Source organism: Brienomyrus brachyistius, chromosome 2, assembly GCF_023856365.1.
Source record: "Brienomyrus brachyistius isolate T26 chromosome 2, BBRACH_0.4, whole genome shotgun sequence".
Taxonomy (NCBI): Eukaryota; Metazoa; Chordata; class Actinopteri; order Osteoglossiformes; family Mormyridae; genus Brienomyrus; species Brienomyrus brachyistius.
Window position 1 is genome coordinate 20,045,609 of NC_064534.1, and position 144,179 is coordinate 20,189,787.

The window sequence follows — 144,179 nt, forward strand, 5'->3', positions numbered from 1 at the left end:
CCAGAGTCCCTGGTGAACACCCATACGAACACAGGGAGAGCATGCAAACTCCACACAGAAAGGACCGGGGCCCGAACCCAGGACCTTCTTGCTGTGAGGCAGCAGCACTAACCACTGCGCCAAAATGCCCCCCAACAGGTACCATGTAAGGAATAAAATTCTCTGTTCTACATCCCACAGTTACATGAACAGGCAGCAAAGGATCATTATCAGGTGCAAAGCCTGAGGGAAGCGTGTTATAAGAGGGCTTGTTAGAGTCTCTAAGGATGGGAGCTAAAGCATACTGTGGCAAGCTGGAGGGTCACAGCTTAAATTAAAGGCTCTACGGGGAGAAAATGCATTTCAGAGGCATAATCATTGTTGACCAAAGCTATGTGAATTTCTTCTACCTGTACCAAATTAATGGCATGAAGTAAAAAAGCTTGGTCACTGACGCGAGTGGCTGTCGTCATCTGACTTTCACGAGGGGCCAGTGCGCTGACGGGGCAATTATATGAATGGCCATATGAAGGGCCTTCTGCTCTCAGAGAAGCAGTACTTAACAGACTTCCCAACACTGTGCAGCTCTAACATGCCCCGTGTTGTGATGACCTCACGTTTCAATTTAGCAGCAAAAATACAACACAACTCTTAGCTGCCGCTCGCAGAAGCGCAGCACTGGCTCCAGAGAGCAAAGCTATTATTCCGAATGTAGGGCTGCGCTAATGGTCACAGGGTCTAGCATGCAGCAGGGCTATGTAGTCTTAGCAGATGCTGTTTATGTAAGATATGAGCTGTGTTGTCACAGGGAATGTGACACATTGATTAACTGGATATTAACACAAATGCTGATTTTGAAATCCTTAGTCTATCGACTAAATTTTCTCTGTATGACATTGCAGACGATTAGAAGAGAGCTGTTGAGATTGAGGGCATTGGTGCTCCTTTTTCACATAACATTTTCATAAACATTCAGTTCTTTGATAGATTCAGTTCTTTGATACACACACATGCAGATAGATAGATAGATAGATAGATAGATAGATAGATAGATAGATAGATAGATAGATAGATAGATAGATAGATAGATAGATAGATAGATAGATAGATAGATAGATAGATAAAAACTTTAACATAGGGTGAATCTCAATATCAAGAACCCAAAGATCATGCTTGGTCTTGCTAAGTTGCCTTCCAAGAACGAACTTTGGGTGCAGTGAATCATGGGATTGGTCTCATTTGGTAAGGATGTGACTGATCCTGATATTGATATGGCAGAGCAAGACCAACACCCAGGAATTTTTACTGCCCTCTGTACTTGTATTGTGGAATTGGTCTTTGGCACCCCTTTGGCAATGGAAGGTGACGTAAGACCAGTCCGCGAGAACACTAGTACAGTCAAGTATGCATATTGAGAGTCAGCCATATAGTCTGAATTGTATGTCACTGCTATGGTATAAATTGCGTACCACCAAGTGACATAATTTCCAATAAGTTTTAATTTACCTTCACGTACAGAAATGAAATGAAGGCAAAACACAATTGCACAGTAACATAACATTATTCAATGGACTGCTCTGAATCATTAGCCAGCTAGAAAATGACCATTTGTATTCAACATGCAGTAGTAATGGTAAGTGCAGTCATTCAACCAGAGTTATCTTCTCTATTGATTTGTTTCAAATAATGAACTGCATAAAAAGGGGGATTTGTTCTCAGTGGGGAGGGGGGGGCATTCCTGCCATGATTGGCTTTAATATTTTAAGATGACTGAATGAAGAATATTAATTTTACCCAAAGGTATACGATGGTATTGTTAATGAGTAATGAGGGAGCGAATAGTCAATAATAGAACTGCAAGCAGTATTTAAGATTTAAGTGGTAATTCTTGTTAAAATCTCAATACATATTTTGTTATTTATACCAAAGTTAGGTTCTCTGAAACACAGCATAATGATGGAGGAAAAAATACATTTTAATTTTAATGATTTGTCTTTTTTGTTTTTGAATATATTGTTTGGGGCAATATGCCACGATTGTTGGCATTACATAAGATGCAAACAAATAATTTGTCCATGTTAATACCAGCAAACTAGTTGTGCAGGTCGGCTGAAATTTCAGGTAATCTTTAAGACATAAATGCCATTCTGTGGATCCCAGCATCGGTTAAGTATTTTTCTGATTGCTCTTCAGGTGATACCCAGGGCATTATTTTTAATGATACGGGTATCCATCTGTCTTTCATAACTACTTATTCAGGATATGATCACGGAGAACCTGGAGTCTACCTAGGACCCACAGGCCACAGAGCACTGGAAACATGGGATGAGATGCCGGTCACACACTCATATAGCTCATTGCCTAGATCAGTGTTTCCCAATTCAGTCTTTGGGGACCCACAGTTGATCATTTTTGCTCCCTCCCAGCCCCCATGGAGCTCCCTACTAGACACTCCACATTTTTGCTCCCTCCCAGCCCCCAGGGAGCTCCCTACTAGACACTCCACATTTTTGCTCTGTCCCAGCCCCCAGGGAGCTCCCTACCAGACACTCCACATTTTTGCTCCCTCCCAGCCCCCAGGGAGCTCCCTACCAGACACTCCACATTTTTGCTCCCTCCGAGCTCCATAATCTCAGAGGGAGCGAAAACATGGAGCGACTGTCGGTCTCCAAGGACCGGATTGGGAAACACTGGCGTAGATGCATGTCTTTGGCTGTCACTGGAAAGTTGGCAGAAACAAACACAGGGAGAATTTGCAAGCTGCACAATCTGGGCAGGGGCAGGAACTGAACTTCCAACCTTAGTTGTGTGAGGCTGCAGTCTTACACAATGAGGCAATTTATTGTAGGGAAAATCTCCTCCAGAAAACAATACTGCCTACAAAGCATTTTAAGGGCCTTAATTAAATAATAGTATACAATGTACAAATAGCTTGAGTTGTCAGATCCCATAACCACCCATTAATGTCACATTTAAAAGGCAGGCAAACAACTGATTACAGTTGAATGTATGAATTTGCTTACTCTATTTTCCAAAATTATGCCCATTAGCTTTGAACAAAATGTTCATGTCAGCAACAAACAGCCCAAGTAATATAGATGGGATAGTTTAGATATATACTATATGGACAAAAGTATTGGGACACAACTCTTACTCATTGAATTCAGGTGTTTCATTAAGACCCATTGCCACATAAAATCAAGCACCTAGCCATACAGTCAGGTTTACAGTGAAAGAATGGGTCATTCTGAAAAGCTCAGTGAGTTCAAACTTGGTACTGTAGAGTTCCAAACTTCCTCTGTCTGGCAGTCTAATTAAAGTTCTGGGTTTGGCAGATGCCAGGAGAACGTTACCTGCCTGACTGCATTGTGCCAGTTGTACAGTTTGGTGAAGGAGGGATAATGGTATGAGGTTGTTTTTTCAGGGGTTGGGCTAGGTCCTTTGTTCCAATGAAGGGAACTCTTAATGCTTCAGCATAGCAAGACATTTTGGACAATTCTATGCTTCCAATTTGGGGAAGGATCTTTTATCTTCCAGCATGACTGTGCCCCAGTGCAGAACGCAAGGTCCATAAAAAAAATTGTTGGGCAGAGTTTGCTGTGGAAGAACTTGACTGACGTGCATAGAGTCTTGACCTCAACCTCATCAAACACTTTTGGGATGATCTAGAAAGCAGACTTAGACCCAGACCTTCACGTCCAACATCAGTGCATGACCTCACAAATGCTCTTTTGGATGAATGGGCAAAAATTCCCACAGACACTCTCCAAAATCTTGTGGAAATCCTTCCCAGAAGAGTGGCAGCTGTTATAACTGCAAAGGAGGGACCATCTCTATAATGATGCCCATGGATGTAGAATGGGATGTCATAAAATTTCATGTAGGTGTAATGGTCCGGTGTCCCAGTACTTTTGTCCATATAGTATATGTAAGAGCTTTGTCTTAATTCATTCCTTATGTTTTGGTATATTGATCACAATAGACAACAGAGGAAATGCAAATATTACCTAATGAATTATTTTCTAAAATGCTGACATGGGGCTGCAGGTGACACGCTGGCTGGTGGTGACATCCTCCCAAATGCACGAGACTGTTCCAGCTTGCTGTGAGACAGAGTCCTTCCATCACCATGTCACTGCAGTCCCCATAACTATCACTGCCATTACGCCCCTGAAAAGCGATTAGCCTGCACTGTACAAATTGCTGGTGATTAATGCTATAAAGCACACTGTTTGTCTAAAAATGTGCAGTGTAGTCATTCCCAGCATCAGTTAAGTATTTTCTGATTGCTCTTCAGATGACTCCCAGGTCATGATTTGGTCATCCATCCATCCATCTTCTAACCAATTACCATAGTGAGGGTCAAGGGGGAAGCACGTAATCATGCGATATGGGCAATTCAGAGATACCATTTAGCTTAATTGCATGTCTTTGGAATGGACATGAGGAGAGCAAGCAAGCTCCACACACACAGAGTGTTACACCAGCAGGTGGCTAGTGTAAAAAAAATTCATGCGTGTTTTCTCACATGTGCATGCTAATTCTCTGATAAATAATTTTAAAACTGTCCAGAAATGGAATGAACTCATAGTACAGCATGATCTGACATTATGCATGTAGTGTTTTGTAAACCATAATACTGTGTTTATCTATATTACAATAAAATAGGCTTACTCTGTTATTCTAATTATGATCCTTGGAATTTACCGGAGGCCACTGTGCAAGACACATTTTAATAAGATATGACATTTTCACACCAGGGATTTGTAGTATTACCCTGGGCGATAGATGAAGGGTGAAAAGGGAGCAAATGTGGTGATTGTTTTCTCTCTTTCTTTGCACTCTTTCAATATTTTATATAAATTCCATTCCTGGTTTTGACTTTAAATCCATTTTCCTTTGTCACCTTAAACCCTTTTTCGTTTTTTTTTCTCCGGTGTTCTTTTATGTTTTATTCTCCTTAAGTCCAACTAGGAAGTTGGAATGTAAAAAGAAAAAAAAACACCCATATGGAATTTTTGTGCGAAAAGTTTTCCCTTAGGATGATGGAGGGCTAATGGAGTATTAAATGTTTTAAAGAAAGGGCGTGCTTTTTCCAACCTTCTCTTTGAAGGTTGCGAGTATCTGATCTCCTCAAGGCGCAGAAATTCCAAGGCACATCTCAGTGTTAACATGGCAGTATTCTGTATCGTATATCCAGCTTTTATGGTCTGTCTTTCAGGATGAGCTGAGTATGCAAAGCCATGCGGAGGCTGTCAGTGATAATGTGAACAATAACACTGTATACCGTGGGGCCCACTGCCCACGTCACACGCCACTGACCTCTGGTTCACTGAGCCGTCTCTTATGGCCACAAGTACATGCAGCATCACAGAAATGCCTCCAGTTTCCTCCCCAAAAACCCGTGACTGAATGAGCAAGGAGTTCAAAGAACAGAAGGAGGGGGAACACGAAAACTGGGTACAGTTTCAAATGGTAGATGTGGGCCTTGTTTTGTGTTTTATTTCAAATAATACCAAGTGTTTTATTCCAAGTAATACAAACGCCTCCAGTTCATCCTTCTACATGTAACGTCTTATTGATCTCGTTACTTGTGTACATGAAGGAGTCTGTACACCAGAATCATATGTTTTCACGATCTTGTAAGTCAAATACCTCCACTGTCTGTCACATTACTACAATACGGTCTAGAGAGAAATTGAATTTTACGTTTTATAGGAGTCGTTTTGGAAATATCACAATTAACAGCAGCAAGTCTCCGAAATTTTCAGCATCCTACTTGAAAGCCGTGTCTTGTAAGTCTAATTAACATACACAATAGTATAGTGTATATGGTACATCTTTTGGGTACATCTTTACCCTTCATGAAAGCTACACGTGAAAAACATTTTTTCCACTCATGGGGCTTCATCTGAGAAACAATTTTCTGTTTCCTCATTTAGTATCACAAGGGATAGCAGAGTGCATGCATGTGTTGCAATGTTTATTTTCACTGCCAAATAGTTGATGGGCAAAAAAATTATTTTCTATCTTGTAATGCAGAGTTAGGCTGGATGTGTTGGGCTTTAGCATTTAAAGAACAATTACTACGCATTATTTCTTTTAATAATTAGTGCGTATTTTTTGTCAGCTGCATTGTTTTTTCTTGTCAGCTCCTCATCCAAGTGAATCACCAAAGTATGTCACAAAAAGAATGATGCACAGACTATTATATCTTGTACTGGGTGGAGCAATCTCTTTCTTTCCAATGTTAAATGTTGCTCTAGTCCTTTTTATTTCCATTGTTCCTCATGTTGTATATTAGTTAAAGCCTGAAGGAACTACCACTGGGACACAATTAGACTTCACAACAGCCATAACATGCAGCGAACGGTCACTATCAAATGGAAATTCATTTCTACATGAAAAATCACCTATGTGTCTAATTCGGTTTGCTCTCCGGAGTCTGTCGCTGTGCTTAGCTGGCCCAAGTACACCAGCTTTCCTGCTTTAATGGACTCTCTCTTTTTAAGTTGTTTCTTTTTTTATCTGCATATCATCAAATAAAAAACATGCTATGGAGTTTCTTATGTGAACGGAGGGAGGGAAGGACTCACAGCAGTCTGCAACCCAGGAACAAACATCTGCTTAAATTAGAACAGTGGAATGGGACACGGTGGAAGCTCAAGCTTGATAAAAGCAGGGATGTAGGATTATTTTCTTCTAATGCAGCATTAAAACATGACCCTTTGACGTGGTACCTCAGAGCTTTTGGGGATGAAGGGACAGCCATGGCTCAACCATGCTTCCAATATGAAAAGATGCACTATATACAGTATACACTATATTTATATACACACACACAGATAGATAGATAGATAGATAGATAGATAGATAGATAGATAGATAGATAGATAGATAGATAGATAAAAAGGAGGGAGTATTTTGCTTTTGTAAGTTGGTAATGAGTACTTTGGAGTACTCTAAAAGACTCAGCTTAAAGCTTTCTGCATACCTTTCTGCATTTTTATTTATTCAATGTGCTTTAAGAGCTTCTTCCTTTTATGCTAGAAAAAAAAGGGAGCAAGAAGCATACACCGGCAATGCAGTTTTCTTTAGCAGTAGAGCAATTCTCAGTGAAATACAGAAAGACTTTGCATATAGGGAGTCACATATAATTCATTGATCAGCCACAATGACATTGAACAACACACCACGACAAGAAGCCATGCACTGGATTAGTTTAGCAGTTTAAACATGGGCTCAGGTTCTAACTCATCCAACACATAACAAACAAAGTCATTAACCCATTCACTGCAAACTGGGCTCTATGCTGAGAACTATAACAGTTAAAGACCAAAAAGAGAAACTCCATTAATTCCAGAATACAGAGAATAACAAAGATATCAGCACCTTACTTGCTAATACGGAGAGCTACCGTGGAGCCACATTCGTCCACATTAATGGGACCATAACTGGGTTGGCTGCACAGCTTAGCTGTTCTGCACCGTAGTGACAATGTTGTTGCGATCTAATTACTATCTCCTTAAGGCTCTGGTGATGTTGTTGTTTATCATACATAAGCCCATCATCAAGGTCACAGTTCACTGAGGCTCTCTGTTTAAGATCTCATGCCTCTTAATGGATCTGCAAAGACACACTGTGCTGTAATGGCATTCAGCCCGAGCAAGAGGCTGTCTGGGCTGTTCCGCTCTTTCATCTAGCAGTGGACATACTGAGCAATAAATATACATTGGCATTTAAGAGGCTTCAGAAGGAAAAAATGCTAAAGTAAGGACCGGAAAAGGGGAAAACTAGCAGTAAATCAACATCTCATGCATATTCTTCACACAATGCCTGCATCACTGTTTAAGAGGTATCGATTTTCTATTTTCCTGTACAGTGCTTTTAATATGGCCCTCTGAGTTTCCTCTATTTTACCACTCCCTTCAGCGAAATGACGGAGCAGTGCTCCCCTACGGGAATATCACTCCATTCTTACGCTAGTCTTTCTTTCCAAATGGGATAGAGGAATCGGGGAGCATTTCTCTACATCTCTGTTAAATTGGTTCCGTTTCCCAGGTGAGCCGAGCTCTGGTGAGAGGTAGATTCAGGACCGCCTTCTTCGGTGCCCGCGTGCGTGCATCTGCCTGTTAGTGCGTGCGCACAAACACAGGGCTCCCAATCTTAAAACACAATTAAAAAGCACATATATTGTCAAAAGTGCCTGGAAAACACAAAGACATCTGAAGAAAAAAATGTTAATTGGGAGATCTTATAAATAAATTGTTGACCATTTTGCCTTGATCTCACTATGAAATGTAGTCTTTAACTAGCTCTAAAACCAAGCACACCAATAAATAAATAATCACAAGAAATGCTTGATTCAGTCTGCAGTTAAGAAAGTGAGAATGTGTCTTTAATGGCTCCGGGAACGTCTGGATATGGGACTTGGCTGGGATAATAAATTGCTGAATATTAAAGACTGGGCACCACAGACATCGCCTTAAGGGCTCCCAGCTGTTTATAAAAAGTCTCTGAGAGTTCAGTGTAAGACATGAAAGGAAATTAGCTGGAAATGACAACTGATGTGCCGGAATATCTTTCTTTCTGAAAGTATGTCCACCTTGATGTACAATGTATTGAAAGAACAATTAATAAAGGAAACCTACCTCTGCTAGATTTTTTTGACAGTATGTGGCTTATTGCGAATATAAAATGTCTTTATATCTCTGATACCTGTAATTATTTTAGTAAGAAGTCTCCTTCACAGTATTTTTCCTCAATTGGTTGTAGGAATAACAAACCAAATTAATTTGGCAGACAGTTGCTGGATAAAATAAAAGGAAACACCATGAAATGGACTGCGGGACTAGAAAAAATGCAATAGAGTTAGACATTTACTTAATTAATCATTTGCCTTTTTTTGTTATTGTTTTTCTGTAGCAAAATGTGAAGCCATGAGAGAGTATGATGCCAAAGCCAAGATTTATTTAGCTAGTGTCTAGTTTCTGAGAAGCGTAACTGTACCCCACAGAGAAAAACATCATGCCGGTCCTGAAAAACATGAAGAAGTAGCAGATAAATGGCATGTGTAATGTGTCTCCACCCTCTTAACTACAGTTTACCACTGAGCATCACAGAAACATGTAAACGATAGGCGGGGAGAGGAATCAGCTGTGGATAAATTCAGTTTGAGTACCGATGTGTTTATGTACAGATTCAATAAGTTGGCTAAGGTAATATCCTAGCTTGATGCGTCAGGCATACACGGCTTATTCTTCTAGGAGCAGGTTTGCTGCGACTTTGTCTTCTTCTCAATTAGCACTTCAGGCATGGAAAGTTACAAAGGAATCGCGAAGGCTGACAACACTGACCAAAGGCACACAGTGAGCAGGGCAGGTGTGAGTAATGATGGCATGTGATCAGCAAAGAATGGATACATATGTTTTTTTCCCGCTTCTTATCAAATGGTTCTTGCTCTGCGCCTGTCTAGACTTGGGCTTGTCAAACTGAAGTGTGCCTGAATCTAATAAGGGCTTTTATAATGAATGAGATAATTGTCTGATAGAAAGGGATGCGTTATGGTGTAGCAACGCAACGGGTAATAGGAAGGATATTTCATTGTGTTACCTGAATCACTTATGAAATGTCCATTTTATATTCTTACTTAAAAAGTTTAAATAATAAAATAACCTGGCAGTTTATGTGGAGATGGATATTCCTTTGACATTGCTAAAGCTCCGAATTGGGAAGGTGACACAATCTTAAGAGTGCCACTTCTTCAGTAACATTATTTTGCATAATTTTGGCAATATTAAAATCAGGGGTGCTGTTAAGCCTATTGTAGGGGGGCTTTAGCCCCAAAATAAAGGTGTCATGGATAACTTTTTATATTATATATGTTTGTCATTGCTCCTCCCCCCCCCACCCCAAACACAGCAACACTATTCATTTATCTCTAATTACGGCCCTGATCAATGAGTAGGAAACTCCATCAGCATAAGGAAGTCAGATAAAGTAGTCATTAAAGTAAATTACCTGCTTTTTTTCCCCCAATTCTATTTCACAGATATAATATTTGCCTTAAATCACAGTATAAAATAAATATTACATTGGAAAAAAACAAATCAGAACGAGCCAATAATTATACTACAATAATTAAATACTTCCTCTTTTTGAGAATAAACAATCAACACAAATCCTGCCAAAGGAAAACGAGTTAATGAGGGTGTCGTTCCGTCATTACGGCCAGTTGGAAAGAACTCCAAGGTTTTGGAGAGGAAAAATAAAATACTCCCAAGCGAAAATTAATTCGGAAAGACCCGCATCTTGAATGAATTCGTCTTCATCATGTTTGTTTTATGTTTGCTTATTCGCTTTGGCTAAGCGCCGCTCACAAGTATGTCTACATAGATTGTTCATTCATATCACACAAAGAGTGTTCTACCTGCCGGAGGTTGCAGTTCTAAAACAATATGAACATGGTTTCTTATACTTCCTGTAAAGATTTGATTCAACATGTATAATTCTGAAAGATCCATTCTTCTTTTTCATTTTTTTTGCTCACTCTGTAACAGATTTTCCCTGAAGCAGCAATCGGTGTTGCGTGGAAAATTGTTGCATTGTGTATTCAGAAAAGATTCTCCATAATATTGGAGAAACTTTAATAGAAGTGTTATGATTTCCATCAACTGCTGTATTAGATTTAAGTAATTCTGTTATTTATGTAGTTATTGCCTTATCTATTGTGCTGTTATGTGAGTCACATGGGAGGCTTTTGATCAAAAACTAAAAATAAAAAGACAAAGGAGATATATCTTTAAACATTCATGCTTTTTAATTACAAAATGTAATTTGAAAAGTTTTATTAGTACTGTAATTATGAAATAGGGCATCTAGCTGTATGATATAGTAATATAATGATAAAGTTAAATGGATCGACTCTATGGTAATCTACAGTAAAATACAACTAAAAGTGTTAACCATATGATACAGTTTATATGTACAGTGTAGCATCCACTCTGTGGTTCATTTAGCATCTCAGTCAGGTTAGCAGTCATACATCTGCTGGACATTTGGTTTTCCCTTTGTTCTTACAGAAGAGAACAAGACAAGAGTAGGTTTTGGCAGAGCTCTTTAATAAACGCGATCGGATCAAGGGAGGCACAGTGTGTACAACAAAGGTTATCTACAAAGCTTCTCGAAATTACAGAGTTTTTAGCTTCCTTTCACATCCTCTTTGTTACCTTCAGTGAGGTCTATGCACTCCCTTGCTTAGCAAGTTCTCTTTTCCACCATATCCTGCAGCTTTCCTCCCCAGCAGTAATTCTTTTACACCCCCGGTTTCTCATAACAAACAGAGGAACAATGTAGTCTTCACTCCCTTGTGCACCCATACTTCCCATATTTTTGTGACGCACACAGAGACTCTTACAGTATCCTGTGAAATAACAGCCCAGCCCCCAACTAACACTCAAGCAATACACTCTGAATTCATTCCAAGCCTCGTAAACCCCTGAAATCCTTTTCCTTACTCTTGTAAAAATTTCATTACTACACCTTCCAAAGTGCAGCAGCTGGGTTAATTAATTTTGACTCCACGATCTTATTTCATACATATTGTGACTTCTTATTACACATGAAAAAATTTCAGCAGTTCATTGACCACTGTCACGATCGGTGCCGGTGAACAGGTGATCGCACGGGCAGGCAACAGGCAAACAGCCGATAGTCGGGGAAAACGGGGATTTATTAAAGGAACTGGGACAGGTAGGGCAGGACGGAACACAGGCATTCACAAACATCAATGACGGACAACGGACACAGGCAAGACTTGGACTTAAATAGACAAGACAGATCAAAATAACTAGACACAGCTGGGTATGATCAGGGAAGCACATGTGGATAATCAGGGGGCGTGGCACACACGAGGATCGTACGAGCCGGGCATGACAGACCACAAAATGACTGCAAGTGGTTTGAGGTGTCAGCATCTGTGAGAGGTTTGTGGTAGAAGAAGGTCATTACACTCAGAAAACCCGGATTGGGCGGTAGGGGAAGACAGGGGCTTTAGCAGACTAATCGTCAGCAGCCAAACCTAGACAAAGGCATGTGGGATGTAACGTTTCTGGTGGAAACTCAAAATTACTATAGCTTCATATTTAATTGTAAATCTCACAACGAGTGGCTTAATAATAATTATTATTGGTCCCTGTGGGGAAATTCTCTTTACATCTGCCCCAACTTGCTCTCTGTAGGTGAGGCAGCCACCTGTTGCGGTGGTTGGGGAGCTGTCGGTTAAGGGTCTCGCCCAAAGACCAGCCGACGTGTCAAGGCCGCGCCCGAACCGACAACCTTCTGGTCTCAGGCACAGAGGCTTAGCCCACTGAGACACACGCCTCCCCATAAAGTTTGTTTAAAGGACCCCTGTTCAAGATTTTTTTGGGGACTCATTTATAATCATAGCTGTATGTCCATGCAAGCAACAAATCTACAAGACCCACCATGCAATAAGACATATAATTAAACTTGATTTTTATACTTAATGTGCATATTTATATATATAGAGAATGATTTTATCTGTTATACCTAAGTATTAATTTAGTCCACTTTCTACAATTTTCTTTTTTAGCCCTTAAAATGAATGTGACACAAATGTTTGTGATTCTAATAAAAAAAAAAATAATAATTTTAGATTTCATGTCTATTTTTGGGCCCACTGTTTTGACATAGTAGTTAATTTACAATCAAGTCACATCGGTTGGGTTGTGCTGAAAAAAATATCAGACACATTTTTAAATGATTTATATAAAGTCAAAGTCAGACATACAAAAAAATGACAAGCAAAACCTCCTACACCTAATAGTTAAAAGTTACAGATGTACCATGCATCTTTGAGAAATATCCTTAAGGTATTTAATATGAACTTTTATAGCCTTGTCATAAAGAGAAACACTCTGAGCCAGAAGATTTGCCAGCCAGGTACATATATATCGTTTGGTGTCCGGCGGTCCATAATATAACGTAATACGCTTCGGTAATTTAAAGTAATAGATCGATATTCTCCTGATCCTCCCATGACGGGGCCCACTGACCCTTCGTGGGGCCCCGTATCTGTGGACCCCGTCGTGCTCATGCCGGCTGCGCTGTCTGTACTCCTGCCAGTGCCCAGAACCATGACCCGGGTAAGCGTTTAGAAGATGAATAGATGGATGGATGGGTGGATGGATGGATGGATGGATGGATATTAATTGCCTACAGGTATAACTAACAGAGTTGTTGGATATTAATTCCAATGACCATAATGAAACAATGTGTTCCTGCTTCCTCCACTGCATTTTGCAGCCATATTTATACCTGCGAATTAAATTAATACAATCAGGAACTTGTAAGGTGGCTGCGGGAGCAGAGAGGTGTGGCTTTATGGCCAATATTATACAGTGCGACTGTTCTCATAATAATCAGGATCTTTATGATGCCCCTATAAAGATTTCAGTTCCAAGCTGGAAATTGTTATCCGCCTCAGCGAGAGTCTAAGCCATGCTCATTTCCAGCTGTGTCTTTGCTAAAGTAAGCGATTTCCGGTGTTGTTACTCTCTCCTTTCATACAAAGAGCTGAGGAGGGCAATTTTCGTCACACTCGGGGGACAAGTCAAACAAGGAACAAAGCCATTCTCCAGCCGATGCATCAGCTAGAATCGCTTTGCTCCCTACATGTATCGGCATGATTCAGAGCCAGGTCGTCTCGTCCTCTCCTAAGCGAACAGGTGGTTTACCTCACTATGAACACATAGAAGGCATGAAAAGTGAGCAAACACCAGTGATATCTGAAAGTCTTTTATGCACTGACAGTAGCCACAAATGTTCAAGCTATTTTCATAGCTCTCTGCAGAAGTGGAAAGTTCAGGTCCACAAAGTATAAATCCAGACCAAGACTTTGTTTCAACCAACCAGTTCAGTACTCTGTGACTGTGATTCTTTATACTCAACTGGTTGGTTAAAACAAAACCTTGGTCTGACTTTCCATTTTCTGGGCCTGAACTTTCCACCACTTTCTCTGTGATTGAATTAATAATAATGTAATCTTCAGTGGTACATGCAATACAATATAAAACTAAATTAGACTACAAGTATAAATTCATTTGTCATTAAAAAACAATTACAACCATTTCATTGAGAAAAAGGACTGAACATTGAACCACGTGGCAGACAGATTGATAATTGAGCAGGAGGTCTGTCGGGTAAAACAGTTTCCTTTTCATTAGTAGTGCAGGATAGCCCAATTTTCTGCTGTCTAGGATTGACTTCAGGCCCTCCTCCGCCAAGCCACCCTGACCATAATGAGCGGACAGAAGATGTATGGATGGGTGGCAGGAAAGAGCACACCATTAAACAGCATTCCATTCTGGCAGATACAAAAGGAAATCAAAGTTATCCACTGCAGGATCAAGAACAGGTTAACAGTTTTATAACCATGGTTACCAGTCCAGTCCAGTCCAGTCCAGTAGTATGTGATTACATTGTTATTTCATTGTTTTCTTTTAGCAGTAACACAACAAAGTTATATTTCATATATAGTCTATGTTCTATATATTTATCATGTTCGCATCATAGAGGTCCGCTACAGAGAAATGGCAACCATTATTCTTCATAAAGCAAATGACATTTACATATTTTTTTTCACACAGGAGTAAACCTTACCCATTGATGGGTGCTATTGATATAACAATACTAACCTAATTTGTAACCCACTACCAATATTTCAAGGGGGATGGTGGGGGTCAATAGGCTCCGGACCCCCCCCCCCCCCCCCCCCCCACGGCCCAGTAGGATAAGCGGTTTGGAAAATGGATGGATGGATGGATGTTATTGTCATTTTTCCCACAGGGGGGTGGCGTCCATGCGCACCCCATGACAGCCTGAGCTTTAACCCATTACATTCTAAGCACTTACAGTAAAAGAATTATCTGGAATATGCTGTATCCAAAAGCTGAATGGTACAACCACAACATTTTGATCCAACTTCAGTCTTCATCACAGTTTTATAACTGAATAAGTTTGAATGAAAGTCAGTTTTTATCATAACCATCAAAAATGTCACGTAAAAAAAATTTTCACACCCAAACATGAGAGGTGATGCAAAAGGCAGTTTTGTAAGAGAGTGTTTGACATTGATGGGGGGCACAACTAAATAATTTAAATATAACAGCCTGATTATTAATGAAGCTAAATTAAATATTGGGGGGACATGTCCCTGCATCTCCCTTGGTTCCTATGCCAATGGCAAAAGAGGTGTAACCTGACCCCATTTGTGGGATCTGCCGGATCCCTTTGAGTTGCTTCTCTCAAAGGAAGGCTATATTGTTCTATAAGCACCAGTATGGAACCAGGAAGTGATAATAACACTTGTAAACATTTTGGATGCAGTTCAGTACCTTCATTTCTGTTTTCATTTAATGAAGAAAGTTTGCCTGATCCCCTCCATGAATCGCGACCTTATCGTGGCGGAGGCGTTTGTGTTCCTCATTGATCCTAGGAACTATGTTGTTGGAGGCAATTGGCCCTGATAGGGTCTCGAAAAGGCAAATTGGTCCTAGGTGAGTGGCCGGTCTAATTGTGATTCAGAACACCCCTATAACGATTAACATTACGGAAGATGTGACCCTGCCTGGAGTGGGGAGACCTGGGTCCTGCCCTGGAGTCAAGCCTGAGAGGGAGCTCATGGGCTCTGCCTATGGGGCCCAGGAAGGGGGGGCGCCCTTCTGTGGGCCCACTACCTGCATACGGGGGGGGGGGGGGTAGATTGGGTAATAGCCGAAGACGGGGGTTTCAGCAGACTAATCATCAGCAGGCAAACCTAGATATAGGCACATGGAATGTAACCTTTCTGGTGGGAAGTGAAATACTGACTAGATACAGTCAGGCTCACATCAACATACATCTTGGATTCTGGAATCCAAATCCAGAAGAGGGTCTAGACTCTATTCTACTCTGGAATTGTCCATGGTGCCAGGCAGGTGTGGGTCTAGCCCCTGGGTTCAGTATGTTGGAGTTTACCCCAATGAACAAGAAGGTGGAAGTTCATTGTTCAGCTGCGGTACTTTAATACTCACGTGGGAAGTGACTGCCACAGTTTGTCCATAACAAACACCATGTTTTAAGATAAGGGTGTTCATCAGTCTGGCATCAAAGCATCCTAGGCCACAGCTCGATGATCAGTTTTGTAATTATCTCATCAGATCTGCGTTTACATGCTTTGGACACTCTAATGAAGAGAGGAGCTGAGGTATCAAGTGAATACCACCTGGTTTTGAGTTGGATCTGATGGCAGAAATAGATGCCAGATAAACCTGGAAGACTTGACCATATAGTGAGGGTGTGCTAGGAGTGTCTGGCGGAGGTCCCTGTCTGGGAGATCTTCAACTCACACCTCTCCTGCATCCCAACATTAAGTCTGAATGGGCCATCTTCCAGGACTTCATTGCAGAAGCACCTGTGCAGAGCTGAAGCCATAAGGTTGTTGGTCGCGATGGCAATGCCCGAACCCCTTTGGTGGACACCAGTGGTAAAGGGAGCTGTCAGATTGAAGAAGGAGGTCTTGCGAGCTTAGATAGCCTGTGGGACTCCTGAAGCAGCTGAGAGGTACCGGCAGGCCAAACAGAATGCAAATACTCAGGTGAGTGAGGAGCAGGGGCGTTTCTCACTATTGAAAAGATCAGACTCTAAGTCAAGTTTACCTGGGGCTTGACTTTGGTTTTTTTAAGGAAGATTGGCATCGGGGCCAAAATACTCAGGACTAGGCTTACAATCCGTAGGGTTATAGCCCATTGTGATTGGACCTAATGACGCCCATGGGGAGGAGTTTGCTGATGCCATGGAGAATGTCTTTTGGACGGTCACAAGAAGATTCTGTCAAACCATCGAGCAACTCAAGAGGGGAAACCAAGGCTTTACCCGTGCTTTTTACAACAGGGATGGAGAGATGGAATTGACCTCAAATGGAGATATATCGTTAGGCGATGGAGAAATGGACAAATGATTTGCAGGAAGTAGAGCTGTAAGACTTAAAGGTGTACATCACATGGTAAGGCTCTGAGGGTGGATGAGACTCACCTTGATTTTTTGAAAGCTCTTGATGTTGTTAGGTGCTTTGGGAATGTCCAACCAGGAGATCCCAGGAAAGACCCAGGACACGCTGAATGATTATATCTCTTGGTTGGCCTGGAAATGCCTTGGTATTCCCCCATTGGAGCTGGAGGAGGTGGCTGGTGAGAGGTTTGGGCATCCCTGGTTAGACTGTTGCCCCACAACATGACCCCGGAAAAGTGACATATAATGGAATGGTTGGATGGATGGATGGATGGATGGACGGACGGATGGAAGGATGGATAGATGGAGTTTGGCTGATCAGTTTCAAGGAATCTATTTTTTCATTCTTTTAATCTACAGCAGAGCCACTTTAATGTGGTGTAATTGGCCCCTGGTTCTCCTTTAAAATATATCCATAAAACTAGATATGTTCTGAAAATAAATGAATTTAATATCAGGATTCTCAATGAAATCCAGATTAAACATCGTTTTTAGTAATACAGACCATTTTAGACAGCAAACAGACTGCACATTAAATAACTGCTCCTCCATCTGTAGATTGGTGCGCCAAGTTGGACTGATATTTTACACAAAAAGTATATTAAAGTATTTTCAGGGTCATATTATCTGGTTGCAGCTCATAGTTAATCGAAATTCGAGGAACAATCAAAGAAGTTCCATGCAAACAGTTCTTTGAGTTTTTGTATTGACAGCATATGCTCGTTTATTAAAAGTATAAAAAATATCATTAGGTAATCTTTCATTGGACGGGTAATGGATTTGTCATTTATATTTTAAGTAGCATCCCTTGTTCGGCTTACCTGGCACAAGTCAAGGGTTGTTTTGGAATGGTGTGTGGCTCTATGGATTTTGCCTCTGTGCCGGACAGCCGCCGGTTAAGTTGGCAGAGTGATTTCATCTCTGGGCCGCTTGAGCAAGGCTCTTAACCCCAATAGCTCCAGGGACTGGCTAACCCAGTTTTCTCAATTGTATGTCACTTTGGATAAGACCGTCTTCTAAATTTATGTAAACATATCTGTAGCTCATTTGTCTACATACAGTATAGGAGATATAATGAAGAATTATAGCAGCTGAACTTGACTAAAGAATAGTACTGCATCATGCTCAACTCATCTGGGGGGGGGGGGGGTTACATGTGGTTCCATTGCATCTGTTGAATAATGCTGTTGTAAGATGTCTGCCCCCCCGCCCCGTTCAGCTTGCAGCTTATCGCCCCTCGCACCCCAACAAGAACTGCCATTGCTGCATTCCTACACTCAGCCCCTTACTATGATTTTCCCTGCTAGGAGACCTCAGAATTACCCCTTCAAGAGTCTGAGAAGTGGGTGCTCAATATGAGTCCTTGCTATGGCATGATGAGCCTAGATGAATAGACATTGATTTCAGCAATGCCCTGGCACACTGTGAACTGTCTGCGACCTCAACAATTTGCCCTTTCTGAACTGAATTAGTATTCAAAAAGGTTCACACATCGTCGTGCCTTATAATTCACTTCTGTTTTTCTATTAATATTAATTGAATAATTTCTTGCTTATACCATGAACTGTGACCTTCTATGCAGGTACATAAAGTTGATTGAGAAAGAAAACAATGGTGTACTGTGAATAAGCTGCTGAACAGGTTAACACGGGGAGTCATTCCTTCACACCTGACTCATGTTTCACTCTCAAATCTCCTGTGAACCTCTGCTAGGGGTCCATGGAGCCGTCCTCCTGCAGCAGATTTTCATCCTCATCTAAACTGCTCCATTGGTGATTCATGCCTGTGCTTCATGATAAAAGCACATCTCTCTCTTCATCCACAGTGCCACAGAGCCACCTATCCAGACAGCATTCCCCTCCCTGCCCGAAAATCCTACTCTCAGTTGATCTTCTTGATGCAATGTCCCAACAATAAAATCTGATAATCCAGTCTTCTGGACAGTATCCTTTGCTGAGGAACATGTTGCTTCTGTGATCAAATTTGCTCCCGCAGATTTCTTCCCCCTTTATCATGCCATGGATGTGTAGATAGATATCATCATCCATCTTCAGAATCTCTGTCTCTCCCAGTCTCTTTCTCCTGGAGATCTTGTGAGTGTTAAGTACAGAACCAGCTGTGGCTGTAAGGAATGTTGTACAGATAGTTTTATTAAAATCATACCCATCTGCATACTTATCTGAGGAGAAATCCTGAGCAGTATTTTTGCCTATGATCTGCTGACTCTCGACGAGAGGATTCACCCACATTCTGGAAGAGATACAGGCTGAGGACAATTTACCATCAAGAATAAACAATGTTTTTTATGTGTCTTCAAAGTCATAGACAAAGATATAAGAAAGATTTCAATGCATTAAGTGGCAAATTACATTAATATATATAAGAAAGTGAAAAGTAGTCATGTTACAAGAAAATTTACATTTTTGAGTAATGCTATTCTGCTCCCTCAAAATTACTCCTCCATCCATTTTCCACCCACTCGTGCAGTACAGGGTCACAGGGGCCCTGACAGTCCCAGACAGCACTGGGCACAAGGCAGGGGACACGCTGGATGGGATCCATAGAAATTATTACCCTTTTAATTTGTCTGAAACATGAAGTCATCAGATAAAGCTGTGAGACTTGAAAACAATCTGCCTCTGCTGACTTCGCTATATTACGTAAACCGCATTCTTGGAGTCATATATCTCTTTATTCTGCTTGAGGTTTCATGGTCCTTTGCCACATCTAAAGGAGCCTTGTTAAAGAGGACCTGTCTCCCTCTTATCTCCCCAGATACTCAGCTCAGAATTCCAAATTGGAGTATTACCAACAGAAAGCAGCGAACGTGTGATCAGCCCAAAGAGGCAGCTACAAATCCCATAACCTTGAGAATGGTGACCTTACTCCAATAAAGTTAGAGTGTGTATAACTCATTTACCTCACTGAATCAATTTTCTTCCATTGCCATACTCGAATGATTAGTACATTTCACCCTAGACCAAAAACAGTATTCATAATTTCCATAATCTTCATTGTAGTTTGATAAACAATGACGCAAAATAAACATTAAAACCAAATTCATGCACGTTATTAGTAATCATTGGATCAAGCCCCTTACAAAATGTAATACTGTGGCATTATATGGCAACGTTTGTATATTTTTTTCATGTTATACCTACAGACTTTTCAATTAATGAATGCGGGTTTGTGTAAATGTGGTTTTCAATTCTGTTTTCCCAAAAAGTGCAAATGTAAGTGAAATGTATTTTGTGGAGCAAAGGGACTTGTGTAAATAATCTGTTTCTGCAGCCTGTCCAAAGCAGCATGCAGAGTACGGTTTGGGACAAGCCCTGGATGAGACGCCAGTCCGTCACCAGGCAAACACGATCATACAGTACATTCTGGGTAATTTAGAGACTCGTTTAAATACATTCCTTTGGACAGCAAGAGGAAACAATATATCGCTGCTTTTGTTTTCTGGTTTTATAATATAGGTAATATGGGAAATATTTATCTTAGAGAGTCCAAAGGTGTAACTGAGAAGTTTTGCTTGGTTGGGTAAGGTTAAGATAAGAGGAATGTTGATGAAAATAAGCCGTACTAAGCCACGTGCCCCCTGTCTCTTTGCTTATGTATGTATGGATTACAAGAGTTAAACTGCAAAGCAGCAGCAGAAAGTGGATCTTTGTGGAACATCAGAGTTTTCCCTGGTCATCTAACAACTCCTGACACCCAACTTTGCACATCATATTTGCAAACAACTCTGTTTTACTCTGATGTAACAACACCATTTAAACACTAACCATAATATATTTTTTTCTTTATCCACTAAGTAGAATGTATAGAACCAAAAACACTAAGATTAATACTTTATTATCTCGAACGACGTGATCTTCATCATAAGTGGCACAAAGATACTATTGTGCTACTTTGGATGTCTGCTTATTTCGTTCTTGTCTTTTCTTTCCAAAACATGGCCGAATTCATTCCTACCTGTAGCTTACAATAAAAATCAGTGGGGAAGTTATGGATGGATAAACTAAGAAACTTCACAGTCCATCTGCAAATAAAACACCTGTTTCACATGGTGGTCAAAATGAAAAGACAACAAGCAACATCACCAGAGAGCCTAGGATGGCAATATGAACGGTTTTATTTGGTGTCTTTCGTAAATAGATATACAAGGGGGGGGGGGGGAGTTGGGGGAGGTGGGGGAGGGGGCAGACTTTAAATGCCGTCTTTCTGTCTGTTTCCATAGCTTGTTTGTGTCTCCAGACAAGGTGGAAAACAGACGCGATGTTCCATTACCTATCGCCTGGGCACATGATGGACCATTTCTCCCCCTGTCTCAGAAGATGATGCTGTTCCAATGAACCTCTTACTAAAAACAGGAGCTCAGTCAGTAACTACTCAGATAAGCAGTTTATCTATATTTGTTTGATTTTTCTTAGAGTTTTCTTGTTTCCCCTCTACGTCTCTGTGGAGTCTACAGGCAAATTAAGATGAATATTTCGTTCTTTATAGAGAAAAACACACTGGAATTTAAACAGTTGTTTATAAATGTGTCTTTGAGTTTACCAGTGATTTCCGTAGTATTACAGGTGGATCAAAGCATTTGAGGTTAATTTTCCACTAGACTCCCAAGCCCGAAGAACATAGTGTTTATCCCCCACAATCCATCCAACAATCTACAACGTATGTAGAACCAGACATGTGTATATGCCATAATTGGACATTATGAGCAATCTTTTCCTGTACCAGTGGTTTTGAACCAGTGGTTCTGTTCTGCCAATGTAGCCATGTTTTACTAGATATGTAATTTTCTTACTTTCTGTGCCTGCTAAGTGCATTTCTTTTATTTATGAAAATGAAAAGGGATTTATGATTTAGATACCTGCTCTCCACAGAGCTGTAGTTCTGTCTTTCCCTTTTATACAATTTTTAATAAAAATCCAGGGAGCGTGTTTAAATTATACCACAAAAATTCTTCCTTGATTTAAAAAAAAAAATGTGTGGAGAAGGGATTAAATGTGTATCTATAGCCAACAAATTCCAACCATCGATCCATCTTCTAATCGTTCATCCTGGTCAGGATTGTGGGCAGACAGCAAAGTGCTGCTTTATTATTGCATGTCTTCATTATTGTTTTTCAAGAGCTTCCCTTTTTCCTTCTTGACAAGTCAGGGGTGTGTTTGCAAGCAGCTGTCTGCTTCACATCCTCTTACTGCTCCTACTCAGATCCGTGCTTTTCTCTTTCCCAACAAATTTCAGCGAAGGTGTTCATCATTATCGTACCTCGGGGAGGGATCAGACACCTAGCCTTTAGTTCACACCAGGCAAATTTTTCAGAGCCAATATTAATTGGTTGGGAATTATTGAATTCTTCTCAGCCTGTCTGCCTCAGGCAATGAAACAGAAGTCAGCATCATATCTAATGATCAATTTGATATCAGTGTGTGGCAAACCAGCAGATTTATTTAAATGGATGGAGGTCAAGCCCACATGAAAAACGTAACCTTCTCTTTAAAGGTCACATTGGTCAATAAAAGAATACAGTTATTGATATATATTATATAAACACTACTGTGAACTAGCACATTTCAAATATCCATGTTGTACTGTAAATGAAAGCATTAGTCATATTATAACTACATTAAATAAACAACAACGTTCCCCTTTTCTTTGCATTTTTCACTTTGTGACTGACATGCAAGAGCTGAAATATAGGATGACATCATTATATAAATTGAGTGCAATAAACTATACTTATTTTAAAAGGTCATTTTGACCACCCTACATTTCCCACTGTTAATCAAGGCTCGTATATCATCTGTGTGGATTTATATATCCATTCATCGTATCCATCGACGTATTTATAATACATGTATAATACATATTTATTATATAATTTCACCCCATACTGGCTAGATTAAGGGCCAGTGCTGATCATTACTGTTTTCCTCACCTTTCTCAATGCTCCTTGTTACCACTGACAACACCTGTTGTCAGTCATGTACTCTGTAGTGCATGTTAAAGTTTCAGTCAGAGTTGAAGAGTTGCTGCCTTACCATCTCTGTTGCAATTATGCCGAATAGCATATGTCATTATTTAAAAGCTGCCAGACAATGACGTAGAGGTTTGTCCTACCTAAAATTCACAACAAAGGTCAATACCCATCCATTACATAAAATGAAAGCCAGACATACTGCACAGAGTAACTAATTGCTCACTGAGACGAAAATCTGGGTTTAAAACTATTTTGAGGTGTCTTTAGCAATAGGCAAAATTAAATGCTAATGTTTAATCTTTATTTGGTTTCTGTAAATTGAGGGCAATTTGATGGGAAATTGGGTTAGGCTGACTGCGGGGCTTTTGGTTTTAAGTTACTAAATGTGTCAGCAGTGGTATTCTGAACAGGCCAGTAGCATTTTGTAAATCATGAAAAAAATAAATTTATAAAACTATGCCTTTATTTCTGAGGAATTTACAGAAGATCTTAAAAAGATACTTTTGATTATATCCCAGAATGGCAGTGTTATTAGATTTCTGAAACTAATTGTGTAATTTACAATATTAAAATACCGAAAATGTCAGTAACACCACATTTCTATCGATAAACAAATGTTATATGTTATTTTGTTTCGTCGTAAGGTAAATAGCCTGCTGACACACACACACACACACACACACACACACGCATTCCCATACTAGGAAATCGGAAGAAGAGGTGACAAAAGCGAGGCCAGCCAAGGAGGACTTTGGCTCTGAAGCAGACACACAGACACACACATACGCACGCAGGCACACCGCTGTCTGCGTGATTTACTGGTGGGTGCAGAGGCTTCAGACGTGGTGGCAGCGCACAGCAGCGCACAGAAGTGGGGAGCTTGAGCTCCGAGTGTTTTTCTGATTGACGATCTCAGTCTCAAGAAGTGCAGATGAGCGCCGGCGACGGAGAGCCGCTCTTCTAGGGCTCTTTTCATAAGGCTACTCTTTGCCAGGCGGACTGGGGTATAGCAATTCATGCTTTAGTTTAGCTGCCGAAGCCAATCAGTTAATCACAAGGACGGACACTGAAATGTAATAGGCGAGAAGCTTTGCTACTATTTTATTAAGTACTAAGAGCACAAACCCTTAAATCTAATGTGAAGCAAACGAGGTTGCGAGTACTTTTTGTAGCATGAAGTGGATTTGACGAAGAGGAGGGGACGTTTGGTTTTTTTATTTTCTTTTTCCAGAACCACAGAGAGGAAGACTTTAGCCTCAAAATAACGGTTTTTGGGTTGAGATTTCAGATTTCCTTTGCCTATCGTTGGGGTGCGAGTTTTTTTAGGCATATAACGGGAAAGACATTGGTATATCCAAAAGCGTTATGATTTAAGGAAGTGTATACAGGGAAAACTATCGGACGTGGTATAATTCTGTAACATTAAACGATGTGTGTAGTACTTGCCTCCCGATCGCACGTAGTCTTATAAAACCACCTCTGTCGTAGAAGTAGTTTTAGATTCTCGGCGAACCTTCCCGATCTATTTTCATGGAATAATCCCGAAGAAAGAAAAGTAAAAACTGTCTCTCATGTGTCTGTGACACACACAAAAGGGCTTAAAGGTCTCCAAAGAATGGTAAATGATCGATGGAAAATCATGAACAGTGTTTCAGAACTCGACGATGGACAGCAACAGAAAAACCAGGTAATGTTCTAATAAGCGCTTGTTCTTTTACGATCTTTTTTTGCATGGCAAATATTATGAAAATGCAATATTATGAGTCATTATTATCAGATGCACTGGCAATAATGATGTTCATGAGTTTTGGCTTTCTCTGGACAAGCTATAGCTGATGTTTCGTGTATCGATATAGAGGTAAGCAAATGTTAGGACGATTCAGCGCCTTCATGTTGGACAAAAATGCGAAGATTCGGTCGTAGCTGCCTCTCTGCTCTAACCTACTATTAGGGTCTCATGCATTTCTTAACCATGTTTAATGTGCCCTATTTTATCTCATTTTCATACATTTCTTTTTTATGTTTTATTGTTTGTGTATGCCAAATAATTAATATGTCAACGTACTATTTCTCCGAACTGATACTGATGCAGCAGTGGTAGGCTATAAAAATATTGGACCTGAACATGGTTTCGTAAATAAGTATCACAAGGTCAGCAAAGGACAACAGAATAAAACTATTTATTCTCACTCAGAGTTTTAAGGTTTGGAAAATAATGCTAGCAAGTTCATTTCTTGGTATAGTTTAAATAAAATGTCTAAAACAGTCTTTCAACTAGACGTCTGACAACAAGCTGCACAAAAAATGACGTAGAGTGTAAAATCGAGGAATATAATGTTACCATTCCTTTAATTGAGAGATTTTTCATTTGCTGTGAAGTGTCTGATTTTGCTTGACTGCCAAGCAAAGCCCCTGGTCCAGCACAACATGGGTGTTTGCTACGTGGTAATTAAGGTACAGGTGGAGCGTTACAAGTTGGATTATGGGTAGAATCAGAATGGTGCCAGGGGGAACTGGGGATGTCTTTGATGTGAGGTGAGCCAGCTTGTTGCTGTTGCTGGAATAGATGCAAGGAGAAGAGGTTGCTCACAGTGGGCATGGAGAATTGAAGCTTTGACTCAAAACCCAGTGTGCCTTTAATTGTAATTGTAGTGTTTTTCTCGCATAGCACTCGTTCAGCAAGTGGCACGTGTGTTCTGCTCTTTGTTTGATACTTGTCAGCTTTTTATATCTACGTTAAGCATGTAGGAACAGATTGTATTTTCCACTGTTAATAATGGTATATATCTGTTGCCTTTTTTCTTTTTCTCTCTGTTTTTATTGCAGGGTTTACACTCTGGGGTTCATAGAGCAGATAAAATGTCGCCATTATCATATGACTCAGGCAATGCAAGAAACACTAAAAGATAAAATTATTTAAGCACAGATGCTGCCCTCATCGCTGAAAAACTTTATTAAACCCTAACCCCAGTACCTAGTTACTTATCTGATCACAAATTAGTGCACAAGGGGGTCCCTGGTGCATTTGGTACTTGTAGAAGGTTATTTTTTAAATAAATGTTTCGAAACACAAAGATCATCAAAGCAGATCTGTTTAGTGTGATCAGTACCGAGTTACTGAATAACTATCATTGACTTATCTTCTTGGGTTTATGGACACCAGGTTTCTTGAACAGAAGAATAACAGCTGAAATGTCACAAGTACAAAGCTGATTATACACACGACACAGAGACCGAACAGCTTGATATACGCATACAAGCAAGCACACTTTGATGGGCAAGTTTAGCAGTCTCTTACATTATTAAAGTGACTACACTTTCCAGCAGAGTGTGCTTACTGTAGGAAGCGGCGCATGCTCTCTGTTTTGACATATGAAGGGTTGCGGAATAAGGTTTTCATTGCGGACATCACGGAGTTACATTTACATTTATTTTTTTATCAAATGTTTTTCTCAGAAGCAAACTGCAAGCAAGGCTCAGATGGCTCGGGAGCAGTAGGGGTTAAGGCCAATGAGAGTCCAGTCATTGGATTTGAAGCCACAAGCTTCCAGACATGAGCACCAATCCTAAAGCTAATGAGCTACATACCTTATCAAGTCTCCTTTTATTTCTGAGGCTTGAGCACAGACATGCCTGTATATGCATATGTATTGTGGCTTATGAGGTGCACTTACAACCCAAGGTGGTCAATCCATGTCAAGTGGAATTACAGCCAGTTCCACTGTAATCTTTTAATCTCTGACCACCTAATTAGATTATACTTTACAGTTAATGAACATAATCATTTCCTGTGACTTTTTGGCTTATTAGTTTGCCTGGGTAAACACAAACAGCGTAACCAAATCATAATAGACAAAATTAAATTTCAAATTATGGGTAGTCAGTGGCTAAGGCGGCTAAGCTAATGACTGGACTAGCAATGACGAGACACACAGGTACTTAAATACATAGATTAATGAGGGGTAACAAGCATCAGGTGTGGCCTATTAGGGCCATGTGAGGGAGGAGACAGGAGAGTCAGGCATTCAAGGCCAGCAAGACATGATTGTGACCCCCCCCCCCACACACCCTGGAGGCAAAGGACACACAGAACAGGGGACCAAGGGGACCGAACGGGTGGCCAAGTAGTGAGGTAACAGTGACGAGAGTGGCAACAGAAGAGGGAACCATTAGGGACATGGACTGGGCAAAAACAGCAAGGACAGGGCATTAAGACACGGAAAGGGGCACAGTGAACGAAAATGGGGGGAGTCTGGGGAGTCTTCCAGACTCTGGGACGCTGGGCGGTGACCCAAGGACGTGGATTTTCCTGGGCCCATTCACTGGCAAGGCAGAGCCCGTCTAGACCTGAGAGCCTTGGAGGGCCAGCAGGACCAGAGGGCGCCGAGAGCACTGCAGTTATTCGTGTCAAGGCCACAGCAGGAGAGGTGTCCAGGCGGACCTTGCCAGGCAAACCAGGATCTGGGTGGCTGGTCCGGATGGTGTGCCCTGTCTTCCCCCTCTGGAGATGGAGACTCGGCCGGCCCCTTGTCTGGGCCCCAGCTTATACCACGGACCACACTGAGACCTAGAACTGAGTCCATGCTAACGTTAGGCTGAGGTTGGGGCCCACAGAGTAGGACAGAGGGCAAGATCCAGGAGGACTAACTCCAAGTCCCCCAGTAGGGCATCATTGGGGGCGTCCAACCCGGTCTGGCAGAGGCTGGGGAATTGGGCGTCAGCCTGGAGGCGGCTGGCAAGGGATGAGGAGACCATCAGCGACGAGCCAGGAGGTTGCAAGGCCGGTAGTGGCGGGAAATCAGGAGGCTGGGCTGGAGCCGGTCGGGACATCAGGAGACTGGGCTGGAGCCGGCGTGACATCAGGAGACTGGGCTGGAGCCGGTCGGGACATCAGGAGACCGGGCTGGAGCCGGCGGGACATCAGGAGACTGGGCTGGAGCCGGCGGGACATCAGGAGACTGGGCTGGAGTGGTGAGACATCAGGAGACTGGGCTGGAGCCGGTCGGGACATCAGGAGACTGGGCTGGAGCCGGTGTGACATCAGGAGACTGGGCTGGAGTGGTGAGACATCAGGAGACTGGGCTGGAGCCGGTCGGGACATCAGGAGACTGGGCTGGAGCCGGTCGGGACATCAGGAGACTGGGCTAGAGCCGGCGGGGCATCAGGAGACTGGGCTGGAGCCGGCGGGGCATCAGGAGACTGGGCTGGAGCCGGCAGGGCATCAGGAGACCGGGCTGGAGCCGGCTGGACATCAGGAGACTGGGTTGGAGCTGGTCGAGACATCAGGAGACTGGGCTGGAGCCGGCGGGACATCAGGAGACTGGGCTGAAGCCGGCGGGACATCAGGAGACTTGGCTGGAGCCGGCGGGACATCAGGAGACTGGGCTGGAGCCGGCGTGACATCTTGCTTCGGACGTCTGGAGTGCAGGCAGAGCAGCCCTCTATGGGCCGGGAGCCTCGAGTGCAGGCAGAGTGGCGCTCTCAGGATCAGGAACACGGGACTTGGACAGAGCAGCTATTTTGGAGCTGGAAGCCTGGGACTCAGGTAGAGCAACCCCCTCTGGGCTGAAAGCCTAAATTCAGCCTCCAGGTTTGGGACGAGCGGCATCCTCTCCCAGGTCGGATTCTTTGTCAGAGGGCCGGCCCCTACTGGGCCGGGCTCTGAAGGAATGGTAGTGGCCTTACCTGGGACTGGAACTGGCGGCACAGCAGTGACTTATACTGGACCTGCTGCTGGTGGCACGGTGGCAGTCTCCCCTGGGCTAGATGCTGGTAGAACCGAGCCAAGCAAAACGAGCCTTAGGTGGGTTCAGCCCACTTCTTCTGTTTCCACTTCCGGCACCTGGAGAGGGTGGAGAGTTTCAGGCAGTCAGCGGGCGAATCTGCGGCGCACTTCAGGGAGCCAGCAAACAAATCTGCAGAGAGCTTCGATAGTCTGCATCTCGTAGTTGATAGTCAGCAAACCAGCCTACCTTGGAGGCCCATGGCTCCAGAGGGATCGACAGGTGCATTTCATAATTCATGGAGGTAAGCCCAGAATGACCTCACATGGGGCTAGGTGACCTGCATGCGGGCAGCCTCCTTGGCTCATTCCTCCACCTCGGGCTCCTTGAGGTCACTCTTGCTCAAAAGGTCAATAAGGGGATTGTCTACCAACCAACGTTGCAGGCGAGAAGACCAGAAGGAGGTCAGGAGCAGGAGAAAGCATGCAAGTGGACATGCGCAGCAAGAGGCTGCAGGTGAAAGCCACGGGGAGTTGTGGAATCCAGTCATTATAGACAAAACGACTTATGGACTGGCATTTGGACGAAATTAAAGGATTTTTATTATACTTAAATGTTAAAAAAATATAAAATTAGACTGGAAATAAACAAGATCATGAGGGATCAAATTAAAAGGACTAGAACAGGGACGGAAACAGGCTGACAAGAGAAGCAACGTCAATGACCGGACTAGCAATGATGAGACAAACAGATACGTAAATACAAAGACTAACGAGGGGCAACAACCATCAGGTGCGGCCCATTAGAGCCACATGAGAGAGGAGACAGGAGGGTCTGGCAGACGTAGTGAGCAGGACATGACATAAGGTCCTTAACCCCCATCCCCAGGGGTGTCTCACTCTGGCTCACCCTGTACTGTGACCTCACTTGCATGCATGTCTCATGGAGAATAAGATGGGGAAGGCAAAGAGAAGAATTCCAATGTACCTGTACTCATACTTGTGAATGGAATTAAGTTTTTCAAATGTTAAATAAAACAACTCCAGTTTTAACAATTTTTTCTTTTTTAATTGGGGAATTTTAAGGTATTTTTCCTCTTTATAGTACTGTAAGTTATGCCAGCAAACATAGGTTTTATGCATAGGTTTTCATTTTTTGTATGTCCTTCACATGTTCAGTATTCAGATTAATGTGTTACATTTTCCTAATAGCAGCTAGGTTTATTTTAATGCATCAAAATTTAAATGCTGTGAAAATATTGCTGTACTTAACAAGTTACATTAGGTACCACACATACCACAGTGATTTAAAATGTGTGATCATGAGTTGTCAACACCGCAAGATTGAAAATCTTATTTCTATAAATATTCGTGTGTATAAATACTAAATTATAAAATAAAGTTTTAAGGTGTGATGCTTTAAAGAAAGCATCTCATACAGACAGGAAACTTCCTGCGAGTACGAGTTATCATTATGTAGTGTATTACACCGTACCCAGCTGAACTGAAGAAAATGAAAATTGTAGGTATGAACTACCACCCCTGAGAAACGTTGGTCTGCTGGGTGGAGGGAAATGTTCAATCTGCATGGACACGCACATATATGTAACAGTTTTATTACCTTGAAAATAGTCTGTAGGGTTGCGAACTACCGTAACACTTTTGATTTAGCTAATTTTAGGTTTATAATGGAATACAATAGATTTGCCGTAAGATGTTCTGTGTTAGCATCTGAAAGCTTGAGTGTCACGCCAGATGCGTGAGAGTTAGCAACCCTGTTCACGGTTTGGTACAAAATTTGATTGTGGTTCACAGTTCGGTGCAATTTCGTTACAGCAGGGAATACATAATTTGTTTTGAAATAACTTATTATTAAAACCGCAAGCGCAGAATTAGGAACAGCTGTAAACCAAAGGCAATGTGTCTGCCGTGCTGCTTGAATAAAAAAGGGGACGCTTATTTGCACATTGTGAAAATAAATATTGAAAATAATTTGAAAAAAAAAAATGAAAATTATAACATCATAACAACCATAAGTAAATCCTATGTCCTCCACTACCGAGTATGGTCAAATTTTTGTAGCGATAAACCATCAGATAGCCGTTTTTCTGCACAAGCGCCTTAAATGTAACGGGGAGACTAACTTCTTACTTTTATTGTGTAAATACTGAAATGATGTCCTCTCAAATGAGTTAGCATCTTCGTAAACCACTGATTATGAATGACAGAAATGCAACATTAGCCAACTCATAGCCACAATTACCATAATGTTCTCCGTGTGGAACGTCAACTTGTGAATGTAGGTTCCGCCCACGTCAGTAAATGTATTCATTTGTTTCATTGCGCAGACCGAACCGAAAATGATATACCGAAAGCAACGAATACTGTACCTGTACTTACATTCCGATGAGAAACTTAATTGAATTAGTATGATAGGCAGCAAAAAAAAATGCCAAAAAATAGGGGATGTAATTCTGTAATTATACTGTCATCAACAATATATTAATCACAAAAGCAACAACTGTGACCTTGAACAGGATGGATGGTGGGTGTGTTGGTGGGGGAATGGATGGAATTCAACACAATCTTTATTTTTGTCTGGGCTAAAACGACCTTATATGGTTAACAATAGGGTCACAATGATGAGCAGTTTTACATAAAAGTCTGGAGATCTGTGCCCTGCTACGGTTCTTTCCTTAAATTTGCTTGCAAAAAGCTAAATGAAAGTAACTGGGCTAAATAAGAACACTTCTGTTTGTTTGCACATAGATTCTTACAAAAGGAGTCTGAATTCCTCAGACAATCTTGAAGAGTCCAGGAAGTTTTTCTTTTTTCATCTCGGGACCAGATGGTATCAAGAAAGTTGTATCCTGTTCATGAGGCAATGAAAATGTTTAATTGTCCACTAACATCAAATTAAGAACTAAAGTTTATGAAAGCAGAGGACTATTAATAAATAGCTCCACATAACAGACATCTATTGTGAAAAAGTTTCCAATTTTTGGGTAGAAGGACTTCAATCTTCTTTTCATGAGGAAGAAATGTAAATAGAGCAAAGGTCTCCTGGGAACAGTTAGTATAGTCACTTCAACAGTCATGTGGCATACACCTCTATCAAAATCACAGCAGTGTAGAACAGTACTGTAAGTGTATATATAGCCCATGCGGCTACTATCACTCCCCTGAAATCTGAAATTTACAGGCATAAAGATATGCTGCTTTGTGCATATTTTAATGCCAATACCGGCACAAACCCTGAGCACACACACCCTGAATAAAACTGCAATGTGCCTGGATGTACCCATATAATCCACCAAGAACAATATACCGCTATGGAAAAAATTACGAGACCACAGCAAAAATTTCAGTTTCACTCATTTTTCAATTTACGGCTATGCACCAGTGTAAAATATAGATTTTTTTTTGCAGACTCCAACCTGGCCCTTCCCTGCTTCTCATTAATGAAACGCGTCTCCCTTGCTTTATGGGTCTTCAGTCCTGCTTTTAGGAGTCCATTATGAATTTTCCTAGCAGTGGACTTCACACCCTCCGATTCATGAGCCACTGCCAGATAAGTTAACAGTGATCTCTGGCATTATAAAGTTGCTTCTGCCCTCTATCTGGCAGATTTTTGGTAATTGCCAGTGTTTCCTGCTTCATCATGTTCTTGTGTACTGCTGTCTTTGAAACTATTTTGCCTGGAAGCAGCCTGCCTCGCAGATTAGCCTTCTGCCATCTGAACTAGGATTAAACCAGGATTTAAGAGGGCAGATTTTTAAACTGTGGTCTCTTAATTTTTTCAAGAGTTGTATATTAAAAAGTTTTGTTGGTAAAATAAGTAAAAACGTTAGAGAGTTAAAGTGTGTTTCAAAAGCCAAAAATCTTGTATGTATCTAAAATGCCATGGAAGAATTAAATTATATACATATAACTAAAAGAGAACATCTATAGTACCAACATGCAGTTCTCTGCTGAATCAAACTAACCACAGTGATGCAGAAAGAAGACAAATCATTTCCACAAAGAAACATGAAGGATTTGCAATATCCACACTTTATATAAAATATATATATTGCACAATTTATATATATAATATCCACTCTAGGAGCTCTAGATATTAACCAGATGATTTGCATTGTTTGACTGTCTTAAGGAACAAAATGTTATAGATTCATTTTTTTTTCAAGGTGGCCTATAATAATCAAGATGATAAAAATGCTTAGACCTACTGTGAGATTCTCCCCTGTATCACTCTTACTGATTCAATATTAAAGCTTTATTTTTTTCTAGATTTCAAGAAGGATTTTAGGGTTACTTGTGCTCAACAGCACTGGAAAGTTACAGTAGGGAACCACCATTAAATATTTATTCATCTGTGTGAATGTGTGTGTGTTATGTATGTATTACATTGTGGGGACCAAATGTTCCAACAGTGTGATAATGACCTGTTATTTTCACATTGTGGGAACACCTTTTTGGTCCCCACAAGGAGAAATTCAGTTTTATAAAAAATCTAAGACTGTAATAAAAAAAACTAAAAAAAAGTCTTTCGTTTGCTTGCTTATGGTTAAGGTTAGGGCTGGGTAGGTAATAAGGATGTTGGTTTAGAGTGTTTCCCATAGAAACGAACGGACAGTCCTCACAAAGCTATGAATACAAATCTAAACCTGTGTGAGTGTTTTTTGTGTTATGTGTTTTTTTGCATGCTGAAGATTTCCCAAAATTATAATTACATTCATTCATCCGAAGTGGCTTGAAATTCTAAATTGAAATTTAGATGTCATCAACCTAAAACTGACCCTACACAGGACACCTTCATACACGACAGCACTGTATTGGAAGATAGATATGTAACAGTGTACATTTTATGGTTAACAGCAATATATAGACTAACATTAGCTATTTAAACAATGGCTATGTGCCCTAGATCCATGCCTTTCTTTTTCCAGTTCACACAATCCCTGCAACCGGCTCACAAGACACATTCATTTATCAAGTCATTTATCTGTTTTGCTTAACTGTTTCCAAAAGGTAGCCAGGAATATTGTGGCGTCAGGAGGGAGCAGCCAAAAATATAGATGCAGACGCAGGTTGAGGCCACATACTTTGCTCTTTATTTTAACTTGGCAGCACGATCTTTATAAAGACAGTTGCTTTGCCCACAAGCCTTACCAAACTCTCAGTAGGTAGCTACCCAACTGTAACCTAATTAAATACCTTCACTGCGGGGAATTGTTTACTTTTGTTACTTTGCCTGATGAGAAGGTTGGGACGCCACCACTGCGTCGGTGTTACACAGTCCTCCCCGCCAATACAGGTCAAAAATTCCGGCGTCAACCCCTCAAAGTCAGTAGTTTTTGTTACGCTCTGCAGCATGAAGTCCCTGAGTCTGGATGGGAGACAGTGGTGTTTCTGTCATACAGGATGGGGATCTGTGCCAGGTCGCGGGGAGCATCTCACAGTCCCCGCTTGACTATTTGGTGGTACAGCCGGTGTGGCGCATTATGCAGGTCCCCTGGGACAGTTCAGGGCTAGCTGGTTTTGGTGGACCTCAACACTTCTGTGACCTGACCCTGGACACACATGGTAGACAACATCCAACAACCTCTGTAGCACCACCCAGGGTCCCAACCATTGTCTGGACATCTTAGGGTACAAAACCGCCTTGTCTTGTGGGGGCTAATACAGCCACACCGTTAACCCTGCCTCAGAAAATGCCCCATGTTTCCAGGCATCATAGACCCTCTTCTGTCTACTGCTGGCATCCTCCTGATGCTTGTAAGCCCCTGGATCACCTCCATGCAGTGGTGCAGCAGTTTTATGTAGCTGAGGCCTAGCTCCTCATCGATCTCTAGCTCTGGTGACTATCCAAATACTAGCTCCATATGGATCTCCCACCCCAAAAGGAGCATGATGATTGGTGTTGAATACCTGAGAATTAACAGTGGATTCCACCATGGGGGAGGAGCACCCCCACAGAAACAGATGGCTGTCATAGTCCTGCTGGTGGTCTCCCGCCAGGAAGGTTTGGGTGAAGTGCCCCAATGCCTGTGTAGAGGCTGGAACGTGTCTTCCTCAATTGCAGGCATCTTCAGATGTCTTTCAATACGGCTGCCCCAAAGTTCTGCCCCGATTACTGTGCATCTCCTCTTTGCCCTTAAATTTGGGGAACATCTCTGTCATTTGACCATCATTGCAGCAATATAATTTGGCACCAAATATTTCTCAGACCACTTTGGAAAACAGCCAGTAATGATGTAGCGGTTGCCATGTTTGGTGACAAGTATGAAGTTAGAACAGTGTAGAAGTGGTTGTTAGACTCCGGCTTGGATGTACAGGTGTCACAACTGAGTTTATATATTGTGGCATTTGATGGGCAGGTAGAAACTTTGCTGATTCTTGCCCATACTGAAGTGCTCAATTCCAGCTGGACTGTGGACTCGTCCTCACATTGTTGTTGGGACAGAGTGTTGGCATTGAAGTTTAGGTGCACTCTCTGCACCAACTAAATGAAGGTAGCAGGGACATTGCACAGCCTAAAAGGCTTGACTCTGAAGCGCCAAAGTTCTTGCACCAGTGAGAATGCTTCTTTCTACCTGTCCCCATGGGCAAGCACAGCCGGCCAATATCTGCTGTTCAAGTCAAGCAAGATGAATCCCCCTGAACCCACAAGAGAGTATTTGGCAATCTGGATCTATGACTGCATTCAGTTGGTGGTAGAAACCCCAGTAACTATCCTTCTTCTTCACAAAGGCATCTGGGCTCCCCCTGTAGGCTACAGTATGGTTCATCTCTTGCACCTCACTGCTACTGGTTCGGGTTGGTTGTAATGTGGTCTGAATTCTGTCATGGCCAACAAAAATGCTGACATGCACCAACAACAGCATTTTCAGCCTTCAGTTACAACAACTGTCAATCCCTGACAGAACCAGTGCCAGAAAGCAGTTACTGCCTTCCTAGTGATACACTCCTGGTCCGTACGGTGCACTGCCTCTTCTGGCAGGCCACTGTTTGCTCTGAGGCAAGTTCTTACTTCTCTCAGCAGCGTATTTCCCCCACAAGCTGACTGCTGCCGTGAAGAGCCCCCAGGAGTGGCCTTTTTCCACAAGTATATTCAGTGCTTACTGGTATTGGAGATTGTTCCAGGCAGTTCTGAGCCCTACGGCCCCTGCTCCGGCAGCGCTAGCACACCAGGGGTCTCTGTTGACGCAGTTCCTCATTCATGTGTCGCACAGGCTCTTCTGCTTCATCCTCCCTGTGTTCTGTCTCCGCTGCACGACACTGCCAATACCCTGCAGATACCTACCGCCGGCACAGGACTGGCTCCAGCCTCAGCCTCCGCAACCACCTGCTACGGAGGTAGTTGGAGAGGCAATGTAGACCTACTTCTGCAGTCTCTCTGGTGCAAGTACCCTTAGGTAGGCTTACAGTGCCAGGTCATCCTGCACTTCCTCTGAGTAGTCGTGGTACATCGGGTGTGCCAGGGCATTCAGTTCAGTAGCTGGCAACCTCAGTAGATCTCCCTTGTCCCGTCAATGGCTGGCATTGTGTGGGTGGAGGTACTATAGTGCACATGCTAAAGCGCTCAGTGAAGAAAGCTGGTAGTGGTTTTCCGGTCTTACATCATGGGGGGGCGGGGGGGGGGCTATAGGTTAATGGTTCCCATGTAAAGCAACACAAAGCAATACTACCAGAGTGCACTGCCTTTTCTCACATGAGTATGGAATCATCCAAATATATAGTAGCTAGGTACCTACAATTACTTGGGGAGGAGTAAACAGTAAATAATTTATATAGGAAAACATAAATGATGGGTATATAATGAGAAAATCCAGTTCTAAAGCACTATTTTCCTGACTGTTTAGTTTCTCTGAGAAATAAAATACTGGGATTTTAATCCGGGATTAAAGTGTGTTACAGTGCATGATTGGTGTATGCAACTTCTTAGGATGAAAACAGCAGTTTAACATCTGTGTTGTGGTTATTTTATTTTATGAGGGCTTTAATTCTCACTTTTTTATGTTATGTGGTTTTAACAAAACAAGCTTAAAAAAAGTTACAGTAACAGGCTTGTCCGGCACTGTATAAAATTTCCAGTGACATGAATCATTATCGACAAAAGGACTCCTTACTTTCAATGAGAACTGTACGTGCGTAGTTTGTTAAATAACGACCATTTTATGCAGAATAGCACTGCTAATTTATTTTGTGGGTGAAAAATAATTTATACCAACCCACATGGACTCATTATTTATTTATTTTGTTAGTTTACTGGTTTTTCTTCATAGGTAGCATCTTCCTTATACTCTGTATTTCTTTAACCTTTTGAATGAACCCTTAAATTTGCAGGAAAACATGCTGAAATATTATTGATTAGTTATACTAGTGCAACTTTACTAATCAAAGTTTCGCAAAATTTTCTGCTTAGAAATTTTCCATTCAGAAGGTTAAATGTCTGTGCCCACCATGCAATTTCCATATTTCCTACTGCCCTTGGTAGCATTGGTGGTGCAGTTGCTGTCAAAACCTACATACCTTTACCAATTCAGAATGCATAACGCTAAAGCGAATCTGCCTATATAATACAGACTTCTTGCCTACAGGCACTCACTGACAGCACTTTATAAACCCCCCTGATTTTGCTCAGATCCTGGGAGTGTAAATCATTAACCACCACAAGATTGTTTGGGGGAGACTTGGGGTTATTTGGGACTAACCTTAGACTGTTAACCAGGTTCGGGCGACGTCTGAAAGATCCAGCTGAAAGTTAGAGGCACCGGGCATGAATAATGGAGCGCATTGCAAACCGGGCCTTGAATGATCTTAGGGCTCTATTCCTGGGCCCAAGCTCACCAAGCCCAACCTTGTGTACGGTATTTAATGTGCCGCAGGTAACAATCTATCACCAGCCATCCCTGGGGACAAATTTCCATTAAATTACACTTCAGTGTGTGCCAAGCAGCAAGTACTGTATGGCTCAAGTCTGTTATTTAGCGCTCTTCCTTTGGAGCCAAGCTGAACCACACGTCCACACACCTTCTCCACCGTATCACTATAAAAGCATGTCCCAAAACTTTCAGAAATACACAATGTGCTGTCACATCCGTATTACACCTTATTGCACAGTTATTTATCATGGGCCACAAGACAAATGTCAGATGTGATTTAATGGGAGAAGAAGTGTTTCAGATATGTGAAATATTCTGTTGTTATCAATATGTCAGACATTTTAGGAGTCATTCATGCAGAAATCGTGATAATTTTATAGGCTTCACAAACTTTTCTTCTCTTGACCTTTTTATGCATCAAATGTGGATGTTACAATGCCTTTCCTTAGAAAATCAATTCAATAAATTAAAGAATGTTAAAGGTGAGTTAAAAATTCAGTCTGTTCTGCAGAAAATGCTGTAATTAACAAAACATTCATCATTATAAATATAGAAATTGAATTAATCAATAGCATGCTGTCCTTCCAATCCTGCTGGTAAGATTGTTTCAATGTCTTGTGCACACAGAGGCACTAAAATATAAAAGTATTCAATACTCTGAAAGCATTCATCAACTTTGTGGGAGATTGTATTTCATCAGATTGTGTACCATTTCCAGTCCTGCTGCAGTAAATTATGGTAACAGTACTATCAATTCCACACTGAATAATTTTATTAATAATTTATTAATTCACTTTCCCCCTGGTGATTGGCCTCCGTCGTATGCATGAGGAATTGATGCCCCATCATAAAGAATCCAAGCCAGTTTCTGGCAAGCTGGCAAACCCCGAGGTTTTAGCCCAGTAGGCTAAAACTACAATGTATCTGTCGACATGAGCTGGAAGGTATTTCATACCCCCAGCCCCAGCCAGTTTACCCCAACATCACCATATCATTTTTTTTTATCTCCTTCTAGCACTCTGCCAAATTTATTATTACAGAGTACTGAACCAAGGGGGCACCAGCTTTTAATGAGATTTAAGCAAAGTAATGATGATGCTCTATGATAAATTAGATTAAATTTAAGGCTGGTGGCAGAGGGCTGACGCACATCCCATTCTGACCTCCGATTCAAGGATTTGTTATTGTGCCAACTGTGGACCACAGTGGGACAAGTTCTGGATCTGCCGCAGGTGTAAAGGATCATTCATTTGCAAGCATATGATCAGGCTCGATTTGAAGAATTTTCACCGCAACTGCTTTCAGAGGACAGATGGAGAGAAAAAAAAAGAGTGGATTTGAATTTACAGCTGCCATCAGAGTCACTGAGAGAAGCTGCTCACACGTGCTTAACCCTAAAACACCTGGTTGCTATGGGGAGCTTGCCATGCTTTTGTGTGTATATATCAGAATCATAGCAATGTATATAACAGAAAAAGTGGGGTGATTAGGGACAGAAGGTCTTACATCTTTGAGCAGGTATATTTGTTCCACAATGCCTCTACCTTCCACATATGTGTGATGAACAGAGAGGCGTCTGTGTGTGAAAAGAACATTTAAGGCTATTTCAACATTTTTATGCCTATTAACATGATCTATTTTGTATAGTTTTCTTACTTTCCAATGCCTGCTGTGCATAGTTTTTGAACGTAATAGTTCTTGGGCTAATTATTGCTCGGGAAATAATTTATTTTTCTCCGTGTTGGTATAAGCACTAACAACCTTCTGCTATAGCTACATTGTGTTATTGTCCAGCTGCAGTTTAACACACGGGATACCTCCCCCTCCCCCTTAATCTATGTGCATCGTAATCAGCAAAGACCTTCTGCCACACACAGGGTTGAAACGTGCATTAAACTGGTTCAGCATGCATTAAACTGGACATTAAGGAGGAAGGGGCAGTGGGTTGGAATACTGCTTTGGGTTTTCCCCCAGTCGTCCAGCAGCTTCATTAGAGGTGACTGCGTGCGTATGTCAGAGCAAGGGGCTGTGAAAACCAACTCAGTGGCTGTCTGCTCACCAGGGAACACCGAGCAGCTCTCTATCATTAATGTTCTCCAGCCATCTCTGAGGGACTGCTCATTAAAATCTGTTTTTATACTGCTAGTCCAACCAGCGAGTGCCGCACATCCGCTTCTGATTTTTCTGCACAAACAAACCTATTAAGATGCTCTGCCGCATCTTCTAGCATTGCTGGTCCAGGGAGGGCAAAACCCTGATAAACCAAAGGTGGTTAAAGTGTCACTGTGCGATGGCCTGCGGAATGTGATGGCCTTGGAAAAGTCATCACAGTGACAAGGGGCAATCGGCTGTGAGGCTCATTAAAATGGATTGTAGCAGAATTGTGTTTAGTCAAATGGTCAAATCAGAAACCAGTGCAGAAGGCTTCAAGTCGTTTATGTATTCTAATACCGCACAACAAGTGCACGTACTCAACGTGCTATGACAAATGGTTATGCACACGTGTTGAATTACTGAGCAGGTAAATGACATCAGCAGGGGAGAGAACAGAAGTGCATGGCTGAGTAATGTGAGTCTGTGTGTGATTTATTAATATGGAGTCCTTTAAACACATATGACAGGCAATGGGTAATGCATTAATAGAGTTTTCTTATAAGAGTAATAATTCATAGCACTTCATGTACTCCCACATACTGAACCATTATTCTCAATGACTCGGTAAAATTCACAAGTTTAGGGGCAAAAAACGACTGTTAAGGGCCTTATAATTTCAGAAGTGAATATAACTGGCGGCCAGGTCGGTGGAATATTTATGTATGATATGTATAATTTGTAGCATTAAGAGGGCTTGTAGAAAAGAGACAAAAATCCACCTCCTGGGTAAGTTTGGGTGTCACCAGTTTGCTCGGTACCAACGCCTGATATGGCTCCAGAAGATGCGTGAAATTACCACTTCGACAGCTGCCAAGGCCAACAGGACCAGGTTATATTCCCTCATTAGATCCACCTCCCAAGTTCAGATAACCTCTACCAACGGTATGGCATCAAAGAGAAGTGCTCCTACATCATATTCTGTCAGACTGCAAGACAATCTTGGAGATGTACAGTAATGTCAGGCTAGAACCCCGCCTCCTTCAAGAATAGCTGATCCGTTTTGTGAAGGCAGGCGTGGTAACACATGCCAAGGGAAGCCGGATCCTAGCTGTCAGAAATGACTGTGAGAGTAGACCTTGGCTAGCAGCTACGTTTCCTCACTGAAATCATCACTACCTCCTTTAGGCCTGACATTGTGGTATGGTCTGCAACAGCTAAGGTAGTTGTGATGAGCTTACCTTGTTGTGGGAAAGAGGATTGGAAGCAGCCAGTGAGAGTAAGAAGCAGAAGTATGCTGAGCTACTGGCTGAGTGCGGGGGGAGTAGATGGAAGGCTGTTTATTACCCAGTGCAGGGGGGGTTGCAGAGGCTTTGTGGGAATGTCTGCACAGCATCTATTGAAGGACGCTGAAGGAGCTGGCCGAGAAGGGCAGCTTCTGGCCACAGCGAAAAAGGGAGAATAAAAGTCGAGGAGTGCATGACTTATCAAAGTCAGCGGGGAGTTGGGAAGAAGAATGCGAGTGCGGCTAAGATTGAGGAAGAGAGACCGGGGTTTCCAGTGTCACGAGTAGCAGCCCTGGGAGACAGAGGTCACTGCGACATCTGACAGTGAAGGAGGAACCTCTTGCTGTGGTGAGGAAGAAATGGCATCCAAAGAAAGTGTCCTGCGTCCAGCTGTCGGCGGTGGCAGGGCCATCATCCTGACCCCTGCTCCATCACCAGGAGATGTTCCGGGGATTAAAGAGGTGAAACCTCTATGAGGGGTGGCTACCAGCTGATGACCCTGCACCTGGACCGAGCCACCAGCAGATATGCGGCAGGCAGCGGTGCCCAGCAGTTGTAGCCTTTACCTGCATTCAATCGCATGATGTTTAAAACACCGGCATGCTACTTATTGTCGTTGTGTTTGACGCACTCATGCAGAGTGTAGTAGCCCCTGTTTGTTACTCACCTCTGATGCTGTGTGATTTATGATCGGATCGCTAGAAGACTGCAGTCTGTAAATGTGATTTGAATATAACCTGACCTTTTAAGTGTTAAGGTGATGAGTCAATTTATGTAAATATATCTAATGAGCCATCAGTGAAATGCATGCAATCTGAAAAAAGACTCCTTTGACCTTTGTCTTTATCGAGGTTATAAGCAATTTTTTAAATTAGTTTTTTTTTTATTATTATTATTGTTCCAGCCTGGGAAATATGGGCTTGCAGTATAATCAGGCAGCACGACATATTTCTGGTTTAACTCAGTGTTAAATAAAATAAACAGAGGAAGGGAATGAAATTGGTGCAAACCAACAGATGCAGAGTGATGCTACCTGTGAGGCAGGTGTGGGGGTGTGGCCTCCGGCTCTCCCAGGATCGATATCTTTTGATGTCCCAGAATCCCAGTTTTGACACTGGTTCAGTAACACTACTAATGGGAGTTTTTGCATTTATTTCTCTATAATTTAGCCCTGTAACATTTTCTCAGTATTTGTCTGCTTCCGCCAGTCCGAATCCTGGAGTTTGTGTTTATATTTGTGTTGTGTGGGGTCCCATCTCCGCTCCCTGAACCCATTTATCTTTAACAGGGGAAAACATTCCCAAAAAAAAACATTCCTGACTCTCCCAGATCGCTGTCATGTGGCTTTTCTCCAGCCTCTCACACTAAGACGGGCAGGGAGAACCCAGCAAAAAAGCTTGGACCTTCTTCTTTTACACAACAAACAAGAGTGAAGAAGGTAAAATCATAGCAGAGGGACCTCGTTTATACAGCCCCGAAGGCCAACCCTGCTTGTGTGCAGCAGCGGTGGGTGGTTGCTAGATATCTTGATACAAAGACACTGAATAGAAGCAGATGTTTTGCTGTGTAACTTGCACAGTCACCAGTAGGCAGACAGAGAGCAATTCCGCTGCTTACGTTTTTCTCGGTGCACAGGCAGGAATGTGGCCTTACGCTGTCCGCGGCGCTGAAGACGCTAAAGCGGCGAGTCAGTCTGCTCCAGACCGCAGAGCATGAGCACTTTGTCAACCAGCTCACTACCAGGAAATCGTCAAAAAGCTACCAGGCAACATTCACAATCACCTAACCACAAGGCACCATTCAAGCAGCTAATCACCAGGTAACTTTCAGACAGTTAACCACTCACAATTCTATTAGTCCCACGGGACCATCATTGGTTTACCATAGTACTCAGTGCATAAGGGACTAGGACTGTGTACATGCTTGCTGGGTCAAGGTTGGTGAATAGAAAGAGGCAAAATTAACTGTATGGGCACTGAGCTTCTCTTTAAAGAGATACTTCACTGGCAATAAACAGGACCGGCATCACTTCTGGGGTGTACCCCAGCAGTGCGCCCACTGCTGCCAGAGGTAGACTCCAGTCCCAAGCCCTCCCCCATCTGGTTTTACGCAGCATCACACGGGTGATGAGTGTAAACAGAAACTGAGCACGGATGCCTAAGTGCTCCTCCTTTTATTGATCATAAGAGAACGTGTGAGAATCTTCACTGCATGGTAATCTGGGTGTCCTGGGGAGCGTGGCGAAGACCCACACTGCATTCTTCTTGTGAAGACAGAGGGAGAGAGTGTACCAACCCTAGAGTGTATAACTAATTTTGCACGCAAAGTATCCTAACAAAAAGGATTCAAAATGGCACTCCCGTGACTTTTTAAGAAGCCCATTCTGTTTGCTCAAGTGTTGCCCCTGAAGTTCATATATTCTGAATACAGTGTGTAAAGCAGAGATAGCTGAGGACAGTGGCTCTCTTCTCTTCGCAATCATCGGCCTTTAGTGGTAGACGCAGTGGACGGCTTCCGTAAAATGGATCGAAGGTCAGCGTCATTCCTGCTTTATATTGCTCTCCCTTTTCTGTTTTCTTTTTTTTGTTCTTTCTTCGCACTGCCACTCAACGATTCTGTGCTGCATCATCGGTAAAATGAAAAAGACAGAGGGGTGGAGAGGGCGCCTTGGAAAGCCTCCGCTCCGACACTCGTAGAGAGGGGTCAGCAAGAGTCACCGAGATGCATCCATTCAGTGAGGGAACATGGAGGCTCCAGCAAGTCGGCAGCATCTCCTGCATCAGAGTCTCCCTCTGAACACAGAATGTCAATGTGTGTCTGGCCACAGCAGCGATCCTGCTTGAGGACGGGAGCGTGCAGCGTCTCAGCTATAGATTTCAGCTTAAAACAAAGCCGGTGTGAAGGAGTGTCCCTAGGCCTCGGGTGATGTAATGCTGTGTGCCGTCGCTGTAGTGATTTAAGAGCCGGCGGTAAAACTGGAATTAAACATGGCTCCTGTTCCACTGCTGCCCGGCCTATGGCTGAAAAATACACAACGCCAGTGATGGTGTTAAACACCGCTCAAAGCATGCTTTGGCATGGGGCCCCAGAGGTTGGTCACAAACAGACACCACAGTAAATATTAAATATATATTAAGAAGATGCTGAAGCAGCATGTTCTCCTAACCAGCTAGCCAGAGACGAACTTCTCACTCTGTTTGGTAGCTAATGTTCATATTACATGAAACCATGAAGCGATCAAATTCCAGCAGCAGCACAAAAGAAAAGAAAAACAAGGATGAGAGGTCTACAACAGAGAATTTGCCAAGGCTGAACAGTGGCATCACCACAAACAATGAGGCGTCCGACGGGGATGCAAAAAAACCTGAGAATGAACAGGTGGGAGGGGAGCATGAGGCCCCCAAGTGAGTTTTGGAGTGGGGACCACAACCCACACGCCCAAAGTGCCCAGAGATGAGGCATGAGGCTCCTTTTTAAAGGAATGGGTGGGTGTGCACAACATGGCCTCCATTTGAATATGTGGCCAATGATATGTTGATATTGAACAGGTCACTTTGTAAATGTGGGCCCTCTGGCTGTTCATCCATCTCTCTTTTTTCATTACTTCTCGTTCCATCTCTAGCCACAAGTTAATAGCAAGCTGCCTTCTTGTTGTATTTTTGTTACGCGCCTGACATACGTACATCCATATTCCACACTCTGGAAGTGCCACTCGCCACGTCACGCTGACCCCTGCTGGGCCACGTCGGTATAATGCTGCCTCCCAGAAGCGCAAATGGGTTTGGGACGAGTCGGGGTAGGTGATGGCAGATAGACAGCACCTTTCACAACATCGGACAATATGTGCAACAGGAGCATGTGGTAGAAATGAGAGTCTGAGGGAAGAGAGAATTTGGTGTCGGGTGGGGGAGGCCACGCGAGCCATGGCCGAATGAAAGCACCACAAACTCAGGCCTCCCAGCTGACATCCTGAACATTCATTTGTCTTCAGAATGCCACTGATTGATTTGTTTACTTCAGATACAATTGACATCAACCAACAAAGATCCTTGATAGTACAACTAATTAAGGCATCTATCAGATACGAGAATAGCCTCCAGACAAACTGTGATGGATAGTTACAACCATTACAGAAGCCGAAAGGGACGACTCTGAAAAGATTCTGGGAAAAAAAAAATCCTTATTAACAGCCTTGAATTAATTAATGGCTTTGATGAGTCAAGGACAAGTTTCTCTTGATGTTGAAATGGCTCTGTGCTCTGTAACTCGGTATATGTGTGCCATCGTGTGTGGCTGCATGTGTGTGTGTTGTCATCTGAATGACGTGGCTGAGGTCACAGGGCAGGTATCTATGTTGACTTGGGGCAGATTCCATCAAAGGCCGATGAATAATATTGACCCCGTGGGTTAGCCAGGGCACCGGACCTGTAATTAATCACTGACGACGGGTGACACAGCTGATGGAGAGCAGCACACTCCTGCATTTACAGCAAAGTGTGTGCCTTCTGTGAGCACGGAGCCCGAGCAAGCGTGCAGGGTGATGTCTGTCTCTAGCTGTCCCTTTCTTACCTTTTCCTCCCCGCGTTCGATAGATCCTCGACTTGCTTTCGCTTTTTGAAGTACTTGACCGTCACTCGTCAACTTGTCAGAGCTGAAAGGAGAGTGCAAATGGGTTGCATGCCTTTGGGGCTCACACTATCGACACTTTATGCAAAGGAGGCTCTGGAGATTAAAGGGCTAGTGCATAGTAAAGGAACGCCAGACCCTCTCAGAGCGAAAACCACAATTTGAGGGCAAGATAAACACAGCACTCTGCTTCTGATCACAGCTGGGCTTTCGATGAATACATCCTTCAGATAGGAAGCATTTAACAAGCATCGTGATAATAGTTAGATTTTGTAAAATAAGATCCTTAATCTCCTATTCATTATTATTATTATTATTATTATTATTATGCTTTGCCGTTCTGTTGATTTAAATTTCATGTTTTATCGCATTGTGGTGCCAGAGAGACCTGGAACCTGCTTTGTTTTTCTCCCACTTTCTTTAACGTTAGAGAACACATGGTGTAGGCAGAGACACGTCCCACCTGTTATGGTGTCCACGGCCCAGCAGATGGTGAGGAATTCATCAGGCTCGGCATCACTGAGGGCAGCTCATTCAGGGAATATGTGATCAAGAATATTTACATTCAAAGATCCGACACGTAAAACCAAAACTAAACAAAAACCGAAACACGGTGGAAATGCAGCCAGAAGTCAAAATACAGGAAATAACAAAGGCTTGTCGATCTACCTCTAACTGTCTTCCCTTGCCTCTCCCAGGCCTACCAGACAGGTGGCTTTATCAAGGCATTTAAGCTAACCGCCTAGTTGGGCTGCCTAGCTAAGCGTCATTTTTTGAGTTGCTTACACACCCTTATTGTGTGTTCTGCTGCTTCACATTACACTGTCCTGATTGTGTTCTGGAGTGTATCTATAGTATCTTTTCGCTACTGTTGTCCTCAAAAATGTAACAGATTTCAGTCCTCGCCACCCTCCTAAGGATGCCTGTCTAGATTCTATACATCAGCCCATCTGGCTGCTAAGTAGCCTTGACCTCAACCAATGGAGAAATACACTATCGTATAAAGATGTTATGAAGTACTGCATACTAGAAAGATACTACAGAAAGGTCACTATAAAAAGAAATGGCTACGGAGTCATAAACATACAAACCCTTGAAAAACACCATTTTGAAACGGTGTTTTACACAAAGTATGTATCTGAATTATTTTTGATCAGGTCAGCCTTAGAAAGACGCACAGATTGCTCCTGGCTTAGAGGCTAAAGCCTTTTGATTTTCAAAGGGTGAAGGCTGTCGCTTTCAGTTCACAGCCTTAGAGCATAATTTTGTTAAGTGCAGCGCGGGTTTCAATATGGAACCAGTTGCCTTTTGCCTTATGCGCTTACGCCCTTTCAGAGAGAATCCACATTGTCAGGATGCATCTCTTCATCCCGATTGAAGCCAGACATGTACTCAAAAAAAGATGCGTAAAACGAGGTTGGTGGTCCCTGACGATTCTTTTAAGGTTCTTTGATATAGATACTGAAGTGATTATACAAGAGCGAAGGTCATAGATGATGGGGGCATCGCCATTGTTTCAATGTCAGAGCAAAGCAGAAGTAGTGTCACATATGAGAGCGACAAACATTTTCAGGAGTAGATAGAATAATCTAATAGCAATTTTGCATTTGTTAGCACAGAGATTTCCCAAGCGATGATTTAAGTGGCATTTAGACCAGTGTTTCTCAAACCAGTATTTGTCGTCCCCCAGACAGTGTATGTTTTTGGTCCAGCTGGGAGATTATTGTTTTTCAAATGTACATTATATATATAGACACACACACACTATACTGTCCAAAATATTGGGACATCCCTCAAAATCATTGAATTCAGGTGTTCCAATCACTTTCATAGCCAGAAGTGTATAAAATCAAGCTGCTTGATAGGCCTGCAGACTGCTCCTACAAACATTTGCGAAAGAATGGGTCACTCTCAGGATCTCAGTGAATTCAAACGTGGCACTATGATAGGATGCCACCTGTGCAATAAGTCCATTCGTGAAATTTTCTCGCTACTAAATATTCCACGGTAATCTGTTAGTGGTATTATAACAGAGTGGAAGCAATTGGGAACAACAGCAACTCAGCCATGAAGTGTTAGGCCACGTAAAATCACAGAGCGGGGACAACGCATGCTGAGGCGCACAGTGTGCAGAGAGTCAATAGCTACAGACCTCCAAACTTTAAAAAAAATTGGAGTGGTCTCTTACTTTTACCCAGAGCTGTATGCCCCAGTGGGTCTGAGTGCTTCTGTACATGCTAACCTGGCAACAAGTTGTTCCACAAAAAAACTTGTTTATTGTAGACTGAGAACCTGCCTTGTAGTATTCCATATACATTTATGTAGAGTTAAACCTTAAATCACAGTGATCTCCACAAAGCAGCTGAAAAGTATTCTTAATCCATTCTGGTAAGTTCTCATTGAAAATGAAATGCTGCTCTCTTCAAGGTTCTTTCAAGGTTCTCTTGTTTTTCTGATCTTTGCTTGGAAATATTTAGTTCATGTAGAATGGGTGGATTTTTAAGTAGAAAGGATTGGTGGGGTTCCTTGCAGCAGCTGTGAGCAGACTTTAGAAGATTAAATGCTTTCTGTTTCCTTTAAGAGGTCAGCCTCTAGTCCATTTGTCTCTTCAGGACATTGGGGTTGAAGGGGAAGGTGTATCGGTCTCTCATCTCTGCCAGACTGCCCAAGGGTGCACAGGAGCACATGATTCACTCCTCCCTCTACACCAGGAACTGTGCAATGTGGTACTTTTGATGGCCCAAGACTGGAAAATGGTGAGGGATTAGCTGGTATACTTACTGGACCGCCTTCCACAGTGATCTACCATTCAGAGCTATGCGGCCCATGTGATCTGCTACTCTTCAGTACATAAACTGCTGCCCCAGTTACCTAAAATGCTGTCTGCTTAAACCATTTTACCCTCAGTGCATAATGATTCTGTTAATTGAAATGAATCTGACACTTTGGTGGAAATTATGTCAGTACAACAAAGTAATTGAATTTAAATGACCACGCTTGCCTAAGATACCAGATTAACATACCAATACTTAGTATTAAATATTTAAAGTGATGGGACAGGCTGAATGACCTCCTCTTTCTTGTAGCACTGTTAATGTTCTTGTTACATTACTAGCAGTCAATGATTCCAGCGAATGGTATGGTAATTTACAATTAACCCTATCTTGATATAACATAACATGAGGGATCACATGCAATATATTTAAGTTGGGTTTGTCTAATTAAAAAATCCATTATAATACAGTGTTTAGATATGTATTTCTACTGTTTTGGTTCATAGCTTGAGCAGTTTGAGCCTAGTAGACTGATGTTCTGAGCGACAAGGCAAGAGCCTAATTGCTGTTTGATTAAAAGCATGTGTCTGCAATTCTCAAAGAAGGAGGTGCTGATAATGGTGATATCACTGACACTGGCATGCTGGAGTGCAACAGTGCACTGGATAGCACCTTGGTGGATATATTAATCAAGTCTAATTTACGCATCTGTGTGAGTCATGAGTGTGTAGTGTTGTTTAGCTGTAGGAAGGAAAATGAAATGTATGTCATTATTCTCATTAACAGACTTGGCTGGACTCCTCCCCAAATGCCATATTACACAGCTGAATATTTCAATAGACTTCTCTAAGTGACAAGTCAGAATCCTGGCTGAGGCACTGGCCATTAGTTATTAATATATCTGGTTGTATGTCGTAAATGGTATGAAATCTTTAAGCCAAAAGTAGGGATGATTCAGTCTTGGGCTGTACAATGAAATAGCCCTTTTTCAAGTATTTCTGATGAACGCACTGGCCGGCCGTGAATGCAAATCCTCCCACAAGAAACACTTAAGCTGGCTACATATTCCTGAGGCTGAGGTTTCTGTCAAGGGCACGGCCTCAGGCGGGGAGGAAGTAATCAGTGTCCTCTCTTTTGTATTCATGGCCAAAGATAGGGATGGTTGCAATTCATCGCAATTCCTTACCCTCCTTTCCCCGTCAGAGCCTGACACGGTTCTGACGATGTGCATTTATGAGTGTGATTTGCCGATTTGATGTTAAAAAAAACACACGATTTGTTTCAAATGTTTTGCCTGAACAAGATATGAATACCAAATACACATCCTCGAGCTTTGTTAATGCCAGAGGAAAGTCCATTGCTGAAATTGAATCTAATGAGACGGTGGTACGTTATATTCAAATAAACAGCAACCCTGACATACCAAAGGGGAAGAAACCAAAAATACAGGAAGTTACTATTGGCTCCTAATTTCCTGTTATACAAGCAGGAGCAGAGTGGTAAGGAGAGGCTGAGAGCTGTTGTGCTCTCTTCTGGAGGACTCTCCTGGAGAAGTACTGCAAGCTAAAAGCTATAGTGCTCAGAAAATGGGTGCATTTGCATATATATTGTGGCACTTGTTCAGGTGGTATGGCGCGGGGTTTAGAGGTGTATTCTCAGCTTGCCTGTTTGCAGTGTTACTCATTTCTCTTCCTCTATTGCTACAATTGAAAATGCTGTTGCCACTAGCTACCACTGTTGTTTTTAATGGTGTCTAGAGACAAAGATTGCTGGTGAAGGATTGCTAGTTGAATTTGTCTGGGAAGACACTTAATCGGCATTTGCTTTGGTAAATACATAGTTTCACGTGTGAATAAAATGAAATTCTGGAAACGCAGAAATGCTAGCTGTTTATGCGGCTTCGGGGAGCATGCCCGCCTAGCTAAATGACGAATGCCACATATGTACCTGTGAGAGGAAAGTGGAAATCATAACAAGTCAGTTATATTCACATACTGTATGGGTAACAGAATGAAAAAGGCCCCGAAACACTGAAATGGCTGACTGGGGGATAGTTCGGTGCTGGCTTTTTAGGAAATGGTTTGCTTTGCAGAACATTCAAGAACTATGAACACAGATGGAACATTGCAGAAATTATCATCAGTTCCTCTGTATCATTCATTGCTGATCACGTATGATGGATGTGGCTACTGTAGAGACATGAGAAGGGAATTAGATTTCATAGGAAAGAGATGCTATTGTCTGAATGGAAACCAATCAATGGAAGCATAATCATATCAGGTTTTATTCAAGGAGCATTAATCTCACTATGGTTAGACACAATGCTTTCATAAATGGTGAGAGAACATTTGACCTACTAAATACTTTGCAGGGATCTTGTTAAAATTGAAATTTTCCTGGGAAAGTTACTGGGAACTGAAGAAGGTAATTAGCACTAATTCAGATACAGCAGAAGAGACAGAATTAACTGGTGGGAGGGGAAAAAAAAACAAGCAAAATTGTGGACTTACCCAGAAATGATGGTTCATTCCCTCGAAACTGCATGTGTTGGGAATGACTATGAGCATTGGCTTTATGGGTACATAAATAAAAAACATAAACAAAACAATATAATGAATCATATTTTCCAGAAATCCTACATTCTGATTAGTGCTAACAAATGTGTTCTATGTGCTTAGCAAACTAGCAGGAAAACTGGTATAAATTCATAGCACAGAATTCTGGAGCGAAATCAGAAGAGCACCATAGATTCGAAAGAGTAACAGAAGGAAAGAGTGAGAGATCTGGGAATAGTAAAATCTATCAGGAGAAAAACTAGAAAAAGGGAATCGAAAATCAAGACAACAGAATCAATAAAGAAAAATAACAATAAATGATGACACGCCAATAAAGATTTTACATTAAACAAAAACATAATCTTGACATTTAAGAAAAGAAAATCACAACTGAATTCCAAGAGAGGTGGCAGAAAATAATTCAAGAAATCAATATGTTAGTAGAAATGAAATGATATAATTACCTCAAGGGAACATGCATGCTAAGCACTCAGCTGACATTTTTTTATTGGTCAGCCTGGCATCTTTTGTTGGATGGACAACAAGCTGAAATGACCGTGAGAGCTGCACTGGGCTACATGACTTTGGCTCTTTTTGCTGATTCAGACAGCTTCGCCCTGCAATGTATTTGGCTGCTTAACCTCGTAATCTTCAGAAAGAAATTACACATTCTAGGAGTTTGAGGTGTATTAGCCTTTGTGTGATGTGCCACATTTTTCACATAAAATCAATGTTTTTAAAGAATCGTCTCATGGAAGCTTTCTCCTGGTTTCGAATTCATCATCATAAGCACAGAGAAACCCTTGGTAAATTGCATTATAACACTTGTTTTATGAGAAAGGAAACACATCAGGGCCGAAACGTTTGCAGAATGTTCTAAATCCCCAAGAGATGTGCATTATTGTCACGCTTTTACAAGGAAGCAAATTCATTTAACATTACAGCAAATAAGAGATATGTCATGCTCTTGTTTGGGTACAGTCATTTAAGCTACAATCCTTTACCCTTGAAAATAATCCGTGGGCATTCCTTTCCTCCTCCCTTTCTTCCACCGCTATCCATCTTTTTAACCAAACATACAAACTACACAGACTCAGAGCAGACTCACTGAAGGTGGCAATGTTTTAGGCCCGTTTCACGTAAATCAGTGGTAGATTATCATGGAGATATATCTGGTCAGTCCACAATTGAATAATAATGACAAAAAACGAGCTAGTGACAGTATGCTATCAGGAAAAAAGGATACAGCCCTGCTACATTTTTATTCCCCAAGATAGAAACACCATTAATGCACCCCAGTGGTACAACGTTATTTCTCAGAGTCCATTTCTCTACCTTAAATCAGACTAAAAGGTACATTTGCATGCAGATAGGGTACAATTAGCAGAACCTTGAGAGTATAGCCCCAGTGACAAGTATTTGTACCCTAAAAGGTACAAATTAGTACTTTTTTATGACAGTGTGAGAATTGTTGGAAAAGCAAATTAATGCCTTTAATTTGAAGAGATGGGGCGATTTTGTGTTGCGAGCCAGGAATAAATCAGAGAGGTCTTCTCTGCCTGCTCTATACCATGTGAAATTTGCTACTGGAAGGAATTTTGAAGATCCTATGGATTTACACGTTTCACATAAAATCTGTGTAGTGTTTGGTAGCTGTCTAACTATGATTGTCCTGTGTCCGCCCCTCCCCACACCAGCCCCCCCCCAACTCAGGATATCAAGGACAGCCAGCGAGGTGGGGAGGCATTGATTTGTCTTCCATTATGGAGCACGGCTCCTGAGGTTACTGTCAGACAGCTTCTATAACTCACCAGTAACTTCACAGCTCCTCATTCCCTTCTCAAGGGATCATGGGAAGTTGCTCCGCTCGCCCAAAGGACCAATCGTGCGGTGCTGAGAAGAGCCAGGCAACCCTCTACATACTTAAGGAACAAAATATGATTATGGCATTACAGCAAGTCCATCTGCAGATGCTGCCTGTAGAAAAGTCAGAGATTACTTAGTGTCAGAGGATTTCAGGTGCCAAATGTGGTGTGTTCCTCTCACACTAATAACAAGGAGAGGTGCTAAGACAAATTAACGGATTAATGCAACAGCATCACTCTGAGTAAAGCATGAAGTTCCTTAGCTTTGCTTTTTATTTTCTGAGAAGCCTAAAGTTACTGGTTGAGAGGTCATGTAAGGGAAACTGGGTTTTTATAGTCATATTATTCTAAACTGGTGAAACATATAAATAGAAGCAAGAGCAAAACCCTGAGGATGTTGTCTTTTCCCCTTGAGTTGACAGTCCCAAGTCAAGCACTTGTCATTTTTCTCGCCCAGATTCTCCATTAGTGGACGGTAATGGAGTTGAAAGGCAATAGGCGGATTACGCCATCAGGGTTATCTCTGCATTACAAATCATGTGACTGCTGTAATACTTTGATTCCATATGCTTATGCGAGGCAGCTTCCTGGCCTGGAAAAGCCAATTAGACAGATCGTACAAATCCGGAGCAGATGATTCTGTTCGTCATCATTGTGTGTAGTTGTTCCTCACTACCAGGAGGACAGTAGCCAGGAGAAGAGAAGCATTTAAAGTCAGCAGTCTTAGTATCGCAGATTTGTGCTCTTCCTTCCCTTTCATTTCGAAGGCATAGGAGGAGATGTGAACAAAGCCCTTTATGCTTTGACATCTGCTCACCATCTCACACTACGACCTGTGAACCAAAGGCCTCAAGACTGCCTTCTATGTTAGGTAAGATGAGAAAACCTTAAGGGTATACAGCCCAGTACATTAACTGGTGTTACTAGTGGCCCTCCCCATCAAAATGTGTCCTCTGGCATACTCTGGCTGGCCATGAAACACACCCAAGCCAATTCACAACAGCCACTACAGGTGAAATTTCCCATCCAAGTAAAAAGAAGGCAGTTTGTTCCCTTAATTCATCTGTTGCAACGTATCTAGGGCAAAAAAAAATGGTGCACTAAAATAGTTTTTTAAACATTTAAATATAGCAATCATTATGTGTTTAGCAGGACTCAATGAGTGCATATCTGCATAGACATAGAATTCCAATGTCCAAAATAAATATTAACACAGCTGGCTCTCATAAACGAGAATCTCGACAATCTCTAGTCTCTGCCCTTTGTTAAATTTCTATTCTGACTATTCTGTGGCCACTTCCCTTTGCAGTTACAGTTCCCTGTGCTAGTTGCTCGTTCTAAAATTTCTGGGACACAAAGTTTACCATCCATCAACCACATACATGTAGTCTTTGCCCTGGAAAGGCAGCATTGCTTTGAGCTCCTGTTCAGCAATTAGGTTTAGCATGTGTGTAGGGTTGCTGCAATGTGCAATGCTGCATAATTAAGTGTCATCTTCAATACCTGCCATCCATTCCCCATGCAGACATCCTATGAGTGCGTCCCGAACTTCGGTCAGATGCATGTACCCATCTAAGCTAAGGCCTGAACTGTTCCCCGAAATCTCAAAATCCCTTTACAAATTTGTGGGACCGTATTCCAAAATCTGACAGTCCCTTCACAAAAGGACTGAGCTATTCCACAAATATATGACAGCATCTTAAAAGACAATGGATCCAGGCTACATTTCACCTTTAAATTCCTCATGATTAATATAGATGTACTGCCAGCCAGCTACTGACCTGCAAACAACAGATGAGAATTATGCTAATGAGCACAATGCTAAAAGTCAGTATGGGTGAGCAAAGCCATGAATATGAGGCATTCCATGGGTTTCTTCAGCTAAAGTTACTGTTTCTGTATGTATTTTAAGGATGTAGGTGTATTGCACTGGGTCCCATTTGTATTCTCTTCTTGTTGAAATTCTGTTAGTGTATTGTCTTTATGCGGCTAGTAGGTTATCCCCGCAATGGCTAATGGAACTGTACTCCAATGTCACCCATGTTATTTGTAGCAGGCTAATTAGTCAAAGATTGAGGATTTAATCCTAGCCCTGGGTGTTAAAAGCACATTTAAGACATAAGCCTTCACTGGGCAGGATGTCGCCTGTCAGCCTCTGTTACAAAGACCTGTATTACCTCTACTGTCACGAGATGGGATTCATGATTATATTTTATGAGGAAAATTTCCCTAAAATTTTTCATTCCAGTATTTTTTTAACAGTAGATTTAAGGTTTGTTAAAAATATTGCTTTTCTGCAGACTGGAGTGATATACGAATCCTCTTTTTTTTCCAATCCAGCACAGAGATCAGGGCTGACATTTCAAAGTACAATAACGGCACACGTTTGCATCAGCGGTGATCTGCGACCTATCAGATTGCTCATGACTGATGCAAAAGCCTGATATGCAGATTTAAATTAATATTTTATCAGACTGTGCAATGAAAATGGACACAGCTCATCCCGAGTTAAATCTCAAGACATAGCTGGTAAAGACAACCTTTAAATTGACCCATTTAGTGGCAGGGTTACTAATCAGTGAAGGCAATGAAACAAAACTGCAGTGATTTTTAAATCTACCCATAAAAATCCCAAAGGACGAGTTCTGACCTATATGCATACTCTTTTTTTCTGGATAGCACAGATTTGGTTAAACTTGCATAAATGTTTTTTATTGTGTGATTTCATTTGTTTGTTGATGATTACTGTAGCTAAATACATCCCTCCTGAGTCGGTCTATATGGCTCTGAGTAAATTTTTTCATGTGCCGCTATAGATATTTTTACATCCTATGATTCATATGCATGGTATTTTTTGCATTAGATACAGATGCTCAACAACAATTATGAAGTTAACAGCACCAATGCGATGCTCTCTTGGATAGAGGTCTCAAGAAGTTATGAACCAATACTAATACCAGAACTCTAATCTATAGCATATGAATAGGAGGAGAAGGACAAAATGCAAATGTACTACTTAAGAATGGTTTGGGTATGTTATAAGCAGACTGTACCGAGCAATTGCATGAGTAGTGTCTCCTGAGGTTCCCTATCTATTGGACAGAAATGTAAATAATTTTGACTGTCTTGTTGGAAAACATGCACAGTACATGAGTTTCGTACAACATTCTCAGCAAATGCTGGCACCAAGCTTTAACGAACTTCACCGAAGGTGCAACACTGAAAAATCGATGTTCAAGACAATCCTTGTTAAGTGAATTTCACCACGTAACTAATTAATCTAAAAAAATTATCTTCTGCCCTTGCTTCTCTTGTGATTCTATACTTATGAGTACCCTCTGTGTTGTCTAATAGTGCTCAGTATCAACGTCTACTTAAGAAGCTTTTGAAGGGCGACAGACAGCGAGACGAAGATGGTGCCTCGCTCCCTGTTGTACATTTTGCGGGTACATTTTAAGCCTGTTCACTTTCACTACGCCCCAATTGTGCTCCCGTCTGTTATGCCAACGGATTAAAGTTGTTATTGCATATTGTCAGCGCTCAGCAGAGCATGTTCTTTAAATCCCACCTGGGTGCCAGAACGAGACAGGGCTGGTGAAGACTAGCCTAGCTGCTAGCTGCAGGAATGAGGGCCGGTGTTAGACCTCCTGTCGACCAGTCTGATTGGCTGAATGCTTTTATGGTAGTCGGTGGTGGGAGGGGGCAAGGCCATAAAGACAAGTTTTGCTCTCTTAATGGATCTAGGGGTTTTATTCATTTCACTTCCAAATGGGTTGAGGAAACACACAGCACAGAAGGGCAATGTGAAGTCATTTGCGGCGTTATTTCTATCATGCTCATTATCTGGGCGCATTCATCAGGATAGAGCATGATTTGGGAACTGGGTGATTCGGTGAATACACCATATTCTGCGGTTAACCCTGCCGGAAGTATTGTTGGGGGAGAAAAATGGATAATCCCTCGCACGCAAAAGGCCAGGCTACTTCGTAGTGACAAATCAGTATGGGGGTCTTCTGTCTTGCACAGGGATCTGAAGCAGGAGATAGTCATTGTGAAAGTTAGTTATCTTTAAAATAAATATGTTCATGCTTAAAGAGGAAGCAGTGGGGAACAGGGAACAGCTACATATTCAGTGTGTCTTGTCGCTTCTATAACTCTTGGTAAAAAATGAATGTTGCCAACGATGCTGACAGTACCAGTGTATATCTGTGTATATCTCTGTTAACATCCTTATGGGATCCCATTTGGGATAATCACTAATGGTGCATGTATTCGGAGTTAAGCCTACCATTTATGTCTCCCCCTTTTTTATTCCCTCGTAGCTAATTATTAGTTTTTATCTGTGTGTAAAAAGTCAATGGGCGGATCGCAACGTGGATCAGCGTTACAATTACGGAGCCCCTTGTCAGAAATTCAAGGGCCGTTCAGCCTCTCCAGTTGCTATATTTGTTCAGCTGTAATGAATATTTAGGAAAGGATGATTTTCATCAACATTCGCAGCATTACGCAGCTGTTACATATCTGCGGGGGGCCAAGACAACAAAAGCGAGTGTAAGGATATGTCTGGTGGGATCACACTCGTGTCTGAATTAAAGGCAAAAATGGAGATAGAAGCTGTTTAGTGGGAAACACAATGAATATGTGGAAAGCCTTCATTTCCAGTGAAAGCAAAGCCCTGGCCTTGAACTCATCTTTATAGTTTCCACTTTAAGCTGCCCTTCACTGCAGCTTGGAGGCCTCACTGTCAATACAAAGCAAACAGTCTGATATTCATGCCAGACTCCGCTAAATATCCTGCATGTCGTTTGTCATTATATGCGTCCTCCCTTATGTGCACACGCACACATACATGCAAACACCCCTGACGCACGATGGAGAAATCGACAACTGAGGAAACATAACCAAAGCACAGAAGATTTAGCGTTCCGGGCCCTGTAATTTGTCCTGCGTCACTCTCTCATTCTCCACTCAGCGGGGCTCCATTTTCAGTGCTACAACAGGACAGTCTATAAACACCGTTTCTGTGGATCTGCAGTTCGTGTTCCAGCCCAATCTCAGCCCAGAGCAGTCATAACAAAAGCTGAAGTCAGAGCATTATGTGCCCATTAGTGTTGTTAAAAGATTATATGCAGCCAGATTGCATGTTTATTAAGGGACCAAATCCTGGTCCTCAAATTGGAGTTTACTGAACGCATTATTGGTGATGCCAAACTTACTTTGCACACCCATTACACCTTTGCAATCAATATTCAAGAATTTGGCATCTGTCCTGTATACAGGCAAACACCCGCAGCTTGGTATTATCCAAAGGCACCCATACGCAAAAGCATGCACACTTTCAAAGGACACAGTGTCACATAAAAGCTCAAAGGATTAAAAAGCAATGGGAAATGAAATGTAGTGCAAATTATTTACCCTCCCTAATAATGTGCCACTTAAATATAAAGCCCCACATCTATTCAAAGATAACATGCCATTAAGGTAGGCAAACTCAGAACAGTGTTTTATTGTAACTGTTTGGAAATAATATACAAAGTCAGGATTTGTTTAGATATTTCATTTTTCACTTATTTTTTTGCCATGGTGTATTTATTTTATATCAGTTTTGATTCATGTTACATTTGGACGATATTTTAAATCAAAGGGTACAGTATGGTGATATTTGATTTACACAAGCAACATGCGAGACCTTTCTGTAAAGTACTGCAAATATGTCATCGCTACATTGCAATTTGTAGTAAGGAAGAATATGTTGTGTAGCTCATTTCATTGTAACCTCAAGTACACTATTCTCCTCTCCTCAACCTGTCTGACAGAACAATACTTAATTTTATATGCTCTGTGAAACCACGCATGAAATTTGAGTAAAAATGGTGTTACACCTGCTATCCAGTGCAATGACTATTTTTATTGCATATAACCTTGGGTTCCACTGTCTCATTTCTTTAGTAATGGAAATATAGTCTAACTGCAGCCTTCTCTTTACAGAGGATGAGCTGTAGCTACCTTCTGTGCACCATCCTGCTGTTTGTGGCTGTTCTTCTGGCTGTAACTGTGACTGGCACCATCCTCTTTATGAACCACTACCAAGCTCCTCCTGTTTCCGATGGCCCGCCTCTCATCAGCACCAATCAGAACGAAGGGAACGCCCTGGTGACCGTCGAGCGGGGAGACGGCTCACGCATCAACATCTTCATAGACCCCAACTGCCCTGACTACAACAGCAACTTCCTGCGCCTGGAGGGTGTCCAGACGTCGCTGCTGCACTCTCTCACTGACCACGACTCCGACCTTAAGTCAGTGAAAGGCCAGGACCGCGCCCTGCTCGTCAACTTGGCCGAGGAGGTGGCCAAACTCTCGGCCCATGCCAGTCAGTTGAAGATGGAGTACGAGTCACTGCGGCGCGGCCAGGGAAACCTAGGGCAGGAGCTCAACACCCTGCAGACAGAGCAGGGTCGACTCATCCAGGTGAGCGCGCCATCAAAAAGCATTCATCACCCCCCTCTCATTATTTCATTGGAACAGTCCACTATCTCACTACAACACCTTCAATCTTCTGTTTTATAGTAGGCCACTGTGAATATTCTGCTTGTATTCTACACTAGTTTCCCCCTTCTACATTCTATGTAGAGCATCACTTACTCTGCTTTCCTGAGGAAGAGTTTACGTTTATGAGAGGGAGGTATTGCATTGTCTGGAAAGCCAATGGAAAGATTCTTTATTAACAATAGACCCAACTGGATTCATTAAACATCTAGGGGTCAATATTTTAGCATTTATTACTGCTCCCAGCAGTTCTCGGCTCAGTTAGGGAGTTCACTAAATATTATTCATGCTTTTTAATAAATCATGTACTTTAATCATTTGGGTTCTGCATTTTTTTAGCAGCACTTAGTCAAATCTGTCTATGCAATGCAAATCTAAGAGGCTTTCAGACATCATTGCTATTTATTTTCTGATCTGACATCCTGATCCACAGCTTGGAATCTTACCCTGACTGCAGGGCTATGACCAACAGAACATTTAATCAAGCCGTGAAGGGTAGGTAACATGCTCGAAATGTACAAAAGGAGAGAAAGGTGACCTATAAAGGAAATGAAATACAGATGAGATAAGATGTAGTTTCACTTCCAGGGAACTAAGCATAAGGTGCGTTAGAATGGTGCCTCATGGACCCCCGGGGTTTAGGTAGATGTGACACAATCTGTGGAGGGACGTCCACACCGGGTGCGTGCAGAGTGTGAATATGTCTGAAAAGAGGCACCTACATTACATTTCCTTTCTCTCCATGTCGAGCTGCTGCCTTATTAGATGCTCCCGCTCTCACAGAAAGAGAGTTTAAGCACCTGACAACAGATATGACAAGGTTTTGACCCTCCTGTCACCGGAGGAGGAGTCCGGAGAAGATCCAGCTCGAAGCAGGCATAGAAAAGCATAAATGATAAGATTAACTGGCCATTAACATTGCTAAATATTCAGATGAAACCAATTTACATGTTTATTAGGCTAAAGCATGAAAAAAATGCATAATTAGAGCTATCCTTTCCATGTCCATGCTTGCGGCATACCTACACGGACTCATAAACAACATGCCAGCATATGTTTTGCTGCCCTGCAGTTCAGAAAAAAATACAATGGGCTTGAAATCAAATGGTGAGTCACAGGTATTCATATGCTAATGCTGGTTTTAAAAACTAACCTTAGTCAGTCATTTTCTGTCAGCCAGACTGCCTAGGATATGTTATTTAAAGATGTAGGGATTGTTAGACATGACAGGTGTCTTGTCACTTATAGTGAAGTAGCACGTTGTTTAAATGCTGCGTTTGTGGGCAGCACGTAAGGCTGGGTAGAGATGCCCTCAGACCAGGAACCCGTTTTTTTGGATCTCAGGTCTATAGAGACAGCAAAGGAAAAGAGCCTTCAACTAGTCAACATTGGAGGCAGAGGGCAGGATCAAATTCATAGGCATCTTAGCAGCAGATGACATGTCAGGCTTCGAGAGAAAGGCCCATTTCCGATACCTTTTTATTACACGTCCCTCATGAAATTTTCCCTGAGAAATAACAGCAAAGTCACTGAGCGACCCGCTCACAAGCTGAAGGCCAGGTAGATTTATTTTCTATCATAATTCTGTCACAGACCCACCCGCAGCAGATATCTCTCATTGCCCCCATTAAAAAGTTCTGACTACAGAAGGTATGTCTCCAATGGCAACTGCCTTAATTTCCTGTAGCCTCTTTTTTTCAGAGAAAAAGCAAAGGTTGATAAAAGGCTTGAATACTTTGGAATAGCCTGGGTATTATCCTTAGCAATAGGTTGTCTCTTTTTTCTGTCCTTTTTGACTTCTCCAAACTTTAATTCAAGCTGGTCTATCTATCTTACATGTCCACACTTATTGACGTGGACTTTGAGGAGCTTTGTACTCACTTATGTCTGTCTATTAGAGTCCAGGCTAATAATTCCCCATGGCAAAAAACTGGCTGATTTGACTGACTAACTGATGAACAAGTTGGTTAAACACAGTTGCCTCTTTCCCATGCGTGGGTGTCAGTATTCCTGTCAGTATTTGAGAACCAGATTGTAGTAGCAGGTTATAACTCGATGGAAGCATATGGTAGTTGGACATGACAGTCCAGGAAATCACTGATGTAATAAAGTATCTTCTGGAGGACTGCAATAGATCCCTCTTGTGAATTTTATCCTAAAGCTCCACCAACCAATATTCTTTTCAATTTCCTCCTGTGAGTATGCTATGTTTACTGCCTCATAGCAAGATCTAATCCTCTGTTTTCTTGTTTGACTAACTGAGTATGCTCTACTAAAGGAGGACAGTCATGAAACTCTCATATCTACAGCGACATATCAATATTCCACTAAAGGAAGTTAGTCAGGTGTCAGCTTATTGATACAGCTAAATATTAATACCCTGTGAAAGGAAGATAGTCAAGTGTTACCTTATTGCTACAACTAAATATTAATACTCAGTAAAAGGAGGATAGTCAGGCGTTACCTTATTGCTACAGCTAAATATTAATACTCAGTAAAAGGAGGATAGTCAGATGTTACCTTATTGCTACAGCTAAATATTAATACTCTGTGAAAGGAGGATAGTCAGGTGTTAGCTTATTGCTACAGCTAAATATTAATACTCAGTAAAAGGAGGATAGTCTGGCGTTACCTTATTGCTACAGCTAAATATTAATACTCAGTAAAAGGAGGACAGTCAGGCGTTACCTTATTGCTACAGCTAAATATTAATACTCAGTAAAAGGAGGATAGTCAGGTGTTACCTTATTGCTACAGCTAAATATTAATATTCAGTAAAAGGAGGATAGTCAGGCGTTACCTTATTGCTACAGCTAAATATTAATACTCAGTAAAAGGAGGATAGTCAGGTGTTACCTTATTACTACAGCTAAATATTAATATTCTAATCATACCTCAGAATATTACCAGTGTCGAACACAATTAACAACACAAAAATATACATTTCATTGTTCTAGTTCAAGAAAACTCCTGAGGTGAATTATGTTAAAATAAAGAGAATATCAGATAATCTGATCATTGTTTCCACAATTGCAATAACTGTACTTAGTGCTGATGGTACCATTGATCCCATATGAACAAATTCCTGAAGAGAATTTTTCCATCTCGTGTTTTGTTGCCATTGTTCTTTCCTTGCTTCCTGTGTTTCTGATGCTTACAGATCCTTCTCACATCTCTGTGTCACTCTTTATATTCTCCTGTCATGTCTAAGACATGCTACCCAGTCCTGCGCCTGGAAATCTACCACCATGCAAAGCTTAGGTGTGCTGTGAATTTAACACACTTATACAGATAATAAGCTTAGCTTCAACATAGCTGGCTCTAATACTGAGGTGCTACTGAAGAGCCTGATTACCTGTATCAGATGTGTTAAATTCAGGCTGCACCTAAGCTCTGCAAGGTCATAGGTCTCCAGGAGCAGGATTGGGCAGCCCTGATCTCCATCCATCCATTCATCATCTACCACATATCCGAATCGGGTCGCGGGGGCAGCAGTCTAAGCAGGGGAACCCAGACTTCCCTCTCCCTGGCCACTTTGTCCAGCTTCTCTGGGGGAATCCCAAAGTGTTACCTGGCCAGCCGGGAGACATAGTCTTTCCAGCATGTCCTGGGTCTTCCCTAGGGCCTCCTCCCTGTGGGACATGCCCGGAACACCTCACCAGGGAGGCGTCCAGGAGGCATCCTGACCAGACTCATCTGACTCATCTGGCTCCTACCCTAGCTTCTCACCCTATCTCTAAGGGAGAGCCCAGCCACCCTGCGGAGGAAACCCATTTTGTCCGCTTGTATTCGCAACCTCACATACCCACAGCTCATGACCAGAGGTGAGGGTAAGAACGTAGATCGACTGTTAAATTGAGAGCTTAAAAAGCTGATTTATAAACCTACAATTAACTACATCAAAAATGTTGGGGTAATCTGCAAACCCCACAGTGTCTTTACATAGCTATAAAACTTTTGCATACATGAACCAGTGGCCATCCACTGAAAAAGCTGACCATCATTAGTCAGTCCGCAATAGTATTCTGAGCACCGTTTTCACTACCTTAGCTCACAGCCATGTAGCCGGTGAGAGGCCTTGTGAATATTGAGCTATTTCATCGCGTGAGTGTCTAAAAATATCAGTGCTTTAAAAATAATTCATGTTTTCCATCCAGCTGTTCAAAGGTTGAAAACCTGATGAGACACAGTAACCCCAAGGGAGAATGCAAATGAGGTGTCTTATCTCTCACAAAATTAAGTGTTATTCTCATTATAGATCTGTACAAATAGGAAATACTGGGTATGTCACAATGGGTTAAAAAAGTACAATATGTACAGTACAGGCCAAAAGTTTGGACACACCTTCTCATTCAATGTGTTTTCTTTATTTTCATTACCATTTACGTTGGTAGATTCTCACTGAAGGCATCAAAACTATGAATGAACACATGTGGAGTTATGTACTTAACAAAAAAAGGTGAAATAACTGAAAACATGTTTTATATTCTAGTTTCTTCAAAATAGCCACCATTTGCTCTGATTACTGCTTTGCACACTCTTGGCATTTTCTCAATGAGCTTCAAGATGTAGTCACCTGAAATGGTTTTCCAACAGTCTTGAAGGAGTTTCCAGAGGTGTTTAGCACTTGTTGGCCCCTTTACCTTCACTCTGCGGTCCAGCTCACCCCAAACCATCTCCATTGGGTTCAGGTCCGGTGACTATGGAGGCCAGGTCATCTGCCGCAGCACTCCATCACTCTCCTTCTTGGTCAAATAGCCCTTACACAGCCTGGAGGTGTGTTTGGGGTCATTGTCCTGTTGAAAAATAAATGATCGTCCAACTAAACGCAAACCGGATGGGATGGCATGTCGCTGCAGGATGCTGTGGTAGCCATGCTGGTTCAGTGTGCCTTCAATTTTGAATAAATCCCCAACAGTGTCACCAGGAAAACACCCCCACACCATCACACCTCCTCCTCCATGCTTCACAGTGGGAACCAGGCATGTGGAATCCATCCGTTCACCTTTTCTGCATCTCAGAAAGACACGGCGGTTGGAACCAAAGATCTCAAATTTGTACTCATCAGACCAAAGCACAGATTTCCACTGGTCTAATGTCCATTCTTTGTGTTTCTTGGCCCAAACAAATCTCTTCTGCTTGTTGCCTCTCCTTAGCAGTGGTTTCCTGGCAGCTATTTCACCATGTAGGCCTGATTCGCGCAGTCTCCTCTTAACAGTTGTTCTAGAGATGGGTCTGCTGCTAGAACTCTGTGTGGCATTTATCTGGTCTCTGATCTGAACTGCTGATAACTTGCGATTTCTGAGGCTGGTGACTCGGATGAACTTGTCTTCAGAAGCAGAGGTTACTCTTGGTCTTCCTTTCCTGGGTCGGTCCTCATGTGTGCCAGTTTCGTTGTAGCGCTTGATGGTTTTTGCGACTCCACTTGGGGACATAATTAAAGTTTTTGCAATTTTCCGGACTGACTGACCTTCATTTCTTAAAGAAAATGATGGCCACTCGTTTTTCTTTAGTTAGCTGATTGGTCCTTGCCATAATATGAATTTTAACAGTTGTCCAATAGGGCTGTCGGCTGTGTAGTAATCTGACCTCTGCACAACACAACTGATGGTCCCAACCCCATTGATAAAGCAAGAAATTCCACTAATTAACCCTGATAAGGCACACATGTGAAGTGAAAACCATTTCAGGTGACTACATCTTGAAGCTCATCGAGAGAATGCCAAGAGTGTGCAAAGCAGTAATCAGAGCAAAGGGTGGCTATTTTGAAGAAACTAGAATATAAAACATGTTTTCAGTTATTTCACCTTTTTTTGTTAAGTACATAACTCCACATGTGTTCATTCATAGTTTTGATGCCTTCAGTGAGAATCTACCAACGTAAATGGTAATGAAAATAAAGAAAACACATTGAATGAGAAGGTGTGTCCAAACTTTTGGCCTGTACTGTATATTCATTATTTTCTCAGTAGATGCCCTAGTTATGGTGATTCACCTATGACTTTAAAATGAATGGTTGGCACAGTTGGGTGCAGACTGAGGAAACAGAAAGCGGGAGAGTAGTCAGTCGAGTGCATAAACCATGTTCCACCTGGGGCCATCCCATAATAATCGGAGGTCCTGTGACTACACTGTACACTGTGCTTGCGGAGATTCTCTGTTGTTTTCATCTTTGGTATGGTGGCTGGTTACTGTTTCCAGTTCTGCCTGTGTACTTCAGGCCAGTTCCGGTGTCCTTCCAGACACTGACCTTTTGCTTCCTTGAGTGCTGGTCCTCCACGGCTGTGGGTGCGGTGATTAATGGTGACACATTAGCACGGAGCGGTTCCCGTCAGGGCCGTCGGCCAACACTGCAGTGGAGAGCACTCCGGTACCCGAGGACCTTTGCGGAGAGTAGTGTGGAGGACTGGAGACATGAGTGCCGGTATTACGCTATTTGATAAAACTGCCAGTTAAACTAGACAATTACAGAGCTGCCATTTTCTTATCCTGCCCTTTTGTTGACGTTTTAAAGCCTTTTCGGCTCCAGCTAAGAGCCTCCTTCAGATGCAGAAGAGCTAAATTCAGTCGCCGTTTTAAAATCGCATCGACCGCAAATAAGATTCCCTTTCCCTTATTATCAAGTCAGCCCAGAAACATGCGAAAACCTGGTTGCCAAGTGATTTCACTTGAAGTGCTCTCCAGCACTGGGCAGAAAGGGGACTTGGTTGAACAAATGACTTTCTCTGCCATTTCTACCTGGCAAAGTCAGTGGAATCAAGAGGGAAGGTGACTCATGTTTCGCCTTGCAGGTGAAGTTAATTCCAGCTGGCGGCCTGCTCTTCTGCACCGAATGCAGAGTGTGGCCCCAACAAGGCATCTACCTCCTGCCCAAACATGTGCCTTTGAGCACTGTTAATAGTGAGGGCAGCCCAACTATGTTAGCATCAGATTTGTGGGATGGAGGTGTTAGATAAACCGATAGCATTGTGTGGGTGATTTTTCAGATTGTCTAACACCCTGTTCAGTAAGTGTGACGACAGTAGTGAAAATGGATGATAAGAAGTAAATTTACAATTAAAAACTATCAGTCGACATTATGGACTAAATGATTAAATGCACCCAGAGTGTGTTTTCACTGTGTATTGTAATCAGAACTTGAAGCAGAAAGCAATTTTCCTCTATAGAATTTCCCTTGTTTATCAGTCTCTGGTTCAGGGCAAATTTCTGCCTTGCCGTTCCATATTATAATGCTTCATTAGGTAGAAAAGATGATATATTAGGAGCGCAATAAGAGAAGAAAGCATAAACCTTTTTGATTAATGAACACAATAATTTACATTTACACAAAACAGAGGATTTTTAAAAACGCAAGAATCTCCTCTGTGCTGGGAGGGAAATGTGATCTATCAGTGTCCTGAGCGCAGGATTACAGACTCTGCTACTGTGTGGACCAAAGAGGCACGACAAATGGGCTAAGCGTGGGGGGGGTGGAGTGCATGTTGTAACAAGAGGAGGTGCCTCAGAAGGTGGCGGGGGATCATTTGAGGGCTTCTTTAACTGGCACCAAGGATGCTTCTCTACGAGATGCATTTCTGGGCCGTCCTCGGAGAGAGCCTGGGGCGATGAGGCACACGCCGCCGGCTAAGGAAGTCCTCACCGTCAGCCCCCATCAGTGCCAGACAGGGAACACGCCGCGTCTCCATTCCCACCCCCCCACAAACCCATCGCCATCTCATGCTCACGGCTGAGGGTACTGACACTCACAGCTTGCTGGAGAATGTGATGTCACCAGCAGTTTAATGTGCTCACCTCGTTTGGGCTAATAGTAGGGGGGGGGATGCCGTGACAGCTCAGACCTCACACTTCAAGGATTTCGGTGTGACTGCGGGGAGAGAATCACTCGTCGGGAGACTCGGCCCATATGATATCACGAGCCAAAGATTAGCCCACGCAAAATTTCAGCAAGATGGTATAAGAGTATATGTTCTATTATATCTACTCAAATCTGAAAATCAGCAGTTTGTTTAATTTGTTTCTACTCCTACACTCAACACATTATTTTATGCATCCTCTCAGGTATAAGCAGAATGAAATGAGACCATTGAATCCTTATGGCCTTGGCAGGCCTCCCATTCCGCTAGTTAACACAGGTGTTTTGAAACTGGGATATTTACACTGATCAATAAACTTTGACAGTTCTCTTCTTGAATAATAGCCTATTCATTTGTTCATACTTTCCTTATTCTTTCCTTATTGTATTTGCCTGGATTCATTTTTAAGTGATTTCTGACACTTCTGTAGACATCAAACACAATGTCATTGTCATGTATATGATTTGAAACTAAAAAGCTCTGAATGCTTTTGCTAAATATACAATATTAAAATGAATAATAAACCACTGGCTGATTGTTGTGGTTGTGATCAGATATGGATGATGGAAAAAAACTGCTTATTTTTTTTTTAGGAATTTCAATGAATTACAGGAAACATCCCTTTCAGACCATTTTGGTCTCTTCTTACACACTCTGTACAGCCTTAAATGTAAATGTTGGATGTGAAAACGACCGCTCCCCCCACACTCATATGCAGATTCTCACACCAAACCTGTTTTTACAGAGACTCCCCGACGTCTCGCCTTCAGAACCTTCAGAATGACCTGAACCACCTAAAAAACGCCCATTTCTTCTTCCATCCGCACAGCTGCTGTCGGAGAGCCAGGTGAACATGGTGAAGGTGGTGAACTCTGTGAGCGACGCCCTCAACTCCATGCAGAAGGAGACGGGCAGCATCAAGACGCGGCTGAAAGCCGACCTGCAGCGAGCTCCAGTCCGCGGCGCCCGAACCAAAGGCTGCGCCAACGGTGAGGGATCTTGCCGCATTCCGAAGTGCCGATATGGGACTCAGGACACTCGTGACCCTACACTGCTGCTCTAAAGGATATTTATTTAGGCTTAGAATAGAATAGAAATACTAAAAGCTGAAGCTGCGCCATTATCCCACCGTATGTGTGGTGCATTAATTCTTTCAATAATATATGATGGAATCATACAACTTAACTTATCCCAGTGATGGTATTTGTTAACTGGCTTGCTACAGAGAGGGCCTATAGCCCAAGATTCAAACTGCCAAATGGAGGGGTTTTGTTTATGATAGCACTTTGGAGACCAGACTGGAAGGTTCTGCAGTGTAGCAGCTGGACAGAGCCTTAAAAATGATTCCACCCTCCTGACATCTCCACTGTTCCAGAGGAGCGCTACTAAATGCTGCTCACATGAGGGGAATCCGCTGTTTAAAAGCTTGTCTCTGAAGACAGATCACACGGAGGTGCCAAGTAGTGCCAACGCGCCATTGACTTGTGAATGTTCTCCTGAAATTTCCCTCTTGAGTTTTCCTTTCTGTCTAGTCATCAGATCGTGCGGCTTTGCCTACACGATAACACTTAGCGGGCGTGAACCTCCATACAGCACTTCTTGAAGGCAAATATAAATCGGTAATTCTATTTGGTTAGAGCCAATTTCTTATGTTTCTTATGAAGGATCACAATTTGTAGTTTTACAATAAAAGCACATTAGATAATATATTTCAATGAAATGTTAACAAAAGAAAGGAGCTCTTTTGGTTTTAATGGAAAAAAGAAAACTTCAGTCACCTTGATTAATCATAAGCAGTGTTAATAATGGGATCAAAATGTCACATTTAAAGTAGCTACTTTCTAAAATGCTTATAAAATAATATTTTCAGCAGCCTTTTAGGTAGAAAAAAATGGACAGTTATCCACAATGGAAATCAAAGTGAATGAATGGCCAATTATCGATGCACTGGCATGGATTCTCTGTTCTGAATTCAGTTGCGATTGGAGGTTGTAACCTGGTTTCCTGTTAGCTATGAATGCAAAGGGTTTAATTGACTTTGGCAAAAATTCTGAATTGGTTATTCAAAATACCCTGGCAGAAATCTGTATTTAAAACATAATAGCTATACAACTGTTCTCAATGACGGTTGATGCAGATGCCACAGTAACCCAGACCATATCTTGGGAAGAATAGTACCTAAAGGCAGGCTGGTTAAACTCCAAGAAGTCCACTGTACTCACACACATGGCTTATTTTTGTACTGGGGTCCATAGAGTAACTCACATGAACACAGAGAAAATAATAATATTCAAATCAGTAACCATAGAAATAAGAGGTGACTCCCCTACCTATAGTACAGGCACACAGGCATGTGGCCATGTAGTGAAATGGGCTTGAACCATCTCTCTACCCCCCCCCCCCCAACCAACAAATGTGTTTGCTCCCAAGAAAACACACAGCCAAAAAATAAATATTGATAAAATATTGATAAAAAATATTGATAAAATATCAAGTTTTAACTCCCCTCAAAATTAGCTGGACAGCCCTGCCACAAAATTCATTTCTGGCTATAAGCATGCCATCCCATAAGAGATATCCATAGATTTTACATTTGTGTAGCCTATTTATTGAACCCTAAATGTACTGCTCCTCTCTGTTTGCACTTCTAACGTACACCCAGTCTGATCAAAAACAATCCCCTGCCTCCCTGCGTCTGGCCTCCTCGAGCCATGCTTTCATCTCCTCGCCCCGTTCCTCCCCTGGGGCATGCTCCAATCCCGCCCCAAAGCAAGCTCCTTGGAAGGCCTACCTAAGAGTGGTGCCTGAAGGAGCCACATATGCGGGAGGATGGTTTGTGCAGAGGGGGTCTCCCAGAGAACACAAGCAGTGAGCTATAACGGAGCTGAAGAGACATAGCTATATGATAATTTACCGAAACCACCTACAGTGATTCATTAGTAATAATCACTAAGGCCCTGTCTCCCCCTACAAACCCCTACGCAGGCTCCAGGCCACGGGACTGCAGTGACATTTACGCCAGTGGGCAGAGAGAGGATGGCATCTACTCGGTGTTTCCCACCCACTACCCCTCTGGCTTCCAGGTCTTCTGCGACATGACCACCGATGGGGGCGGCTGGACAGTAAGTATTGCTGACTATGTGCCATACAGATACAGAAAGACAGCACCGTGAAAAAGTCTAAGGCTGCCAGAGAAAATTTATCCTGCTGCTACAGATAAAATTTGCCGGGTGGGGGGGCTGGCAACAAAAAAAGTACATGAGCTTTATTTTAGAATATTCAGAAAATCATCTCGCGCCCCACAGTTTGAGAACCACTGACCCATACAATGTTCCTGGGACGATTGGAAAACATCCACGGCATGCATTTCGATGGCTTTTGCAGCCTCCCTTACTGTCCTCAGCTGCCACCTAATGATGCTGTATCAGGTGTAGATTATCACCCGTATCACAGTGTTTTTGTGAAGTGGTAATATGATGATTCATAGACTGAACAGAGTATGGGTGTACTCACACTACCATGCCCGCGCATGTTTAACCCCCAAAGTCTGGTGGTTTGACACTTGGAGAGGTGGGCCAGAGCAATTAGTCGGACTTAAGCGTGGTCCGGATGTAGTGTCATCACTAACATTGGATGTTTCTCAGTACCAACAACTCAAAGGTCATACTTGTGGTCTTGGCAAGACCAGTCTTGCTAACTTGCCTTCCAAGAACCATCTCGGGATGCAGTGAATCATGGGCTTCGGTGAGGATGCAATCGATGTATCCTTCATATTTGGGATGGGGCAGGAATGACATCCGGGGCTCGGGCACAGTACAAGGCAATCGGGCCAAGTGTCAGTATGCCCTAAACAGAGAAATAAGATCAAATAGAGTTATTTTGTTCAGGTCAAGTGTCTGCTGTAGTCACCTTTCTCCTTGCTGCAACTAAATGATGATCTGTCTCAAAATTTGAACAGGTCCAGATCTTTACCCTTACAATGTGTTTGCAGAGTTTGGAAAAGATCAGACAAATAATTTTTGAGTTATGCTGACAATATCAAGTGTCTGAGGCTGCCCGTCTCTTTGCTATAGCTAAACGGAACTAGGACTGCCACTAATGACTTTTTCTGCTGATTAATTTATCGACTGTTTTACTAATTGGTTGATTAATCTAAATGATAAATTTTCCTCCAGAAAATCACATTGACTATTTAAGTTAAGTAAATTTTATTTTAACAACAACAAACTGTATATCATTGCAGGGCATATAAGGGACGCCAGCTTTTCAGCACTATACAGACATTATTTTCACCCACAATTCAATTCAATTAGTAGCAGATTAGTAGTATACCTAAAACATTAATGAGATGCGCATTGTGATGACTAATAGTTAGTAATCTGTATAAATTTGGCATATCCTTATGCTTATTGAATTCGGATAGTGGAGCACGCCACGTGCAACTGTTTCGGTAAATCATGGAAGTGATAAGCACTGAAGAAAGGGACAGCTCAGCATGCACGACTGAACAAAGAGGAGATATTGCGGTTAAACGAGATAAAGAGACTGCAGTAGTGTGGCGGTGCTTTTTGCAGATTAAAGTCTGACAATTTATTGTGACAAAAATAGTTTTCATTTTTATTGCAGTTCACAATTTTTAAAAGTTTACTGTCCGTCTTCCTTTCGGTTTTAGTTCCTGATAACAACACTGGTCCCAACAAGCCCAATACGTATAAACACACACATCAGCGCTTTCAATCAGCGTAAAATAAGTCAAGATTTTAGCCTAAACTTTTTCTCAAACACTTATTCAATGGAAATTTCAAGCAGCTGGTCAAATGTATGGCTTTAATAATGAGTGTATTTAACAGCTTCAAGGACAAACGATATTTAAAAGCTTTCCATACTAATGGAAATTTAATAAGGATGAATACACAACACGTATGGTGGTTTTGCCTGTCCTGGCAAACCATCAACTACGTACTAATCACAGCAGCCCTCAACAGAACTGCTTGACCCCCAGACCTTCAGCCTTTCAACATGCTTGCAAAGCTTGAAAGAAGATCTATAAAAACTTTTTAAGTTATTGTACTAACAGGATTAAGGGTCTGGACCTGCCTTTCTCTATACTATCATGGCAATGCTCAGTTCTGCTTTGATCTGTCTCAAAATTTGATCAGTTCCAGATCTGCGGTAACAGCAGACTGAACTCCAAACCATATGTATTCCCCCTGCATGGAATACAATTAAGGGAGCTGGTGATGAAGTTTAAAAAATGTATGAAATGAGTGAGGAGCCCCTGAGGAAAGGTTTGGGATCCAAAGTAGTCTTCATCTAGCCATCCAAGAGAAGAAATTCTTGTTGCTTTTATTGTGTTACTGTTCATTTTCATATATTCTAATGTTAAATTGCAAATTGACCAAATATAGAGTAACTACCCATATAAATGCTTTCAAGCATTTTAGATAACAGCCTTAGGGCTTTTGCACAGCACTGTATACTGTAGCACTCGCACTCTTTTCATATAAGAAATCACACTCAAGGACATGCTGAAATCATGCGCCCAGACACTTTCTCTCTCTTCTGTCACATAAACCCTCACAGCATTATCTCAGGGTCTGTGTCTGATGAGATAAACATGTACAGCACCCCTGTACGGTTAAATCGGGAACACTGAACATACCTCTGCTGAGTTTGACTTGCAGTTCTGCAGCATTTGTGTTTCTTGTCATTTTTGTGAGTAGGACATTATGTCACGCACTGCCTTTCAATGTCAGGACCACAGCCCTGACCCCCCCCCGTCCCCCTAAACACAGATGGTACTCTCGTAATATTGATAGGGACGTTTCCCAACCATCCATGCCCTTCTACGCCTAAATCTACCCAAATACCCAAATCTACGCCCTTGGCTGTACATGATACGAATAATCGAACTTGCCATTTCCTTTTTTTTTTTTTTTTTTTTAAATAAAAGCATTATAGAAGCTTCCAGTACTGTACTCCTCAGCATTGAGTCTAGTACTATACATTATATTAATTGACACAATTCTTCACAGATGGGTATGTTTGCCCTTTTGTGAAACATTTGCCTACAAGGAAAATGTTCTATGTTTCCGTTCTGTGTTTTGCATAAGCTACTTATATATAATGAGTATTATATGAATGCATGTCTGCTAGTTCATTCATGGTGGTGAAATTAAAAATCTTTGCCTAGAAGCGTCATCATATCTAGCTGCCGTGTATGGAGCACGATGTCTGTACTGTGTAAATTAGATCAGTATCACTTTGCCCAAAAGCAATGTCTTAGCAGGATCACACTGTACCATATGTCTCTTTCATCACCACGCCTGTGACCTCCCACCCGATCAAAGCCTGTGTGTAGATGCAGCACCGTTCCTCGTTGGGTTTCCTGGCCTCATGTCACCGGGCAACCACACTTTCTTCTCTAAGCCTCCATGTTTGTCTCCAGAGGAGAACCGGGTCTCTGGGGACATGTACGTTGATTGAATACTGTGTTTAACAGATCAGTAATTAGTGTTTCGTATTTGTAGTGAGGGGGGAATGACAGAACCTTTGCAAATCGCCACGGGCCCCTGAGGAGCTTAGCGGGCCCTATGGCAGGTAGCTGAGATTGGTCATTTTATTTTAGGACTCTTGGGTTGGGAGTTCGAATCCCACTTCTGGCTGTGTGTTTGTAGCATTTTTCCTCCAACAGTTTCGGTTAGCAGTTAAGCTAAATGGCATCTCAAGACCATATTGTGCCGTTCTGTGTGCCTGCTGATAGCATGCCATTTCGTCCTGGGTGTCCTGGGCTTGTGTCCTATGCTTCTGTGGGTTGAACCTAGTGTTGGATAGTTGGTTCTGGAAGAGAAATTGATGCAGATAAGTTTATGGTTCTGATTTAAAATTATTCAAGCATGGGTTGCGGATAGAACATTGATAAATGAAGCCAGACAATGAAGTGTGCGATTTGGGATGGGTTTTTATTTTGTACCATCCTGCCTGAAATGGCTGCTATTAAGTAATTTGATTTAGATGATCTGGGCCGCATCAGTCCCAAAGCAGAGATGGTGATTTTAGTTACTTTTTCACAGAACCAGGGGCTGATGGGGAAGCATCTTCAGATTGCCAGCTTCCCATGGGAAGCCACTAGAGCCACAAACCACAGAGAGCCGTCATTCTCATATGCAAACAGCCGCCTTGATTGAGTTTATCGTCTGGCACTGAAACACCAAAGAAGATGGTTTAGAGCCAGATCTAATTTTCAGATTCTCTCCTGCGTGTGCTTGCAGTAGTCACACAAAATCTAAAAAGAGACATATTTTGCCCCCATTACTTTTGTCAGGTGTGAGCTTTTTCGCTCCCTGCTTCATGCATCCAGTGGCTTTTCTTCCTCCTTTGAACTTTTTAAACAGCTAAGTACCTTCCAGCAGTGGGAGTCTCAGGATAAAAAGTTAGCTGTTGCACAATGCTAATGGCTGTGCCGAGTTTATTCATCATAACTGGCCTCCAGCCGGACGCCCCTGTTCACCCTAGAGATGCTTGGCCTGGTAGAGTCAAGGGGCCGCTGAGCTGAATTGCACAGTACGAGCAGGGGACCTCTTGGGAGGTACAGAGATCCCGGACACACAGGCACGGACGCTGTCACAGAGACACCTACTCTCTACGTCAGTATGGGACTCGCTTCAACATCCATCTCTACACTAATGCACAATCTTTCACGTAATCGCACAAAGATGTGCATGGTATATTAACATACAATTCAGACAAATTACTCACCCTCGATCTAACGAACACACATTCACATGCATCCACACACTCTAGGTATATATAAACACGCACTGCCAGATATCAATAGAAATTCTGTACTGACGGTGGGTTGCGAATACCATGGCAAGGTAGATCTCCACCCTTAACCCCCCCCCCACACACACACACACACACACACTTTGTGCAGGAGAAGCAAATAAGCCCCTGGGCTCTTTAGCAGAAAAGCAGGAACCTTGCAGAGTGATGCAGAGAACTGGAGCACAGAGCTTCTTTGCCATCATCAAAAGTGTAAACAACTGTGAGGCGATTGTGGGAGTCGTGTTTGTTTGGGACTGCATTCCTCTCCCACTGCCCGTATACCCTTGGGCACCATTCCATAAGCAGCGCATTCAGACAATAGTGTACAGTGATTCGTGTATAACTGGCCATCGATACGTCAAGAAAAGCACTTAATGTCACTTACTATGCCTGACGTTTGGGGAATGTGTATAAAGGTCACTCTCGGGCCTTTGATGTAACATGATGCAGTCATGTGACTGCAGAACCAGCTGCAGATTGGTGATGGGGACATTATTATTATTATTATTATTATTATTATTATTATTATTATTATTATTATTATTATTCACTGCATAGATTACATCCAGGTCACCTCACATGATGTAATCCATTTATATCATATTGCTGAAGGAACTTAAGTTACATACTTTTCTCAAGAATACACATCAAGGTGTCTCTTGGAGGCTGAATGATTAACCTTTAGATCTGGTACATATGTCATCGATGCACCCCGGCGTGACCGAATCAGCACGAGAATATCCTCAGTGAAGTAGTGCCGCTCTTTTGCTTTAACTGGTGATCCTGTCAGCTGGTGATAAGTGCTTTCACGCGGCATGCATTACATTATTTTTACAGAAGACGGGAAGCAGATAAAATAAATAAAACACGTACGCTAATGAAGAAAAAGACTCGTCCCGCATGTTTGTAAAATATGACAAACATGCATGCAGTTGTGAAGGTGATGTAGCAACCTGTGAATATGAAATTGAATACCTTATGAAAAAAGATTGTTCTTGAAGTATAGCCTGTATTTTAAGTAACATTAAGTATGTGCATGGACAATTCCGGATGTTGGCAATTTTATTTCAGTTTCCAAAACTGACAAATCTGCCGTCACACATTTGCAAGGATGCATAAACATTGGCACATGAATGCACTTGTCACCAGTTAACAGGATCACCACACAAACCACAACACTGGCATGAATGTTGCTGTTCCCACTGCAACACATTGTAGGCTGTAATTAGCATTATTAGAATTGTAATGATATTCCCTTATCTGCAGGCCAAGCATTTTAACCTCCCCTCAGCAAAGATAAAAGCATCTCCATTTGACCTCTGGGCATTTGGCCAACGATGGGATTGTTGATCACTTTCAAAAGCGGGAGCACAGAACTCGCCCTTATCCTGTCTGAGGGGACAGCAGACGTTGCAGGGACACCCCCTCCCGCAGCCAGGGACACCCCCTCCCGCAGCCAATGACACAGAGACCATTTAAGCATGGGAGACATACGGCTTTTGTGGTACCATTAGTTATCGCTGGCATGCAAGGCTTGTGGGTACTGATAATGTGCACTCTTAGCACTGGAACCTCCTTTGCCCCCCCCAGCTTACATATACAGTAGTTATAATCAGAAAAACATATTAAAAAAATAAAAGGAAAAAAGTGTCATGCAATATGAAATAGATTTTTCACAGATGTCCCTCCTTAGTATGGGTACCACTATTCTGTGCCTGTTAAAGTTTATAAAGTGTTTTACACCAGCGGACTGGAATGTGGAAACTCCATGTTTCAATGACTTGAGACCCGTGATTTGAGCTGGGGCACAGACTGGAATCATTGTTTGAGGAGCTAGAAACAAATCGGTGGGGTTATTATAGCTGAGGTTATTTTCACCAGATCGGTTCATTTCCAGACGTCACGGTGCGCTGTTAACATGGATCCTGAGGTCCGTGTTGAATGTCACTTTGGACAGAATGTAGGTGAGTTTTACTCAGCATGCCAAACTAGAAGCCAAACAGAAGGACCGGCAGCATAGAATGACAGCTGGAATCAGCTTCCCCATTCACAACGCAATCCACTGCACTATAAAACCCTTTGGCAAGACAATATCAAAAAAGACAAGACAAAGTAAAACAGTAAGAATAACTGCAAACTCCATGAACTTCTACAGAACACTCCCTTCCTTTGCCACGGTTATTGCCCTTATCCCCAATTTAAAGTCCTAAATGTAGCTGTATTTCATTCAGATGCATAATTAAATCATTGACTGGCAATATTCTATTCATGATAGTTCTGTGGTATGATTAGTCAAAGTAATATTTTGCATTGATGCAAAATCAATTTTTTTCATATTGCCCAGTGATGTGAATCCAGAAAGAAATCAGGCCGTGGTTTTATCGAATAACTTTCCCAATGGAAATCTGCTTAGGAAATAAATACATTTTTTTCCATTGACGTGCAGTTTTCATTTCACGCCGCAAGGTGCAGAACCACTGGGGCAAGTGAAACACTTTGAAATTCAAAATCTTTATTCCAAATGAAGAAGGTTAATACCATATCATGAATGTACCAAAAGACAGTTTAAACTCAACCAGTATCGCTTGGTGGTCAACTGTGAATTATTTAGCGACTATTTTTTCACAGGCGACAACTGAAGGTGACAAAGCAGACAAGTCTGTCTGAACCAGTTCCTCTGAGAGATTTTTTGTTGTCAGCTGTAATGCTTCCCTTTTCCCAAAGCAATAAAGATTGGGTGGCCTTGTGCACATTGAACATTTTAGCTGGATGGCAGCTGGCAGGGGATGAATGAAATTCCAGAGTGGCATACATTCTGGGGAAGAATCTGGACCAATATATTTGGAGACTAACTTTTTAATTTCAGCAGAGGTGGGAAGTTCAGGTACAGAATGTAAAAATCCAGACCAAGATTTTATTTCAGCCAAACATTTGATTGCTTTGTGAATGTGATGCTTTATACTCACCTTGGTTGGTTGAAACGAAATCTTGGTCTTGATTTGTACTTTCCGAACCTGAACATTCCACCTCTGAATTTCGGCTTGTTATAAACGCCATTGTTCTAGATTGTTACCTTGTCACGACAGGACCCCAAGATCAGTGTTTCCCAATCTAGCCCACATTTTTGCTCCCTCCCGTCTCCCATGAGGGAGCAGGAATGTGAACTGGGGAGCTGGGAGGGAGAAAAAACGTGGACCGTCTGTGAGTCCCCAAGGATGGAATTGGGAAACACTGCCCTAGATAATTGTACACACCCATAGCACGATGGGGAAGGAAAGGCATATTTCTGACAGCAGGGCTGGAAAGCTGCTGAAAGGTAAAAGTAACATTAATGCTAAGGAAAAAGATGTCAGAGTTTTTCCATTTCCTTTTTCATCTGCAGTTTAAATTTTATATGAATGCTAACTTACTGGAGGTACGATTCTTAGAGCTGTGCTATTTATGTTCTGGGAACCAGCGTTTCTCCCTGCAACTTGATGTTTAAAATGGTCAGACGTATCTGGATAGCTATTGATCCTGAAGAGCATAGTGATTTTCTCTGATTACAGATAGGCTTGAATTTTAATGTTGGTCTCAGCAGAGGAAAGAAGAGAGAGAATTCACATGTTATTCCTCAGTGCCTCTGAGTCTTCCTTAGAGTTTCCGCTTTTATCGGAATATGATGGTTTGTTTATTATTATTTTATTCGCTAAGAGCAACCGGGTAAAAATGAATGATTCATTCATAATTAATGGCTGCTTGATGACGCTTTAAGTGCAGCCGCCTGTGAAATATCTAGCTATGAATTGCAATGGAATGTGAGCATGTTTGATTGATCATGGGCACAGTGTCTCTCTCTCTTTTATTTTTCTTTCTTCACGTTTACAGTGTGTAGGTAGCAGCTTGGCCGCGTCTTCACTCTCGAACCTTTTGTAAATAATTTCAATGACTTTTCAGGGTATTTTTCTCTCTTCCATTTCCCCAAAACCACTTATCTAATGCATTCTCCGCAATCCAGGGCACAAGGTCCAGCAACATCGTCATCATCATCATTATTGTTGCTGCTGTTATGATCTTTTTTGTTGTTTTTCTTATTTTTGGGCTGTTTAACTAAAATTAGGCCTTAACAGTGTTTAAAAAAGAAAAACAAGCAGACTTCGTCATATAGTCCTGCAATGAGATTAAGTGCACAGCAAAAGTATCTTATAGTACAGTCTAAATTAACTGCTGTTTCTTTGTCTTCTTGGTGGTACGGTGTTCCGGTTTCCCATTAAATTATGTTCCGCATTTCATGTTTGTGACCAGGCAGTGACCACGCTTAGTCAGGTGATGTTTTCTGCAATGTTGTTTTTGGCAGATTCTTTCACCTTTGCAGTTAAAATTCTGCTCTGAGTGCTTGGAGGATGCATTTGAGCTGTGCAGCTACAGTTAATAAAATGCTTCAGCAAATACCTGTTTGTAATCTCTCTAAGATCAGTTGCTGAATCACTCCCTAAAGTGAAACAGCTCATCAGGAAAATGATGTAACGGAAGCAATTTATACTGAGCTGTGTCAGCGGCAAGTATGTTGGAGGGGGGGGGGGGGGGCAATTTTGAGTCAGAATGAAAGGACAGAGGTCGGCATTGCTCCTTCCAGAACTTTCCCAACTTAAAGTGAAGCTTTAAACGTGAATGCCAGGTGCATTGGCTACTTGGGAGTGGGCGGTGCCGGTGGGTGGCAAGGATGTGCCAACTCTCTGACCTTCTAATAACGGGGACTCAAGACTGAGGATGGGAGAGCGTAAATAGGTCGACTTTTTCTCTTTATTTCATCCCTAGAAACTGAAACATGGGGACTGTACAGAAATAATAGCGGCACAGCAGCAGTTAGCATGGTAGTTAAGGATGCAAAGTTATAGCCTAAAGATTCCAGATTCAAATCCCGGGAGGAGATGAAAAAAGTGATAAAATTATAGCATGCTCTGGATAAGTATGTTGGCTATGCATTTACTTACTATAAAGACATATAAAGACCCTTGTTCCTGAGTTTGTCCTAAAGCACTAAAAATGCACAGTTTTAGCACACACGTTTGTGCAATAGTCAATGAATAACGCGAATCTAGTGGGGATTTCCAAGAAAGATCCATTTAATGGCACTGCATGCACGTGCACAGGAGACACTTTGTTGAAAGAAGGTCACCGTTTCTGCCTATTCATCTGCTTGCAGTGGTGATAAAACCTGAAATTAAATGCCACTACGAAAGGAAAAGCACCTAATATTTAACTTATTTGCATCTGCCCACTTAGAGTTAGGAATGAAGAAAGGATTTTTTTCCCTTCTGAGTTCAGTATGAATCCTGCTGACCACAGTAAAAGTGGTAATTGCTGAAAGTAATTTACACATCATGTTCTCTGAATCTCACTCGGGAATTTTGACGAGTTTGACCTGTGACATCCGCACAGTCTTCCTGCAAGTGGAAAACGTTTTTTCTTTCTTTCTTTCCTTTATCCCAACCGGTCCAGAAAATCCAATCTGAGCCTAGACCGTGACCCTCATGCCACACTATCTTCCTTCAAGCCCCTAATGTCAATGACCATCAGAGGGGTATTGTGCAGACAGACAGTGGCTTTGGGGAACATTGATCAGACTAATAACCTGTTAAACGAGGGATTCTTTGTTTGTATATTGATGAATTCAATTGGCTGCATAACCTTTCGCACACGGACCGGAAAAAAACAATTGGAAAATAAGGTTATTTGTTCAAGAAGTTGAAAGGCAACAACTGCAACAGCTAATGATGTTTTCATCCCCTTTAGTTAGTGATCGCCAAAGAAATCGATTTGCCATAATGGAGCTGATTGTAACTATCTCTTAAATGTGGGCCCCAAAGTTACCAGATGGCCGGAACTATGCCTATAGCAACCAGGGAAGCCACTGCTGAGCCTGGAGTTACTCAATACTGACAAGGAAAGCGAATGTCCGTCCTCGGGAGAATGGCTGCAAATCGGCATCAGGCACAGTTACATTAGGATGTATCAGGTTTTGGGAGAGCTAGAGCTCACAGAACACACACAGAGTGCAACAGGCAATAAGGGTGCGAGAAAGGGTGGACAGGACGCATTGCTGACAGGGATGAGTAACTCCAGTGTAGAGAAACTAAAGAGGCCATGAAGCAGAAACAGGAAAGAGGCAGGCAAAGGATCTGAAGTATAAAGCTGCTAGATTTTAAAAATAAGTTCAAGGGTGGTGATAAGAGACTAATTCAGAAATTAAATCGAAGCATGAAAGAGCGAATGCCAAGTATTGAATCTACAAGCGCTTCTTTCAAAACTGAGCACTCAGAGCCTCACGCCTCCTAGTATTACGGTCTGGCTTTCTGCCAAAACCGAGATCCGCCATTAATATGCAGCCCTTTACGGACGAGCAAAATCTAGGGTGGACAGGGAGAGCCGTGGGGATCCAAGGAAGAACACTCTGCTCTTAACAGTCACGAGGCGCTCCCACCACTCTAAGCTTTCACCCAGTTTCAGGGGGTCGGCACTTGAAGAGCCCCGTGCTGATTTTCATTTTACGCAGTCAAAACACAGTTTAAATTTAGCTTTCAAGTTAGCTGAGAGGATAACTCGGTAGTGTAAATTTAGCCTGCAGTAGGTGTGCTGAGTTACCGTTTTGCGAGCAGTGTCACTTTGGTGAAAGGTGCTCATTTTGCTGTACCTGGAGATATGATTCCCCGACACACATATTGAATATTTAGCACGGTTAGCTTAAACTATGTTCGCTTGCACTAGGCTCTGCTGAACTCTCAGCGGATTTCTGCCTTAAATGACAAAGTGAAGGATTTGTCATTGCTCTCTCCCAGTAGTCATTCTGTCACCTACCACAGTCTGTCTTAGCTGGAGGACGCAGCTGCTGGCTGCCAGTGACTTTCTCCAGCCCACTGTGCTTCAGGGCAGACTCGTTAAGGGCAGACGCTCCTTGGTGTCCCACCACTTTTCATGCCCAGCAGGAAGCTCGCCCTCAAGGATCAAGAGCCACAGCATTGGTTGTGGGATGAAGGGGGGTGGCCATTCTTGCTCGTAATTGACAGCTCTCAGTGTGCTCGCTTGTCGAGCCCCCCCGCACCGCCACTACCCACCGGCTCCTGGGGGGAGCCCCCTGACGTTCTGCTGCCTGTCAGGCTGACAGACGGAGGCCATCTTCCTGGCATATGAAGCTCTCTCTTCCGCCAGCCTAGCAGCCTGTTTACTCCATTCCTGGCTACAGTCTTGTGGGCTCCTTCCACTGGGGATGGCGAATCATAACATGTTGTGTATAACTTTTTCCCGAATGTTTTCAAACTCTGGGAACGTTACCCAGGACAGGCACAACAACTGTGATTGCATTAAATACGGCACGGAAATCAAGTCATGAGTGGAATATTAATTTAGAGAATAGCAGTCCTCAATCCAGTATTCTGCAGTCAAACAGTGATTAAAGTGAAGATCTATCAATATTGCCTCAAGCAGACACTTTTCAGCTGGGAGTGCAGGTTGTGCAGGTGCAGCAAACTGGCACTTGGCCACTATGCTAGCTGTGAATTACAGTCACTATCCGTAGACACTAAATCATAAGCAAGCCCTGGTCATCAGTATAATGCTTTTGCCAAGGTATGTGCATCTCCCCATCTGACAGCTTATGGTTATGGTTAGGGCTGGGTAGGGGTTAAGGTTGTAAGTTAGCATTAGCATCTTTCCCATAGAAATGAATGAGCAGTCCCCAAATAGATATGATTACATGACTGTGTGGTGTGTGCGTGTGTGCATGTGTGTGAGAGAGAGAGAGAGCTGAGCTGATGGGAATATATGTGGCTGTGTGTGTGAGCAGATGGGGGTGTGTTTGACTTTATGTTTGTTTGTTTGGTCACAAATAAAGCTACATGTTGAACAAAAAGAACTTTAAAAACATCAGTTTTCTGTAAGTGGATACAAATCATATATATATATATATATATATATATATATATATAATTATTATAAATGTATATTACCATTGTAATATTCTTATTAATAATATAAATGTATATTAATTTTATAGATAGATAGATAGATAGATAGATAGATAGATAGATAGATAGATAATTACAAACCCGAGTGTGTGTGTGTGTGTGTGTTAATTGCCCCTACATTTCAGTATAGCAAAACTATTTAATATTAACTAAGTGCTACCAGACACCTTCTCAGTTATACATATGTACTGTATACGTTATTTAAGACACCAAAGTTACATAAGGTCATATTCATAAAAGTATCATATTAATTATTTTACTTTTTGATTTAAGAACCACTAATAACTAACAATGGTAACTCCTTAAGAATACAACTGACCCAGTTGGTTGCACAGTTTTGTTCAGTGTTTTTAAATTAGCATTTCAGCTAAATTATTGATGATGAAATATTGAAATCCATTTGGTATTTTGAGTTATTGTTAAGAATGTGTGAGTTCCCAGCTAGCTGCACGCCCCACCTCTTCTGTTATGGAACAACATCATACATATTTAGAGGCTCACTGCTTATAGAGTTAATTGATCACAATAACATTGCCTCCCAGAAGGGGTAAAACTCATATGCCATGCTGGCAATAACTCCAAAGAAACCTTATTAAATATGGGGAAGGAGCAAATATGTCAAAATAAATCTGAAATCAACCCATGCTAGATAACAGACCAGAAAATTGCCTGATGATTCATGAAAAGTGCATTTACTGTAAACTTCACAGGCAAAAAAACAAAAACCAAAAAACTGTCCCATTAATTACATTATGATACATGACGTTTTACACAATCTGTGCCCGAATATGAAGATGGATTTTATCTACATCACTCATATTCTGAAAACTCTTGTTTTTCCTCAGTGGCTCTCAGTCTAGATTTAGGAATTAATTTCAAAATATATTTATATAGTTAAGTTTCCTTTTAAATGTCCCCTCTTTACAGGTTTCATAACCAAGTATCATGGCTGAGGTATATTATTTGCAGTTATTTGCAAGGAAGTGCTTCAGATCCCCTTGACCCCATCTTCTGTCCACAAATCGAAACGGCAGTTAATTAAGAGATAACTAGAGGGCACTGGGAATTTACCAAATCAGGCAGGCGGTGACCCACTGAGACCGAACTGCAGAGAGAAACACATTCTGCAGCCTTCCGGGACCCCAGGACCCTCCCAGCAGACAGGACAGTGTACGATTGGCTTAACTGATTGAATGCATTAGTAGCCTGCTGTGAGGAGCGTTCCGCGCCCACAGTCATGCTGTGACCAAAGATCCCATTCGGAGCACGTCACCTCATCCTCAGACGTGGTTTTCACATGCCTGTTTGCCCTGCCTTGTCTGATTAGCAGAAAGAGCAGCCGCATTGTGGGGGCTGCTTGCGGAAGATAAACTAGCTGGCCACAAAAATCAGGCACCATTCACCAGAGACATGATAAGATATATAGGGACAACTGTTTTGCTTCCTACTGGGGTGTGTGTGTGTGTGTGTGTGTGTGTGTTTATATGTGTGTGACACATGTCTTATGTGTGTCTAGCATTTCAGTCCCACACTCGTCTTAGGGTCTCTTTGAGGTTATAGTCATGTTCATCACCCAACTCAAATAACCCCCCACCAAAAAACACACACACACATCATTTTCTTAAGTGTGTCTCAACCTAGGATGTGAAACACATTTTCAATCGTTTGTATGCTATTAATTTTTTTAAATATTCATTGCTGAGTCAGTCAAATGTTATGTGCATGAAATTTGTGTTTTTAAAAACAAAGACATCTGGGCGGCCATTTAGAGGTTACTCAGCAAGCATTTACAGGAATTATGGTGAATAATTAAAACCTCTTTGGTTATGCTGTGGATTGGGAGAATGATAAAGTAAAAGAGAGAGTGAGAGAGAGAGAGCGTGAGAGAGAGAGTTGGGGGAGAGCAGGAGCGAGGGGACATTTTGTTTGCCAACTGCATTCATTAACTTTAAATAATACCCAAAGCACCTGCTCAGATCAGAGATCTTTTATTGGGGATAGTGACTGTTTTCAGAGATCATATGCCAAAAACACATGGGATTTCAGGAAAAGGCTAACTTTCTATTACTGCAAATGAAGGGATTTTTTTCCATATTTGAGATTGTGGCACTAGAGACTGAAACCAAAACACAGTCTGGCTGCTTTGCCTTTTTATATTACGCTGAGTTGCGCAGCACTTTTGAAAATGCAGAATCGAGGCTTCTGAAGGCTTGGTACATTTTTAATGTTTCACTATGGAAACATAAAACAAACATGAACTATACCGATGTGGACGTGATATCTGGCTCGGCATTTAAATTCAAGCTTCCGAAAGAGATGGCCTCTGGTGATTACAATTAACCCTGGAAAAGTAAAGGATGAATAGCAGTAGATAGGTCCTGCCGTGGATATTCAAGAAAATGCTTGCAGACCTCGGAGAGAAATCCATTAGCACAAAGGCGTTCAGTCAACACAGTCTCCAAGACAACTTCCAATCACTATGCGTCACTCTGCATATTGCCATTGTAGTGCATTTTGGGAAGGCGGCCAGTGCACGATATCGATACTGGAGGTGGATCCTCCTTGAGTAGGTGACAGCCAGCAATATAATATGGCAGCACCCTCTGTACCCCCTTAGTCACATGGACGACAGGTCCTGCCTTCCAGGCTGTTTGAAAGCATCCATTGATCCAGTGTTTGCTGATTAATCTTCAATAAAACAACCAGAAGTCATTGAGCATCTGCACTGCCTTTTCATCAACATCTGAAAGTCAAGAAAACTTGCTGTTGCGTTTTATTTACGCATTTATCGGTTTTCTTTTGTAATTTTTCATGAAAATGAGGCCAGCAGATCAATGTACTGTGTCATCAGAAGTTTTCCATGGCTATGCTAAGCAGCTCAGGGCAAGGTGTCTCGTGTGTTTTAGCAATAATCCTTTCTGTGATTTGGCATCTTTCGAATATTCCATTATAATACCTTTTACAACGGGACGACAAGTGATATTGTACAATGCTTACTCACCAATGACAGCCCAATAGTGCACCGAGGTCACTCCAAAAAGTAATATGTTTCAGTGATGGTGAGGTTTTTATATCGTGAATATGGCATTTCAGAGTCACATATACATACTGTTTTAAATGATTTGCATAAATGGGCTGTAATGTGCTTACAAAATCACCGTGAGCAAATGCGTGTATCTATATGATTGATTCTCTCTCCTCCGACTTTTCTGTCGCATCCAGGTGATCCAGCGGAGAGAGGACGGCTCGGTGAACTTCTTTCGCGGCTGGGATGCGTACCGTGAAGGATTTGGGAAAATCACTGGGGAGCACTGGCTTGGTGAGTCCCACCTATTGACCCAAAACGCAGCATTGGTGGCCGGCTGGGATCCTCTGACTTTCCACAGCTGTCGCATGGGAAGCTACTGTGTCAGTGGATTTATTGTGTCTTTGCTTCCTTATTCCTGTTCTTTTTTTTCGGGAAAAGCAAAACAAGTGTACCACAGAGTTCTCATAATGTCTTATACTGATGTAGACTCTTCTTACTGTGAAGCAAAAATAGAAATTTTGATAAGAAATGTGTGGGAAGTGATAATATATGTTTCGAGTGATGGCAGGCCACTGTCTTGCCTAAGGAACATGGGAGTGTAAATACAAACGATTCTCTGTGTTTTTGGATGCTGTAGCAGAGCACAAATGTGGTGCCCCTTGGAGACGGACAACATTAACAACAGACAAATGGCACATCTCGTGCTTTTAGGGGAAAGAAAGCCCACTCTTGTTGCTGTGTATCAAATGGAAAATGAAAAATATGTGCAAAATTGCTGCACTTTTCTGTTTCATTAGTTGAGCAACTTTGTATATATATATATATATATAAAAAACAAAAAGCGAGGGCCTAATTTTGTTAGCCACAGACTGGGATGGGCCACACGGCCCACAGAAAGCGAGTGGCTACAGGGGAGTCCGAAATGGCACCATCATTCAGGGGTGGCTGATTCACAGTGACGGGCCTGCCACCCCGTGTCAAGCCGTGTGGATTGAAGCGCTCACCGAAAGCCGAGGACACAAGGAACACGCCGCTTTCCGGCACGCTGAGGTCAGGGTAGCATTGCAACCCAGAGGACCCCAGACCCCATCCGTTTAGCCAAAACACAGCCGCTTATCTGCTTGTAAGTTTCAGAACTTCGTAGAATGCGGTAACACACAGTACAATATGGCAAAAAAGGACACGTTTTCCTTCCTCGTGGTTTATAATTCACACAGACCTGTCAGTAGCGTGGCGATTTCAGAAGGCTTCTCGGGTCTGTGGTAACGTTTGTGTCTGCACCCGTTTTCAGTCCTCTGGTGATAGCCAGAGACGCCCGCAAATAGTGCACAGAGACATGCACCCACGCAGCCCAAACGCCCACCCGCCCCGGCGCCTCCAGCTCCGCTCAGCTGCGGGCAGCAGTGTGGGATGATGGGAATTTCAAAAGCTTCGCGTTTTGCCATTTTGGGATTCTGCTCCCAGTCTAAGCAGGGTCCACCTTTTCAAATAAGGCAAGAAAAATGCAAATACACACACACACAAAAACACACATAATTTTTTTAATATATTCTGAATAATATATATATTACTCAGAATAATATAATAAGAATAATAATATATATCCATCCATTTTCCAAACCGCTTATCCTACTGGGTTGTGGGGGGTCCGGAGCCTATCCCGGAAGCATTGGGCACAAGGCAGGGAACAACCCAGGACGGGGGGCCAGCCCATCGCAGGGCACACTCACACACCATTCACTCACACATGCACTCCTATGGGCAATTTAGCAACTCCAATTAGCCTCAGCATGTTTTTGGACTGTGGGGGGAAACCGGAGTACCTGGAGGAAACCCCACGACAACATGGGGAGAACATGCAAACTCCACACACATGTGACCCAGGCGGAAACTCGAACCCAAGTTCCAGAGGTGTGAGGCAACAGTGCTAACCACTGCACCACCATGCCTCCCCCTATGATTTGTATTTCCTTAAAGAAAATTGGTATTTTTAAAGTTCATCCTGCCTAACATGTAGCCTTATTTATGTTTCTATTGCATCTAGTGACCAAACACACACACACAGGTTATAATTATATTTTTGTACTGTAGGGACTCTCCATTAATTTCTATGGGGAAAACTCTAATCCCAACATGACACCCTTAACCCCCACCCAGCCCTAACCTTAACCATAAGTAACCAAAGCGAATTTTTAGTTTTTTATTGCATATACGGATGTTTGTGGGGGACCTGAAAAATGGTCCCCACAGCGCCAAAATGACAGGCTTTTATTACATGGTGGGGAATCACACAGACACGCACACACACGCACACACACACACACACACACTACTATACAGAAGGATCTACACTCAAAACCTTCGAAGGCTATGAAATTTATCTTTAAGGTTGATTTTTCCCGACACTCACTTGCCTTTGAACATGTATGTCTGTGCACGATATATTAGCTAAGATAAGCTAATGTTTTACTTATTTGAAATGTAAAAAGAATTCCATATATTTTTAGCATGAATTTCTAAGCCTGTTTTTGGGTCAAAACCAGCCATCAGTCTTGGAATGTTCATTATGGTAACATTGTATCAATTCATGAATATCTAACTGAAATTTACCATTTACATCTGAAAAGAGACTTTTTATATCGAAAAAAGACCCCCCATCCCCACCAGCAGAACTGATCTTTGTACTGCATCTTGCTGCATTTCTAACCAGCAATTATAGAGAATGCAGATCACATTTTTTGCTGATATTTTTATTGGCTGCTGTACAAAAGAAATATATTGTATTGGAATTTGAATTTTGACTAGCATTGTCTTTCAGACAGAAAGTGCTAATGTTTTCGTCAGGTCACTAGAAGCAGTGCGGTGTGCAGTGCAAACTCCCCATTATACTGTAATGAATTCAAGGCGTGAGCCATGTCTGTTTCCTGTATTCTCTATTGATCTACAGCGAACCTGCAGTGCCAAGTGATTCATTAATGTTGGGTTAGAATGACACGCAGAAGGATGATGTTTTCAAAACAATCCCTTCAGCACTCGCTTTGCCTGACTTTCCCTTCATATTGATTATAATGGAAAGTGGGAAGTCATTCACTAAGATAAATTTTCTTATCTTACTCATCTCATCCTAAGGATTTTTTTGTACATGTTTTGACAGAGATGGGTAAGATACTGTATGTCTGACAGGGTATATGAATGCAGGTAGCGGGTTAGCAGTGTCTGGTAGCAAGACACATCATTACTGGCTTAGCACATTGTAGGACACTTCTTGGCTTCGATGTCGGTCTGTTATTCATTTCTTTTGATATATAGTGCCTGGCTTGATGATCAAGTTTATTTAATTTTAAGTTAATATGATTTCTGGGTCATTGTGTAGTTCACACCATGGGGATTGCGGATAAAATTGTGTGCGGTTGTACATGTGGTCTATGATGAGCTGAAAACCGCTGTATGCAGTATCCTAGGTCATGCTGTGTGCTTTCTGGGATGGATTCTGATTATTGTTATTCAGTTGAGACAGAAAATAAAACACAAAATGGGTTTTATTTCATGATGACAAAGTAAGCTTGCAAGTTCTTCGGGCAATGTTCAACCCCAAGCCACCTAGTCGGCAAAAATTTACGGATAGTCTTGCTGTAAGGATAGTGCTGTCCCTCGTCCAGCAACATCTTATGTGGGCTTCTTGTGTTTGGGTCCCATTAACAGATGCATTACTGTATATAGTCAAGCAAACAACTCAGAATCCAACCCCATACTGATTAAACCACACTACTGATCTGGCCATACAGGAGAGCACATTCTGGTAAACTTAGCCTTCATATTGTCAGGTTTCCCAGGAGGACGAGCTGGCTGGAGATGGCGAAGGACGAGGCAGATAAGCAGAGTAAGGGCAGACGAGGGTTTATTCGGAGTAACAGGGGAAGAGAGACGCACATTTCAACAATTACAATAAGAATAACAATGACCGACATCAGACAGGGCAAGACGTGGACTGATATACAATAGACAAGCCGAAAATAACAGGCAACAGCTGGGCACAATCAGGGAAGCACACGTGGATGATGAGGGGGCGTGGCACACACACGAGGATAGGACGAGCTGGGTGTGACACATATCCCATTGGTTGTCAAAGAATGTCACTAACCGTCTATGGCTTGATTCATAAAAAATGTCAGTAACTTGATGGTGTCACACTAAATGAGCGCTGCTATAATTTAAGCTCATTCATAAAGCGTTCCTCACTATAATCAGCTGACTGGTGTCTGATTAACGTGGCATTGTTGGTAAGGGACATCACATGTAAAGGCCAATGAAGATCAGTGAGATACTCAGCTGATGAGTTCCTCAAGCAAATCATGCTCCTGATGTACTCAGTTGTAGTATAGTAGTTGTACACAACAATAATAGCAAAGTTTGCCTTAAGGCTAAAACAGGAATGATTCCACTTCCAAATGCCATTAAAACAACATAGTAATTTAACATTTATTGATCACTAACACATGAAGCATTTATGATTTAAAACATCGCCAGATGTCACACCTCTAAAATTTACCACCAGAATCATTTCTGCAAGTCGCTTTCATGAATCACTGCCCAATATGTAGATAAGGAAGTTCCGAATTAATGTCCCAGTAAAAATGCTAATAAATGTCAATAGCAGACGTTTATGAATGAGGGAAAATGGTAGCATGGTGATATTTGCCATTATTGATGCACTAAGTCATGGGTCCCAAAACCTGCAAGCCCACAGCCCTCAAAATAACAGTGTCAGAGACTCAAGACTCCCATTTTTTGGGGGTGTATCCCCCTCAGTACATTTTGCCAATTGGGGGTATGTCCCCCACAGTATATATTGCCAATCATGGGTGTGTCCCCCCTCAATAGATTTTGCCGACCAGGGATGCGTCCCCTTCAGAAAATATTGCCGATCGGGGGGGGGGGGGGGGGGGGGGGGTGTCCCCCGTCAGTAGATTTTGCTGATCGGGGGTGTGTCCCCCGTCAGTAGATTTTGCTGATCGGGGGTGTGTCCCCCTTCAGTAGATTTTGCTGATCGGGGGTGTGTCCCACTCAGTAGATTTTTTCGTAATCTACTGGTTCTGGTTACAATTACAATGGAATTGTTTCACGTTTTTACATTTTTTTGCTAACAAACCCTGGAAATCAGTTTTTAATGCCCCCACCTCCCCCAACCAGTGTCTCGTGACCCCTTCTCCCCCCTCGGGCCTGCACTAAACCATGCTATGCGGTAAGCTTTACGAATCTGGCCCCTAGTCTTTGCGGCAAGTGAGGCTAAAGCAAATGGAAGCTAAAGCAATAAGTCTTCTGTCCTCTTTTCACCGTGAAGGTTAGTGTACCTACACCTCACGTTAGATTTAACTGCCTCGTTTACCACCAGTTGGTTCACTGGCAGCATTCATTCACGGGCAGCGGCACAAGCGTAAGCAACAAATTAAGAAGCGTCATGGCTGGCAAGCAGGGTCAAGCCTTCACCTTCTCTTTTTCGCCAACCCCTCATCGGGATGGAGCGTTAGAGACGGGGCATGGAGGGGGGGGGGGGGGTGGGGGGAACGTGCCGTCACGCTCTGGCAGAGGGAACGGGGCTTTGAAGGGCCAGCAGGTTCACTGGCTGCTTTGAGACACTATGAGCCATTGCCTGCCTGTCTTTTTGTTTTATATTCACATTTTGAGCCTCATCGATTTCAATAAGCTTAGATAAGCAATTTCACCTCTGATGCACGCGGCTCACTGGCTGTGCGCCCCTGCCTGCTCGGATCTCAGTAAGCGCCGTGATAGCGGCTGAGCCCATTTCCAGGGGATTATCCCCGCCACCTGTGGAAGCTGCCACTGCCCTTTGTCAGGGAAGCGCGCTTGGGTTTGTCAGGGCTGGGTGGGGGCACACTATTGAGGCAGCAGCATGAACGGCTGGATAAGTGGGTCTCTGTCTCGCTCTGTCGCTTGAGAGCACGTTATAATCTGGGCTTGTAAGCTCCGCATCTCTGAACTGGCATTCATTAGGCCGTGAAAGTCGCATAACTAAGGCAGAGTTCTTGCTGATGTTTCAGTACATTTGAACATGTGGCCATGACCTCGTGCTGCGGAGAAACGCAAACCTAGAAACAACCACAAAACTATTAGTGGCAGAGGGATTAAAAAAGTATCAGACTTGACTGGTAGAAGCAGGAAAGTTTGAGAAGAAAAAAATACAACTACCCATTGCCAAGAAAGGGATAAGTTTTTTACATTTTCACGTGTTACATATATTTTGTGAATGACCCAATCATTGTCTGCGTGGAGACAAAGAGGTTTATCTTGCAGAACTTTTACCTCAATCCATCTGAAATATGATTATTATTATCACAGAAAAAGGCACATTTAATTGTGGAAATATGCATCGCCAAACCCAAATCCATAAGGAAGGTCATATTCTGAGATGCCCCCGAGGCTGTCTCATGGCTGCTCTTTGAACTTTGCACATTGGAATGTAGAAAACTTACTATATATGAGGTATGATTCATTTCATTTATCACGTGAGGTCTGACTTCCCATTCGACTTGATGTTGTTTGCATGTCTTTCTGGGTTAACGTAGTAGTAAAGTCAAAGGTCAAATTTATTTATGAAGCATGTTTAAAAACAACATTTGTTGACCAATTTGTTATACAGGATGAACGGGAAGATAATAATAATAATAATAGTAATAATAAGAATAATAATAGTAGTAATAATAATAATAATTGCTATAAAAAATGCATTGTAGTACAAGCAACTTCTGTCGAAACAGTAGAATCCGTAGTACTAACAATCGAAGGTACTAGCAGTAGTAGTTGTGCTAATAGTATTAGTAGCAGTAAGAGCAGTTCATCAGTAGCAGTTGCATTATCGGTACTACTAGCAGTAGTAGCAGTTCTATCAGTAATAGTAGCTGTAGCAGTATAAGCCGTAGTATCGCTTGCAATCTTCAGCATTTAGAAACACTGTGTAGTTCCCCTGCTCCCATGATTTCAACGAGAGCCAGTGATGTGGGACAGGAATGATTTGTGTGTCGCATCATTTCTTTCTCATCCTATGGGAATTGGTTACAGATGAATTATAGCGACTTTGAATTGCAGTGGGCATGCAAAGATTCATAAATATGTTCTTTTTATAAAGAAATAAAAAGAACACACCCTCCCATTATAATTCTGCTTCGGAATTGGAGGCATGGAATTTTGTGAGTGAAAGCCTGCATTTCTAGGTAATTTGCTAATTCTGGGCCTTGTATGCATTTCACCTTGACTATTTCCTCTAAAAACATCTTACTCATGCTGGCCTACCTGTCTGCTGTTTCGGATCCATTCAAGGTTTCTCTGGGATGAATAATAAAGATAATGGTAAATAAACATATCCCAGAATGCATCTTCTTTTCATTTGATATGCTCAGTATGTACTTCTGTATGTTTGTGTATATGCCTGTGTGTGTTTGCAGTATGTTCAAGTAGTTCCATATTTTTGTTTGTTGCTGGAAATTACTCTGATCAATTACTGCTTTTGTTAGTGTAATAGAAATTAATTTATTGGAAATGGAAAAATGTTCCTGGTTGTATGTACAGCCAGTGAGAGAAAGAGGGGAACTACCTCAGGATATTATCCGCAGTGAAACAAATGAGGAAGTAGAAATTCTCAAGCGACCTCAGTGTAGGTCTGACTGCTGTAACACGAGTAGCGTCTACAGTGCAGGGTGTTAAGTGCTGAGATTGGAGCCGCAGGACATTCCAGAGGTCCTTTACTGTATAAATGAGCAAGAGCTGTAATTTAGGACAATCTGCACCCATCCTGACATTTTCAAGGCTTTTATCCAGCTTTACACTCACAAGTTTTTTCACTTTTCACTTGTACTACTTACTACCATCCTTCACTTTTCTCTTTGCTGTATCACTGGCACATAAAAGTATCAATGCAGAATTTAACTGATCTGGTTTTTTTTTTTTAAAAAAAAGAATATTTTTCATTCTACCGACAGTGTTTGACACCTAATCAATCAATGAAATTATGTTTTATGAAGTCATCTATGTAATTAGTATTTGTGTTTGTGCTTGAGGTGGCATGGTGGTACAGCGGTCTGCACTGTGGGACCTCACTCCTCTGGGACCCGGGTTCGCATCTCAGCTGTGGCTCCATGTATGTGGGGTTTGCATGTTCTCTCTGTGTCATTGTGGGGTTTCCTCTGGGTACTTGCCCCCCCCCCCACAGACCAAAAACTTGCTGAGGTTAATTTGAGTTACCAAACTGTTCATAGGCATGAATGGTGTGCGTGTGTTTGCCCTGTGATGGGTTAGCACCCCATCCTGTGTTGGTGCCTGCCGCTTCTGGGATAGGCTCCAGACCCCATATGACCCTGAATTGAACATGTGGTTACAGAAAGTGGAGGGATTATGTTTGTACTAGTTAACAATTGTATTCATGGTGATCATTGAATTACTTTAAATTGTTAATTTTAAAAACCTAACATTGTCAATATAAAGGAAGATTTATTTTTATCTTGTTGATGCTGACATTTTTGCCCTGCTGAGAACAAGCCACATACAGTACTGTAAGTCTATTTTAAACATTAAACCATTCACTGATGGCTGTGTAAAGATAGGTTCTATTTGTGGTGTTAAGGGTGTCTCATTATGTTCTTTTAGGTTTATTTTGTACAGTGGTTTCTGTACTTTTTTCACACTACTGAAATAATAGAACTTTCGAGATATGTTTTCATTGGACAGCGACCATACATAGGCCCTGTTTAGTTTTAAAATGTGTCTTGCGTCATTGAATCACCAGTGGGCAGCGCTAAATAGTGTAAACGGCCACCAAAACGTATTGTGATCTGATCACTCAAAGCACTTACCCAGGTGGTCTGGGACCACATATGCTTTGTAGTGTAAATGGAAATGTGTCCTGTTGCATCCCTGATAGAGACGTCACAATGACTGTGCGCAGGGCCATTGATCTTCTAGAGAAAGTGACGTAGGCAGTAAATTTGAAAAAAATGGCCAGCTGGGCACATGATAGACACAAGCGCAAATGGCAATGTGTCTTGGCTGTCCGGTGGTGATCCGATCACCCAACTAAGTGTAAACAGGACCTTAAAAACACGTCCTCGGAATCATAGAGAACTTTTTGTTTTAATCTGATGTTTAACATTTTAAGATTAGTGAAAGCTAAAACTGAAATTATGGGATGCTTTATTCTTTATATTCTTTCAGTTTATTGCAGGTTTGAGTCCCCAGTGTTTTTTTTCCCAATACCTTCTTTTGTGGGATGAAAATTTCTGATGTTGGGCCACATAGGGATTTTACATATTCAGTTCATCCTCTTTCTCTCTTTTTTTATTTCTCCTTGGGGCAGTACTTGTGTGATCGGTGGGGGCTTGTTCTTATGGTGAGCACCTACTGTACCATCATATCTCCAGGCTTATATACAGCATACATTGCTTTTTGTTTGCTTCCGAAAATCCACAAACGTGGTAGGGAGTGTTTTTCAAATCTCAATTCACACTTGGAGCAGCGTGCCTTGTATTTATGTCAATGTGTCGTACTGACTCATAGCGCACTTCTATTTCGTTCCCTGTGGTACTTCTGTAAGGCCACGAGAAATATTTACACACAAAAGGGATGCAGATGGGCTAAAAATGTAATGTTATGCAAAAAAAAAGGATTTTGCCGAGTGTCTTTGATTCTTTTGAAGTAAGCGTGGGATTTTACGGCACTCGCTTTCTCAAACAGTGCGCGTGGCCTGAAAGGTGCTATGGTCAGGCTATTATAAAAATAAATTTACACGGTTTTCACATTTCAGAAGTTTAATTTGAGCTGGATGGCTGAGTGATCTTACTGTACTTGTTTTGATAGTGAGCCTGACAACACCAGGTCCCAATTGTGAGCTATAAATATATATCCAATTTTAACAGGCTGAAAAGATTTATCTGTTTGCACTGGTGCCATCGCAGTGTTTAATAAAACATCGGCATGCCTCATGTTGGGAATGCATTTTATTAATGCTTGTTTTGATTGTCTTAGGGGGAGAATTACTGTTAGTCTTCTGCACTGTGATGGTTTCTCAACCTTCTGAGAGTGTGAACAGCTCAGCAGAAGAGCAGAGCCCTTTCCCTGCCAGGGGATTCGGATGCTATCGGCAACCATAACCCAGCTGTTGTGATCATATATCTGACACTCTCCTGGGCGGAACCACAATGTCACTGACATGTTCCCCGGGGCAGACAAAAAAAAACTCTGCTAGGGGCAGATTCAGTCCTAAAAGAACAGCTTTTAAAGTCCACAAAACATGAACAACTAATCCCAAGGTCACTTGCCTTCTGACACCTTTATCTTGTTACATAAACTCTTTATTTAGCATATGTGTATAAAAATATTTCAAAATCTTACTCAGCTCGCATAACATTAATGTCCTTCCAAGCCAGAGGCCTGCAAAGCCAGCCCTTGAGAGCCACAGATAGACAAGTTTTAACATTTTAATTAATATTTACACCTGATGCCCCATGCAAGGTAAGGTAAGGTAAAGTAATGAGCATAACATCCAGCGCAGACTTGTTGACCCCTCTCTCTCCTTGAGTCCAGAGTTGTAATAAGCATCCTTCTTATTGCAATAACCCTGCAGAAGCAAATCTAGCTATTTTGGTTCTAACTTTGCCTTATATACTGTTAGTTCTGTACGTTCTCAGCATCATATTGTTTAAAATATGCTTTCAGTCCTGGGAATAAACTACTGTAACAAAGTGCAAGTGTTGCACAATATATGCAGGTAAGCATATACATACTATAGGTTATATTTACCATACTGGGAGTTGATGTGAACTCAGAACTGGGTAATCTTTTCAGCTGGGATTTGTACTCAACATCCTAATATTCATACACTTATACTCTCTGGTAAGACTTAAGACCATGTTTTTAGTCATTTATAAACACATTCATAATATTAGGGTATAATGCATTCATAAAGCATTATAAACATGCCTATAAATATTTATAAAAATCCATAACACATTATAGGCATGTTTTTTATGCATTATGAGGCTCTTATCTACAATGCACTATAAATATCTTTATAATGCAATACAAAGCTGACCATTATAATGCATTATAAAGGTATCCATAGTGCATTATTAATGAGAGCTCCATAAAGCATCCATAATGCATAATGCATTCGGCTATAATGTGTTTAAATATTTATAGCCTTTTTTAATCTTTATGAATGTATTGTTATTGGTTATGAATGTGTTTGTAAATGACTAAAAACATAAGAAAAATGTTACCTATTCTTCTAATTAGTGACTACTCTAAATAATCAAAATATCAGTATTGGTATACACAATATACTGGGGATCATTTAATTTTTTGTTTCAGACTGTGGCATCTACAGCAAATACGGTTGGATTGCAAATAAGAAGCAGCTGTCTGAGACGATCAGTAACAGCATTAGTGTTTTTGAATGAGGGTATTTGTTCATTCATCAGATCAAATTGCTTTCCTTGCCAAGATAATTAAGAAAATTAACACAAAGTTTCCAAACTCAGTGGCTTGAAACATGCATGAAAGGGAGCGATCTGGTTGCGTACCAGATGCAGAGTAAGCAACATGTAAAGATAACCTTTTAACCCTTACTTTTTCTAGAAACAAAGATATCGAAGGTGAAATAAATTCATCGGCTATTACTGTCAAACCTGGACTGCAAATGCATAAAGCTTAATGCTTCTGTTGCTATTTCAATTTACACTGAGTGATTTGCTTCTGAATTGCATCTAACCAAGTTGTGCAGTGACATTTTATCATTTTCCAGAGGAGACATTACAGTATGTACAATAAAATGTGGTGTTCTCAATTTAAATAATCCTATTTATTATATCAGTTGGCCAATAATCTTCCCATTTCGAACCATGAGTGCTAAGGAACATTCTCAGCAATTTTTGGGATAAAAAACCCTTTTTATAATGTCCAGTTTTAAATTTTAGTCCCTTCCACACAAACCTTCCTCCTTTTTCACACAAATTACGGCTACGGCTGCCATCTTCCATGATTATGCCAGCGTTACGTGCGCTGATGAACTGGAAGTAAATCTTATGTACAAGTTGAAATGTATTCTTTCTTTGATAAAAGGCACAAAAGAATAAACAAGAAGACATTAAAAGTTTGGGAACAAAGCTTACTGTATAGCAAATCCTCCAAAGCCATGCCTCTTGGGGCACCCCTCAACAGTAATTTAGTGGGTAAAAATCATTCCTCGACTTATTTAGCCGATTTATGGATTCTAGCCACTCCAAAATGTAGTGTCTGTTAGCAGGATATGGCTGAGGACGTTGCAATATGTCGCATCAAGCAAGTTGCAAATTTCTCTTTTTAAAGAACGGAAAAAGTGGCATGATATGTGCAGCCGGAATTAAGAATGTGTTTCAGTCTCTTTATACCAATGAAGCCTACTGCAGATATTATAAAGGGTCCATATCATTGACGAGTCTTATCACATCTCTTTAACCGAGACACTGTGTTGTGAAATAGTGGGTGGAACGTGGAACACTGTACACTGAAATCCCTAACACTGTGTCCAAGCTGAGAAGCCTGATAAATCCACAAACTAATGCTGAAATTGCAAGGGGATGGTGGCCCACGCCTCACCCCGTCAGAGGATGAGATACAAGGTTGAAAGGACCAGACAGGGCCAGCAGGACACTGTGCCTGGGGCAGCAATGCCACCATTCGCAACAGAGACACCATTACAGGAACGGGAGAGGAAGGGAATCGCAACATCTAGAAACAAATTTTCGCACAGTCTAATAAGAGAGCCAGTAAAGGCAGCTGTTTATAAGGAAGCAAAAGCCTTTATGGTGTCCTTAGAGGACAGAAACAGAATGGATAGTGGTAGAATCCGCTTTGCAGGTAGACATGCGGTTATGTTGATAGAACAGACAAACCGAGGCATCTGAGAGGCTTTCTTAGGGCTGAATACGGCAGTAAATAAAACATGGAGAATCTGCGCCGTATTGATGTGTTGAGGGTTTCGGCTCAAACTGACTCCCAGAAAACAATGATGGAAACAAAAGTTCTAAAAAGTATGACCTGTAGTTAATACTATAATAGTATTATGTGGAAGTGAGAGGTTAGTGCTTGGCACTTAGTGCTTTTTACTTTGGTAAACTAGATATTCAAATTAGCACTGTTAGCTGTACAGGGCATAACCTGTTACCAGAACAAAGGAAAATTGAAAAGAAAAAACTGCGATTGTTATTAACATTTGGAATGAAAAATAAGTAGCATACATGAATATTGAAATTAGATTTTATAAACAATTATCCTCTGAAATAGCACAACAAATTCATGCATACTAAGGATTGGTCTTTGGAAGCTAACGGTTACTTGTTTGTTGTTAGAATACTGCCTTAGAGAAGATGGCCTATAATTTGAAACTTCAGGTTTCTGCTGGCATGGAAAGGTACATTTCGGTGTTAATCTTGTCACAAACAAAGTGAACCAACTGTGTTTGCCTTTTTAAGGATGCTATGTAAACCCTTGTCAGAAACCATCTGGTGACAACCAGAATTACCTTTTTGAAATTCCTGTATGGTCTTTCCCTTTAAGGATTGATTTTTACTCTGTACTGGGCAAAGTCCAGATTTTGAGTCATCGGATTTGGCTTATCAGTAGCGGGGGGTAGAAAGGATGAAGTTTCAGGGAGACACCTGCTGTTTGATCACATACACTCATCACCCAATAGAAGAAGGGAGAGTCTATGAGTTCAGAAGTGTATGGCAGCAGTTATGAAAACTCACTGCTAGTTAGACGGTGGGGGGGGTTGTTGTTTTTCATACACAGGAAGGATGCACTAACCTGAATGTATGCATTAACGGAGAAAGCATTTCCATTCGTGTTTGGCTAAAAGCCCTGCATACTTAGTGCCTGCTTTTTGTTTGAACACTTCGTTGTGTCATATAGGAATGTGTATCACACAGCATTTGCACCTCTATGAAAAGCTGGAAGCATGTGCCCCAGTCATCTCAGTGTAATGTCACATGACCTGTGCCAGCCATGCTTGTTGTTAATTGTTAAATTAGTGTCTCGTGAGAAAGAAAGTACAGCCTTTTGCCCCCTGCTCTACCCAATTACCAGGTCCACCTGTACCACTAGGGGCAGGAGACCTGATGTCAAAACTGAACATTCCTATTTATGTGAAGAGATCACTGGGAATAAATAATGAAAAGATTGGTTCAATACTGAGTAAATGCCCCGAAGAACCTGCTAATGTCAGTACTCATAGCACAAGACCGGTTTTACGGAGAAAACGAAAGAAAGAAAAGTTCTGTTATAATGAGATCATTTTTTCTTGCTCCGTGCAGCAGGTTCAAGTTTCAAGCACTTGTTCATCTTTGGCCGTCCATAAAAATTGTTAGACCAGCTTATAGGGCAGCAGGCAGCTTAGTGGCTGAAAGTATGAACTTATATCTAGAAGGTTCTAGTTTAAATCCCAGGAGGGCCCCTGAGGTAATACCTCTGAGTGTGGTACTTAACCTGAATTGCTTTAGTAGAAAAGACTATATAAAGGAGGAAAAAGAAAACTGACAGAAGCTTAACCTCAGCACCTACATGTAAGACTTACCTTTGGTGCAATCGCACAGGATTTTATAGAAAACCATTTCTACTTCTCTTTTTTTTTTCTGAAACACCCCTGCACTGTTTAATCTAAAAAAATATTTTCACAGCTGAGTAATACATTGGCTTTTTATATCAAAGCAGTCGGGATCTCTGACAGATCACAGAGCGGCGTGTGATGCAAAGTCCGCCCCCACTTCCACCCGCCTTTATTAGGGGGGTCTCTCCTCCAACACACACTCCATCATCTTCTGCATTTCACGACCCGATGTGAAGTCATGTTTCACAGACGCGCGCAATCGGGACTCCATAAGCTCCCCGAAAACTCAGTAAACCGCAGCGCTCCGTGACCCGGCAGTCAGGGCCGGACCAGCTGTTTGCACGCCCTCCATCACTTCCTGCCTGCTGTGGAAGATGCCGGATTGCAGGAGTCGTCTCTTTAGTGAGAAACAGCCAGAGGAGAGAGAAGCCCTGCGGCATCGGTGATTGGAGGAAATTCTCATTAATTATGAATGGTCAGAAATACAGGAAACAGCCAGGCAACACCTCAGCACGACTTTGAGAGAAGAGTGTACAAAATACATACCCTCATATCCCTTAAAATCAATGTGTACAAAACGTGAATAATTTAGGATACCTGTCATGTAACTTCTGGCTGATATTTATAGTTAATTAGCATCCATGCATTCAGCATCCAACCACAAATCCAGTACATGGACCCTAGGGGGGCTGGAGCATACCCCAGGCGGCACTGGATATAAGGCTGATTTTTTTAATCATATTTACTGTATCAATGAAAACAAATTATTAAATCATGTGTGTCAAATCATGTCCCATAAACAGACACAAATGGTTGCTTTTGTATGAGTAATATGAGTACACGTAGGTTTGTAATCATATCTTTGTGGGGACTCTCCATTCATTTCTATGGGGAAAACTCCAATCCCAACACGAAGACTTTAACCCCTACCCAGCCCTAACCCTAACCATAAGTAACCAAACAAAATATGGGACTTTTGTCATTTAAATTTTTTTGATTGCATTCACAGATCTTTGAGGGGACCTGAAAAATGGGCCCCACAATGTCAAAATGACAGGTTTTTATTACAATTTACATTTAGTCCCCACAATGTAATATAAACATAATCCACACACACAGATATAATGGCGTTTCATTTTTGAAACATGATGAGGTCCCACTGTTTGCCCAAACAAAACTAAACAGGATTTGCCTCAAAGTGACCTTCTTCAAGACAACAGCCGAAGTCAAATTATCAATCAATCAAATTTTATTTACCCTGTTTTTACAAGCAGCGTTGTCTGAGGTGCTGTACAATGATGTACTCCATTTTTCCAGAGGGAATAAAAAATAAAATCCATCCACCAAACAAAAGTTCCTCCGACCCCTTGTGGGAATATAATTCCATTCTCTGGCCACTGATCCAGATTGGCCGCCTGGGTCTGGCTGATGATTGTTCAGCTCAGGGTCATGGCCCCAAGAACCATTTAGGTGATCTTTTATACAGAAGCAGAGTAACAGGGACCATAAATGGGCAGTTCATAGTCAGGAAACCCTCCAATGTGACTGAATTGAAAATATTCTGCAAAGAAGAGTGGGCCAAAATTCCTCCACAATGATACCAAAGACTGACCTTTTGTTACCAGAAGCATTTGATTACAGTTATTGCTGCTTAAGGTGGCACACCCAGATATGAAGTTGGCAGTTACTTTTTCTCATGGCTTATATTGGCATTTAAGAACTGTTGTGTTTACTCTGGTTCTCTTTTGTATTATAATAAATTTGTTTTAAAGAACAGAAATAATTCAGTGTTATGAATATGCAAAAATAGAGGGAATCATGGAAACACATTTTCACTGCACTCTAGTTTCAGTGAATGTATCCATCCATCCATCCATCCATCTTCCAAACCACTTATCCTTCTGGGTCAAGGGGGGTCCGGAGCCTATCCTGGAAGCTAATGGGCATGAGGTGGGGAACAACCCAGGATGGGGGGCCAGCCCATCGCAGAGCACACTCACACACCATTCACTCTCACATGCACACCTACGGGCAATTTAGCAAGTCCAATTAGCCTCAGCATGTCTTTGAACTATGGGGGGAAACCGGAGTACCCGGAGGAAACCCCATGGCGACATGGGGAGAACATGCAAACTCCACACACATGTGATCCAGGCGGAGACTTGAGCCCCAATCCCAGAGGTGTGAGGCAACAGTGCTAACCACTGCACCACCATCCTTACTTTTGTCGCATAATAAAAGTTATACGAGGTAATGCAGAGTGCAGCCTCCCGGGAGACTTGAGATGCTCAACACCAAAACAAGGGACAGAACAGCAAGCTGGGGTCACCTTATGAGGAATTAGGAGAAATCTTCTGAGCTAACAAATAACTTTGTGGTCACAATCCATCCTTTGCTAGCCACAAGTTAAATAGTTCAGGTTTAATACAGAGAGCGCTGGAATCCCAGTGTAAGCTGGGCAGACCGTTACATGCTATTTATGGGATGGCTTCTCCCCCTTATTGCTAATCAGGCTGAGGCATGCAGAACAAGTACAATCCCAAGACACATGTGTGCATGTCCATTTACAGCTTTAAAGGTGAGGAGCAATATTTTACATTTTTGGTGGGCAGCTGTTCCAGGGAGACTGAAGTAGTAATATGTTTAAAACACGTTGTTTCTAAAAAGAACTGCGCCACTTCTTCTTGTGCCAGATGAAGACACCTTAAGGAAGCATTTGTATACCAGATAGCAGAGATTTGAGACTTAAAACATAGATGAAAGAATAATGCTTTGGATAAATTTGTAATGTAATAGCCCTAGCTTGTACCACCAAGACATCCATATTCAACTTACTGTCTGACAATGCATGCCTGAGAAGCGTAGCATCATTTCTAGCTCAGAATCAGTATTCAGAACTCAGGGGCTTGAAAAATATGGTGTTCTTGTCTGTGTAGCTCAGTCACATATGTATTGGATATGTCTGCAAAAATCATTTTTTTCCATTACCTTACTTCACTTTTGAATTTCACACATCTGTGTTTACAACTGCACGTGTACATTATGTAGGAAATTTACTCACATGGTTATATATTAGACTAGAGGTTCACTGAAACTACTTTTTTGTTTGTTATGAGATCTGCGTGACGTGCGCAAAGCACCTCCAGCTGGGATCATAGTGCCAAACCCTGCAATCCACGGCCTGTGGGTCTTTTCAACTAGACACTGCAGATAAAGGGTAACTGGGAATTTGCAGAACATGGTGTGGGGGGACAGGATTGAAAGGCGGAAGGTCGGGGGAGCAGGAGGGGAGGGAGGCACGAAATACACAGCCGAAAACCAAAACTGCAAGCATTGACATGAAACAGACGAGATGAGAGGACAAGGCCTTGCTCTCTAGGAGCAACATGAGAAAGTCCTGGGTTCAGCTCACTGTTCAGTGCAGTGTGTCCACTGCTCTCTGTTCATCCTGCGACTTACTGTAAGGACCACTCCCATCCAGTCAGGCTACGCAGGTGTTAGCTTAAATCGGTGTTTCTCAACCTGGTCCTCAGAAGGGAGCTGGTTGAGAGCAAAAACGTGGATAGTCTGGGGTCCCCAAGCACCTGGCTGAGAAACACTGGCCTAAATGATGCTGAAACCATGAAGGTGTTGTCTTCATTTGTTCCACCATTACATCAAAGTTGGGTTTCAAGCTATTCGCATGATGGCAAATATATGGTGTTTTGATATAAATATTTCTTTTTGAAGAATGGCTGTTTTGAGTGTATTGTTTGATTTTGCACTGAGCAATTGAAGCCCTCCGAATGCAGCTTAGTGAATTGAGGATTTCACCTGGATAAACAGTTTTAAAAATGGGCGGATGGGTTTGAAGATTGTGTTTACTGTTTTGAGAAATTCGGATATTACTGTTACTGCTTATTACTGAATGGCTTGTTACTGTAACAATCGGAGGGAAACTGGAAACAAACTGAAACTCCTATTCTCCTTGGGGAAAAGAGCAGTCATTTGGAAGCGCATCACACCAGATATGCACACCTGCTGAGACCTTGGTGAGGCCCGCTAAGCGAGGAGAGGCACAGAGGTATCAGTTTTTGAAATGCTAAAAGTATGATAGCTTCCAATCCCGAGTATGATCAATATGAAAGTGTATCATCACTAAAAAGTCTTCAGATAGCCCCTTGGAAATGTGTTATATTTTATTAGCTTCGTGAGACTTTATGCTACTGGATCGGTTGCTGTTAATTCCTATGCAATATTGTATGCACTTCTTTCCCTCATATTTTATTAAGTTTTCTAATCACCAAAACTCAGATTTGTGTTTGAAATTGATCAGAAGACTCTGAAACTGAAACTGAGATTAGAAGACTATGCAAGAAACCTAGAGCTTGCAAGTATGTTATACTGTATGAGTTAATCTGAGAAAAGGAGGCCCATATTAAATTGCAGTTTCCCAATTTACAGTGAAGATCACTGACATTTCTCCACAGTTTTCTCAGACGAAGGTGATCATGTTGAAAGACTCTTCTCTTTCTGATTTCTTGGTGATCTTCCATGATGCTGTGGTTTTTCTGCCGTTATAATGAAAGTGAGTTCATATGCAAAGCTAAAGGAGGATTAACAGTGACCGCTGAAAAGCCAAAGAAAAACATGCTGCGCATTACTGGGTGATGTCTCGCTTACCCATAAGAAATGCCACTATAGGCACTATGTGTAGAACATTTTACTTTCTGTAGCTTCATGATGTGAACAAGAGATATCTCTTTCCCAAAGAGAGAGTCGGGCAGAGAGAGTACGAAAAATAATCCAGCCTTAAAGGGATTTGCAAATTTGTGTTTCGTTAAGCTAACCATTTTCCTGTCCCTGCTTAGTCCAGAAAGTGGAACACATTTTAATGAACCTCTTCACTACAAAGGCCCCATGGTTCACTCTGCCATTGAATCCTCTGCCTCCGCAAGACCTTGTATTATTTGTGTTTAGATTTTGCTTGGAATTTAGTGAAGAGTACATTCTGATGGTGGACTGTTTATCTTTGTGTTGTGGTTGTACCTCTCTTTTCATATTTACACTCAAAGACAGGTTTGTCCAAAAATAATGCGATGTGTACTTCTCCGTCTGTCATACTGTATGCTTCTGGTTCTATGGCAAAGCGAAGCTTAGCCTAGGTCATGCTGATGCCTTCTTTGCAAACTGAATGAAACTGAAATGAATCAAACTGGGCAACAAATGTGATCAACACGACAAAACTGCCAGTTCAATTGCTAACACATTTCAATCACTTTTGAAAACAAAGCAAATGCTGGTCTACATTGCTAATACAGTAAATACAGACATTTTTAAACACATATTGAAAAAAAATTGAGTGTCAGCAGAATTCCCCTTTAATTCTGCCTCCAGTCATTCCTGATAAAGTGGCTGTTAGTAACACTGGGATTCAGTTCTTCCTATCTTAACCCAAGCAGCTTGGCATGAGTATGTATCACATTATGCTATATTGTTTGCAAGAGACACTCCCAACACACATTAATTTCCCCATAGGAACCCCAGGATTCAGCCTTGTCTCGCTCTGTGCCTTCCTCCGAGCGTCCTAAGTGCCCTCTGACAGATGGATACTGCAATGGCAGATGGATCCATCTTGGGAGAGAAAAAACAAGGCTGATTTTAAAAAGCAAGGAGAAATGTAATCTCCTTGCATTTGGAATGAGCATGATACTAATTTCTGTCGTAGTTTTTCTCTCTTTTTTTTACTTTCATAATATTATTACTTAGATTTACAGCACACAAGCTCTCAGTTGCATTTTCTCTCTATGGAACTGCACAAAAGTTAATCAACAGTATTGTTTAGAAATGAACAACTAAGAGTCTGAACAAATATAAATGCTCAAAGCACACCTGAACTGGCATTTAATGTCTAATTCTGTGGCTTTATTACTGGGAGCCAAGCAGGAAGATCCCGACCACACATTCAATAGACATACATCAGCCTATATTAAATAAAAATAAATACTGCAGAAGTGTATATTAGCTATGTTGTTCTTTCAGCCCTGTAGAGATATGGATTTTCTGCATGCTTGTGTATTCGACTAGGAAGGTTACTATATCCTCAGCCAATATGAAATGGTAGCTAAAAAGGCATGCTGAACAAATAAACAGAACTGCATTTAATACATACCATTTATTTGGTGAAGGAAGTTATGCAACAACTACTCTTCAGGTTTGACAATGGATTTTCCAGCTAATGCTAACTGTAAGCTTTACCTGGCCGTAGCACCATTAGCAACAATGACCACAACCAAAAACTGCCTGTGGTTATTCATCAGATTTCTACAGTTCTGTAGAGGACTTCTGGTTAAGTCCTCCGAGCTGAGCTGCTACAGCCCAACAATGTGTCTCTCTGTTCATATGTTTATGTGATATTAGCATAATTCTCCTGTTTGTCGACCATTCTGAAGTAGGTTTACACCTGCTCTGTCTATTAAACATTTCCCAGTATTCATTAGCATCAAGAGATTATTTTCTTTGTATTATTCATCTTCTTCGCCAGCGGTAATTTTCACTTTACTGTTCTGCCCCTTCTTACCATGTCTTTTTAATACTCCTGTCATGAATGCTGAGCTCACCTGAGGTGAGACAGGCCTGCAGATCCCTGGGTCTTGTTCAAGGGTTCTTTGTTGACATTTTTCACCTTGCAGATTTTGACAGGACACACGCTTTGGGCAAGATTTACTGCCGTCACAGACATTCCCCATCAAAACGTAAGAGCTGCTGATTGATAGGCATCAGAACGCATTCAGGAAGTTCTTTTGATGATGATATGATGCCCTCCCTTAACATGTCTCCTCTTTTGTCCGATGGTAAGGGTTAGATTTATGCTGGCCAAAATCAGCCCTGAATATTCACAAAGGAATTCACCAGCATACGTTAAACTGAGTTATATTCCTTAATTTGGGTGAAGATCATACCAAACTGGCAAACAAAGAAGTACCAGTCATATATGTTGTTATTATTTCCCCTCCATATAGCATTATAATTGTAAAAATAGCCAACTAAATCGACTGTCAGACATTTATAAAATTCTATTCAGACAGGCATGGGTAAACGCTTTTGATATTATTCGGTACTGAAGGCTAGTATAAGCTAACTCTCTGTCTTATGGGTTATTTCTGTGTACATTTAAGCTTGAATGCGAATGTCATTCATTAGAATATTACTGAAACAAAAGGCCTGATGGCTAAACTGGCTCATCATGAATATGAATAAGTACAAATGACTGTATAGGGTCGTCCGCTGACAGGCTCAGTAATATTGTGACCTTTTGTGTTACACCGCCCACTGTGGGCTTTGCTTTGAGGTCACTGAAGTGCTGTTTATGCTTATGAAGTCCTCGGGTGTCACATCACGCCCATCCCCACTCATGACTACTATGAGTAAATGTCCTTCTTATTATCCAGAAAGTATTGGAACAGATGTTACTTTTCAATGGCAGTGGTTAGTGGTAGGGATCCATTGTTTCAGTCCTCAGCCACTTGATATTAAGCTCTGATATGAAGTTCTTTTTACAGACCTGAGCCAACAGAGCTTAACTTAATCTAAAATCAATTTTTCTTGAAGGTAATTGTGAAGCCACTTTTGGGGCGGGTGATGTGCACTATCCATAATTTAACTAGAGAGTCGAATGTACATACGCAGTGCGCATAACTGCACGCTGAGAGTAATTTTCTGATCTCCTCATTTTCACAAAGGTATGTAAACATCTGCTTGGAGTTTTCTGTGGTACTCAGTAAAACATACTATACATTCGAACAAAGAACCGGCTCCCAGAATACCCACTATTGTCTACAACAGCTGCAAGGCCCTCAGATTAGGAGATGCAAAGGATTCGAAAATCGATTTTCTGCCCTAGTGGTCAGTCATGTATAACACTTCATTGCCTGCAAAGGGGGGGAAAAATCTTAAAAAAAGGAGCCAGATAGCTTCCTACAGGCACGAAACAGCCAGTCATCCATCCACTTTTGATTTCAGCGGAAATAGTATGGAAGATGCCTTTTCCCTGTGCTGGAATTAACATCTCCAAGAGATATCGATCTCTGCATGTCATGCTGGACTTTACCCTGACAGCCAAACAGCATGCTGCCCATATCAGTCATCCAAGAAGCTGGTGGCCATTTTCTCTTCCTATAGTGTATAATAAGTCATACAAGGAGTTACCTAAGAAAAGCTTTCTGGCTCTTCTGCTAAAAGCATGCTGCCAGACTGCAATCCACTGTACACTTTCTGAATGGCCTCCTGTCTAAAATGTGCCCAATTGTCTTTCTTCCCATCTCCTCCTAAGGTATGAAGCGGATCCATGCCTTGACCATCCAGGCCAACTATGAGCTACGCATTGACCTGGAGGACTTTGAGAACAGCACAGCCTTTGCCCAGTATGGGACTTTTGGAGTCGGCTTGTTCTCAGTGGACCCGGATGACGACGGCTACCCCCTGACTGTCGCTGACTATTCAGGCACCGCAGGTCTAGTATACACCCTAATTTTCCTGAGTTGGACGAAGATAAGTAGACATAGATCTGCTCAGTGCTCAAATCTTCTATCTTAGATCATTAGATGGCTAATTGAAAATTACCGTTTTGTGAGGCTACATTTGTGAGGCTAATCTCAAACAGCTGATGCTTGTATGTAAGTTTGCAGGTGTGGTAGGTGTGAGCGCTGTTAACTATCAGTGAGGCTACCTTATGCAAGCACGTTGCTATACCTGGCCCCTGGTTTCAAGGTTATGGTTTAATGTCCCATCGTGTGGGTTTTTTAATGTCCACTCCAGGTACTACAGTTGATTTTGAACTTTCTATTTCTAAAGGTCATGTGTGTTTTAGTGGTGAATCTCTTGAAGAGGCTCTGCCTGGCATATGGGACTTTATGAAGAGTGAAATTGGAAGGCAACAGTTAGGTCCCTTATGCTCAAAAGGGAATTTTCAGATCTCTCCCCCTGTTACCACCTTTACTTATAATCCTTATTATTATTAGTACAGTCAAATTAGATGCAGGCAAGTTCTCCTCTTCCCTGTCATATCCCTGCCCATGTCATAGTCCACAAGTGTAACCCTCTTGTCTTGCCTCTCGTTCCTAACCCTCATGTAGAAATCACTCCCTGCTGCCTCCTTGTAGCCCCTTGTCCGTCTTTGTACTTAAGAACCTGTATGTCTGATCATCCCCAGTCCAGTAATTAATGTTGAGCCCTTGTGTTGCCTGTGCTCTCCCCTGTTCTAGTCCTTCTGTCTTGATCCCTAGTGATCCTGTTTATTTCCAGTCTCTGTTCATTTAGTTCAGTGAACCCCATGTTTGTTTCACCTCTACACCTGCCCTCAAGTCCTTCATCCCGTATGTCATGACATTCCCTCCCACCCTGTAACCAATCACTAAGTAAGGTTGATTTACTTATTAAATATTCCACACAAAGGTGATCTGGTGTGGTTTAAATGATGCCTCAATGCTCATCTGGAGCGAAGTTCGCTTTATTGTCTGGTCTCTGAGTCACTCAACCTGAAGCCCTGAATTTCCATGGAAACAACAAAATGAGAAGCAGCATTCTTTAGCTTTGCGCTAACCTGGCAGCTGTGACAGCCCAATTGCGTGTCATGCTCTCCCCTCCCCAGCCAAGGCGCACATGCTTCTCTGTTGGTGGGTGTCGCTGTTGGATGGGAACTTTATCATCTACTAGCCTTTTGCCAAGTGTTTCGGTTTTTTCTGTAGCAAAAAAAAGAAGCAGATTTGTTTATGCATTAAACTGTGTGAGATGAACAACCGTGTAAATCTGAATTCAAGTGCTAGACAGTGCGCTATGGCAGCCGGTGCTCAGTTCATCCAGAGCTGGAATCCCTTCTCCAGACTCCCAGCTGTAGTGCTGACTTTGTCACATGCATTATCGAACCTCGTGCCTCATCCTGCAGGAGAGTTCAGGCAAATTGCCATGGAGCGTGCCTCAGCACTCCTATCGCGTGGAGCTCTTTTTAACATTAATGGGGTCTACCCGGCCCAGTGCTCCCAGGTCACTGGAGCTTTGTGGCTTTTGGTTGGCTAGGAGAGTCTCCCGACCTTTGCTGGAGCCACTGGAAAGGGCACAGCTAACGAAGCCATAAGCTGCTTTCGCGGCATCGCAATGAGGTTTACAATGGGGTCATGCAGAAAGACACAAACAAGCTTCTTTGGGCACCTAAATTAACATGAAAATACCCCCCTTCCTCCCCACCTATGTCATTAACAAACCACATTTTAATATCTATTATTGGCATGCATCATCAGTTTCCAATATTTTTATGACTTGGTCTTTGTGTCCTGATTCATTTATGTTTCAATTGAACAAGCTTTAAAGCATTAAAAAAGAAAGACATTACTGTGTGAAGTGTGTGTGGTGAAGCATTGGTTAGAGGGACTGGACTTGAGAAATCAATTTCCAGAGAAAAAAATGGTCCGAATCATTGAAGTTGCGCATGATTTTTAACCTTCATCACCTTATTAATTATTTTGTAGTATGAATAACAGTACGAATAATGCCTGCATTGAAAGTTACCTTGGATGATAACGTCTGGTAAATGTGTAGTGACAATTTGAGTGAAGTGCTCTGAATGTATCAGCATGTGTGGTGCGTGGGAGCCGTTTCTGCATGTGTATTCAGGAAAGGGATGCGGGTTCTTAATCTCCTCCTTAAACACCTTTAGCGGCTGCTTTCAGAACATCAAACGAGCTCCTTAATGACACTGTGTTACCGAGCAGAAATGTTTTGACCTTATCATTAGCGAGGCTAAAAGGGAATACATTTATTTTCATCTTTGATTAATTCTCAATAAAGCTTCACAACCAACAGTGTGTATTAATGAAGGAGATGGACCTAGTGGGGGGGGGGGCACATGATCACTCAGTACATTCATTATTAACGTGATTTTGAATTCATACCCTTCCTACAATGCCTATAAGGGGATCAGTTATATCTCAGTATTTCCCATGATGCTTTTAGCTCGACTTCCTGACCAAAACAAGGCAGCTTCCTGTTACGTACAGTAATAGCTCCTGAGGAAGTCACATGCAAAAAGAGCATTTGAAATATAAACCTCGCCAGATTACTCATGGGAACGCTCATACAGGCAGAATAAGGAGTCATCCTGCTTTCACATGTAGGGAAGGTTAAAATGTCGTTCAATGTTTTGACATTCATGATACATCCTGCTTCTTTGACAGACTTTTTCTTTGCAGTTTTATACGGAATAACAAACCTCGGTGTCAAGGATAAGCATAAGCAATACTGTTGTGTTCTAATTCTTAGAATATTATTTTGTTCAATTTTGTCATATTTTGGTGTGACTTAAGAAGGATTCAGAGTCAAAATAAGAGACCTGTGATGATAACTACAATCTGGAGTTCTATTGTTGTAAAATCAAATAGTATCGCTGTCTATGGGTATTAGAGTGGAACACTGGATAAGGGAACGTGCAATTGTTACATGTTCATATCTCAAAGGAAGCTGAAATGGTGATAACCTGCGGTTCTGGGGTCATTTTAGGTCACTCTATCGTTGTCATATTCATTATTTTTTTCCCAGTGGCATTGCTCTCTAAAGCTGCTGAAACACCAGATTAAGTACATGGTAACATATCCCAGGGGTATTTAAGCTGACAGAAAACACAAATTATACTACAATTTCAGTGATATGTCATGCCTAAGGTGAATTATTAAATCACATCATACTTTGCCATATCATGCTGATTTAATAAGTTTTAATACCTTTTTATTTAAGTCAAATTTTTAGAGTAATCAGCCTTAAAAAATGCAGTGGAACAAGGACCGTAAAAATGCTTTTGTGACAAAAATGTAAAATTCCCTACCCCCCACCTCTCACACATAGAACAAAGTCATGTACCACAGGGGTGGGATTAAATTACTTTGCCTCTTGCTGCAGCCGTATCTCCAAGAGACATACATCACTGAAGCCAATATGAAGCATTAACAGCTAATCCCTCTGCTCTCCCCTGACTCCTCACACCCTCACTGACTCCACAGGGTGTCATCCTTGGTGCCGTTACTTTGTTTAAAAATTAAACGCTATGTCACAGGTATTTTTCTCCTGCTTTTTAATCCTAGCCTTTTGCACAGCAGCCCCTGTCGAAGACTGTTGGTAATCAGTAACCAGTGATCGAGCGTTGGACCACCCTACGTGCAGGAGGGGAATAGTGGGGGGAACGAGGGGAGAAAGTGGGGGATGTGATGGAGGAGCTGCAGAGAGATGTCGGGCTACACAATAAGCTCACCGTGTGTTTATATGTGGGCTGTGTGTGTGTCCTCTGTGGGTGTGTGTTGTGCAGGTGACTCGCTGCTGAAGCACAACGGGATGAAGTTTACCACGAAGGACAAGGACAACGACCATTCGGAGAATAACTGTGCCTCCTTCTACCACGGGGCCTGGTGGTACCGGAACTGCCACACGTCCAACCTGAATGGACAGTACCTGAAGGGCCAGCACACCTCCTACGCTGACGGCATCGAGTGGTCCTCCTGGACCGGCTGGCAGTACTCGCTCAAGTTCGCCGAGATGAAGATCCGACCCACTAGGGAGGAGAACAAGTGAGGTGGAGGGGAGATTTAAAAAATAAATAAATAAAAAAACCACAACCATGAGGGAAAACACTGGCAAGCAGGCTGTCTTTGTTAGAGACTTTGATTGTTGAATAATGAGGACTTTTTGATGATTTAGTAGTCCCTCTGTTTCTCGTGAACCCTCGTTCACCCTTCTGACGCATTCCCGCTCTTGCTAACTCATCTCTGGGCATTGTTTCGCTGAGCAGTTGAGTACTAGGTCAGCACTATTGCCCTTACTGTAATGATTGTATCTCTAAACACTGACAAATAATTTAATGCATTGTCGCACCCATCCCCAATGTTATTCCTTTCGAGTGGCTGTAGAATTTAGCTAACATATGTGTAGTTGTGTGTTTTCAAGTTGGGCAACTGTGTTGGATTTCTGCGCCTACCGGGGTCAGAGGCCATAGGTTTTCTTATTGATTTGTTTGCACTTTTCTATTATTTGGATACATGCTTGTTGGTTGATATTGATGTTGTGACACTGCAGCACCTGGCCCACCATAACTCTCCCGGACTGAATCACCTCTCAAACGGGGCGGATGAAAGTAACGGTCTGACCTTGCTTCACTGCAGTCTGCTGTGAGAACACGCTTTAACACATTTCGCTGTGATGGGAGATCTTTCTCTGTAGGGTTTTACCACAATCACACCTAAAAAGGCACACCTGTTTAATGGTAGGGATTGGATATTTATCACACCTCATCCAGTTTTCTGATAAGAACTATTCTGGCACAAGCAACATGGATATAAGCAATTTATAGCACCCTCTGTAAAGAGGCTGTTTCAAGGAATATCAAAGCATCACATTTATCTGACAAAAACCTTTAATGAGCATACTGGGTGCTGGCTTAGTTTACTAAAGGCCAAATGACAGAGCATCACCAGAGGTAGTAATGTAGTGTTTCCACTGAGGATAGTCACCCTGGGCACTTGGGGTTTCGTTACTTTTCTTTTCCCGTATGTGACAAGATCATACCTGTCCAATAAGATACGTGTCATGAAAAAGTAGAACTTGTTTAGATGATTTAGGTGGATGTTGCCCCTACATATAAAAACAGCTGCTAATCCCAGGTATTCACTGATTTTCCTTTATTCCATTGATCCCGGATGTATCTCCTTTGGGGAAGAAGTGTTTGCGTTCTTGCGGATGGCACACTATTGACCAGGAATGTGTTCCTTCAGACCAGCAAGGCCAAGTGCACTTCATGAAGATCTGGAAAGTAAGAAATAATACTCTCGTGGCATTTGAGATAACCATGACAACATTCCAGATTAACCCATATTGGTGCAACACCTTTATCTCAGTGGTTGGCTTTGCCTTCTGATTGGTGGCTGTGAACCATGTTCTCATTTGTGGCTCCGCCCTGCTGCTTAGCTCATCCCCTTCACCGCTCCTGTCCTGGTGTCTTTTATTATTCAGAATATTACTCTGTGGTTGGTGGCTCCTGTCAAAGCAGAGACGGATGCGTCTGCTCTTCTGCTGCCCTGATGATTTGCTTTTGTCTTGATTGGGTCTCTTTCGTTTTCATTGGAGGTAACAGGATTTGTCCTGTTCCTACTACTATTTGAAGTTACATGGAGCCCTTGGAGCACAGCATTTTGGGATATTAGGAGTAGCAAGACAGCTAGCTATTCATTGCGCTTGTACCCCAACTGCAAACTCTTGTTTCTTGTGGCAACAGGAGAGCAGACCTTTCAAGCATCTCACAACAGTGAGGACCCCGTACTCTGCAGCGAACACTGGTTTGGGGAAGGGGGTCACACCGCCTTGAGATATGGTGACGGCAGGGTGGAAAAGGCTACATTTTCAATTTGTTTTCAGTTTGCTGCTTCTACGTTGTTTCCAATCCCTCTAAAATGCACCATCAACATTGTAATTCTATTGTGGTTCTACTGTACTAGCATGGAGATTTTTGTTTTGAGCCTGGGTCCCCTGTTAAAGTAAAACATTTTCATTTTGCTGTTTGCAGTAAAGGTTTCTTCAGTCGACATGTTCATTCACTTCTATGGATGTGTGTATGTTCTTGCTGTGCAATATGAAAGAAATTGCGCAGAATACGTATCAATAAAAATGTATTTTTCTGAGTTAGCTCGTTATCTCAAACAAAAGAAAAAAAACGGACAAAGTGCGATTTTAAGGAACTCAGCAACCCCTAGTGGCCACCATTGAAACTGCAATCGCATCCTATAGTTTTGCGCATCTCATGTAATACTTAAAGCGTGAAATTGTGCACGTCATTTGGTACTATTATTCTGTATGTCCAAGAACGCCAGACGTCTGTAAATGCTTGAGAAAGCACTTTTTTTCTCTGTTATATTGTGGCAGAAAACAAGAAGAAAATGGGAGGTGCGCACAGCACACCAGCCCTTTTTAAAATGTTCTTTATTCAGAGATGCAGGTTAGACATCATATCGATTATTTTTCAGGTCATACTGACTTTTTTGATTTTCTTTTATTCCTAATCCTGAGTGACATCTTGTTGCTGAATCTTGACAATGTGTTTTTAATGTTCTTGTCGACATTTAATAAACATTCACATTTTATAAATGAGCTTCTCTCCTTGTGTGAGCCGTGTTACTGTGGGTGCTACCAGGTGTGGGTTTCGGAGATCTTTTCCTTTTCTGATCCAGAGTCCCTGCTTCTGCGTTTCACCTTCTGGCATGTCCCCCTTTTCATAAATCACAAAGCTTATGCAGGTGCTTTCAATGTCATATTTAAGGACATGCGCAAAAAAAATTATTAATCTCTGCCCCTTGTACAGAAAAACAGATTGCATCCAGTCAAAAACAAATGTTTGTCTCCTGAAAACTCAGCCTTCACCCTTGTACCAAATTCTGGCCCAACCTTTAGATACCGTGCAATAAAATGGGCTTGGATAGCCAAGCCTGCTAAGATCCAACCTGCAAAAAAACACACACGCAAAAGCGAATCCTGAAGCGATCTTGACATTTTGAGTAGAGCAACAAGTGCCATCACTGACAGATGACTGTCACAAGAGATGACAGCATTTGATGGACAGGAAGGATTTGATGCCTAGAAAACAGCATGGCATACAAAGGGGTGTCCTGTTATTGGGGTATTTTGTTATTTCTTTTTCTTTTGCCTGTTTCAGGACATGAGTCAGCAGGAGAGTTTGTACTTGAGTGTCCTTGCATTGAGAGGTGTCCAGTATTCTATTCAGGATTTTTTAAACCATAATGACAGGACTGCTGAATCAGATGATACCACAGTTTCTTTTCCCCTGTTTCCTTTTCTTCCTTTTTTCGTTTTTTTTTTTTTTTTTTTTTTTTTTTACTGCAGACTGGATTTCCTCTCTGTAGAAGCACTGTTACAAAACAGCTGAAACCAAAGCATAACTCCATTTGCATATAAATGAACTTGTCTTCAGGAGTTGCCCTGAAAGTCTTCAGCTATTCTCAGCATAATGATCAGATCTTCTGCTCAGTTGTTGCCTTCGTTTTACTGGTGAAGGATAAACCTGCACTTCTCAATATGTGCCACGTGAGGAGCAAGTAATGAGAAAAACAGCAGTGGAAAGCAGACATTAGCTATCTGCCTAAGCTATGTATTTATATATGATTTGATGAGATGTTAATGTGAGCATTAGCACTGGATGGAGAAAGTGAGCGGCTGAGAACCACCAACCATGATATGAATCATGGGAGCTTTTTTCCCATGAGCAGCTTTTTTGTTTCAACCAAATGAAACATATTCGCACTTCTAAATCATGCAGCGTGGGATTAACAACCTTCTTTTTGCCTTGCAGAACAGCCTCCAGGCAGTAATAATGTGGAAATGTCATCAAAAATGAGCAAAATTCTACCACCTTTACATTCTTTATACTTGTCAAAGTCAACCATCTGAGTAAGCAAACTTACACCCCAATTAGTGTCTGAACTGCGGATGAATGGAGGAGCGAAACATATGGAGGTCCATTCTATGGCTGGGAATTTTTCAGCTGATGTGCATTGTGAGGATTCGCTTATTCCCTCGCTGGTGACTTATATGAAGAATCAGCATGTCTTTTTTTTTTACAAAATGCCTTTGACTTTCCCAGGTGTTTTGTGTTTGCCTTGGGGAAATTATAAAGGCAGGAATGTTTTCCTCTATAATGTTAGACAGACCTTCTATAAATGTTGCCTGCCCACAAATCCTTAACGTTCGTACAACCAAGGTTTCTAATTTCATTTTTAGTTTTTGTGCTACTTCACACCTCATATTATAAACAAGATCAGATCAACAGCCGTCTTGTTTAGGCTCCCTGTTTCCATATTTGTATATGATCCTGCAGTATCTCTGACCTTTGCTAGCTTATTGCCTGGCACATGTCTGCTAAATACTGAGACATATATTTAATAGTAAGTGTCTGAGTAATGTACCTTTACAGAGGCGTCGGAAATGGGATTTTATGCATGGGTGAGGTCTACGCAGCTTTTGTTAATTGATAGTGCAGCCTGTCACGGTCGTGGGTAGCCAAAAGACGGGGTAACGGAGATGGGGGAAGCACACGTGGATAATGAGGGGGCGTGGCACCCACGAGGATCGAACGAGCCGGGTGTGACACAGCCAGACTAGTTTCAATATGCTAGGACAGTCCGTGTAAGTCTGACTCATTGCTTTTGACAAGACAAGGCGCAGGATACCGGGAGGACTTATTGTATATTGTTATATGCAAATATGCAACAATAGCCAAACAACGCCGGGATGATTGGAATGCTTTGTTATGCTTTGAGTCCCATCTTCCTGTATCATCACTTCCAATGTCCACCGGGGGCATCCTCCCACATGTTCAAAGACGTCACTTGTGCAGCTTTGAATCAATCAATGTGCACCTCTACTCTTTGTTGAAAGAAGAATCTATTAGCTTATCGGTCTGTTTTGAAATTTCGTAAATGTAAGGCTCCCATTTTGCAGATCCACCGTTCAGTGTAGGTTGTGAGGCAGGATCCTTTTTGCTGGTCACGCCACCCGGTTGATCTCTGCCGCATTACTCTCTGATAATGAAGGCTGTGATATTGAGGTACAAAGAAAAACATGGTGTATTACTTCAGATGATCTGACATTTTGCTTAGCAGGGGAGCAGAAGAAGAAAATGTTAATTCCGTCCCTGAACTTCTTGGGTGTTGTGGAGATCCAGAGACAGGTTTTTGGCAGCCAATACCAGCCAATGTCCTTGTGTCTGTCAAGAATAGTGCAGGAAAACACACATTGATAAAAAAAACAGCCCACTGGTATGTTTAAATAAAATTTTAAATATGCTCAAAACATTTAGCTATTGATTATCATCAATAATTACATCAAAATGTACTGCCGTATATACTTTTATACTGTAGTGTGAAAACTGCAATAGGGATATGATTTGTAAACAAGATACATCATCGACCAGCCTTCTACATAGGCATTATGGCAGCTATTAAAATAATATTAACTGTTTTCAACTGTGGTTAACGGCAATTCCATAATTACTACTATTAAATGCAAAGAATGACAAATTAAATAACGGTAACACATTGAAAAAATGTTGTAAGTGTTGACTGTGTTCGGTACCAGCAGCCCTTAATACTCTTCAAAGCTAATATGTGTAGTAACCAAAGCAAAAGCAACACAATCTTTGCTATAATTGCAGAAGAAATGAATGTAAACACAGCATGCAAATCATATTGCAGAGTCGTGTCTTAGAATGTGTACAAAATTCTCATTTTGTAGGAGAAATCTGTGCTTCTTTACACTTTTTACACTGTTTATTACCACACTCTGTTCAGCGCAGACAGCAGCATTGTCTGTCGCATCCAAATCAGCATCTATTCCTTTCCGTCCCTCCTATTCCCATGTTATGCCTTTCAACTGCTTGCCTCTGCTGGCCACTCATTACAATTTGCAGCAGGTCTAACAGTCTGGAGTCTCACCAGAATAAAGCAGCCTCATCTATTCCTGTCCGCCTGCCCTGCTGTCCTCCACTGCTGATTAATTTACCTAGCATCCCCTAGCGTTTGCACGTATGCTGGAAATGTACATTTAATGTGACTGCCTATTCTGTTGTTGGTCGGGAAGGACTGGCCTCACACAGCATAGCAGAGTACGAACATTGATGTCTGGAAAGACCATCAACTTGATCATGGGTTTACATGCATAAGGAAGTTTTTTTTTCATTTTTTTACTGTTTTGGCCAAAAGACACACCTGTTCTGGACAGCAGGAAACAGATGCTGTCTATCAGGCAAAGTAGCAAGGGGTGGTGTTAATGTGATGGCAGACATTGTGTTAAGGGATGGTGAAGATGGGTCTGTTCCCTGTGGGCCCTGATGATTGCGTCCACGGGGGAAATCATCCGTCGCAACTTCTGCTGTTAAACTGATGAAGACAGGTTCAGAGAGAGGTCAGCCAGGTTTCACAGCAGGCCAGTGATCCGGGGAGTGTTTACAGCCTGCTCACCGAGCCCTAGCCGTCCTATTCTTGTCACCCAGCACTTATCACCCAACTGTCACTTTGCTCATTTATTTGTTTGGGATGGAGAGTTCAGGAGAGAAATCTCAATATTTCCAGAAATCCAGAAGTTCTGTTGTGTAGCGGTCAAAGAAATTCAGGCCGCTGGTCACGTACACGGATCATTTTGCACCTTCAGCAAAAAACCAAAAGCGTACATATTCATACTGCCCTGAAGTAGATTCTATCCTGGTCAACCTACTTTCACTTTTTACTGTAAAATAATGCCGCTTCTCCAAACTTCAAAGGCATAATAAATAATATGATGTCATTGCCAGTGATTATGAAAATAGAATTCTGGATGCCATGACTGTGTTCCAAAATACTACAAAGTCAGTCTCAAGCTTGCGACTCGCTGTTGTAATTTATAGAATACAGAATTACATAAGCTAATGACATTTTTGTGACAAACCTTCTGTTTACCTGCAAACTGAATCAAGTTTCACTAAATATATACAGCATTCAAGCATATTAAAGAAAGGTTATTCTAACCCAATAATAATATTATTTACCTAATCTAATAACAACAGCTGACTCACAAGGAGAAAACATACAAGTGCCAATTACCATTTGACAATAAAAAAATATGCATCCTATATGCTGATCTGGTGATGTACATGTGGTAATTTCTTTGGAACCTTATACATATTTTGAAATTGAAGTTGTATAAGGAAGCATATGAAACCTTCACAGTAGCACTGCATGTACAAACCTTTAGGCCACTGGGGCAATATTATGCTTTATTTATGCTATACCCAGAACAAGCAGAAACAGAAAGGGCAAGAATTAAAATTTCACTTCTAAGCCATCTCTGCTTTATGTCTTTCCTGATCCTTCATCTGTAGACACCTCAAGTCCCTCTTTGATTTCAACCCATCTTTCATCTTGAGGCTTCAGAACTCCTTCAGTGGCACTGATGAAATCACTAACCTGTATGACAAACTGGGATGCAAACTGGAGAACATTTCTTTAAGAGGGAAGTCGGGGGAGTGTTAAAATATGACTCTCCGTGAATCTTTTCTGAAGGGTTAAACTTTCGGAGGCCTGCAGCTTCTGTATTTGCTCTGTATTCCCTGTGCCAGTAGCAAACTCATTCCCCAGTCTTTCAGTCTTTAACACTCCGTTCCAGCATCCGATAGCATCTGATCTTGCTCCCCCAACAGCAAGAGCAAACTTTTCAATGTGCTGCGGCTCGCAAGAATTATTTGCGTTTGTCGTGCAGACTCATATTCAACAGACACCCTATTAGAAGATAAAGATATCATGCAGCTTTATCTTAGATTCAAATAATGAAATGTCAGGAAACATACAACAATTGAATGTAATACTAGGAAAATACATCACGAGAAAACCATCTAAACAAAAAGTATTAAAGACTTTATGTCCTCATTTATTTAATTTTCAAATCTTACCTGAAAGCATCATAAAGTTAAAAAAAAAAACTTCAAAATCTTTGCTTAACTGTTAGCAGACATTTCATGCAATTATAGTCAGTATTCTGTTGATTTTCTTTGACAGTAGGAGGGTGTTTTAAGAGGCATGTTAGGCAATGAACGTGGGGGGGTCTCCAGCATTAGCATTTCTGTGGCTTCCAGTAGAAGCAGCATGGATCCGAAGAACAGTCTGCCTTTCATGTCAGTTCGTTTAGAGTTGGTCTCTCTGACCAGAGCAATGACATGCTAAAGCTTTGCCAGAAACTATCCAACTACAGTAATTGTGTTTCCAACAGCTCAGGGTTATTCAATAAACTAATATTATCCTTCCTGTCACAGACCAGAACCAGTAATGACTGGGATTCTTAGGAGTGTTTATGTGAATATTAATTGGCAAGTGAATCTAGGAGATTGAAGAGGAATTTCCCAATAATTCATTCACTGTCACAACATCTGTTCTTAAAGAGATTTAAAGATTAACATTTTTAATGTTGTACAACCACTTATTTCTTCACCTGAACAATCACTGAATTCTTATAACGGAATTAGCACCAGTGAAAAAGAAGATTGTTTTAATTTATCAAATTTCAAGGACAAACACTTTCAGTTTGCTAATGTTCACCATGGGCCCAAACATAGCTTATGTTTAAAGATGTCATGCTGATATCCTGTTTCCCTTCGGGGTTATATGATGGGCACATTTTAACCTTTGAATAATGCTGCAGGAGAAGTGCAGTATTATTTTAGCAGTCTCTGAAAACGTGTAATACAGTGCTGTCATCCCCTCTCAGCTCTTAAAATGCCATGGCAAACCACCAAGCCGACATACTTCTCAGGGAGCAGGATAATGCAAAATGCATGAGGGAAGAGCGTCTCGCGAAGTCGTATCGAATTACACGCGGCTCCGTCCAAAACCACTGCCGTGAGTCTCATTTTTTTTTTAATTTTATTATTATTTTTTGCTTGTGTTTTTATAACATAAAAAAATAACTTTAAAAAAGGTCAACAGATCACGCAGGAATCACAAATCAGTCGACATGTACAGATTTGAAACACGCTATGGCCAAAACTGCTTAAGTACCAATTTCCCTTGGCTTGGCTTCTCACACTCAAAATCAGATTCAGCTTTTGTTGGACTTTACTTTTAGGAAAATGAGACAGAACTTATGGTGAACATAGTGAGTAATGCAGACAAAATAATTTACTGAAAGGAACCTTCAATTATAAATTCTATAAAAGTCAGAGTAGCGAGGAGAGCTGAAACATCTGCCGCACCTATGAAAAATATATTTTCAGTGAAATTGATCGGATTGCAGTAAAAAGAAGACAATTTAAAACAAGCATTCTAACAACGAAAGACATGTATAACCCTTAATGACCAAGACATCACTGAATGCAATGTAACCTGAGGTGCAGGTGAAATGACCACGATTTTTAATACTACTATTTATATGATTTATTGAGAAATACGTGATTGGTGAATTTATTTCATTTTACACATAGCATTCGGTGGAGGTACAGTGAAACACATCTAACTCAAGAAAACGCAAAGTATTATCACTTATGTTAGATATAAAAAACATAATCACCAACACCTATGTAGAAGCATTTCCATCCATGTCTTCTGTCATTATAGCCAGTTGTCCTATTAAACTGCTCCAAAAGACCCTTAGGATGCCTGGGTGTGTCCCTGGGTTGATGGACTACTTGAAAATATTTGAGGCTAGCTGCTGTAGATCTCTTAGGGACCCAAAATTATCTAAGGAACTCCCGAAGAACTGCATCCATAGCAGTCCTTGCCTACTGATCTGGTGGAGTCACTTAGTGAAAAATACTGTGCTCACAAGCACAAAGGAATTTCTGCCATCAACAGCTGCAGATATGAAGGCTAACTCTTTCCAGGGGTAGCCCAACATGAGTGGGGAATATGACATCAGTCTGTAGGACCTTCGCAAATCCTCTACAGTTGTCTTAGATGCAACAGATTTCCTGCATGTCTGGCATGCGCCAACCAAATTAGAACTGTTTTCGAAGATGGTTCAAAGTTTTATTCACGCTATTCATGGTGATCTATAGTGGGCATTATATCATGGAATCCTTGGAGCATAGAAATTGCTGGGCATGTAGCCTGACACATATAATACTTGGATAAGACTGGGGCCGAGTAGATCTCCAGAACCTGTGCTGAAGTATCAGAGAAGGGTGTAGCTCAAGTAACACTGTTTTACTTTTTACTAAATTACACAAAGCCCCAATGGGGTTAGCATAAATTCAAAAGGAAGGTGTCGTCGTTATGATGGGATTTAACTCTTTCCGTGCTTCAGTTTCCCATTGGGCTAGTCAAGAACTTCAAAATGCAAGGTTGTCCAGCTCAAGTGATTCATGTAACACCTGAGGTTCAACTACCGGGTTCTGTACACACAGATCTTCTGGGCCTGATGACAATATAATTGATCTATGTAGATGGGTTGACTGTTATTTAGTAATCTGGCTGGTAATTGGTGCTATATGTATGTATATTAGGACATCCTGGCACTTAGCTGTTTAGACTTCTGGGAGCAGCTTGGTTTACAGCTGTGAAATGATGAGTTGTTTGGAGCAGCTTATGGATTGGCAAGTGTTTTTATTTGCATTGCACTGCAGAATATTAAATGTTTAACACAGTGTTTTGACAAGCTGAGTCACTGAATGGGCCTGGATGATAAAAACTCTTTTGTCTGTTAGTTTTTCATAAATTGAGCTGGGGAATTATGTGTTTCATTTCTTTTTCAGATGGCGAGTTTATCAGCGCTCCCCTGCTACATATATGATTTGGTTTTGTTTGTAATCCACCCATATATCTCTGGAAAAGTAAGGGAATTTTGGGCAGACTATACTCCCCTTTTTGCCTTGTTTATGTCATCCCAATTCCATTAAGATGCAAACTCAATCAGCAAGCAAAATTTCCATAGTGCTACGTATAATTGGCTGGTTTAGATGTGAGTAGCATAAGTGAAAAATATGTTGCTGTGTCCAATATATTGAATATACAGTCAAACCTCCCTTATCTGGCAGAATGGGACCGAGGTGTGCCCGTAAGTTAGAAATGCCTGCAACTTAGAAATACATGAACAGTGCAGTACAGCGTATATATACATGTGTACACATACAAACTACATGATATTTATGAGGTGCAAGGCTTATCATAGGATGTTATTTCAGTCTGAGCTATCGAATCATGCCGTTTTATTCTTGCAGTGGTCATCCAGTTTTTAACCAGCATCAAGTGAACTGGAAGATTTTTCCTTTACTCTTCCAAATATTGCCTACCGTAGACTTAGCCACTCCAAAATGGTCTGCAACAGCTCTGTGTGATTTTCCTTTCGTATTTCTGTAATGATATCGAGGTTCTTTTGGAAGGATATGGCACTACCATTACTTTTTGAAGCCAGGGATTTTGTACAGTTTTATGCCAGGATGTAAGTTCAGCTCCGCCCACAGCCTCGTGCTCAGGTTCGCTCTCCATTCGACGTTCGCTCCACCTCCACGTGTAGAGTCCAATCACAGCCTCGTGCTCTAGCTCGCTCTCCATTCGACGTTCGTTCCGCCTTCACGTGAAGACTCCGCCCACAAGCCTTGTCCTCTAGCTCGCTCTCCATTCGACGTTCGCTCCGCCTCCACATGCAGACTCCGCCCACAGTTTCGTGCTCTAGCACGCTCTCCATTCGACGTTCGTATGTAATGTTTGTTATTAATGTATATTATAGCTGTTAATGGATGTTGGATGGAAGTATACATGCATGATGCTTATGAATGATTTATTAATACATTATGAAGGTGTACTGAACGTTTTATGAATGCAATATAAAACCATTATGAAGCTGCAGTTAATGTAAAGCGTTACCATTTATTTATTTGAAGATTTTTTAAATATTATTATAATTTCGGATTTTTTTTTAAAAAAACAGCATTTTATTCAATTTCAGTTGCACTGTTAAGAAAAGGACACATTTTGCACAGTTTAGAAAGATAAATAAAGGAATATTTTTGAATAAATTTGTCTGCAGCTCATTCTGTTAAAAAATCGTGAGAAAATCGTATTGTGAACTTGAATCGTGAATCGTATCGAATCGTGTGTTAAGTGTATTGTTGCATCCCTAGTAAGAAGTATTAGGAGGATTTTTGTGTATGGACAATAGGGACAAGTCCTTACTAATGCTATGCAAATACTGTGTGTGTTTAGCAGGCTGGCGGGTTCAGGGCTGATGTGGTCTCTACCAATGCTGAAACCAAACCTATGTTCTTGTCATCTGTCACTGTGTCACTGGTATAAGTGCCAACTGAAAAACTGGAATTGCCCATATAGATGTGCTATCAAACCTTTTATTGTGGTGACTAGGGCAGGCTGTGGATTATACAATGCACCTGTTAGTTATTAGTTATTTTCTTTAGTGTTAATAAAACTAATTTCGTAATTAATAATACTAGTGTTAATAATATTAATCTCGTTATGTAATTTCTTTACATGAGGGGGCACTACCGAAGTACAAATCATGAACAAATATATAGTAGCTACTTTCGATAAAAGATTCGGTAATTAATGATGAACAAACATGAGATCAGTATTTCACTTGTTTAATTCAGTACTTGATCATTCGGTAGTTCACAAAGATTTACAGAATTAACAGATATAATAACTGCTTGAGGTAAAAGATGCAGCACGATTCATTAATTTTGAACGAACATGAGATCAGTATGTAACTAAGACTTATTTTGTGGTTAATTATTACACGAGTAAGAGCATAATACTATATTATTTGTGCCCACTGAAGTGTCACCACTAAATTTAACAACACGTTTATGAATACGTCAGTGTCAAGACGGTGTAACAACTCCGTTGGCACGCCTGGGCGCCGCCATATTTGTTTTGGGTGTCTGTCGCGTACGCATGACGTCGCTGCCTGTCGCCGCCCTGGATTCACCGGTCTACCTACAGCACGGAAAAATCTTCGTCGCAAGCGGACTCGTTTAATTTCCTTAGCCAGCTCATCCGCTCTGCCCGGTATCTAGTTACACCTCTCCTTCATCACACACCACTGTTTCGGTTCAATTCTCCACTTCTGATTAACAGAATAACAAGTTCGGTAGACGGACAATAAGACAAAAGGAAAACAGGAACTGCTGGTTTATATATTATTAGATGCTAATATTGCTCTTAATTACGTACGCGAGAAATTAGACAAAAATAGAATCAACCGATTTCATCCAAGGTTAAAACCCCCTAATCCCCTCCCTAGGGGTTATTTCTCCTTTTTCGCTCAGTGTCAAAATTGACCGTTATCTTCCTTTTTACATATTTATTATCCACTATTGAAAGTTGTTAATCTAAATGCCTGTACAGGAATGGTTACTCTGCTGTAATTTATAGCCAAAAACATAATCTACTAGACGGAAATGCATAAACATGCCCTCATTACATGAGCTGACTCACTACAATATGTTCTTGTTCAAATGTTTTGGCAGTATATGCTTTTTTTGGTGCCAGCAGAGCTTGTTGAATTGAATTGCGGTGGATTGAATAAGACTAATTATCTCTGTTATCTTTCACTCCCTCTGAAATTGTTTATCGGCGTGGCAAAGCTGCATTTATGCTGCCAAATGTTTTCTTTTATGCTCAGGCTGAGCAATCAGAAAATAAATGGGAAAAGTATTTGAGTTTGACATATGGTGTTTTTGCATCGTTTGCTGTCTCTTCTCGCAGGGCTGTCTGTACCGTCTTCCTTATTCTACGGAGGCAGCAATGTACATGTTCTGTGAATGTATTTCCAGTGTGTTCGCTTTTTCTGAGCTTGGTTCTTTGCATGGTTGGGCCTTGCGGAAATTCAAATGGGGATTGGACGGCATGTTTGTTCACAAATGGTGCTTTTTTTACACGGGAGTCAGTTTCAGATCCACGAATGGACATAAGTGGAGGTCTTTGGTTTGCTTTAGTAAATATCTGGCAGAATACATTAATAAAGTGGAACGAATATACTAACTTAAGCAAATTCCTCTGAGTCATAGTGTCAGGAGTGAAACCTTGTTCTGAGTGTAGATTCATTATCAGGAGCAGTTTATCCAGTCAGTACCCTGTCCTCGAAGGCTTGGGGTACAAAACAGTTTAAAGTCTGAACAGAATATCTATCAGAGTGTCCGCAGACACAGTGTTGCACACCAAGGGCAATTTAGAGGCACAAATGTGCCCAAACAGCATGTCATTGGATTGTGGATGGACACTGAATACTGATGGGAAACTCCAACCTAGAGAACATGTACAGTTTGCAGAGAAAGAACTGAAAGTGTGACACATAGAAGCATTGCGCTTTGAGGAGTTATGAGGCGATAACACTACCTGCTGGACCAGAGACCTGCCCTTACTGAGTCTAACTTAGCCTTATAATATAAGGTCACTTTTTCCCATTTCCCTCTTTATGCTACTTCAGCACTTTGAAGACAATCCCATACTGGATCTGCTGAATGATTGAACTCAGTATTTAAGTCATATTTAATTTGTGTTTTGCTGAAGCTTTCTTTTTTAGTTAATTTAAGCCTCCTTTTAGGCTGCTTCTGGTTGTAAATATATCTAGGGGGTCTCGTCCTATAGGCGTAGTTACTCTGGGTGTATTTCACTTTGATTTTGATATTCTCTAAAATATGTTTTCTTAAGATGTACTGCCGTGGAACAGGCATATTTCAGCAGGTCTTACTGCAGAGGCCCTTTTCCTAAGGCTGCAGTTGAATGTCTATGAAGTATAAGACCAGAGACTGTCAATTTGTATTCAAGGGCTGTCATCCAATATTCAGTCCAATTTATCCATGTAGAAATATAATTAGCATACTGATATCTTAATAGATGCTGCCTAAGTAGTCTTTCAAAGTGATTCATTTGTAGGCTTTTACCCCAAGACCTACCCAGCATTCCTCGTTATGATTTAATCGCACTGAAGTGGCTGGTAATGTTAATGCTGACTCAGCTATCAGAAAAGGAGATACCAGTTTGTGAAGAAATAAATGTGATGCAGAAAAATGTTCTCATGCATCCAGGTTTCCTTGCATGTGGTAATGCTTATTTTTAAAACATATTCTTGATTAATGAGTTGTAACAGTGGCTCCAGAGGTTACTCTGTGTAGTCTTCCCATCTTGATTTGTATTGAACTGCATACTGTCCAAGTAGATTAGTACAAAGACTCGCTGAATTGAGTTGTAAAACTGATCAGTTTTTAAATAGGCACCCCTTGGTCTTTCTGTATTATAATATAATAATATATCAGTTATTGTAACCTCCCTCTGAATCACAGTGTCCTCCTTGGCTTTCCTGTTGTTTCTGAGAATACCCAAGCGGGATCTGGTCTGCGTCAACCAGTGGTTATTAATAAAAGAGCTAATTTTTAAATCTTTTATTTTTTTTTATGGAAGTGAACTAATGCTGTTAATCATAATACAAATTTCAAACCAAAGGTGGAAAACATTTGATTGGATGACTGAAGAGTTGCTGTCGACACCACAGACTGACCAAGGTCAGGTATCTAATTAATAGAAAAGATATATAAACAGAGAAAAGGCACTATGCTAAAAATGAAGTAGTCATAGCAGAGTGCAAGTCCATCTTCTGGAAAGCTCTGTAGGCTATGGCCCTATCTAGAATTGATTTCTTTTTGAAATTCATTTTCGAAGTTGAAGTGAAAAACAAAGCACTGTGTCATAATAGATAGGTTTTAGAAAATCTTCCCTTGACTGTGAATATCCAGAATAGGGAATAGTCCTTTTGAGTTTCCGCATATGTTTTCATCTCCCTGGATTCATTTTCAGTGGGCCATAGGCTGTTTGGTAGAACTGTCACCAACCTTTCCTACAATATGCATCCAGCTGCGATAAAGGTACTTCTTTCATCAAAAGACCCATGACTGACAACTTAGGCCTACAGCATCACATACACAAGCTGTTTTAACGATTGTTCCAGCTTCTCTAAAATATAAAGTACATTAAACGGAGCATATGAAAATAACACATACATCATAGAGGAAGGTGCTTCTGAATTTTTTTTCTGACCGAGAACCTCCATCGCTCACAGTTGTGATTGTCTTTATTTTCATCATCCAACGTTAATTACATGTGCTAGTTTTTGGCTACATAACACACGGCAAACGTTTCTGCATAAGCCAGAGTCAAGTCATTGATCATCCTACATCTGGCAAAGTCTGTAGTGCTCAGTTCCCTGGAATGGACTAATTTGTTCTGAATTATCTTAACCAATCCTAAGTAGTATACACCGTGTTCCAGATTATTATTCGGACACCATTTTTGGCTTCAATCTGAAAGGTCAACTCTTATTTAGGTACTTAAAAAAATATTTAACAGAAGTGTACAATACCTGATAATAACAACAGTTTTTATACAGTATATTCTGATTATATATTTTATATATTCAATACAGTGTTCTAAAGTATCACGCAGACTGCAGTTTTAGAACATTCAATATGTCATAAGTCACATCAGAAATCTGTTGTATTTGTTGCATAAACACATTCTTGTTTTTAAAAAGCATCTTATGAGACCTTGTTATATTTATGTACAACCCTTCCCTTAAAACTACTTTAACAGCTCTCTCACCCATTAAACTTGCGAGTGCTTGTATAGTTTCTTACCCTACAGTATTTTAATAAGGTGCCATTATTGCCTCCCAGAGCTGCTGTTCTGAAGTGAGTGTACTACCCACCCCTTTCAAATTTTCCTTTTCAAAATGCCCCTTTAGTTCTCAATACGGTTCAGGTCAGGGAATGATGAAGGCCAAACCATGATTCTACCTTTTATGCCTGTAGAATTCATGGTTCCTAGCAGCGCTTGCTGATGTATTGTCCTGTATGGACATCATTTTATATTGGAAGGTATGATTCCAGGGCAGGAAGTGTTCCGTTAAGAACTTTCATCACCCAATAAAACTGTTTCAGTTTTCATGTATGTCTGAGCCCAGCACGTACTTGAGCCTTGGATAGAGTAGCTGAATTGCAGATTTATTGGCAGCCTCTGAAGGATCCTGTATGGAGATGTTCTTGGAATTTCAGGGACAGCAGCATTTTCAGTGTTTGCTGCTGTCCTTTTTACTAAGATTAATTTGTGATGTAATACTCTCACTTGTATAAACTTTCGGCGTTCTCTCTCAAGTTTTCAGGAAATATACAGTATTTTGCAAAAGTCTTAGACAGCCAAAGAAAATGCTGCATAAATTATGTTCATGTTGATGTAAATCTATGACATTATGCCTAGCAAAGTGCATTAACTTAGCCATTTCAAAATTTCTGCTAAAATAATCCCAGAATTTGTAGCAACCATCCAATACACCCATGTATGTTTTGACTCGATCACCAGCACACCTCATATAACTAATCAACATCTCATTGACTTTTTTTTAACTTCAGCTGCCCCTGAGGAGAGGTTTTGGAGCTGAAGCGGTGCTCATCTAACCATCCAACTAGATATCACTAACCTTTTGGAGAACAGAAGACATTTTTACTAGTTTTTATTGTGTTACTAATGCTTAATTTGCATGTGTTCTAATATTAAATTGTGCCTCTCTTCTGAGCAAAAGTGCCATAAATCACCTTTTAAACATTTATTTTGACTGCCTAAGACGACACAGCACAGCACTTTATTTGTATGCCCTTTTGTTATGGTGTGGCATGGCAAAGGGAAGAACAATCCATGGAGTGACTCCAACAAAAGGGATTCATTTCACAAACTGATAAGGACATTAAAGGGAAACCAGAAAATATTGACCACAAGTGGTCAATCCCAAAACAGGTAAAACAAGACACAAATGAAATAATCAAAAAGATGAGCACAATCAGTGAAGTGGAGCAAAACTGGGAACGGGACTAGGATACAAACACACAGAACTACTACAGACTCCAGAACACTGCAGGTTACAAGTACAATGACTGACTAATGCACAAAGTGAGAGCAGGCACTTAAACCAACACAGATAATAAGGGCCAACAAGGGGCAGGTGTGGAGCATAACAAAATCAACCAATCAGTATAGTACATGGAACAACATGAAACAAGCGGAATAAATTACAATTAACAAACACAGGAACTAGGAAACATAGACAAACAATGAGACCCAACACTTTGAAAGACTAGGAACATAAGTACTAGCAGAACAGAATTAAACCTGGCATGGGCAGGGCAGACCAAAAACAAGCACACAAAGCAAAGACACAGATAAACAATACCAAACACTAAGGATAACTAATTATATATTACACAACGCATGAGAGCAGCCTCAAAGTCATGACTTGAGGGGTACAGCTTCATAGGCACATGCTCAACCCACTGAGCTATGAGGTGGTCCAGGAAGCAGGGAAACACATTACGGGTAGAAGGACTACAAAAGAGGGGGGAATTGGATGACTAGCGACACCTGCTGGCTAAAATGGGACAAGATGCAAAGGACACGGTCGTACAGGCACTAATGCTGGTACCTTTTGCAAGAAAGTGGGTTATTTCACACTTTCAGCTGCAGACAGATCTTTCTTCCTTCCCATATTTAATCATAACAGTGACTATCCATCCACCCATTCTCTATACCCGTTTGTTCTATGTAGGGTTATGGCGGTCCGGAGATTATCCCAGAAGCTATGGGCACAAGGCAGGGAATAACCCAGGACAAGGCACCAACCCATGACAGCAAACTGTGACTAATGAAAAAAATATATAATGGCACAAAAAAGAAAACCCAAAAAAAAGATCAGAATAACTTGATATTTTGCTAAAATGCTGATATGTAACTTGCATAATGATTTGGAATGTGGTTTATTGCAGAAACCTGAAGTATACAGTACTTAAGTCCTACTCAATTCTAAATGTAGTCCTACTCCTTCTATCTATCTATCTATCTATCTATCTATCTATCTATCTATCTATCTATCTATCTATCTATCTATCTATCATTTCAGCTGCATTGAAATAATGCTTAAAGAAACATGCAGCATGTATTTGTCCAGAGGCATCTGGAAACTGGAAACTTTTCCAGTTAACCAAAGTTTAATTAACATATTTAAAAACTGCTTGTGTCATTATGTTGATACTTCCTTTTTCATGCAGAAATGTAAAATTAATAAAAGCCCGTGGTGGACTAGCATATCATCCAGGATCAGAAGTTGTAAAACAGATGGTTGGGTGAATGCATATCATTAAACAATTAAGTTTCTATGAGGTATTCTCAGCCAAAATATATTACATACCTATTGTAAGTCAACCTATCTTACAGAGAAACTCTGCAATGCATAAGAGTTAAAGATAATACATTAAACTGATTATTTCCTGATTATTTCATTGTTAAACTGAGTTGCACAATCAATATTTGCAATTTTCTTAAAACAATATTAATCTTACTTATTTATCGAATTCCTAACCAGTAAGTAAGAGCACATATGTAATTATGAGCAGGAAATATAAGTTTTTTTTTTGTTTTTATTTTTGCCTTCTATTGCAAAAATCAATTTTGCTGTTTATTACATCTTGAGTCTGTGCTGGATCAGCAGGAAGTTTATGACAGGAAGTTTACAAATTTGTTATTCTGAAGTCTTTAACTATTGTCGTTCTAAAACAATACCATTCAACATCTGGGCAGTCAGAAGGAGTATAATTGTGAAATAAAACCAGAAAACTAACATTTACACACAGGCATGCCTTGTTACATTCAAACAAAAAAGAGAATTACGTTTTCAAGATCTGACTTCACAACTATGTAACTTTATCTTGTTAAAACACCAGGGAATAAGTCCCTAAAAACTGACTTTATTTGCAGCCCCAAAAAAAAATTACTTGATCAAACAAAGCAAATAATGGGCTCAGTTAACTCCTGGAAACCTAATCAAGAAAGACTGCCACTATCAAACACTAAAATGCACAACCTAAGAAGATTGGTTTTATTATGATCCTTGATCCTTTATTAGGCAAATGTAAGTCACAGGATAGACGGTTTTAATGAAATGAATGTTGAAACAAGGCTGGCGTTTTCATTTATTTTTGTCAGAGTGTTTATAGAGCTCACTGCCCCGAGCCCAGAAAGCCAAAGCAGAAATCAAACACATTCCCTAGTTTCATGGCTCTCAGACTTAACTCTTTAAGCACAAACAATGCTGCATTTCTCTTATTTGCTTGTGCAATTCCCTGCAATGTGCACAATTAAATTACGGAAATATTTTTGAAAGACATCAACAATTCTCCAGTGGAGCAGTGCATCAGTCGACTTCCGCTCTTGTTCCGTGTTTGTGGAATTTGCATGTTTTTCCCGTGCAGTGCGGGTGTCCTCGGGGGGTCCGTTCTCCTTCCACACTCCAAAGACATTACAACTGGGCAATGTGACATCTCCAAATTGCCCATAGTGTTTGTTTGTGGTGGACTGTCACCTGTTCAGGGTGTACCCCTGCTCTGTCCTACCTAAGATAACCCCGCCCCCCAGCGCCCCCACCAAACCTCTACTATAGTGTTACTCAACCCAGTCCACATTTTAGTTCCCTCCCAGCTCCTTGCAGGACCAGGTTGAGAAACACTGCTCTAGTGGATAAGTAGCTGAAGGAGGGCTGAATGGATCAATAAAACACCAATTGTGAGCTCAGGGCTTCTATCTAAAGAGCAAATATTAAAATTCAAACAACTGAAGCTGGTCAGGGCTTTTGATGAACAATAGTCATGAGAGTAGAAACTGTTGCCTGATGAGTAATGAATCTTCTCCCAAATCTATAATGCATCAGTAGCAGCTGATTTGAAGGCGTGCAGCATTTCATGATAAGGAAGTAAGATAAATGTAGCCTCCTTTAAAAGCAAATGTGAAAACTGCCATTATATCTATGTGTCCGGTATGTGATCACAAAATTAAGTATGTCAAGAGAATACATAAAGGCAAGGATTCAATAAACAGGAAGCGAAACAAATACCATAGACACTTCGCTTTCATGTAGGTACTTCCCAGAGCAACACGTTGCTAGCAGTTCTCCATGCACTACTTGTGTAGCAGTGTGCTCATTCTCCTGTATGCTAATGTAGGTCCCCTGTGACAACATGCATGCCCCCCTGTGCCCCCCCCTAAATAAGTATGCGACCTGGCTGTCAACACTGGTTGTCCCTGCCCACCTTTTTCCAAGGGAACTTTCACTGCATACAAATGATGTTTTCAGCAATTCATAGGTTCCGGACTCCCCACAACCCAGAAGGATAAGCGGCTTGGACAATGGATGGGTGGGTGGATGGATATATATATATATATATATATATATATATATATATATAGTTTCAGAACAGAAGGAATAAGTAAGAAAATAAATAAATAAATGTTAGATTTCAGAAATGCATTGATTTTCCATAAGACCTTATTCAGTTTATTGCAGTGCAGTGAGCCTACAGTCTATCCCAAGAAGCATAGGACAGAAGGTAAGGGACACCTTAGACGGGTTGCCAGTCCATCAAACAGCACATACTTGCACCACCCATGCAAGCACCTAAGGACATGCTTAGGGTCCGCAGTAGGGTAGGGTGGGACCAAAACTGTGGAGGTGTCAGTCCATAACGCCAGCAATGACAGCAACCGTAATCTTCAGTGTGGGCAGAGGGGTATCTTAATCGGGTTTTCTGTTCATATGTAGTCAGATATGACTTCATTCTGGAAACAAATGGGACTTTCCAGAGATCAGCAGTCAGAGAAACTGAAACTAATTTGAAAAAGTCTCTAGAAACACCTATCTAATCCATTGAACTATGTTAAAATGCGCTTGTTAAAGTTGCCATCGTAAAAAGGAAGCCTAAAGCTCATTATAGCCACTTTCTAACCGAGTGGTGGAATTCTCTCAACATAATTTATACTCTTGAAAATTGGAGGCGGTATGCCATCAAAATGCGGTGGAGTAACTAACTGTGAAATATATATATATTTTTCCTCCAAGATTTAGAACACTGTTATACGAGTGATGAACTGGCTTGCCATTTGTATGTGGCCTGTTGGTATCGATCGAGCACATGTAGCGTTTTGTACGTAATTTCCGCGTCTGCTGGGGGAAATTCTGGGTAATTTTCCGAAAACCTGTTAGTGAAAATGACCTTCCTATTATAAAATGACCTCAGTACACGTAATCACGTAGGTGGATCGTTTACATATCAAGGAATACATATCCGAATAACGTATAGTTTAATATTAAAGATCGCTTGGTTTTATTATTCAGATCGTCTGTTGCTGCCAGCAGCTATAAGGAAATCAATGGCTGAACGACCTCCGGGTGATTTGGACGGTGTTTTATCTGCGCCAGGCGAAAATGAATACCCATCGGGTTTCCCACAAAACATCTGTGACGATGTCCCTCAAGACAAGTACTTGTGTAGTAACTGCAACAACGTGTTGAATAAAGCTCGCCAAACGAAGTGTGGCCATCGCTACTGCCAGGCATGTGTAACCTGGCTGGTAAGGTAAGAAAAGTGACTATATTCTCCACAGGATGGGGATCTGATCTCCTCTCCCATCAGGGAAGCACGTGTGCCATGATCACTTTCACTGATATGCCAGTGATCACAGTTATAAATGGTCTGATCTATCAGCTAGCTGAACAATGTAACAGCATACTGGAATAACATCAGGAAACCTCGGGATTACGGTTTTAAAATGAGTTTTAAGTATGTTAGGTGATTAGGATCCAGTCATCAATAAGTAAATAAATTAATAACAATTTTTCATATGATTTTGTATGCAGGAATAATAAAAACTTGGTATGTAAGCGCTGCAAAGAGGAGGATTCAAGCTTAGAAAATGGCAACAGCATTCTGACACCTGACAATGTGAGTACGAGTAGCACCGATCGTGTCTGCAGAATGGCCCGGTTTAGCAGCTGTAATGCAAAGAAAAAAATAATGTAATGTTGCTTTTTGGCAACATTACAGCAAGTTTTGTTGTTGCTGTAACCGGTGAACTGGGATTGATGTTTGTTTGAAACCAGCATAGTTTTCACACTGTTTTTGTATCTCCACCTCTGATTGCTTCACCACCCCAGAGGAGATCAGGAGGTGCTTGGTTTCAGAAGGTTTCGGATTCTAAAGTAGCATTAATTATGCACTACTTGCCTGATTGTGTTGTGGGTGCTGGATGGAGTATTGTCAGTGATGGTGAGAGAGCCATTCTAGATATGCAGCAGTGGGTTATGCGTTTTCTGGTCCTGAACAGGACGTGATTGCTATTGCAGAGCGATTTTCAGGCTTTTCTGCATGCTCAGCTGCTTGCATCATGTTAAAAGGCCCAGCTGAAGCAGCATCTGCCACTATTCCGGCCTCGGCTTGTTAAAGACAGTTGGGAGGAAATGCATTTTTGTTCTTTTATTATGAAGCCTTTCCTCCTCTAGGCGTACTCACCCTATTCTGATACTCCTGATTAATCCTGGGTTTCTCCGGGTCATCATTATGATACTTAACCAGAAGCATTCTAGGTGCTTGCCGATGACAATTTCTTCTGATGTCATCAAATTTTCCATGTGACATTTAAGGCTGTAAAATGCACGTTCATCCTTCCATTCAGCCGACTGAACACCCATAATCCTCTTATTATATTTTAATGTAACAGTTACTGTGCGAATAAGTAACCATCCTGTAACATAGGTAACCATACAGTAAAACTGGTCGCTGCAGTATTTTTATGTGCATTGCTCACAGACTCACAGGCTCACAGGCACTGCATTGCTCACAGACTCACAGGATCACAGGCACTGCATTGCTCACAGACAGGCTTGGCTCCTTAATACCCAGCTCCACTGCAATCAGTCACCTTTACACACCTATTAATAAAACCTTCATATGGTTTAAGTACAATTTCTATAATGGAAGACCCTTACAATTTCCATGTCTCTACCTCGTACTGTACATGTGACCATTACAGATATTATTAATCAGCATGTTAGTTCTATGACACTGTGCCTATATACATACAGTAATAGTGATGAGTCTCACTTAAGGTGTTTACTGTATACTGTGGGAGGAAGCCAGAGTATTTGAGGGGGATACCCACATGATGCAAACTATACACACGCAGAATGGAAATGAGACTGGAACCCCCAGCCCTGGAAATGTGAGCCAGCAGTGCCACCCACGCGGTGTCGCCCACTAGCTGACATTTTTAATGTTATGATTAGTCCTGCAAGTGTTGCTGGGATTGCCACACTCACACCACTCTGTTATGAGGAGTTCTATGATCCGGTGAAATCCGGTCTTTTTCTCCTTCTTCGGCTAGGCTGCTAGCCTGTGGTACTTCTACCTGTGCAGGCTCGATCAGTGGGCAGGCTTGACTGTGAAGGTCGATCAGAGATTATTGTTCAGCATCAACACATTGATTATCTGATAATTTTCACTCGTGGGAAAAGCTTGCTTGTGGTTTTATATATTTTAAAGCATAGAGTTTTATACAACCAAATTGGCCTATCAGACCTGAAAAAATGTATATATCACACTCACTCTCTCTCTCTCTCACACACACACACACTATATCCAGAAGAATTTCCTATTTAATCCACACCCACCGCTGTGGAAGATGTATAATTAAGCACTCAGTTATGAAATATTCGGCAACAAATATTATCAGTAGAGTGGATGGTTGTTGTACAGGAGAAGTTAGTGACTTTCCACTTGCACTGTCATAGAATTCCATCTTTCCAAGAAGTCACATTTGCCACATTTCAGCGTTCCTGATCAAAGATAAGTGAAGTGATTGTAAAGGACAAAATGCCTGGGAAGAAGTTCAGTTTTGAAGTGACCGGCCACACAAACTCACAGAAGGGACCTGAGCACTCAGCATCAATACTCAACCAGAATGACAGCAAATCCAGCAATGTTCCAACATCTAAGGGAAACCTTTCCATTATTTATCCCACATGCATATATTGCAATGCGCTTTAACACTATTTTTCACTTTTAATATAATTGAATGGGAGGTGTGACCACTGATCTCTTAATACAAGCAGGATAGTTAAATATTACCTCAGTTTTCACTGATACTCTTCTCATAAATGAAACTTGTTTTCATGTGTATTACGTGGAATGTTGGTGGGATTTTCCTGGACTGTTACCAAAATCACTTTCAGTACTCATAACTGACAAAAAGTACAAATAAACCCCTTAAAGCTTTCTCTTTTTTTCAATGATGCAGTTCTTCAACGATGCAGCTATTAACAAAGAGATTTCTGAGCTGAAGGTCCATTGTGCCAACCATGGCTGTACGTGGAGGAGCGTACTGAAGAACTATGAGGTATATTTTTTGAAATTACTGTTCACAAATTTGTTGCAGTGAGTTATTGCCATTTTACCATAATGAACTTGTAGATTTCCTGATTAATAAGCAAATACATAATGAAAGGTGTACATTCTGAATGTAAACTTTAAATTTAAATGCTTGTGTTAGTAGCTTACAGTAATAAAGAGATAAATATAAGCTAAAATATTTTTAAACTGAAATGTATACTGGTTTTACAAGATTGAGACCAAGAAATGTCTTGGTTGTGAAAGAAGTGAATGTTTAACCGAAAGCGAGGCTCAGATTTCCGGAAGGAAAAAGCATTGTACATCCATCCTTAAATGGGCTGTGAACAATTACCTGTGCGACTTTAGAGAAACCTCATATGTCATACATTTTCTTAATTGCTAAGAAAATACATTGTGCATTCAACTTCAATGTAAGTACTTGCTGTCGTATCTTCCTGTACATCCAGGATCACCAGAGTCAGTGTGACTATGCTTTGATCCCTTGCAACATTGGCTGTGGTCAGATGGTGGAGAGAAGGAAGCTGGCCAGTCACTTGGTGAAGGGCTGTCCCAACAACATGTCCGCTTGTTCCAGCTGCTCTCAAGCAATGAGTCCTGCAGAACTTCAGGTGAGATACAGTGTGGATCAGAAAGCAATCTGATGTTAACTTTTCCGCGCCAACTGAAACTCTTGAAGTGCAGGAAAATCGGCTACAATCCTAGTTATACAGCAGCATATATGAGTACTGACCACAACGGGGAATATATGAAGAATAACGAAAACAGGTCACACTTTGATATTGTTTAATTAATTGGACATCACAGCGCAGACACATTTTGGCTTCATGCCTTCTTCAGTGTGCTACTAGCACTCTGCACTTCTACTATAAAAAGACACATCCCTGCTGGACAACCGATGGTAACACAGCAGACAGGGGTAAGATGTTTGAGATACGGGCTAAAGCCTTACGTCAGAGATTCTGGAGCAGAGGTTACAGTACATCACTAGCTTACGACTGTTTAGCGCTCTGAATTGACCAGCTGTAAAGTACAGTCTAACCGCTCCAGTTTCTCGGTCACATTTGTTTCCACCTCTGGCCGTATCTATAATTCCTTGAAAAATATTCTGCGGTGTCACTGGCGCTTCTTAAGCAGTGATACACATGTGGGCCTGGCTTTCCAGGAACTGCTGCGGTTATGTTATAAAAGGGCTTTAAATTTAAGGGACCACCTGAATTTTGGAATGAGCAAATGTAACCCAGTGGGAAATGGGTCGTACTTTTAGGAAATGAAAGCAGAAAATCGGTTTTAGTGAGAATGCATTTTGATTTGATATGACAAATAGTAGCTGTGTATTATATTTTCCTTTCTCTTTTGAGTCATTCTACTTAAAAAAAAAAAAAAAAAGTTGAGGGGAACCCAGCTGGGGGATCTCTTTGCGTAGGATGGGTGGCGGCGAAATGAAGTGTAGACCTCTAAATGTCAGTTGAATGAGCGTGGGTGGGACAAAATTTTTATAGATTCCAGATCGAATTCATTCCAATCGTTTGTGTGAAGAGCAAACAGCGACTCACTGAATGATGATAATTCGTATCACTTGTAGTATTTTTCCATAAAAATAAAGTGAACCAAAGTGAAAGTCCTATTGTCACATAAATTCTCTTTTTGGATCAGTCCAATGTAATTCTTTGTCTTGAGATTCACTGAGCTCAGTTTTAATTAGCTTGTGCTGTTTTATCTTTTGCAAAACTAGCGCTAAAAGTTAAAACATGAAATTAATAAGGTGCTACTTTTTAATTTTCAGTTGAAATATTTCTTCGAGTCTCCGCCTGGGTTACATGTGTGTGGAGTTTGCATGTTCTCCCCATGTCGTCGTGGGGTTTCCTCCGGGTACTCCGGTTTCCCCCCACAGTCCAAAAACATGCTGAGGCTAATTGGAGTTGCTAAATTGCCCATAGGTGTGCATGTGAGAGTGAATGGTGTGTGAGTGTGTCCTGCGATGGGCTGGCCCCCCATCCTGGGTTGTTCCCTGCCTCGTGCCCATTGCTTCCGGGATAGGCTCCGGACCCCCCGCGACCCAGTAGGATAAGCGGTTTGGATGGATGGATGGATGGATGGATGGATGGATGGATGGATGGATGGATGGATGGATGGATGAATATTTCTTGCATGAAAATACATACCTGTACAATATCATAGGCTTCAAAAATAGCTCAAGGATGAAATTTGGATTTTTCGGTTAAAATTACAACTATGAACATTTGTTAATAAAATATAAATGACTTCATTTAAGTCTGGTTTTTATGGTTATCTTTTGTTGCGTGTCAGCCTTTGATTTTCATTGTTTCCTCGTAGACTTGCAGGAGCTTTTATCTCTTTTGATATATTTGTATTGACTTTAAATAAACACATGCTATTCATATTGGTTTTAATAATCTGTTGAGCCTGTGCAAGTTCTCTTGACTATTTAAACCAAATTGTCCACCACATAACTTTCCAATCCATTCTTAGAAAAGGTTATTTTCTTTAAAGAAGTCTCAGTGGTACTCTTGGCAACAAGATGAATTTGTACATGCTGGATTTAAGTTATTATTTTCTTACTAGCAGTCTTTGTGTTCCTTAGGCCTCCTCCAGTGCGCAAGTCCTGCCCATGATTACCCGGACTTTGCCAAGCTTGTTCAAAGAGCCGAGACTCAAGAGCAGAGTTGACCAAAGAGTTCAAAACGTGATTTACGAGGCACACACTCAGCAGTTTTTAACATATTTAAGAAGCGCTACAACATTTCACAATTTCGTAAAATGCTTTAACTGGTGGTAGGAGCCCCTGTTAAAAATATGATCCATATTGCATCAGCAGATTCAGTGAAAGTGCTGACTGAAGAACGTCTGGGCTTGTGTGTTCCCCAAGCAGATCTGATTAAGGGGGGCAGCCTAGAAGGCTGATGGGAGGCTTAGATGCTGCTCACGGCACTGCATTCTTAATTTCATTAGCAGCCACAGGGTGGAGGGTGCTCCAAGGCTGCAGATGGGAAAGGAAGGGAAGACTCGGCATAGGTGCAAAGGGTGGTGAGCTTTGGCTCTGTAGACGAAGGGCTTCCTATAACGAGACTCTGAATCCGGCTGTAGGGAATGCAGACCTCAGCCTGCAAGAAGCAGACCTCAAAATAAGACAGTGTCGACTAAATGCAATCGATTTCAAGGTGGAGATGCCGCAGCGCGATCTTATAAGGTGGTAACTAAGAGCGAAATCTAGTTCCACGTTAATAGAGCAGAATTACCCTTAGATGCATATCTTGAATATATGTTGTTCCCTCAATTGCCACAAACACCAGGTTTATGCAGTTTTGTGTTTCCATTGCAGAAACACGCATGCCAGAGCCAAGCCAGGGGACAGAAACCAGCAAAAACAGATGAAAAAGTGAAGGTAAGGCTTCATCTCATCCGTGCCTTGCTCACAAAACACACAACTATCGAGTTTTATCTGTTCGCTGTATTTTTTCAAATTCTCCTTGCATTTTTATCTGCTAGTCATTAATTTGTTTCTTTGAAATAACAGGAGATATTAGTGATTAAGTTTGTATGCTTATGCTTGCTTTTAAGTTAGTGGCATTGTCTTTGCAGAACCGTCAGCCCACAGCTGCAAGGAAAAAAGAGACATGTTCTTTCGCTGAAGTTGGGTGCACTTTCAAGGTGGTCTGCTCATCTCCCACACTGATCAGACCCAGTCACATGCACCGTTCACTGAATATCACAGAGACATAATCATTCAGTCAACACATTTTTTTAAAACGGCAGCTGAAATTGCTAATTTTGCTTTGGTGTAGTATACAGTAGATATTATTATGACTGTCATAATATTGGCCTTGGCAGGGGAATGCTGAGAAGGTGAAGGAGCATGAGGCATCCAGCCATGTGGCCCACCTCCAATTCTTGCTTCAGGTCATGAGTAACCTGCAAGCATGCGTATTGGCCTCTACGAGAACAGGCCAGGAATCCCAAGACCCTTGCGGACAGATAGCAGCTCTGGGGGAGGCCATTGTTAATCTGCAGATGTGGGGAACCGCGGACGTGGAGGCGGACGGAGGAAACGGAGGTTGTATTGAGGCCTCATTGGCCCAGAGTCTGCAGGATGGCCAGGCAGCAGGTCTTCTAGTACAGCGGCTGGAGAAATTGCAGGAGAGGGTCCACATATCGGAGAACATCATCACAGTGCTGAACCGAGAGGTGGAGAAGACGCAGCTCGGCATTGCCATGCTGGATCAGCAAAACCAGGCCAATAGAGAAACCATTCAGGACCTGGAGAATCAGGTAGGCCTTTCTCACTGAAGTCCCTGATAGGTAAGCAGGTCACAGAGTCTAAAGCCACAGTGAAGGTCAATGCAGGTTGTATTTGCTTAGTGACACCAAAAGGTCAATGGACCCCTTTATTAATACATATCATCCAAGCTGTATGTTGGTATTAATACATCTATATTGCTTCCACTGCTGAACACTCAGCTTTTTTTGAAGGATGGAATTTCCCCCAGCGGTTACCAAATCATAGAATTAGTCTCCCACTATATTATATTGTTCTATTTTTAAGATTATTGTACTGTGTGTTCATTTATATTTTCAAGGACTTTAAATCATTCTATGCTACATGTTTTTTAGGTTAGTTATGGCTCTGTTAGCCTTAAATTAAGAACGAAACTTTAAAATATATACAAAAAATTGAGCCAAATTAAATATATAAATGGTGTGCAGCATCTGCATGGTGATAGACTCTTGCCTCTGAATCTGTTGCCTGGAGTGATAATAGTTTTTGATCAAAATTACAGTTAAAGTTAATCTTTGTGATGACTTTCTTAAATGGTGGCTTTGTTTAGCCTTTGATTATCAGCAGTTTCAGACTCTGCTTGCCTATCCTGGTCTGAGGGGAGGAAGCCATGCATTCGACGGTACATGACTTGCGTAGTGAAAAGTTCACATCTCTCATCCAAACAGGATGCCTGGGTCTTCTTTTTTCTGGAAATTTCTTTCTTGATGTTATAGACATTGTGTTCAACGAACAGAATGTCAACATTTTTTCACTATCAGAGCCAAAAGAACTAGATAATGGAAAAGAAGTGTGCAGATTTGGCTCAGCGTAGGATCGCTAGCTGTGTAGGGGATGTTTTTTAACTCACATTTCATTGGAAAACTGGATATGCGACAGAAATAACTCGCTTTGTTGGAAAAAAAAGGTTTTGGGATACAGTCCCTTTTTAACTCAACAGTGGATTGATTGGGTTTATGGCTGATCCTCCTACACTTCCTCTGTGAGACCAGTGTGTGTGTGTGTGTGTGATTATGCTGAATAGTCACGCTGTGGGCCAAATCTTTTCACAGAACTGAAAATGGACAATTTCTTTTGTGCTTCTCAAATGTGATAGAAAAAAGTATAGTATTACTCATTCAAAGAAGTCATATCAAAGACGTCAATTGCAAAGCTTTGCAATGTGCAACGTATCATTATTGTATTACTAGTGATTTTTTTGGCCCGGTGATAGATTCTCATGTGTTAAGACATCTCTGAAAATCAGGCTTAGTGCCCCCCTTATTGGTGGGGAAGTTTTTCTATCGACTGTGACCTACAGCCTCT

At 41.5% G+C, this 144,179-nt stretch overlaps 2 protein-coding genes across 3 annotated transcripts in view; both read left to right on the plus strand.

The window, feature by feature from the left end:
* The first annotated feature begins 23,877 nt into the window (after window positions 1-23,877).
* On the plus strand, window positions 23,878-115,274 carry fibcd1a (fibrinogen C domain containing 1a). Its single transcript, XM_049005082.1, has 7 exons — window positions 23,878-24,725; window positions 58,834-59,313; window positions 68,074-68,233; window positions 70,230-70,366; window positions 86,297-86,393; window positions 109,064-109,243; window positions 113,081-115,274. The coding sequence occupies exons 1-7, from the start codon at window positions 24,654-24,656 to the stop codon at window positions 113,341-113,343; spliced, it is 1,389 nt and encodes a 462-aa protein (XP_048861039.1). The 5' UTR covers window positions 23,878-24,653; the 3' UTR covers window positions 113,344-115,274.
* Window positions 115,275-135,336: 20,062 nt separating this feature from the next.
* traf1 (TNF receptor-associated factor 1) overlaps window positions 135,337-144,179 on the plus strand; it is a 12,860-nt gene continuing 4,017 nt past the window's right edge. Inside the window, exons 1-8 of one of the 2 annotated variants that reach the window (XM_049003105.1) lie at window positions 135,337-135,355; window positions 135,511-135,751; window positions 136,033-136,117; window positions 138,468-138,566; window positions 139,027-139,188; window positions 141,921-141,983; window positions 142,181-142,249; window positions 142,430-142,867. In XM_049003105.1, coding sequence (XP_048859062.1) covers window positions 135,546-135,751; window positions 136,033-136,117; window positions 138,468-138,566; window positions 139,027-139,188; window positions 141,921-141,983; window positions 142,181-142,249; window positions 142,430-142,867 — 1,122 coding nt within the window. In that variant the 5' untranslated portion in view covers window positions 135,337-135,355; window positions 135,511-135,545. Of the gene's footprint in view, window positions 135,426-135,510; window positions 135,752-136,032; window positions 136,118-138,467; window positions 138,567-139,026; window positions 139,189-141,920; window positions 141,984-142,180; window positions 142,250-142,429; window positions 142,868-144,179 lie in introns of both variants that reach the window. The other variant, XM_049003104.1, reaches the window with a different exon arrangement.

Coding starts and splice junctions, on each gene's coding strand:
- fibcd1a (XM_049005082.1), top strand. CDS start 24,654: ATGGTAAATGATCGATGGAAAATCATGAACAGTGTTTCAGAACTCGAC. Junction 24,726..58,833: donor GACAGCAACAGAAAAACCAG/GTAATGTTCTAA, acceptor TTCTCTTTACAG/AGGATGAGCTGTAGCTACCT. Junction 86,394..109,063: donor CACTGGGGAGCACTGGCTTG/GTGAGTCCCACC, acceptor TCTCCTCCTAAG/GTATGAAGCGGATCCATGCC.